Source organism: Aristolochia californica, unplaced genomic scaffold, assembly GCF_029961685.1.
Source record: "Aristolochia californica isolate CCGP_79_NKW_82.1479 unplaced genomic scaffold, dmAriCali1.0.hap1 SCAF_13, whole genome shotgun sequence".
Taxonomy (NCBI): domain Eukaryota; kingdom Viridiplantae; phylum Streptophyta; class Magnoliopsida; order Piperales; family Aristolochiaceae; genus Aristolochia; species Aristolochia californica.
In genome coordinates, this window is record NW_027181804.1 from 25,768,501 (window position 1) to 25,902,173 (window position 133,673).

General features: G+C 37.5%; 6 protein-coding genes across 9 annotated transcripts; 3 read left to right on the top strand and 3 right to left on the bottom strand.

The window, feature by feature from the left end:
• The first annotated feature begins 8,021 nt into the window (after window positions 1-8,021).
• LOC137947748 (geranylhydroquinone 3''-hydroxylase CYP76B74-like) lies at window positions 8,022-10,094 on the top strand. Its single transcript, XM_068793518.1, has 3 exons — window positions 8,022-8,996; window positions 9,085-9,139; window positions 9,403-10,094. The coding sequence occupies exons 1-3, from the start codon at window positions 8,022-8,024 to the stop codon at window positions 10,092-10,094; spliced, it is 1,722 nt and encodes a 573-aa protein (XP_068649619.1).
• An 8,322-nt stretch (window positions 10,095-18,416) lies between these two features.
• LOC137949070 (E3 ubiquitin-protein ligase XBAT33-like) lies at window positions 18,417-52,462 on the bottom strand. Of its 4 annotated transcripts, XM_068795340.1 has the most exons (12): window positions 52,373-52,462; window positions 51,984-52,275; window positions 51,581-51,787; window positions 51,434-51,493; window positions 51,253-51,324; window positions 50,961-51,142; window positions 33,590-33,750; window positions 33,430-33,488; window positions 33,279-33,325; window positions 32,997-33,140; window positions 19,739-19,830; window positions 18,417-19,249 (listed from the first exon to the last, which is right to left on the bottom strand). In XM_068795340.1, exons 3-12 carry the CDS (start codon window positions 51,755-51,757, stop codon window positions 18,699-18,701), a joined length of 1,545 nt encoding a protein of 514 aa, XP_068651441.1. In that variant the 5' UTR covers window positions 51,758-51,787; window positions 51,984-52,275; window positions 52,373-52,462; the 3' UTR covers window positions 18,417-18,698. The 4 variants fall into 4 exon arrangements, with proteins under 4 accessions (XP_068651441.1, XP_068651439.1, XP_068651437.1 ...); XM_068795338.1 differs by lacking the exons at window positions 33,279-33,325; window positions 33,430-33,488; window positions 33,590-33,750 and having other exon boundaries at window positions 51,581-51,779; XM_068795336.1 differs by lacking the exons at window positions 33,279-33,325; window positions 33,430-33,488; window positions 33,590-33,750.
• A 2,846-nt stretch (window positions 52,463-55,308) lies between these two features.
• On the bottom strand, window positions 55,309-61,620 carry LOC137947978 (RHOMBOID-like protein 2). The gene is made up of 7 exons (XM_068793856.1): window positions 61,337-61,620; window positions 60,868-61,253; window positions 59,197-60,276; window positions 57,043-57,206; window positions 56,530-56,693; window positions 55,740-55,990; window positions 55,309-55,652 (listed from the first exon to the last, which is right to left on the bottom strand). The coding sequence occupies exons 3-7, from the start codon at window positions 59,496-59,498 to the stop codon at window positions 55,541-55,543; spliced, it is 993 nt and encodes a 330-aa protein (XP_068649957.1). The 5' UTR covers window positions 59,499-60,276; window positions 60,868-61,253; window positions 61,337-61,620; the 3' UTR covers window positions 55,309-55,540.
• Window positions 61,621-63,305: 1,685 nt separating this feature from the next.
• On the bottom strand, window positions 63,306-77,859 carry LOC137947845 (probable pectin methyltransferase QUA3). The gene is made up of 8 exons (XM_068793647.1): window positions 77,077-77,859; window positions 69,907-70,110; window positions 69,598-69,808; window positions 69,225-69,486; window positions 68,725-69,099; window positions 67,553-67,648; window positions 64,111-64,335; window positions 63,306-63,666 (listed from the first exon to the last, which is right to left on the bottom strand). The coding sequence occupies exons 1-7, from the start codon at window positions 77,494-77,496 to the stop codon at window positions 64,113-64,115; spliced, it is 1,791 nt and encodes a 596-aa protein (XP_068649748.1). The 5' UTR covers window positions 77,497-77,859; the 3' UTR covers window positions 63,306-63,666; window positions 64,111-64,112.
• Window positions 77,860-80,217: 2,358 nt separating this feature from the next.
• Window positions 80,218-97,842, top strand: LOC137948286 (COP9 signalosome complex subunit 1-like). The gene is made up of 6 exons (XM_068794317.1): window positions 80,218-80,749; window positions 82,381-82,701; window positions 82,812-82,928; window positions 83,548-83,633; window positions 83,969-84,203; window positions 97,450-97,842. The coding sequence occupies exons 1-6, from the start codon at window positions 80,354-80,356 to the stop codon at window positions 97,624-97,626; spliced, it is 1,332 nt and encodes a 443-aa protein (XP_068650418.1). The 5' UTR covers window positions 80,218-80,353; the 3' UTR covers window positions 97,627-97,842.
• A 3,224-nt stretch (window positions 97,843-101,066) lies between these two features.
• Window positions 101,067-122,875, top strand: LOC137948781 (replication factor C subunit 2). Its single transcript, XM_068794950.1, has 7 exons — window positions 101,067-101,393; window positions 101,865-101,971; window positions 102,126-102,227; window positions 110,011-110,206; window positions 122,082-122,210; window positions 122,298-122,492; window positions 122,573-122,875. Exons 1-7 carry the CDS (start codon window positions 101,229-101,231, stop codon window positions 122,681-122,683), a joined length of 1,005 nt encoding a protein of 334 aa, XP_068651051.1. The 5' UTR covers window positions 101,067-101,228; the 3' UTR covers window positions 122,684-122,875.
• Window positions 122,876-133,673: the final 10,798 nt, after the last annotated feature.

The window sequence follows — 133,673 nt, forward strand, 5'->3', positions numbered from 1 at the left end:
AAAAAAAACTATACCTCATTTACGAGAGGACCTAGAGGCGGATGACTTTGAGTTTGCATCTATGGAAAGAATCAATGCATCTTACCCTTGATGGCCTTCATCTTATTTTCATAGTCATTATATAGACTAGTCGTCCACTCTTGAACACGATGCTCAAAATTTTCAACATGACACTTAAAATCCTTAGTCTGACATTGCACATTTTTTAGCTACTTCTGAGTTTGGGTCAATGCCTCTTTAGTTTTGTACAAGTCCTCTATATGTGCAGGTGGCTGAGATGATAATGATCAGGTCATCTTGACTACATGCAGTTGTGCTAAACCTAACACCTTAACATATCCAAACCCAGCTCCACGAACATTATGCACAATGACACATTGATCAACCTGTTAACAACCTCTAGTGCCTCTTGTACCAACCACTGCATCTCATCCTATGAAAAATAACATATGATAGTTATCATTATGTTCTATTAAAAGAAAATATATTATTTCTAAGAAAGCAAAGGCTACAATTGTATTACATGTTGTTATTCAGATCCCTCAGTCCACTCGTACTTGATCTGATGAGTAAACTAAAATTACTCAATATCAGAGCAATTTGTGCCATGAAAATTTAAAGGACACATGCATGTAAATGTATTAAAAGCTTAGTACAATTGAAAGAAAATAAACTCCAAATTAATACATACCATCTCCTCTATGATATGCATCAAAGTCTTCAATCTCGTAATTTGTTGAATAGTTTGTTTGCTAATGTCTTCAACATTTACTCGGGAATGTCTCTTCAAATTAAAATTAAACATGAGTAAAACAAAAAAATAATTGAAACTTTGAAACACAACCCCTAGAAATCTATTCACATGGAACCTCTCCCCCTGAAATTTGTTCACACACAGCCACACCAGTCCTCGAAGGAAACAACTCTGTAAGGAGTGGATAGTGCCATGGGGTAACTTGTATGCTTTCTATATTAGGCGTGCATGGTAATCTGATGGTATCAAACTTCTTCTTGATAAAAGGAATTACACAATACATTATCAAACTTAACATTGTAAGCTAGAAAAAATAAAAGGAAAAATATTATTGAGTAATTTTTAATATTTACCTCAATATTGGGACACCAACAAGCTAACTAATCACAGGTGTAGGACTTGAACTTGTCCACCTTCACTTCCATGTTACCCTAAGAATATGGCCCACCCAATGAGGGAAAAGTGGACTATAGGTTCACATGAACTGGTTATTTGAACCAGGAGACGATGTTATATCATTAATCCCCTAAACTTGTTTGACTCAACGCGTCCTCGTCTCTGTCCTCATCAGAAGAAGAATTGTGAGGGCCAAAGTCTTCTTTCTGCTGTCGTGCTTCTTATTAACAAGAACAGTGGGTCGAAAATTTCTCTAGATCTATTATTATGTTTTTTTGCTCTTTTAAATGCTGAGCAGGTGATAGGGGAGACAGGCATGAGACCCTTGTAATTCATGCGGTGCTCAAGAGGAACAGCTGAGGGGAGTAAACCATAGTGGAAGGAGACTCATGACTCATCATCCGTCGTGATTAATGATTTGCTCAACAGATTTACAGAGAATATACGAGCTCACTGGTTCTAAAAAGGCGGCCAACAACCCACTTTATCAATCACTTTGTATTCGTACAACATCATCTGAGTCAAGCAGCAGACACACAATTTCAGTTGTTGGAAGGTATGGTCAAAATCTGATGCCCACTTGCTCCATTATTCTGAAAAACGAAAAGGCTCGTTCATTTCGAGGTCTGAAGAAACGGGAAAACTAGCCACATTTGCTACCGTGGAGCCTGGAGTGCAGAAGGCGGGCTGTTCTGACCAGCTTCACCCTTATGAGGTATCAGCTTGTCATGGCGGTTAATTTATTAGCAGACCGCAATCTGTCTAATTGCCAAGCAACAAGCAAGACTCTCTAGTTCAGAATCAATTGAATTACCTCTGTGACAGTTTTGTGTTGACAAGCAACAAGTGGAGATCGATATAAGTCTTTTCACCATTAATTGTTTGAAAAGGTTCTGCAATATTGATTTATTGAAATTTAGTTTTAAATTCGTTCACTTGGTTGAGTGGCTTCCAACATTACACGTTCAAATTTGCTAGTACTTAAGATTTGCATTTAATCTCTCTCTCTCTCTCTCTCTCTCTCTCTCTCTCTCTCTCTCTCTCTCTCCCTAGGTCTCTTAAAAATTCTAGAAAAACTAGCAAGGTCATACCTCATGAATGTTGCTAGGGATAAGCTACTTGACAATTACTTCTGCATTGGCTTCTTTTTGCTTTAAACCTTGTTGTGACACTTTATAACCAAGAAGATTACTTTAGAAGTAACTATTGAACAGTTGTTAAGTTTCTTCTTCTTTAGGGTTTATTAGCCTCTCATATATGTTCAAGATGTGCAAACAGGATGGAGTAGTATAGAAGAATATCTTCAAGGTATACACCAATACACTTACCTATAAAAGGACTTAGTATTGGGTGCATTATAAAGTGGAAAAGGCATCACTAACCATTCATAAAGTTCATCTCTTGTTTTAAAATTTGATTTCCGCTCATCACCATATCGAATTCTAATTTGATGGTATCCACTCTTGAGATCAATTTTAGAGAAGATAGTTGCACCACTAAGTTGATCAAACATATCATCAATTCAACCTTGGAATTGGAAAGTGGCAATTGATAGTTATCTGGATAATTGCTATGCTATCCATGCACAGACGCCAAGTGCCATCGAACAACACAAGGACTAGTGCTTTCCTATAAAGAGCAACACATAATTAGCTTTTCTACTTGTCTTTTCAGCTTTTTATGCTCTTTATAATCTTTTGGAGACATTTTGTAGTGTGGTCACATGATTAAGGAGGGAAGCTCCCTGCATGAGATCAACATTATGTTGTACCTCTCTCATAGGCAGACGACCAAAGGGTAAATTATCAACACATACACTCTTCAAATCTTCAAGTAAAGAGTTAACATGTTCTTGAGTATTATTTTTAGCTTCATGTCCATCATGGTGGTTAGTAGAAATAAGAGTAAAAACCATAATCTTTATCAATTGCCTTCTCAAAATCTGCCTAAGAAAGGTAAATAATTGACTTGGATCTTTCAAGAACTTTTAGCCCCATACAAAGCTTAATAGGCAAAAGTGTAAGTTTCTCCCTATTAACAAAGAAGGAATAAGTGTTTCTCTTGTTGTTATAAATTATCTGTGTATCATATTGCCATGGTCTTTAAAGTAAAAGGTGGCAAACATCCTTGGAAACAACATCATACCATATATTATCCTTATATTTATCTCCTCTACCAAAAGTAACAAAACAATGTTTTGAGACTAGTACCTTATTATAATTGTTCAACCATGTAAGTCTGTAAGGTTAAGGATAAGCTTCCATATTTAAATTGAGTTTTTTGACAACTCTTTATGAAATAACATTATCAGAAGCTTGATGAAGTCCACCTATCCCTTCTTACCCCGACTTGATATTTCTATGGATTTTATCCTTCGTCTTCCCGTACTACAAGAGGTTTAGACAATGTATATGTTGCTATTGATCTATTCTTCAAGATGACTCATATTTTTCCTTATAAGTCAATGTATAATGCATGCAAATTAGCGAACTTGTTCTTCAAAGAAGTGGTTTGTATCATGGTTTACCCAAAAACTATAGTCTAAGGTTGAGATTACAAGTTTAAGTCTACATTTTGCAACATTTTGTCAAAGAAACTTAACACTACTCTCAAATTTAGGAGTCCCTATCACCCTCAATTCGAAAGGCAAACAAAGGAAGTTTAATATTGAAGTTTGGGTAATACGTTGAGGTCATATGTGAAGGTGATAGGAAAGTGGGATGTTGGCATTTCACAATTGGAGTTTCAATCCAATGACTCTAAGAATCATATTACCAGATTCTCTTCATTTTGAGTAGTTTTTTTTATCATAATCCCTGTTGATTTTTAGGGACAATACATAAACACAGGAGATCTCAAAGGAAAGAGAGAAGGGAGGAACCCTAGCTCTTGGGAGAGAGGAGATAAAAAAAATCAAGAGAGAGAAGGCAGAGGAAAAGAGAGAGAGGTGTATGGACGAACTTGAGCCAAGAGGATGAAGTTTGAATGTTCCACCCCATGCCTTGAGGTTGTATTTATAGTTGTGTGAAAGTGTTTAGAATTACTACAATGCCCTTAGGGCTTCATGCTTCAAAAGGAAAAGGAGATAAGAGGACATACCCCAACTTGCATAATTATAACTTTATGCCATCTCTATGGAAGTTCTCCTTATTTACCTAACATGCCACACCTACACACGTGGAAGTCTTTTAACACACCCCCTCAAGTTGGTGTTTATAACTCCACTTTGTAAATAATCTTGGTCAAGAAACTTGTTTGCTTGAATTGAAATTTCGATCTTGTGTGGCTTGAAAATAATATTTGATTGTCTTGCATTGATTGATCTTCTTCTTGTTCACATCTTGCTTGTAGTCTTCATCTTGTCTCCCCTTTATTTGGGTATTCTAGCCACATAAAACTTGATTACCACAACATGTGAAATTCTTCATTGTTGGTTACTTTTGTTTTGTACTTTTTCTTCTACTTTTACCCCTCAAGCTAGGGATCTCTTCGTTCTTTACCAAGAGACCCCACTTGCACAACATAATGGTGAGAGGAGAAAAATCACTCTGACTCGTACAACAAAGCTCCATACACCTGTCAAAATAGTCATAGTCAAAAATACACTCTGCTCAATTTCAAAGATGGGAAAACAACCCAATTATAGGGTACAACAAAGAGACTACATACTTTTTAAGGGTAATTCAAACATGAATCTCCTCTTGGGTGAAAAATAAAATACTTGACTGAAGTAGATGTTGGGCACACTTCTATACTTTTAGGTAGTATATCTATAGGCATTGCTCTGAAGTGATTTTAACAAACACCAATTGAAGAAAATAATTTGAGGAATTAAGGGTGTGAATAAAAAGATAGTAGCTTTCATACTTCAAATGGAAAGAGTTGCAGAATGCAACTCTTCAAACTTCCAAGTAAAAAAGGGACGTCTTTAGACCAATAGATGAATGAAAAGTGACCAGGTTTCACTCAAGAGAGGTAAAAAAATAATTTCTCTATGAACATGATGATTAAGGAAACTTAAAAAACCCCAAGAAGAAAGTTTGTAGACGAAACATAATAATGTAAACTTTCTAAAAATAGACTTCTCGTACAAGGTAATTATTTTTTTACTACAACTTGACCAATTTGCAAAGAAAAAATTCAAGAGATAATTTTTGGAATGAGAGAGGTTTTAGGACACTAAGATTTGGAATTTAGAATGAGCAAACAAGACTTTCTAATTAATAAATTTCAGACTTTGTTAAAAAAAAGGAAATTGAGCTCATAATGGGAAATAATTTTGTTAAGGAAACTAATGTAATATGGGTTCAAACAAAAAACAAAAACTTTTAAGGAAGGAAAGATACTCAACTTGGTAAAATTTTGAAAATATTTTGAAAAGAAATAGGAAACTCAACCAACATTAGCAACTCAAAAAGTGAAGCAAACAATTCGTCTTAAATTTGAATCTTCGCATGCAATTGGACATGACCTTTCATTCTTCCTATGTGGATATCTCTCTCTAGAAAGATTAAATTGAGAAAATGTTTATTGGGGTAGAAAGTAGAGTCACGTAGCCTTTTTTGGAGATATATTTCTCACTATAAATCTTTGATAATGTTGATACAAACCATTCAGGAAGTTGAGGTTTTCTGCTACTATATGAACCATTTTTTGCTACTTGACCTTTGCTACTTTAGATGTTGATATTTTTTTCCAAAGAAAAATGATTTCAACAATTATTTTTGAGTTGGAAACTAGACTCAAAGATCTATCTAACGGTATATAAATACTATATGAAACATATGGTAAAAGATAAGAATTGGGAAAGAAGACTTAAGGAAAAATAACAAACTTCTATTTTTTATTTTTTTATTTTTCTTCTTCTTTTTCCTCCATTTACTCTCCATCTTCTTCTCCTTTTCCATCTCAGATCTTTGCCCACTCTGATACCATGTTTTTTTTTAGGGACAACACATAAACACAAGAGATCTCAAGGGAAGGAGAGAAGAGATGAACTCTAGCTCTTGGAAGAGAGGAGAGAAGAAACCATGGGAGAGAAAGAAGAGGAAAAGAGAGAGAGAGAGAGATGTGTATGGATGAATTTGAACCAAGAGGAAGAGGCTTGAACGTTCTACCTCATGTCTTGAGGTTGTAGTTATAGTTGTGTGAAAATGTTTATAATGACTACAATGCCCTTAGGACCACATGCTTCAAAAGGAAAAAGATATAAGAGTACATACATCAACTTGCATAATTACAACTTTATGTCATCTCTATGAAAGTTCTCCTTATTTACTAGTCATGTCACCCCTATATACGTGGGTATCTTTTAACAATCCCCAATGTGCACTTGATTGCCTCCCTATACCAAGTGTTGGGAGACTAGACAAAAATTTGAAGACATGATCGTTGATCTAATTGCACTTCATGGATAGGTTTAGGCTAACATTGAAACAAGTTATGCTAAAGACAAGGAGCAAGTTGATAAACCCAGAAGGAAGTCACTTTTGATGTCAGATATGAAGTTTGTGCTTATTTTTCAAATGTAAGGTATCCTTTGGGTGAATACCATTTATAAGCTCAAACCTAAGAAGATAGGTCCATATAAAGTTCTACAAAAGATCATTAACAATGCCAACAAGGTACAACTGCCTCCTCAATTGCACATTACTGATGCATTTAACATCGAAACATCTATCACATGAAGCTGAATATGAGTACTCGAGGTCAAGTTCTTTGGAAGAGGGTGTGCCATAACTATAATGTTGAAGAAATTGCTGAAAATTATCATGACAAACTGAGTCCCCCTAAACCATTAAAGGTTTATCAAAGGAGGAAGCAGAAAAAGAAAAAGAAGACTGAAAAGACAATAACTTAATATTTTTTTAAAGTATTATCAGCAAAGACAAAAAACAATTGTGCTGCAAAATTGGCAGATACTAGAAAAAAAGTTACAAGATGATAGCTTCTCTATAAAGTCTGTCAAGTTGTTCATTATTGCAGCTACAAAACACTGCTTGAATTTTTAAGTTCTTCCATTATAACTTGAAAATCAGGAATTACTGATCCTTGAGAGATATTTTTTACTTTAGATACTTGAAGAACTGAAGCAAAATTTAGCTTTCAGAAATTTTCTAGGATACAATGATTGTTGTTGATAGTGGAAGTCTCCCAATCCGTCCACACAAGCACAGGTAAGTGGAGTTTATTAAAAGCCATGAAACTGAATAAAATGTTGATTATCCAAAATAGGAGCCATTTCTCCAAGTCAAGTCTATTTGATTTGAAGCTGTGATGGGATGTTATCCAATGCCATGAAAGAGTATTCTTAAAGAACTAAGAAAAGTTTTTGAAAAGGCTTGTGAGATTTCTAGGCATTCATTCGTCGTCCCAAAGTTGTACAAATCGAATACCCGCAGGAGCCCTCCCAAATAAAAAGGGAGGAGATGGAGCTATGCCCACCTTCTTCACCATTTATCCACGTGAGAAACGATGCTCCTCACCCTCTGCTTCTCTGTTTGGTGGAGAGAATTTCTTGGCCCGCTTGATCATGCCCTCTTCAATTGGCTTGTTCTATTTATCTGGTAGTGCGAGACGACTTATTCTTTATAGACGGCAGCCTGTTTAATGGATTATAATAGACATCCATGGAGAATCACCATCGGAAGGAAGAAAATTGCCGTCGAGGTAAATCCGCACAGAACTAATAATTAACTCCTGAGTAGTAAATTTTCTGCAACTTCTGACATACCACAGTTGCAGTCAATTTGTTACTGTAAAGAAAAAGAGAAAACAATCTGTCCCAGTCTAGGAGCCACCGCGAATATAAAAGGTCGTGAGCCTGCTTCGATTCTATATGCATATCTTCGTTTTCCTCTTGTGAGATAGGATGCAAGCTGGTCTGTCTGCTCTGCGTTCAAATATCTCCTGCTTCTCCCAAGGCCAGCTTCGTTGGTCGTGGTGGAATGGAGGAATGATTCTTGTCCCGCTTGTAATGGCGGTAGTCGCGTGGTACGTCCTTGTGGTTGCCAAAGCATGGACGAAGAAGAGGCTGAGGCTACCACCGGGTCCGCTGGGTATTCCAGTATTCGGTAATCTTCCTTTTCTAGACCGGAATCTCCATCACCATCTTACCCAGCTGGCCCAGACGTACGGTCCCATTATGAGCCTCCGCCTAGGTCGTCGGCTCTGCGTTATCGTAAGCTCTCCTTCCATCGCCAAAGAGCTTCTAAGAGAACATGACGCTACAGTCGCGAATCACGACGTTCCTACTGCTGCAATGGTCTTGCCCAATGGTCTTCACGGTCTTGCGTGGGTTCCTCACGGCCAGCAATGGCGAACTTTACGCAGACTGGCTGTTGGCGGAATGCTGAGCAATGCCGGCCTTGAGCCTCACCGGGACCTTCGAAGATGTCAGATTAGACAGATGGTAAGACGCGTCCAAGGTCAGGCTGACGCCGGCTCGCCGGTCCAAGTTCGAGAGCTGATCTACTCTACCCTCTACGAGGTGGTAACGGGCATGCTATGGGGTGGAGTCCTCGAGGAAGCAGGAATGAAAGAGGTGGCGAAGGAGTTTCGACAGGTGGTGGAGGACATCCAGGGGACCTTCGGCCGGCTCAACATATCGGACTTCTTCCCCATTCTCGCCCCCCTGGATTTACAAGGGCTAGAACGTCGGAGGAAGAAACTCTCCGAGAGGCTTCACCAAATCTTGGATTCCATCATAAATCAGCGACTGCGAATGGAAAATCAATCGAATCATGGCAAAGAAAATGCAGACTTCCTTCAATTGCTTTTGCGAACCATGGAAAAAGCAGAAACCTCCATGCCCATCACCATCGACCACGTCAAGGGGTTGCTCCTGGTAATTTTATTTTCTTGGAAATCTCTATTAAATTCCATAGGGAATCACGTTTGAGCTCCTGTCCACAAATTTTGAGGGAATATCTCAGGAGGGAGCCAGAGGAATCTCTCTGGTTATTTCAGTGGGATCTATTCACTGTCCAGGTGAATGGATTCAATATTCCTCTGGATAAACAATACAAATAGTAGGTGAAGAATAGCAAGACTTGGATCAGTTTCGAGCAAAAGAGCTAACTGAACATAAAGGCGGCGAGAAAATCACTCCTCTTCCTCTATCCTTAAATGAGATTTGCTACAAAATTTAGAAGAACATGAAAAATCACAACATGGGTAGTAATTTTATCTTCACGTGCTCCAGTTATCGTTTTTCCTGGGAGTAAATGTTGATTCATAATTTCCTTCACCAGGATTAAGCTTGGATCAAATCAACGAAATCTTAACGAGCAAACTTGTTGATTATCTGCAGGACTTGGTAATGGCGGGCATGGACACAACAACGTCCACAACCGAGTGGGCAATGTCGGAGTTGATGAATAATCCCCAAGTGATGAAGAAGGTCCAAGAGGAACTGGACCAAGTTATAGGGACATCCAGCCTGGTTGAAGAAACTCATCTTTCCAAATTGCCATATCTAAACGCAATCGTGAAAGAAACTCTCCGGCTGCGTCCGGCGGGCCCGATCATGCTTCCGCGGACTCCGAGCGAAACATGCACCGCCGGAGGTTATACCGTCCCCAAGGAGTGCAGGATTGTGGTCAACTTGTGGGGCATGCAAAGGGATCCCGACGCCTGGGACAACCCTTCCGAGTTCCGGCCAGAGAGATTCTTGAACAGCGAGAAACGGGACTTCAGCGGAAACGATTTTCACTTTTTCCCCTTCGGAACCGGGAGGAGGATATGCCCGGGTGCTCTAATGGCAGATCGAATGATGATGTTCGCCCTAGCGACGCTGTTGCATATGTTCAATTGGCGATTGCCAGAGGGTACACAGCTCGACCTGTTGGAGAAGTTCGGGACGGTGATGAAGAAGGCAGAGCCTCTCGTCGTCGTCCCATCGCGCCGATTGCCCAATCCGGACCTTTACTCGTCTATTTTCTAATAAATTGCCACTAGTTATGTTAGAATGTAATTATGAAAATGTAATGAAGGTAATCGCCACTGATATATTTTGGCTTTATCGGCAGTAATACTATGTTTGCAATTTTCTTCTCTATAATTACAGATCGTAAAGAAACTTTTTTATTTTCTGCAACCTCTGGTTGCTGTTGCATTGTATATGAAGAAGTGAATTAGAAGAATCCTAGGAAAAGGGAGCATCAGAGGGAACACCCTAAGTGAAATTTCCGTAAAATGATCAATCATAGTAAGTCGAATGATCGTAATACGAATGAAAACTGGATTTGATCTCTCAAGCTAAAAAAAAAAAATCATTCAAAATTATATTCGCGAGATATGTCCCAAAAACTAAAAGCCATGTGTTTCGTTTCTGATTTTTGTTTTTGTTTTTGGGGAATGAATTATCGATAGAAGAGAAGATGACAAGTTAAATAAAATAGAACTCTGCCGAGAATACTCATCTGAGTCAGAAACTGTTTCTTCGTTTCAGATAACAGTGTTTTACTTTTTCCATTTTCTTGAGCTTTTGAAGAGCTGAGAGAAATAGTAATCTTTCCGGTGGGAGCGAGGTACGTAGTTGGAAGAAGAAGAGGTGGAGATGGTGGGGCAGTTGTGGGCGAGAATCGAGAATGGAGAGGAGGCAAGCATCATCACATGATTCACATTGACGTACAAAGAACAAAGAAGCAGATTCCTGGTATATCCATCTCTTTCGGAAAGAAGCAAGACGAAGAAATGCAAAAAGACAGGATACGAGGAGAGAAGCAGGGAATCACATCGCGGCAGCAGTCGATCAGGGATTGGAACAGAAATTTTAAAAAAGGCTTGTTGGGTAGGGTTTTGCCCACGATTTTTCTTTTCATTTTAGCTTTCAGCAATCAGTGATGACTGACATTCATGGTAATGGCTTTTCAAAGCCCTCCTTTAATTTTAAAAGAGGTAATGGTTCTTCTAATCATTACTCTCCAATCCGAGACTATGACAATAGATTCTCAAGCCCTAGAAGAAACACGACTCTGAGACCGGAGAGGTGTTTCGGATTCTCCGAGACTGGAGAGGCGTTTCGGATTCTTGTAGTTCCTCTAGAACACCCGCAAACTGTCCAATCACGAAAGGTGGGTCTTTCGTATTGTCATATTTCAGAGATGTTGGTTTAAGTAAACGAGTCGGCTCCTCTCGTTTTACTTAAACAAGTTAGAAACCCGATCTCGAATTTGATTTCGAACCGAGCTGGTTCCGATCCGAACTCAAGTTATACATGAACCGGCTCAGTTTGATGCCACCCCTAATGGTGTGTTTTTAGGGCAACTGAGGTGAGATTTTTGTAAAACGATCGATCATGGTGATGAGCAGCCGAGGTGAGATTTTCGTAAAATGATCAAGGGAATTTTAGGATATTACCCAACTTTGAAATCTTACTTTTTTTTTTTTTTTTAATTTACAATTACTTATTGATATCATATTTAAGTCTAGAAAGGTCCAAATCTAGTGACCCAAAAGTCAGGCATCAGTTCTAGCAAGGTACTCTACCGTCATTCAATCTAACTTTTTTTTTGTCTATGTGAAAATAAGTTAAAAAGTTGATTATTTGTGTTATTATGTTAAAAAATGGATAATATTCTAAAATTCCCAAATCAATCATTGTAAGTCGAATGATCGATCATGGTGACATTTTGATTGATCAATTCAAGCAAAATTGTGGTTGATTGAAATCATATTTCTTTAATATATTCCTGAATGACAAAATTGAAAACATAGCCTCATGGTTGCACTCTAATCCCAATTTAAACCTACCCCCACTTGTATTAGTCCTCAATAAATAAATGCTCTACGTCCCATTTTTTTTATTGGTATGCACCTCTAATATGTCACCAAGGACAAAATCACTCTTATATAACCTCTTATGAAACAAATTTGAATATTTGTTTCTTCTCTCTTTGACTTTAGGCTTTTTTCTCTTAACTGGAAACCACATGTCTGGTCTCACGGGAGGCAGCTTCAAATCCTCTCCATGCTATAGCATCATGACTTGTACTGTACACTTGCTTATAGACTCAAGCACCATGGCCTATCATTGAGTTCCTGAATTTCAAGCACTACAAGAAATTAGGTTTTTAATTTTTTCGGTGAAAAATGAATTTCACCAATAATAATTAACTATTTCTCGGTGAAATTAACCATATGACCATATTATTTTTTTTATAAAAAATAATTTCATCAAGAATTTTACAACGAAAAAACTTCAGCAAGAAATAATTTTTTGAGAATAGTTTTTATGGAAAAATAATTTCATTAAAATTTGCTTTTATCAGGAAATAATTTTCCTAGAATTATTTTTATTTTATTTTAAAAAATTAAAAATAATTCTTAGAAGGATATTTTTCGTTGATAATAGATTTTACGGTTTCACCCAAAAAAAAATTTCTTTATAAAATTAAAAATTAATGCTGTAAGAAATTATTTTGTTGAGAATAGTTTTTGTGCTGAAATTATTTCACTGAGAATAGGTTTTGCAATGACATAAATTCGATACGAATATTTTTTATATATTTTTATAAATTTCAAATTTAAATATTTAACAAAAAAATACAAAATATATTTCAAAAAAAAAAAAAAATGGTATGATGATGGACCAAAATGGGAGGAGCTACAATTGCATGGGTGTTGTGAAGAGGATCCAAAAATCACCAAAAGGAGTCGGTATGCCACGAGAAACTAACAAACTCATCATCCGAGTCATCTCCTTCGAGCCTACTCATAGCAGTCTATTGTTGTGTGACTCTATCTCCCTTGTCAATGCAAGTTCTTCATTTGTCTTATGAAAGTCAACTAATCGTGCTGTACTGGTGGCTCCTACGAGCTAAAGAGGAGGAAGAGGAGCATTTTCACAACCAACTTTTACACCCATCACAAAATCATATATAGGTGCTTCACTTGTGTTGAGTGGCAACTCTGGCTTCGATAGCCGTGACTCATGCTGTTGTCGATGGGGTTGCTACAGAGGCTACTTTGACGACTGAGATCAAAGCTATGACTTTCTATGAGGCATGTTGGTTGATCACATAATTGATTAATATAATTAGATTGGGCATTGAATAAAATCAAACACAATATTGCCTATCATTAAGAATATTAATTATAATGTTATATGTACATCTAACATATGTTTGGTCCTTTCATAGAATCTAGGGTTTGTAGCTATGTGAATTGTTGCCTGATATTCACAATGAAGTTGCATTGATATTTTACAAGATAAACCCAGTTCTAATAATGAGGATTTTAGCGATATCATTTCACTTATTGCATAGGTCATGGCTCGATATCCTACTTCTACACGTGATCAGGCTACAATTCTATTTTTTACTCTACCAAGCAACTAGAATGCTACCCACCGTCATACAATATCTGCAAGTGGATTTTTTTGTCATCAGGCGATCCTACCGTCTGTATCAGCAAATCCTTCTATGTTAAAGTGTCCATGGTTTTTGTATAATAGTCCTTGTCCATGAATATTTTTTATATACCTTGGATTCTTTCTAAGGCCTGCCTATGAGCTATTCGAGGGTGATGTATGAATTAACTAACAATACTTACTACAAAGAAAATGCCAGGTTAAGTTACATTAAGATAGATAGTTACCCAACGAGTCTTTGAAATCCTCCTGTATCTACCTCATCTCCTTCTTCCATGTGTAATTTGGTGTTTGGGTCGATTGGTGAATCGGAGATTTACATCCCATTTATGATTATTTCTTTCAACAGATCTAGCACATATTTTCTTTGTGATAAGACTGTTATATTTTGATTGGAAAACCTCTATTCCAAGTATTTAAGTAAACCCAAATCTTTGGTTTAGAATGTTTTGTTTTGTTACTCTATTTTTTCTATTCCGCTTGTACGTTACCAGTCAAGATAATGTCATCCACATAGACAACAATAAGTATTGTGCCAGAGCTAGTGTATTTTGATAAATATAGAGTGGTTAGTTTCACATTTTTTTGGTAAAACTAGTTTAAACACTCACCCCTTAAAATGTTTGTTGATGGTTTTATAAAAACCGTCAACTAAAGAAACAAAAGACATGCCTTCTTGGTAAGATCAATGGTTTCTATGGAATAGTCAAGTTGTAAAAATCGTTTGAAGTTTTTTTTATAAAAATCATTGGTTTTATAATATACATTATCAATCATATAAACTCATCATCATTTTAAAAGTCCCTAATGATTTGGTTAAGAACCATTGTTAGGTCCTATGAGGAACAAACCTACAGGGGGATGGTGAATAGGTTTTTGCTGCTAAATTTGACTCTTTTTTTAATTTCTTTTATTTAGTCATCAATTGTTTTCACGATCTAATTAGTTTAATGAGCAAAAATAGTTTCAAGTAAGGCTCATGCACATCCAAGGAACTACACAATGAACACACATGATTTATAATGGTTTCAATCCTCTAGGTAGATTGCTAATCCACTCCTAAGGTGTTTGTACTTGGAGTTAATTCAATAAGTTTTTGGTTGCCAAATGGCACTTGTAGAAAATTACCTCTAAAACCAATGTTGTCAATATAAGGATGTTAAAACTTAGGATTCTATGATATATAATCACAATATAAGAGGATTAAGGGGTGACACACTTGGACGTGTGGACCTTCCTTAGTCGTGTGGGCTTTGGGCCCATCTTCCAACACCCCCTCAAGTTGGGGGTGAGAGAACATCATGAACGCTCAGGTTGTTGCAAATGGTGCATTGGATCTTCCCATATAAAATAGCAGTCCACCATATCTTCCAATACTCTCCCTCAAATTGGTGGTCTCTTTTTTCCAAGAGACCCAACTGGCATAATATAAGATGGTAAAATCACTATCACTCCATATTCCAGTCAAACGGTCATAGTTAAAAATACTTTCCACTCAATTTCACAGGAAAAAAAGTAGCCCTACCGTGGGGCACAGAGTCTACCCACTTTCTAAGGGGTAGCTCAAAAAAAACACCTCTTGGGTGAATAATAGATTTGAGTCATGCTGGATATTGGACATAGTCCTATCTTTTGTAGGTAGTGGGTCTATAGGCATTGCTCAAAAGTGAAGTAATAAACTCTTCCATCACAGTGTCCCTAGGGCACCGACTCTCAAATGGAAGATAATATTCTGGGGTCACCATATGCTTTCTTCTTCATCGGAGTAATCAACGCCGACAACAATCAACAACTGAGAAGTCCTTCTTCAATAACAATGTCTCAATCAAAGACAACAGTAATGAGGCAATGCCCAAATTATAGGTATAAATAGGTTGTTATATAGCAACGGATAACCAGAAGGTAGTAAAAATCTTTAAGAATAATAAAGACACATAAGATAATCTGCAACAAGTTTAACCTTGAATAAGGATGCTAAACACCAAATAATAAACTTAGGATAATTCAAGGTAAATCAAACTGAAGTCAAACTAGTAGCTGATAGCACATAGCAAATAGCATATAGTAGTTTTGACAGTGAGTGAGTGAGTAAAGTCTAATAGACTGCCAATAATAAGTCGAACCAATTGTTGTTTGATAATCAATAAATCAAACAATCTCCAATGTTTTCATCCTTCATATTTCTCCTTCTATTCTCCCCCTCAAACTGGGAGATAATGTCAATGTCTCAGTTTGAAGTCAACAAATATTTAGCAAACTCAAGTGTCAACAACTTCACTAGCTCAAATATTGTAAACCAAGTAACTCAAGCCCAACCAAATATTTCATTCTTTTCTTGCCTTAAATTTTTAGGCAAAGATACCAAATCAAATTCTTTGTAATCTCTCAAAATACCAACAAAATCTCACAAAATTCGTGGCTGGAAATTTTTTCTAAATAAGGTAGTTTCCTCCTTCAATTGGTGCCAACTTAGCAATCAAATAAGACATCTTTCATTGCCTTTTTTTTTTCTTGAAATCTTTAGGCAAGGCAATCTTTGACAAATAAATCAAGAAAGTTTATGAAAATTAGATGATCTTCTAAAAATTATTTCCAAATATTTTTAGTTAACAAACAAAAACTTTCCAATGGTAGATCATGAGATACTTTCCTGATATTGTTGATCAATAATAGCAACTCAAAAAGTTAAGCAAAAAAATAGGCTTAAATCCATAATTTTGCATGCAACAGTATACTAGAATGACCTTTGATTATTTCAATGTGAATATCTCCTTAAATATAGATCATATTGACATGAAATTTTCTCCTTTTGAAACTAAGACTTAAATGCCTTTCAACCAAGTATAATGTCTCTTCATAAAATATACTTATTTTGAAATAAATAATCTGATACATTTCGTACTCTGTAATCTAGAGGAACTGAGTACTCTTTCTTCTTTGGCTAGCATGACCATTGACTCTTTCGAGATTGATATCTCCATCTAAAAAACTCAAAATGAGAATTGATTGAATAGGTAAAAAAATATACTTACAAATCTTTCTTTTGAGATATAATTATCCATATAAAGTCTCGTTCTTGATGGCATAAAAGGGTTTGAAAGTTGAAGTTTTTTGCTGTTTTACCTTTGCTTCTTCAAATGTCGATTTCTCTTTCTAGACAACAATTATTTTTTAGTTAGAAACTGGACTCAAATATCTTTCCAAAGGTATATAATTTTCTATATGAAAAATACAGCAAGAGAGTGAAACATCCAATGAAATATAAAAATTGAGAAATAAGAATTAAGGAAAAACGAGAAAATCCTCTCATTTTCTTTTTCTTCTTCTTCCTCCCTTTCTTCTCCATCTTCTTTTCCTTTTACATCACAAATCATTGCCCGCTCTGATACTATGTTGAAACTTAGGATTCTATGATGTATAATCACAATAGAAGAGGATTAATGGATGAGAATAAGAAGATAAGTTGTAGAAAGAAAGTTTTAGGCAGAGAAGAGCAAGAGTGACGAATTTGGAGAAAAAATAAGGAATAATAGGGTAATGGACTTTTCTTAACCCTTAAAGTTGTATTTGTAGATATCAAAAGTATTAATATTAATAATACCCTTCACCCTAGTAAGAGTGAATAAGAAACATTAATCATAAACCAATTACATCAGTGTCATCTTTATGAGAAGACTCTTTATTTATCATCATGCCACCATTGTATGGGCCTATGGGCCTTTTCCTTTGGTATGTGGGCTTGAGCCCACCTTCCACACACTTGGCCATGTGAGCTTGGGCCTATCTTCCAACAAATGACTTATACCATTCAATTGATTATATCAACCAATTTACAATAACTCACCCTAAGATAGGAAATACAACGGGAAATTATGTTATTCAACCTAGATCCGCAAAGAGATTTTCTAGTAGCTTACTAGGCAAACCTGCCTAGACCCAAAAAGGGATCTTGTAGCATTAGCACACCACTAGACCCCCCTTAAGGAATTTCAGTATTGTCTGCCTTCACAAGGACTTTTAGCCTATTTCCTCTTTAGTTGACCGGGCATATCTCAATAAAATTTAATTGAGAATGGTCTTGCCTTGCCAAGGTTTGACTAGTCAATACTAGGGATACTTGTTGCACTTCAGCCCAATTATAACAACCTCTTGATTAGGTAGATTTCATAATTTAAGTACCAATCAATAGATACATCAATCCTAATTACCTATTCTATGTAATAGTAGCTTAATTAGGTCCTTAATTAACCTAATTTCAAAGCTCAAAGCTCAAGAGAAAAATAGAGTTGGTTTCTCAAATAGGAAGACTAACTCAAAGCAACTCAAGCTCACAAGTAATATACGGAACTGAGCAATTCAACTTCAAAGTAAAAGAGTTCTAGTTCAAAATAACTTGACCAGTGTTTCTAACTGATTTCAAAATAAGAGTACATAAGCACTTGGATATTGTAACTTAGGCCTTAAAGCTCCAAATTTCTTAAACAACACAGACCACCACAAATGCTCTTGCTAGATGAAAGATATCATTTCAAAGTACCCGTGCACAAAAACTAGCAAGACTAAGTACCCTTTGTAAATCTCAATGAAATCTTGACTAGAATTCTTGAGAAAATGCATAAAATTTTTGTAATCACATAGAAAAGTCACTTATAAATTTTAGAAACCTATCTTACCCTATTTGAAGTATTTATTCTTGTTCTGTAACTTCCTAGAACAGACTATTCACACAGCTATGAATTGGCCAGATGGTCTTCTTTACACGCCTCTTCTTTTTTTTTGGATGGATGTGGTTTGATCAGTCGGCCTTCATCATGCCTCCTTCATTTGGGTGAGTGGTTTCAAAGAGAACCTTTTCTCTCTCTTTTGGTGGAAGGACGAAGTGCTCCATCTATATATGAAAACAAGGGAGAAAACCTTTTCTTTTCGTAAGAATAGAGACCAAGATAATTTTCTGTAGAACAACATTTGATTACAGGTAGCCTACATATTCTACATACAAATAAGAAAAAATATCACAAACCCATGCCCTGAAAGTGGTGAAACTGCCAGTCCTCCTTCCGTGTTCACCAAGACGGAGTTGCTGATGTGCTCAATTTGGCAGTTCAAGAAGAAACTAGTGGCTGCGCCATCCTCTTTCCAGATAATCCAAAATGTATTCTCAGGCAACATAGGAATTTAAGCATTTATCTCCGAGTTGCATTGGTGCTCTCTGTGACAGCTTCTTCTATTCCAGAACATACTAGAGCAACTTGCTTTCTCCAATTTTGGTCCTTGAAGGTTATGTTCCTCTTCACCTGTAATGCTCTGTGACCTCCTAGGAGAATTAGATAAATCTTGATGTTCTACCTCTGAAGGTCCAAGGGATGTGCATGGATCATCATTACATGTACATGACGGTATGCTCACTGATGGGAATGGGCTGCAAGAAACAGGACAAAAGAGCTCTGAAGAAACTGCAGCAACACGATTTTTCCGATACTCGGATTTACAAACTGTTGATGGAGGGTCTGGATCACAAGTGTGAAGCATGCATGGGGTGCAGAGTCCAAGAGGCATGTTCGGCTTGAGCTCTTTTGCTGGGAAACCTGGTAGCTTCACAAATGAGATTATACAATGACGACAGAGAGGACATGGGATAGAACCAGGCGGGCCGACTGTTTCGCACGTTATGTTGCTGGTTGAGCAGAGGTACAGTGCGCATCTCACACACAATTTGTGTGCACAACCTAATAGAGAAAACAAATGCACTGTAAAACTCTTCTAAAGAACTTGTTTTGCAATTTGGTGAAATCTGTTGACAGCTGATGTATCTAAGTACAAGAAAGCATTAAAATTTTCTTTCATTCCCAACGACATTGATCCATGTTTCCCAAACGTTAGACACCTTCAATCAATAGAATCCCTCACAAAAACAACAGAATTTTTTTTCAACTAGCAATATATAACCATTTATAAAGAGAATTTCACTTTACTTTCAGCTATCAATAAATGCAACATGACGATCAAATAAAAGAAAGACACCCAAGCAGAACTACAAATAATTTCCTGCAGATGTAAATAACTATTATAGCAATTTGATAGACACTGTAATAACACTCGAATCAAGAGTTTTTTTTTTTTTTTTTTGTGTGGTATCAGCAAGCGAGAATTATGTCAATAGTGCTGAAATGAACCTAGAGTAAATACATATTTAGATGGATCATAAAGAAACACACCTTCAGCAGACACAGAACAGGCTCTCTCCAGGCAAACAGCACAGATATCACTATCATCAGATGAGGCGGTTGAGGATTGGAGTCCATATTCTCTGCATAGAAACACCAAAGGTAACATATACACAATTCAAACAAAAATAAAAAATAAAAAAATAAACGCATACTGAATACAAGTCCCTTAAAAATTGATTTTGACCATAGAAACTCCCTATTAAGGAGCAGTGGTTTAGTTTTACCAAACACCTTAAATTAGGATACAGAAGCAGAAGATAGCTCTTTGCAGTCTTTTCTGTGACAACTATTGTGAACTTCAAGTTTTTTAGAACACTTCCCGCACTACAAAAACAAATAGGACTTGCATCTTTCAACACAGAAAAATGAAAATATACATGATCCCAAAATTGAAAAGTTACAGCATGTGACTTTAACTTTCAACTAATGCAGACAGTATGTACCTATGCCAAGCACACAATGAACTGCAGATGACTGTATGCAGCAAGTTGCCTCTTCAGAGAACAGTACCATAGCTAAATCAAATGATGAACGAAAATGCTCCTTAAAGCATTAAAAAACCAGATGTAGCTCCATTAAAGGACACATGGTTTAAGATCATACGAGAGAAAGATTATTTATCTACTTTTTGCTTGTTCATTAGTAAAATATATATGATAAACATGAAATCCGTGAAACTTTTTGGCTGGAGCTGAGTGCAATCTTGAGCAGTTGGGACCAGCCCCAGATCTCGGGAGGTGATTTTAATGTCATTCGCCAGCCATCCTCATGAGGAATCCCCACCTCCCAGATTTTTTACCACCTAGATGCAGCACTTTTCAAACTTCATAAATGACAACAATCTTCAAGATCTCCCAATATCAGGTGCCCTCTTCACATGGTGAAAACAATCAATCCCGTTATTGTCTAAGCTTTACAACTTCCTTTCTCTCCCTGAATGCTTGGATTTGTTCCTAACCACTCATTATCATTCGCTCCTAATTCTGACTTCTGACCATTACCGTGTCCTCCTTGACTGTGAACATCCTCCTTTGGCCACAATTGTTCAGATTCGAACATATCAGCTAGAAATGGCAGATTTCTCCTCTCTTTTCGCAGGACTGGTGGTTGACACACGTAGCCACCACCTACCCACTGTTTTCCCTCAATCTCAAAATCAGATGCTGGGCCCAAAGCACATTTAAAAATGTCAAGAGCAAGAAGGCCACACTTATATTTGATATCTGGAGCTCAGTCCCCTCTCTGAATAGGAATTCAACACGTGCAGCCTTCAAGCTCAACCTCAAAGAGATCATCGCTCATGAATGCATCTATTGGCAGCAACATACTCAAGTTCGGCTTGTCATCGCTCATGAATACATCTATTGACCCTCTCTTTCTCCGGTGCATCTTCCTTAAACAAAAGCTGCAATCACTTCCCTCCCTTCAGGAAAGGCTAGGGGCCAGACAGATATAATGCTGAATTCTATAAGAAAGGTTAGGATTTGCTCCGAGTGGACATCCTCTATCTGTTCAATGAGCACAGCATCAACAGTACCATGATAGAAGCTTCTTTTGTTGCACTAAACCCAAAAAAGGAGGGTGCAGTAATCCAGAAGAAGAAGAAAAAGATGGAATTTGCAAGTCTTCTTCAATGTCATCTAGTCTCTCTTGGACAACAACAAGTAAGTCCTATTTTTTAGGTTGCCTCCTATTTTCCTCCTCAATCATTCAATTTGAGAAGCTGAAGAGGAGTAGACTTCAGGAACAGTTCTACTTCGTGAAGGACTCCTTAGCAGCAGTCTTATTCCCAATGGCTAGGTTTGTTGTTGTCTGAAATTCGACATGTAAGTCAACATCTAGTTTGGCTTCTCACATTCAAGAAGAGTAGGTCTGGCGTTTGGAGTTGCAATGTCTTTTTTCTTGCCTTGGAAATATCTCACGTCATTTAACAACAGGTTTTATTTCATTTTAGGCAACTTTCTAAAAGCATTTAAGAATCCTAATTGTAGTTTCCTCTTAGATGTCTGTTGGGAGTAGTGTAGCACCACGAGTTGTTCTCCACTTATGAATCCTCTTTCCAGGTGTAGCCTATTGTTGCATTGAATTAGAGATCAGTGATTGGAAACTTTCTAATTCAGGGTCTCCTATTCTTGGTATGCCTTCGACATCCCTTTTGGATTTGTTTTTCTATGTTCAAAGTTGAAAAAGGCAGTGGTGTTGTGTTTGGCATCTGGCGTTGAAATGATGCCCAAACACTTATGCTATTACCTCCTTTATTTGATAACTTATTGGCTGCAGTTATCAGGGGCATGGTTTATGGTCAGTTCTGTCATGTGCTGCTTGTTTTAGGTAAGTTTGTCCTTTAACTATCAAAGGTAGCATGAGCTTTTTATTGGTTAAAGAGTGTTGATTATGCTTGTCAGCAAGTCTCTACTACAGCATTCCTCCCAAATTCATGTTCGGAAGTCAATTTCAGTCAGACTTCAAACTAAGAAGTTTCTGCATAATAGATTATGGTAAATATAACTCTTATGGCTTAATCATGTTAGTAAGTCTCTTGTCTAGCTCACTCAAGCTAAGTTGGAAGTTTCACTCCAACACCTTGTTGTGGAGGAAGACCCTTTTAGCTAGGTATTGTACTCTTTTTCCTCTGTTGGTAGTTTATACACCTTCATTTAAAAAAAAAAAAGTCTCTTGTCCAGACTTCCACCCAAATTCACGTTTGAAAGTCAATTTCGTTAAGACTTCAAAGTAAAGAAGTTTTTGCATATTAGATTATGAAAGGCGTAATCAATTATGACTTGTAGGTATAATCATTTATAAAGTTGTGAGTCACTTTTCATGTACTTGTTGACTTGTTTAACCCGTGACCTCCTTGGTGTTAAAGCTGGTCAATTTTTAAGTTATGGATCAACCTGGTCAACCTCTCTCTCAGTGGTCCTTGGATATGTGAGTAGGCTAACTCATCAGCCAGAAGAAAAAAAAATCTTCACAAATACAGTTCTTCATAGATGCAAAAACTTCATCTTTTGTGCTCCCCTTTTCTTGAATATTTTTGTCACATTAAAATTACCACAACATATGGAATAAAATACATCTTTTTTGTACTTCTTCTTCTACTTCTCCCCCTCAAGCTGGGAGATAATGACAATGATCTCAGTTTGAACCTAATAACATATATATAGTAATAAGTTCCTCCATCACGGTGTCCCAACCTGGGCACCGACTCTCAAAGGTAGAAATGGGTGATAAGTGAGTAATGTCTGTCATTCACAAGACGATGATAAAAGACCCACTGATACATATAAAAAGTATCAATGAACTTAAAACACCCATATATATATAGTTGATCAACTGAAGCAGCACACAAGAGGTTGGCCCAAAGGGGTATGTGAGAGTTAAATAAAGGATGGTAGGAGAAAGGTAACCGAAAAAGGGGTAAGTGAGATATTTTCCTAATATAGTTGATCAATAACAACAACTCAAAAAGTGACACAAAAAATTCGGCTTAAATTCGGATTTTTTAATGCAACAGGATACCAACATGACCTTTGATTCTTCCAATGCGAATATATCCTTAAATATCGATCAGATTGACATGAAATTTTCTCCTTCTGAAACTAGACTTAAATATCTTTCATCCAAGTATAACTTTTCTTCATAAAATATACTTCTTTTGAGATAAATAATCTGATAGATTTCGGTCTCTGTAATCTGGCCGAACTAAGTACTCTTTCTCCTTTTTGCTAGCATAACCATTGACTCTTCTAAGATCAATATCTTCCTATAAAAAACTCAAATCGATAATTGGTTGAATAGGTAAAAAAATAGACTTACAAATCTTTCTTTTGATATATAATTCTCTATATAAAATCTCATTCTTGATAGCATAAAATAGCTCGGAAGTTGAAGTTTTCTGCTGCATCTCGAACCTCTTTTGCAATCTGACCTTTACTGCTTCAAATATTGATTTCTCTTTGTAGAAACTCCAATTGCCAAAATTCATTTTTCGTTGGAAAGTAGACTCGAATATCTTTCCGCCAATATATAATATGCAATATGAAAAGCTCAGTATAGAGGTGAAAACACAAAGTAAAAAACGGGTATAGGGACTGAAAAGAGAAAAAAAAGATAAATATGAACTTAAATTGCTAGAGATAATAGATCATAAAAAAGATCACATTATCTCTGTGGGTTGACCGAGTCAACTCACAAAACCTGGTCTGATACCATGTTGAATTTATGGAAAAGACAAAAACTTTATTGATTTGATGTAATCGGAGTACATGAACTCCTATTTATAATAGAGGAAAGTAGTAGAGTCCAATTACAATTAAACTACCCTTGTCCCAATTAAACCCAAACTCTAACACTTAAAGATAAGTCCTAGCATAATTAAATAACTCAACATAAATAGAAGACTAACATAACTAAAACACCTTTAAACTGAAACTCTTCTGTGAGACCTGCTTCCATAATAATCTTGGCTCTGTAAGACTTTGTATTGTGAGAGTCATGTAAGACTCTTCCATTTTTGCTCTTCAACAGTTCTCATCGCTTTCGAGTAAGGCCTATAAACCCACTATCTTAAGGGGTAGGAGTGTTCCAAAATTCTGCTTGGGTGAATAAAGTTAGTTCCTTTTACACCCTTAAAAGTGCGTGAATTTGGTGTTCACGCTTAAAAGTGGATAAACTTTTACTATTAGTGGTTCACTTTGTGTTTGACTGGTGTCTCTTTACTCATTTAAGACCTAATTTGGCTAGTGTATGAGTCTTGTTGTTTGGCTAGGGGAGCTGAATTCTTCTCTCCTATTGGATCACATCAAGTTGGGTCCCTTGGTGTCATGGTTCCCCAACTTGTGGGAGAGAAGCAGAGATTATAGTGGTGGTATTGGTAAGAGCCTATAGTGAAATTTTCATATTTCCAAGAGTGATAGTGAAATGTTTGACTAGAGTCAAATTCTCTAAAGACATCCAACTAAGGAGGAAAATGGAGAACGAAAAAATGGTGTCAATCAACAATGAAATAAGCTGATCAAATTTAAAAAAAAAAAAACTTTTTTTCTTTTAATCTACAATTACAAACTCCAACTTGAAAGGGAGTGTGGAGTCTAAACAAAGCCTCATGGAGAAAGAAGTCTCACAAGTAGAAGTTGCTCAAATAAGGAAAGGAGAATATAAGTCCAGGAAGCACGAAAGAGGAGGACGTCCACAAGATTCCCTTCTAGTTATTAGTTGTTTTATGTCTCTTAATATCTTAAATCTGGTAATTTTAAATTGGGAGTAATTGAGACTTGGGTAATCTAGTTTAATTATGACTCTAATTTTAATAGGCTTTATAAATAGAATGTGTGAGAGAGCAAACCTAACGCTTCTCTCTTCCCCTTTCCACAACTCTCGTTTCTCTTTTCTCTTGCACTCTCAATCTCAAAAAAATCTCACAAAAAGTACTTCCAAGCATAATCATTAACAATCAAAATGAATTCCTAAAGGCAGCTCCAAAAGCTTTAGGCAGGGAGATCCTCTCTCCCTTCTCCTTTTCAATATTGTTGGCCAAGCCCTTTGACTACAATCCACATTGCTTGGGAAAGGGGTGAGATATCTCTACCACCTTCGTAGACTTTTTGCAAGGAGTGCTCTTGATTTAGTTTGAAAATGACACTTAGTATTTTTTGTGGAGATATTTAAAAATTGACAAGCATAAAGGCCCTTTTAGCAAAAATATGGAGCCTATTCTACCCAGAGGACAATTGGTCAAAATTCTTAATGTAAAAAATAAACATTGTTTTACATGCTCAGCCACATGCAAAGTCTCTTATGCCTTGAACCGAGGGTTGGGGACCCTTTGGACATAATGCATGAAGAGATGATGGAATTTTTATTTGAAACTTTGGATAGGAAGACTAGGATTGCAAAAGGAAGACAATTAGGACCTCTTGTTCAGGTGACGAGAGAGGATGGTTATATGAGCTAGGTTGGGTCCTAATGAGGATCTTGGGAAGGCGGGACTAGGGTTTACTAGAAAGAGAACTGACTTTTTTTTAGGAGACTAGAGAGAGAGACTTGATTAGGCTTTTGAGATGGAAGGGAGTGACCCAAGAGGCTCGGGAGGTTAGATGTGGGAGTTTAGGGTTTTGTTGGATTGAGGAGAAGCTAGGACTTCGTTTAGAGGTAGGAGTTGAATAAGGTTTAAAATGCTTGGGAGACAAGAAAGGGAAGTGAAAAGAGAAAAGAGGGAGGATATGGTTGGCATGTGGGAGGAGATAGGAGGGAGGGTATTTTGCATAAAGTGGAATCTAAGGGACCCTAAGGAGGATGATTCACATGAGGAAAGGTGTTGAGGGAGGTAAGAACTCAAATAGAGAGAGAGAGAGAGAGAGAGAGAGAGAGAAGTTTGGAGACTCTTATATGGACTAGGACTCGACTATGGATTTAGGGTGGTGGAACTCATGGATGGAAAGGTGTAGCCTAATAGTTAATTAAATTATGGTTTAGGTAGGATGAGGAAACGACTAAGATAATAAATGGAATTAATAGAAAACAGTACCAAAGATAAATACCTGTGCCGAAGGGATCTTTTATCCATGGGTGGATCCTGTAGGGGGCAACGGGGACAGAAAGTAGTACCCAAGACTCGGACCTTTGCTAGGGACTGGCCTCCTTCAGGAAGCGCTTGAGCTGGTGAGGCTTGACACACTGGATAGAAACCCTTCAGTAGGAGGTTAGCTGCCCAATGACCTCTTTATCATTGGTCAAACACATGGGGTAAACTAAAGCTAGATAAAGGAGGTTTTGTATAAAAATTGGACGATTCAATGGCTGAAGGAGCCTACACTATATAGATTGACGACTAGATCAATTTGTGCTCCCAACTCTACGTGGGACTAAAGCTAGAACTCTACTTTTCTTGCTCCTTCACTTTCTAGATTCATCGAACCTGGACACCTCTTGAGAGAGAAACCCACATGTGGCTTCTCTTGGAGGTAGGAATCTTCTCATGCCTTTTTTTCTTGGTCTTCCACTATAGCTTGGATTCTGCTACTTGACTTATATAAACTCTAAAGTAGACTCTTACTATGATTAGACTTTCCATAATTAAACAGTCCTACAATTGGGCCCACGCAGGGGCAATTCACCCACATTATTTTAACCAATACCTTGTGACCAACATATAACCCATGACGCAACTACAATTCGAAACACATTGACTCTGACTCTTTTTTTCTTGTTCACTAGTGTCCATGGGTACACTGAAGGTATTTTTCCTACTTGTCTCAAACTTCCCCTCTTTATTGGGAGATGAAGCAATCCCAAAGGTAATTAAGGTGCAAGAGATCAAGCATAAAGTGTCAAAAGGAAAAGAGGTGGAACATGAACAATTTGAAGAACTTGAAGAAGAATCTAAGAAGATGAACTTTCAGAAAAAGTAAAGCCTAGCTAAGAAGGCAACTTCTCGGGCATAGACTATTTAGATCTTTTATCTTTACATTAGGTCAACAAGTGCAAGTAGTAATTTCCTGAAAAATGGATATTTTGGTTAGTTGTCTCTAACAGGCAGGGTTATTTATCAATTAATTTTTGTTTTAAATCCTTAGCTGATAGGTGCATTAGCTCTTCAAAAGGGCCCATCGTTATAATTTTAGAGGGGATAAGTGATGGGCAAAAGTAATATTTTGTAAGGGAATAGGAGGTTGTTCAGTTTAATACCCTAATCTACAGACTCTCCCACACTTCAATTATAAATTTTGAATGACAGTTGCTGCCTTTTCTGCTCCAAACTCAATTTCTATTGAGTTTAGGTTGGATTGATAAACCCTAAGACAAAATTACAGCAATTCTTTCTAGGTCAGAGTTCAGTTAAAGAGCAAAGTTCCCAAATTTTTGTCTTCCATACAGATCTGACATGAAAACTTGGTCTTTAAGGTGTGTTTTCGTTCCACATCAACATCAGATTGGTAGCAGAGCTTCAGGTGGTTGATTTCCATCAAAGTTATAAAGCCTCTAGGAGAGTCCAGCACTGAAATAAAGCAATTTAATCCTCCACAGGGATGCTTAGAAGCCTAGGACCATAAAGGAGAGTTGTACAGGAACCGAGTTTCAAGAGTTCAAAGAAGAAATGACACGGATGTATAAATCAATTTCAAAGAGGAAATGGCATGGATGTATTACGTAGATAAGAACCAAAGGTAAGGCCCAAATGGCCATAAACTAGTCAAGCCCCTATCAAGTTCACACTGAAGTTAGTGAAGAAGAGTCTTGATTGCACATAATGCTAGCCTATAAGATGTTCAACAAAATTTCAAAGAGAAATCATAAGATGAATTTCAAGCTAGCAAGATCGAAACTCTTACAATAGGAGTTGGGATAACGGTTGAAATTTCAGACTCCAGAATTCAAGTGACATGTGCAACCTGAGGTGTAGGTAGACAAGCTAAGCATTGTAGACAAAGTATTTGAGTTCAAACGAATTTTAGAAGTGTCCTTAATGTCCTAACGCAAATGATCCAAGATCAGCCGACTCCTTGGCTGATTCTCTTGCTAAACAAAGAGCTTCCCTCCAATCATTTGTTGTAACAGGAATGCTCCTCTGATTGTTTGTGTGTTTCTCTTTGCTTAATAAAGCTCAGCTTTTCTAAAAGAGGGGGTTTTAGAAGATTAACAAGTGGCTTTAGCTGCACTAAGGCTGAAGGTGTGAGCATTAGCTTGGTGGGATAGATTTTTTGAAGGTGAAAAAAATTGATGGAAAATAAAAGATTCAAAGTTGGGAAGTAATGAAACAAAAATAAGAATTATGGCAATTCTTTCTAGGTCAGAGCCCTAATCTCAATTATTTTTGAGTCTAAGTTTTATTGAGAACCCTAAGATGGAATTATGGCAATTCTTTCTAGGTCAGAGCCCTAATCTCAATTATTTTTTAGTCTAAGTTTGATTGAGAACCCTAGGACAGAATTATGGCAATTCTTTCTAGGTCAGAGCCCTAATATCCATTATTTTTTAGTCTAAGTTTGATTGAGAACCCTAGGACAGAATTATGGCAATTCTTTCTAGGTCAGAGCCCAGTTCAAGTGCAAATTTGTTGGATTTCTATTTTCCTTACAGATCTGAAGTCCAAACTTAGGATTTAGGGTCTATTTTCACTCCACGTCGACATCAAGAGGCCTCCATGGCCTCTTTGGAACTCAATTATTGAAGCACCTTGATAATTGGCATAGTAACCTCCTCTCTTTGGCTGGGCATGCAACTCATTGAAGCCACACTGGCAGGCCCGCGCAATTACTTCATGTCCTTCCTCCACTCTCTTGTGGCAGTGACCAATAGATTGGAAGGTATTGAGAGAAAGTTTCTATGGTAGGGTGCCTCCTCTGACTTCAAGTACCACTTTCTTAATTGAGTGGAATTGTGTAACAATAGGTGCATCAGTTTATTAGGCATAAGTAATATATTAAGCATGAACTCCGCATGGACTTCACCTCTCATTAGAGGAATGTATGGGTCAAGGGGCATAACCTGACAAGTGCATTCCTGTCTACTTACTAACTAGCCAAGGACAGGGATATATCTGTTAGGAATTCATACGGCATCACAAATGGTCGCAACTTCTCAAATTTAAACATAAGAAGAGAGATCAGAGACATGGAAGAGCTAAAAGCCTTGAACCTCATATAACCTTAGAGAATACATACCTTAGAGGTTTGGGAGAGGACATTATAGTCCGGAAGGATGACGCTTCAAAACTATACTCAGTCAGAACTAGTATGCTCTAAAGGCCATCATATAGAACCCGTTACCCCTTGCTTGGGTCAATCACTTCTTGTGGTGTGCAGCAAAGGATAGAACCTCAGACAGATCAACTCCATAGAAGGGAAGCAATATTAAAGGCCATATTGCATGCTCTGTGATGGGCACACCCCAGATATAGTGGATTACCTATTCTTCCACTGGGCTCTAGGTATGGCCTGCAATATTTCCTCCCCTCCTCACTTCACTCCTTCCTACAAAAGATAATTTAATCAACGTGAGGAAAACAAGGAAAACATTTTTAATGCTATACTTTTCTGCAATTCTTTGTGATATGGGGAAGGAAAGAAATTGAAGGACCTCCGAAAGTAAACAAAAGTCTATTGGTGGCATTATTAAAGCAACAACCCACCGTGTGCACTTTTGGGTAACTTGGCTACACAACACCTCCCATCTTCTCAGTGCTCTCATATGGAAAAACTAGAAGGTGATAATCAATTCTTTGGATTGCAGAATTGTCACCTGGATCCCTCCACCGAAGGGTTGCTTAAAGTTCAATTTTGATGGTAGCTCACAGGGCCATTCATGTCTGGCGTTGATGTCATCAGAGACTCAGGTAATATCCTCATTTACTCTACTTCATTCAGTTGTCGAGATTTTAACATGGTTGAGTTAGAGCCCTACAACAGGGCCTACAACTCTAAATAGGAAGACTCGCTGCCACTTTAATTGTTAAAGGAGATTCTTACATCGTCATCAGATTGGGCCATTGGGAAAAAGCACCCACCCAATCATTACTTAATGTATTTTGATGAATTGTGGACTTATGTAGAATTGTAGATGTTTCTTGGCAGTATACCCTTACAAGTGCCAATAGCATCACAGACACTTCTGCCAGGGAGGGGTTTCCCAACAACACCTTATTGTAGGAAGCTCACTTCCCTTCTGACTTTCCTTGCCTCTTCTTTTGGAGTGGTCTTTTGCCCATTTTTACTTCATTTTGTATCGCTTTTGCTTGTGCACTTGCATCCCTCTGGAGCTCTCTACAGAATCCTTTTTCTCATTTTTATAAAATTGATAAATAGAGAGAGAGATGATGAACCAAAATGCTCCTTGAAGCATTAACAAAACAGATCCTGACAAATTTAGTAAGGAACATTTGGTTTAAGTTGATGCAAGAGAAAGAGATGGTTTATCTACTTTTTACATATATTGTTATCTTTTGTTTGTAAAGTCACCTCCCTCTGAAGCTCTCTGCAGAATCCTTTTTCTCATATTTATAAAATTGATAGAGAGAAAGAGAGAGATGATGAACCGAAATTGTCCTTGAGGCATTAACAAAACGAATCCTGACAAATTTAGTAATCTACTTTTTGCATATTTTGTTAGTTAGAGGAATTCATATCCACAAATAAATAATAGAAAGAAAGTTAAGGGTGGGTGGGTTTTTGCTTCCACATTGTTAAGTTGGGTCCAAGGCCCATCCCAAAATGACTAGCCAACTTAGGAAACCTCTTTTCTAGCTAATAAACTCAAGATCTTTGTACTCAATAATCCATGTGGGACTATTCCTTAACACTCTCCCTCACGTGTAGACCTTTTTTTTTTTTTTTTTTTTTGTTTGTGGCTCTATAAGTGGATAATTTAGGAGTAGGCAATTTAGGTGTAAGCCCTCTTTTGTGGCTCTACAAGTGGATAGTTTAGGTGTAGGCCCTCTTTTGTGGCTCCACAAGTAGATAGTTTAAGTGTAGGCCCACATATGAGTACCTGTTCTAATACCATGTGAAGTTTTACAATAGGACAAAAGTGCCCCTCAATACTCAAAATTACATATCTCCTAAAATACACGTCTAAATTGAATGAAAATTTAACTAGAGATAAAATAAAACATTCTCTATCTAATAGCCATACTATAAGACAAAAATGTAATATTGAAAATACCCCTGAACTTGTATTTTAACACTCCCCCTCAAGTTGAAGAGTAGATATCAAATAATCCTAGCTTGTCACTAAAGGATACATGTTCATGTCTCCCAAAGGCTTGGTAAATATATCTCCCAACTGGTCCGAAGACTTTACATAAGGAGTTACCACCTTCCCCTGCATAACTGCATCTCTAATGAAGTGACAGTCAACCTCTATATGTTTCGTTCTCTCATGGAATACAGGATTACGGGCAATAAAAATAGATGTCTGGTTATCACAATTCATAACCATAGGGTCAGGTAACATCAAACCAAACTCAAGAAGCACAGACTAAATCCACATAAGCTCACTAACTGTACGAGTCATTGCTCGATACTCAGCCTCTGCACTGGACCTAGCCACAACTGTCTGTTTCTTACTTTTCCAACTTATCAGGTTACCTCCAACAAAACAATAGTAGCCTGATGTAGAACGTCTATCCATCTTACACCCAACATAATCGGCATCAGAATACCCAAGTACATCAATTTTCCTATTATGTGTATACAGAAGACCTTTTCCAGGTGCACCCTTCAAGTACTTCAAAATCCTGTGAGCAGCTTCTAAATGAACTTTTTGAGGATTTTCCATGAATTGGTTCACAACTCCCACAGCAAATGAAATATCCGGCCTGGTAACTGTAGCATAGATCAATTTACCTACTAACCGTCGGTATTGAGTTTTATCCTTGAGTGTAGGACCCTGTGTGTCATGTAGATTATGATTAACTTCCATGGGGGTGTCTATAGGTTTAGCACCTAATAAACCATACTCCTGTAACATATCCAATATATATTTTCTTTGAGAATGAACAATACCTCACTTGCTACGAGTGACTTCAATGCCAAGGAAGTACTTGAGAGAGCCCAAATCCTTTGTTTGAAAATGTGAGGCCAGATATTGTTTAACTTTTGTAATACCATCAAGATTATCACCAGATAACACAATGTCATCTACATAGACAACCAAAACCACCATACCAGTCTTCCTTTTAAGTAGGAACATAGAATGATCACAATGACTCCTATAGAACCCAAATTGTAGTACCACATCACTAAACTTTTCAAACCAGGCCCGTGGACTCTGTTTAAGTCCATAAATAGCCTTCTACAGCTTACACACCTTTTCAATCTCCTCCTGAGCAACATACCCAGGAGGTTGCTCCATATACACTTCCTCATGTAAATCACCATATAAAAAGGCATTCTTTATCTAATAGTCATACTATAAGAGAAAAATGTAATACTGAAAATCTAAGAAATGACCAAATTACCCCCTGATCTTCCAGAACAACTAGGAACTCTAAACCCTCCCTAAGTTACATACTTGAATTACCTTTAACCCTTTCACTTATGCTGTAATTTATAGTTGCAGTATCAAGATGGGTACTGGTTCTCAACTAAGTGGGTGGTTGTTCAAAAATGAATTTCTCATAACTTAGTCTGGACAAACACCCATAAATGTAGTGAATTCATTCTACCATTTATGGCAAACAACCGAAATAAACTATGTAATGAAGTATCTAAAAGCAGCCACTTTTTGGTCGTTGAGATCGTTGTACCTTGCTATATTTAGTACACTCATCATAGGTAATGAGAGATATTTCGAGGGAGGAAATGTTGATAAAGTAAGATTAGAATTTGGTGTGAGCCATGGTTCAAGCCAATGTCGTCCCCATATCTTAGCAATATCAAGTGGAAGCCACCTGAGAAAGGTAGAAATCCAGTATACTAGATAAATAGATATTAGAAAAACAAATACAAAGAAGGAAACAGCATAAGCCAAGTGAAACATAAACAGGATATCATTAGTTTCATCCAAGCAGTAAGTTAGAAGAGAGTACCCATTGCAATTCAATGTTAGCCGACTAGCACCTCTTGCAAGAAGGATCTACCAAGTGGAAATAATACATTGTTAGGTTACACAAAGTAGCCTAATAGGATATTTGGGTTTACTAGGTATTCCTATATAACGGTTAACTGAAAATAGCTTGCCTGACAGCACTTAAGATTTCCTCCACAGGCTGCATAATGCAAAGGGGTACTTCCAACTCCTAAAAAAAAAAAAAAAGGATGTGGAGTAGTAGGATAGAATGAGATTCCAGGCTAATCAGAACAGTGAACACCAAAAAGAAAAAAGAAAAATAAGACCAACCAATCAAGTCCATTGATGTGCCATAATGGAATGTGACAGCTGAAACATTTGCATGTAGGTCCAGTAGCAACTGCACACAATCAAAGTACCCATTCAATGCAGCCATATGAAGTGCTGTAATACCACCATCAGCTGCCCTATTGACAAACTTGGAGAGAGCACTGCAGGAACAAAAATATGCAATCCCTATTATAAAGATTATCTACGACATGGTAAATTTCTTGAGTGTGGGAGCAAATAACAAGTGTGAAGTTGGGTCTAAGGCCCATCCCAAAATGACTAGTCAACTTAGGAAGCCTCTTTCAAACTAATAAACTCAAGATCTTTGTATTCACTAATCTATGTGGGACTATTCCTTAACACTCCCCCTCACGTGTAGACCCTCTTTTGATGCTCTACATGTAGATAATTTGGGTGGAGGCCCACATATTAGTACCTGCTCTGATACAATGTGAAGTTGGGTCCAAGGCCCATCCCAAAATGACTAGTCAACTTAGGAAGCCTCTTTCCCAACTAATAAATTCAAGATCTTTGTACTCACTAATCCATGAGGGACTATTCCTTAACAACAAGGTCAGACAAAACTACTCAAGTCAAAATATTACATTAAAAAAAAACAATTGAACTTCAAATAAGTTGAATTCCAAAATTAATGATCGTAAACTACTTAAAATATTTAAGATATTAAAAACAAGCTTAAGCTTGAGTTACTATGGTTAAACAAATACCAGCGTAAAATAAGAAAGCAAAGTTATCAAGAGAAGCCAAAAATATTCAAGTTAAGTTGGATTTAATGAATGTATTGCATCAGGATTGACTAGTTGCAACTATGCTAGCCATCTCATTTGGTGCAGAACAAGATTCCTGCCCCAAAGTGCATAGTGTAGTAGTTCGCACCTTTTCTTGAAAACAACAATATGATGTTTTTCTCTTAAAAGGAAGTTTAGTTTGTCTAAAATCTAGATACTCTTCAAATTTTTTCCTCTGCTACTGTTTTCATGGGAAAATAAACATATAATTAGTAGCAAAAGAAGCAGCATACTGAGAATTACTTCCATTGTGCCAGTTGCCTAAAATTGCCATATTTGAAGCTACAGCAAAAGAAGAGAAAACTGCCCTCTTGAAAATTACTGTTAGATTTTAGGGTTTTGAGATCATTAGAAGCTTCTTCCTTGTATGTGTGTGTCCGAGTTGTTGAAGAGGAGAAAGAAGAAGGCCCGTGGAAGAAAGAAGATGTAGAAGAGGTGAGACCGAGAGAGTGAGGGAGAGCCAAAGAAGAGAGAAGATTGAATGAGTGAAAAAGAGGCTGTGTTGTGTGCACAAGCCCTCCTCCTCCTATCATTTATAAGAGCTCTAAATATTATATATAGCAATAATGCCCTCCACAAGTGGGTGTACAGCAATAAAAGACAAGGAACAAAAAAAACATAATATAACCAAAACTTGTTCTCTAACCCTCCCCCCCTCAAGCTAAGGCATATACATTAAAAACACCTAGCTTAGAACAAGAATCACTATAAAAATGCCAGCACGCTAATTCTTTGATGCTATGTAATGCACACTAAAAAGCCCCAAGTTGTAACTTCTCCCGACCAAAACCAATCTCAATATGTTGTGTACTCAAAAAAAAAAAAAAAAAAAAAAAAGTTGGATTTGTTGTAATGTGCGTAGTAGCTTGCTTGTCAGAATGAAGTTGGAAGGGGCCTGACATAAGAAACCTGACCTCAAATATCAAGAAGTTCCATCACAACATCTCACCCACCTCATGACCTCTAGCTCTAGATAGAGCAACAACACTTTGTTTTTTGCTTCTCCAAGTAACAAAATCACCACCAACCATTATGCCATAACTTGAAGTTGACTTTTTTATCATTAGGTGAACCTACCCAATCAACATCAACAAAACCCTCAACATTAACATGACTATGAGACTTATGCAACAGCCATTGTCGTGGAGATTTTTTTTAAATATCACAGGATTATTTCTAAAGCTTGCCAATGAGAAATATGGGGTTTATATATATGCTAACTAATAACAATAAGAACAAAAAAAACTTCAAGCCCAGTCAGAGAGAATTTACCAACCAGCCTTTGAAACCATCCAACATCCACATCATGATCCAAATCAGCACATAGTTTAACATAGGAATCCATAGGAGTAGCAGCAAGTCGACACCCAAGTATGTATGTTTCTTTTGACAAGTCTAATACATACTCTCTTTGTGACAAAACTATACTATAACGAGACTGTAGCACCTCTATCCAAAGGAAATACTTCATCAGACCAACATCTCTAATCTGAAATTCTTTGCTCAAAACTTGTTTCACCTACTGTGTTCCTTCCATATCAATGCCTATTAGAATAATATCATCCACATATACTATCATAAGTATCAAACTCACGTTAGAATGTTTCACAAAGACAAAATGATCAGCTATACATTTCTTCAAGCCAAAATGGAGGAAAACGGTGTAGAAATTCTCAAACCATGCACGTGAAGATTATTTCAATCCATATATACACTTATTAAGCTTGCACACTTGCTCCCTCTCAACCACAAATTCGGGTGGTTGCAGCATATAAACTAGAAGTTCACAGTTGAAAAAGGCACTTAAAATCACTCTTTAAAAATTGGCACTTAAAATTAATGAATAGACCACTTAAAATTGACGGTAACAACGATAAGAAATCACACCGAATTAAACTTAGCCATTGGTGAAAAAGCCTCCTTGTAATCAATGTCATAGGATCAGGTGTAATTTTTGGCAACAAACCTCACTTTAAGCCGAGCAATGCTGCCATCCAAATTGTGTTTAATAGTAAAAACTCATGTACAACCCACATTTTCTTGGTAGGTGGCAAATAGGTCATCTCCTAGATTCGATTTTCATACATGGCAACTATCTCTTCTTCCATGGCAACCCTCTATCTAGATGTTTTAGAGCCTCCTAATAGGTCTAAGGAATTGACACAAAAGAAAGAGTGTAAGCAAAGAACAACAATTAAGAAACAACCAATGAGTGGACAGAAAGTTGGAAATACGGAAGCCTCCTATCGAACACAAGCATGAGTGGGTTCCAAAGAGCAATAGGCCGATCATCATAAGGTGGGCAAACAAAACAAGAGGAGGAGACCTACTAACCTCAGTATTGACGATAGATGGCACAAGTGAGTGGCCAGCCGGCAGAGTAGAAGTCTCAGAAGGAAGCTCTGTATGCAGCTCATCCAATGAGTGTGAAGTAGTTGCTCCAGTGGCACAATAGGTTTAGACATACCTATAAAAGAGGGGAACCAGCAAGAGATATGCAGGAATTGAATCTATGGTCCTAAAAAAAAGTGACATCAACTGAGATAAACGTTTTTTTGAGAATAGGATGGTAACATATGTATCCTTTCTGAGTTCAATAATAGCCCAAAAAAATACACTTCAAAACTCGAGGATCAAATTTATTCCTGCTAGGGAATAGACAATGGATAAAAAAATAAAACCAAACTAGAGGAGGAAGTGGAAAAGGATTATAATTAGAGAACAGAGTTGAGTATGGGGCAACTTGATTTAACACACTATAAAGCATGTGATCAAGCTGAACAACCTCCTTGCTACCAATCCCCTATAGAGGCATTAGAAGAAGGATCAACGTTATTGAACTCAGAAGACGACAGTCAGAATTGGGACGTAGCTATGAGGTAGATGACAATCAAAATTGGTTGGAGGCAGCCACTAACGTATATCCTCGACCGACAGAGTGTGAAAGCCAGGAAAAGAGCTCCAACAAGCTTCAAGAGTTCTCCACAGCTCAATGTTGGAATAAGATGGAGCAACTTGACACCGAAGAAAAAGATTGTGCCAAAGCAGCATTGGTGGGTCAATATTTTAACAGCCTCCAAGAAGAGCACAATGTTGAAGACTGAATGTTTAGAGCCGCCCCTTTGCTCCAAGCCATTGGGTTGGACAAGCGGCAAGATACCCAGGTGCAACGATTGCAGCAGAAGTCACCGACTTGCTTGCTGGAAGGAAAGTGGGCAAGTGATCCACCATGGTCTACCAAGGGTCTCTATGGAGATCATGACCATAACAAGTTGAACCAAGACAACCAAATGTCGTAACCAGCCAGAATTTTGTCTTGATACACATGAACAAGGAAGTGGCTTCCAATAGCCCAATGCTGAAAAAGCAGCAGCAGGAGAGGTTAATGTTGAACATTATGAAGGTAAATCAAGTGAAGCCATAAAACCTCATCTTGAAGAGCTCGCCTAGTCTACGATGCCAGCACATAAAGCTCCTAGACAACTACAACAAGAAGTTCAGTAACAAGGACCAGCTGTTGCTCATGCAGGAAGCTGAAATGAAAGAGACTAGATCCCCAATCAAGAAGGAAGCCAACAAGTGGCTGGAACAGACTCAGTCAAAGAAAAGCTCACACAAGACTTCCATAGGTGCAGAAGGAATCATCAGGCTAAAGGTGTGTTGGAAGATGGGCCCAAGCCCATAGGACCAAGGAAAGCCCACATATCCAAGTGTGTTGGAAGATGGGCCCAAGCCCATAAGACCAAGGAAGGCCCACACATCCAAAAGATGTGGAAGATGGGATCAAGGCCCATAGACCAAGGAAAAGGCCCACAGGCCCATTCAATGATGGTAGGATGGTAAATAAAGAGTCATCTCATAGAGATGGTATTGATGTAATTAGGTTAAGTTCCAGGGGCATAATTGTAATATTGAAGTTTGATTAATCTATAAATTGAACTTAGGGGGAGGGTTAGGACATAAGTCCATAACCTCTTCTTCCTCCTATTTTCTCCTAATGGGTCTCTCTCGCTTTTTCTCTATGAGCTAAATCCATAGAGTGCTGAAAATCAACATGGTATCAAAGCATTGATTTTCAGGACTCGTAGTATGGTTTTCATGATTCCAGAAACCCATTATTTTTTCTTTTCTCATATTGATGCTTCTTTTTTTTATAATCCCTAGAACTTTGTTTGTTTATTTTGTTGCTCATTTTCTTTTGCCCGTGCTTCTACACCAGCTTCTACAAGGCATCATCTTCTTCGGGGTTCAAATGAGGTGAAGTGTGCCGGTGGACGCCAACCATTAGGCATTGGCATTGGAGAGGATTTTTCATCAAGGCAAACATCTGCTGTCCAAATACAGAGAAGGTAGCAGAGAAGGGAAAGGCAAGGAAATTTTTGTCTTCTGCCACTCGTCAGTGTGAGCAGAATGAAAATTTCTTTGCTACTGTAAGTATTCTCAAAGCTTCCCCAAATTCAGCATCCACTAGCGTGAGGTTATCTTGGTAATAGGAGGATTTCTAGAAAAGGAAGGAGACCATGGACAGGTCCCTCGTCGGTGCAGTTTGATCACTTGCCTCGCCTGAACCGACGACTCATCGTCGACAACTCGACTTTGCCACCGGAATCTGGTCCAGCTCCATGGCTGGTGCACCAAACAAGGAAAAATGAGAAGGCCATCTAGCCGGATTTCACGTTGTGACTCCGGCTACAACTTCTGTATTTTTTGGAAGATTAGCTTCATCAGCACTGCTGTCATCCAGCAACTGTTCCGACAGCTCATCACAACAGATCGCCTTTCAATCTTGCTATTCTAATTCTGGAAGTACTGAGCTGGCTCTCGCCTTCGCAGTTGTTGCATTGCTGTCATCTCGCACTCTACCAAGCTGCCTGAAACAATGCTGGCTATCTTCTGAAGAACAGGAGCTCCATTGCCATTTACAGTGAGCTGTTTTTTCCGGAAACTCTTTCCCCGCTGGTTCTCCGAGATCTTCGGCTGTCTATTTTGATGTATCACATCTCGTTGGTTTATTTTGGGAGTTGTTTTTTTTGGAAGATTGCCGCTCTATTTTCAAAAAGTTTCTTCCATAATCTTGCCGTAATTGCTGTCCGAAATTGCTCTCTCTGCCGGTCAGGTTGTCATCGTGCCAATCTCAGCAACGCGATCTTTGCCGTTATTTTGAATCTCTCATGAGGCACCGACAGCAGAGTATCACCGTTAATTGATCTCAGTGTTTTTTTTTTTTGGGAAGATCCTTACTTGTTGTCTAGAAAGTTGCCTTCCAAAGAGCTCTGGTATTCCGCTCTGTTCGGCGTCAGGGAAGAAGACGCACTTGCTAACTTTAATTTTTCCTAAGTTAGGAGACATTTAATTTGCACTGTTCTACTGAGTCTCCTGTCGGGCCGCGCCTGTTCTGATCCAACTCCGATCGGACCAAGTCAACTCGCTCCGGGCCAATTCAAGCGTGGCTTCTGTTCTGCCGAATTAACTCGGACCAGCTCAGACCGAGTCAACCTCGTCTGGGTCAACCCAACTTGGCCCATTTATTTTCTGCCTCGATATACGTGTCCAAGTCCCAAGTTTTATACATATTTCTTCCACGACTCAGCTATATTGGTGATACCTGACTCGACTTGGCTCAACTCGGTTCCTTGTCTTTAGCTGGATTATTATTTTTAAAGTATTGGCAACATATTCCTTGGTCAACATATTATTTGGTGCAGATACTCGCATCGGATTATTTCATGGATCCTTTTATAAGGATTTTTATTATTTGGTACGTGTTAATGAGCCTAGGCCCATTTCAGTTGTTGCTATTGTGTCTCTTTAGTTGAGATATTATTATTGAAGAAGGACTTCTCAATTGTTGATTGTCATCAGCATTGGCTATTCTGATGAAGAAGAAAGCACATGGTAGCCCCAAAATATTATTTTCCGGGTAATTACCTGTTACCCCCCTTAATTGGTATTTATTACTCCTACCATTTGAGAGTTGTTGTCCTTTGGAGAGACACGGTGATAGAGGAGTTTTATTACACTTCTGAACACTGCGTATAGATCCACTACCTATAGAAGATAGGAGTGTGCCCTACATCCAGCATGAGTTATGATTGGAGTATGGAGCAATGTCATACAGCTTGGATTAATTTAACTCTCACTTATCTTATGTCAATTGGGCCTCATGGAAAAGATCACTAGCGTGAGGGGGAGTGTTGGAAGATATGGAGGACCGCCATTTTATACAAGAAGATCTTATACACCATTCTCTCACCTCCAGCTTGAGGGGAAGTGTTGGAAGATTGGCCCAAGCCCATAAGACCAAGGAAGGCCCACACATCCAAAAGATGTGGAAGATGGGCTCAAGGCCCACAGGCTCATACAATGATGGCAGGATGGTAAATAAAGAGTCATCTCATAGAGATGGCAATGATGTAATTAGGTTAAGTTCTAGGGGCATAATTGTAATATTGAAGTATGATTAATCTATAAATTGAGCTTAGGGGAAGGGTTAGGACAATAAGTCCATAACCTCTTCTTCTCTCCTGTTTTCTCCAATGGGTATCTCTCTCTTTTTCTCCATGAGCTAAATCCATGGAGTCCTGAAAAATCAACAAGGTGCAACATGTAATCAAAATAAAGGGTCAAAAGAAGCACACAAGAAGGTTTAGAAAATTGAACCTCGAAGGCAAGGTTCATCTTAAGAAGGTGACATTGTTACAAACCCCAATTGGGCCCCAAGATAGGCCATGCTGGCCTTAAGGGATTGGCTGAAAGAGTAAAGGTGAATAGCCCTTGCATGGGCCATATCAAGTAGGTTGAGTCATAGTTTAGAATCCAATTGAGTCATGAGTCTGAGTCCAACAGGTTGTCCACCAAGAGTCCCAGAAAAGCAAGCAACCAAAGACTAGCAGAAGGGCAAAGTGAGCTCCAAACAAACTACACGTTGGCCTGCAAGAGGAAGAGACTCAAGAGCAAGAGCATATCCAGGTCCAATTTATTTAAACAGTTAAGAGTCAGAATCAATGTAGGAGTCCTCATTGGAGTAGAAGTAGGCTAGCAATTTCATTGGTTAGAGATTCTTAGTTCACAAGCCAACAAGCATATATATAGTTGTAAATTTTATGCAATTATTATCCAAATCAATACAATCTTTTGCCTTCGGCCATTGACCATCGATAATCGGTCATTAGGCAGCTAACACCTGACTAAAGTGTTACTAACACCGACAACTCTCAAGCTCCACGAGCCATTTTTTGGTCTCCCATTGTCACCCAAGTTTCTGCCCTAGCTCAGCCCAAGCTCCCCAATGCCATTCCTCTATCCACGAGTTTAGCTATCCAGAGGAAGTCTCTCTAACACAGGTACTTTCCTTTAGCTATGTTTCCATTTCATTCTCTTAGCCCATCATGTTCCTCAGTTCACTACACTATCCTAACCCTGGGAGCCAACCCTTCCACCTTAGCCCCATTACGCTAGCCAAGCCATCTCACTCTCCACTCCCTATCAAACCTAAGTCTTACTCACACTAGGATAATGCCAACCAATTCCCACTAGTAGCCTAAGCCACACCAACCCCAGAGTCATAGCCCAATCGGATTCCCTTCTCTCAATCTTCCCTTGTGCCCTAGCTTCACATGCCACAAACCTTTGCAAAATACCGCTGCCTTCTACTCCAAGACTCCCTCTTCTCACTTCCCAATCCCATTCGGACTCGCTCTCTTTACCGCGGTTCTATCCAAAATCAAACACCTTAGCCGCTAACTTTTCCTCCCTCTATTCTATAAACCCTCACAAGTTTCTCCTAATCTCACAATCTCACTCTCCTGTATGGTCCCTCTCTTAGCCTAGCGCTAGCCAAAGTCCATCTATCTCCCTACCCTATCCTAGTCCCTACACACTCCCCCACCAGCTCATCTAACCCTGGCCAAACACCCCTCTAATCCCTCTCAGCCAAACCGACACCCTAGAAACTTAATTCCATTTATCACAAACTCACCTTTCAATGTCAAAACCCACATAAAGCCCTAACCATTACCCAAGTGCATCACATCCAAAAGTTTCCCATTCCTCTTTTCTAGACCCCAAAACCCTTGCATGCAAAGGAGATTGTAAGAGGAGCAAGGTCAACTTATATCACTTATTGAGCTTAGCTACACGAATCCAGTTTATGCTGCCGCAATTAATCTGCCATACCAGTATTTAACTTCCTCTTGGCTGCAATGCTAAGAACTGAACAAGTTGTTTTGCTTAAGAACGAATATGTGATGACTTGCTTGTCATTTTTGGCATTAAGGGCAGTGTAAGAAACTCTTCTTTCATGTTAGTGGTAGCAAGAACACGCACGGAAAACCTTTGGATAATTTCAAATATTATACAGGTTTATGCTCTTACTGGTTCAAAGGTCTATCAGACCGGAAGTACATTTACTAAGTTTGAAACATTATAAGTGGGTAAATTGGGTCTGACACAGTTTGATTCAAGTTCCTCCCACTTAGTAATTCTTAACAGTATTTTCTGTTTGAAATCATAAGCAGCGTTTTTTGTTTGTTTCGAATTTGCCTATTTGTGATACCATTATTTTTTCTACTCTTTTTCCTGTTGAGAGTCCTTCTCTTCAATATTGTGTTTTGTGTTTGTCTAATTCGACGCGTTGAGATGGTGCACTATTCATGGGGAGTAGGAAGAAGTTGAAGCTAAGAGAAATCTGAAATTTTCTATTATGTTTGTTGGAAGACAGGGCCCAAGCCCACACGACTAATAAAGGCCCACATATCCAAGTGTATTAGAAGATAGGCCCAAGCCCATAAGACCAAGGAAGACCCATGCATCTAAGAGATGTAGAAGACAGGCTCAAGGCCCATAGGCCCACATACATTGATGGCAGGATGGTAAATAAAGGGTCATCTCATAGAGATGGCATTGATGTAATTAAGTTAAAGTTCCAGGGTTAAAACCCTAAACTCTAAACCCTAAGTTCAGGGGTATTATTGTAATACAGTAGTTTCATAAACCTATAAATAGAGCTTGAGGGGGAGGGTTATCAAAAAAGTACATAACCCTTCTTCCTCCAGTTTTCTCCCAAAAAAAAAAAAATGTTAAGGAATAGTCCCACATGGATTAGTGAGTACAAAGATCTTGAGTTTATTAGTTGGGAAAGAGGTTTCCTAAATTGACTAGTCATTTTGGGATAGGGCCTTGGACCCAATTTTACATGGTATCATAACAGGTACTCATATGTGGGTCTGCACCTTAAAACTATCTACTTGTAGAGCCACAAAAGAGGGCCTACACCTAAAACTCACTTGTAGAGTCACAAAAGAGGGCCTACACCTAAACTGCCTACTCCTAAATTATCCACTTGTAGAGCCACAAAAGATGGTCTACACGTGAGGGGGGGAATAGTCACACATGGATTAGTGAGTACAAAGATCTTGAGTTTATTAGTTAGGAAAGAGATTTCCTAAATTGACTAGTCATTTTGGGATAAGGCCTTGGACCCAATTTTACAATGTTCAAGTCAGGGCTTCATGGTATGTATTCCTCAACTTGGGGGGGAGATATAGAATAAGTATGTGGTGTTGATAAAGTCATGGTGTAACACTCTTAAGGTGTTGATGAAGCTTAATGCAAGAATCTATCTCACACTTCTAAGCTCGAGATAGTGCAATCAAAATTGTTAAATACAAGTTGAGGGGTATTTTAGTCACTTATCATATTATGTTTTATTCTAGCTTATGTCTGTTAGCAAGATAATGTTTTTCATATTCTTATGTTTCAAGTTTCATTCAAAACAGGGTTGTATTCCAGGAGATATCTGATTTTTTTGTAACTAAGGTCATTTTTGTTCTTTATGTAATTATTCGCTTGACCCTGAAATAAAAGGCGGGAGCTCGTGCTTTTCTGGTACAAAATCCAATGCAGCCAAGGATGCTTTCTCTCCTTCCTTTTTTCCACTTTTCTTTCTCTTCTTTCTCCCACAAATCACTTTGTCCACATGGTATCAAAGCAGTAACGTCAATCTTGGGTAGACTTCTTCCAATTTTGTGGCTTCTTTCTCCTACAGCAAATCCATTGATGGTTCTCCAAGAAATTTGGACTGGTAAGGTAAAAAGTCAACCTTTCCCCTTTTCTGCCTGTCATAGTCTATTTTTTAATGGCTACCACTCTTAATTGAATGACTATTGAAATTTGAAGGCCTTCAAGGAACCCTACTTGAAGCCCTAGCTTCATTCTTGCCTGTGTCATCCCCCAACTGCCTGCATCATCAACCTAAAGGCTTGCATCATCATTTTTTTTTTTTTGCAATTGAACCCCTTTTCAATCAATTTGTGATCTTAATTGCAGAGCACGAGTACTGTGGATTGTTAATTGGATACATTGCAAGACATTTTGTCCTAATTGCTTTGATTGTGGAGCCCACTTGCCTGTAGATAAAATTAAATTGGGGAAAGTGATTCTTTGTGGTTATAGACATTGTATTGGGTTGAATGGCTGAATTGAGCACACAGGTTGCTGTCCAAAGGACAACTGAGCGCTCAGATGGAAAACACTCTCAACCTATTGAGATAACAACGATTTGGTTGAATGGATCAAACTAAGTGAATTGGTCAAGGTCTATTTTGATGCTTCTGAAGGCTAGAAGAACGGCTAAATATATTAGAGATGATCCTCCAATACCAATAACTAAAGATTGGGAAGTAGAAGACAATCAAATTATGACTTAGTTGGTGAATAGTACGAAGTCAGATTTAGTGACCAGATTATGAGTTGTGGTACAACAAAAGCAATGTGAACTACCTTGGAGTCTATTTTATCTCAAGAAAGAAATTTCTCTTGGATCTATAAACTATATATCAAATAGTTTACTATGAAGTAAGGAGATAGATCAATGACAGATTACTTCACTGAGAAGAGAGGGTTGCTATAAGAAATCAGCCCCTTTCATCTTTTTTTTTTTTTTGAAATGATGCTGAATTTTATTAAGACAAAAGCTCAAGAGAGCAAATTACAAAGGGTGGGAGCCTTCCCAAACAATGAGAGATTGCTGGGAAGTTCCGAATTTAGTCAATTTATCAACCAAAGAGTTGGTTGATCTAGGAATGAGATTCCAGTTATAATGAATAGAAGATACAATGTCAGTAATACAATCGATGATAGGCCAGTGGCGCCAAGGGGGGGAACTATCTTTTGAACACCAACTGATGACAGTCTTTGAGTCTCCTTCAATAATAAGTTTGCCATGGAGACGCTTCTTGAAGATTCGGAGACCGAATAGAAGAGCACTTACTTCAGCAGTATTGGAATCAACAAAACCCACCAGTCCAGCATAAGAAAGAATAGGGTCTTCATTGTTACCTCAGAAAACACCACCTGCTCCAGCCGACGCAGGACAGCCAATAACACTACCATCAAAGTTGAGTTTGATGCAATTGCAAGGGGGAGGACATTCATACGAAGGAGAATTAGATTTAAGTTGCCATATTTCTAGATGGTTTGGATTTTGAGTATGACACTATTCGAGCTCAATTGTTGGCCAATGAGGATGTGAACACCCAAGAGCAAGCTTTTAAGGTGCAATAATGAATTAACATGAAAAAGATTACTGCAAAAATATGTTGTTGCTCTTAACCTTTATTCAGCTACTGGTAAGCCTGAGGGTCAGTTTCGTGGTAGTAATAATAGAGGTGGAGGTCACTCCTTCTCTACTCGCAATCGTGGCCGAAATGATAGGGGGGTTGGAAATGCATCTATTGTGGTAGGTCTAACCATATTTTGGATAAACGTTGAGAGAAATTTGGTAAACCTACCTAGGTCAATTCCATAGTCACAGACAAAGATGCCACTTTTTCAAACTGGTTCACATGACGAAATTCAGCAGTTATTATAGTGACTTGGCCAATTGACTACACCATCTACTACTTCTCATGCCATTGAAACTCATCCTCCATCCTCAGCAAGTGCCACAATGGCGAGTACAAGTATGACTGCATTGGATATATCTCATTCTCCCTCCAAGATCATCGATTCAGGAGCCTCTACCCATATGTCAAATATGTCCTCCTTGTTTCAGTCCATTAATCCATCTCCTTTATATCATCAAATTACTTTAGATGATGGATCCACCTCTCCCATTACGGGAGCATACTATTCATACTACTCCACATATCTCCTTAGATTCAGTTCTCTTTGTCCCAAAATTTTCAGTCAACCTCTTGTCTGTAAGTCAAAGTCATTAAATTGTTCAGAAACATTATATCCTACTTCATGTGTTTTTTACGACTTGCAAAGGAAGAAGACGATTGTTTCCGAGCATGAGAAGGGAGGGTTTTGCCTATTGGATGGTGTTTGTATTCCTATAGTTGTGGCACTTACTACTGGTAATTCTTCCTACTTATGGCATCTATGCCTTGGACATCTATCACCAATTAAGTTGCGTCAGTTTTTTCCTTCTTTGCAAGCAGATATTTTCTTTCATTATGAGTTCTGTCAACTGGAAAAATTTCATTGAGCAAGTTTCCCAGTTAGCTCTAGTTGTAGCACCAAATTGTTTGAATTAGTCCATTATGATGTATGGGGTCCATGTCAGATTCCTAATTCATTTGGTTTCAAGTATTTTGCTTCGTTCATAGATGATTTTAGTGGAGTAACTTGGGTGTATCTCCTATGAGAGAAATCCAGAGTATTTGATGTATTCCTGAATTTTTAAAATGAAATAAAGAATCAATTTGGTGCTCTTGTTCATGTTTTTCATATTGACAAGGAATTGAAGTACCTCAATCACAAGTTTTCATCATTTTGTGCCTTACATGGTATTACTCGTCAAACATCTTGCCTTTATACACCTCAAAAAAATGGGGCGCAAAATGTAAAAGCAGACACCTTATTGAGGTTACTTTTTGGGGAGATGTTGTTTTGATTTCTTGTTTCTTAATTAATTGCATGTCCTCTTCTGTTTTGCATTATCAAGTTCCTCTACAAGTTTTGAAACCTCATTGTAAGTTGTTTGACGTTGTTCCTCATGTCTTTGGATGCACATGTTTTATACACATGTTAGGCAATTCAGTTGATAAGTTGTCACCTCGGTCTATCTAATGTATCTTTCTGGAATATTCTCGTCAACAAAAGAGGTACAAATGATATGACCCTAATCGACGAAAGACATGTGTCAGCTTATTTGACTTTCTTTGAGCATACTCCATATTTTGCATCATCTGTTGAGTTTCTTGTATCTTTTGGATCATCGTTGGATAGTCCAATTCCTATAGCTGTTTTGGATGCACCAGTTCCACCAAATTCTGCTTCGCCTCTTCATGTCTACTGCCAACGCCCTCATACTCCAACAGTACCTCCAAAAGATACAGCTCCTGAGCCATCTCATCTAGATCGACCGTCTACCTCTTTGCTTACAGGTCCCGTTCTGTCAAATTTGGACTTGCCTCTTAGTCTTCGGAATGATCTTGTACTTCACATCCCATTTCAAAATATGTATCCTTCGATTTTGTCCCCATCCTTTAAATCCTTTGCCATGTCTTTTTTTACTTCAACTATTCCTCGTTCAGTGCAAGATGTTTTGTGTTCTCCTGAGTGGAAACAAGTAATATATGATGAAATGAGTGTTTTAATGTCTAAGAGAAGATGGCATCTATGTGATCCACCAGCAGAGGCAGCTATTTGCTCAAGGGGAGACAGGGAAAGTGTATAAGTTAAATAAGGTTATGGACTTAAACAGAGTCTACGAGCATGGTTCGAGATGTTTAGTACAGTAATGATGCAGTTTGGTTTCTATAGAAGCCATTGTGACCATTCTATGTTCTTACTCAAGAGGAAGACTGGTGTGGTTAGCTTGGTAGTCTATCTAGATGATATTGTACTACCAAGGGATGATCTTGAAGGCATTGCAAAAGTTAAAAAGCACTTGGCCACACACTTTCTAACAAAAGATTTGGGCCATCTAAAGTACTTTATTGGCATTGAAGTTGCTTGTAGTAAAAGAGGTATAGTTCTCTCTCTCACAAAAAATATGTCTTAGATATGCTACAGGAATATGGTTTGTTGGATACTAAACCTGTAGATACTGCCATGGAAATCAACCATAATCTCCATATCACACTTAGCCCTACTCTCAAGGACAGAACACAGTACAGACGCTTGGTAGGTAAATTGATTTATGCTACAGTTACCAAACCAAATATATCCTTTGTTGCGGGAGTTATGAGTCGATTTATGCCCACAGAAAGTGCATTTAGAAGCTGCCCAGAGGATTTTAAAGTATTTGAAGGGCGCACCTAGAAAAGGTTTGTCGTATACTCAAAATGGCAAAATTGACGTGCTTGGAAATTCTGATGCAGATTATACTGGGTATAAGATGGATAAACGTTCTACGTCAGACTAATGTTGCTTTGTTGGGGGTAACTTAGTAAGTTGAAAAATAAGAAACAAACAATTGTAGCTAGGTCGAGTGTAGAGGTCAAGTATACAGCAATTGCTCACACTGTTAGTGAGCTCATGTGGATTAAGTTTGTTCTTCTTGAATTTGGTTCCATATACCAAAACCCATGGTTATGAAGTCTGACAATCAAGTTGCTATCTTTAATGCAAGCAATCACGTATTCCATGAGAGATGCAGTTATGCAAGGGAAGGTGGTAAGTTCATATGTGAACTGTTCAGACCAGTTGGGAGATGTGTTTACTAAGGCCTCGGAAAGATGTGAACATATGTCGTTTTGTGAGTTCGATATCTCTTCTCCAACTTGAGGGGGAGTGTTAAAATACTAATTCAGAGATATTTTGGTCATTTCTCATATTATGTTTTATCCTAGTTTATGTCTATTAGCTAGATAATGTTTTTGTATTCTCATGTTTAAAGTTTCATTCAAAACAGGGTTGTACTCTAGGAGATATAGATTTTTTGTGACAAGAGGCATTTTTGTCCTTTATGTAATTATTCACTTAAACCCTAAAATAAAAGAAGGGAGTTCATGCTAGAATAGCACGAACTCCAATGCAGCCAAGGTTGCCTTCTCTCCACCCCTTTTTTCCATTTTTCATTCTCTTCTTTCTCCCTCAAATCTCTTTCTTCACGAAAGTCAAAGTCATATAGCAAAGACAAGCCACCCACTCAATTGTGCATTCTGAATACCAAAAGGGTACTTTTTTCTTTTTCACTTATACTTGGAGGGTTGTGCACTTTGAAAGTGCAACGGTGGAAAGTGAAAGTAAAAGTGAAAGTGAATAACTTTTTTGTTTTAGTGTGCTCAATGAAAAGTACAGTGTAAAGTACTTTCTTGTGTCAGTGTGCACAATGAAAATTTTAATGGTAGGTGGAGAATGAGTTTATTAATAAAATACTCTGATAGATTTAAATTTATTAAGATAGTTTTATTTAATATTTTTATTTTAAAAAAATAATTAACAAAAAATATTAAATTAATTAAATATAAAAAATAATATACCTAAACAAACATGCTTACTTTTATAATGTCTAAATACTTAATTAAATTCTTACTTTTATAATATCTAAATTATGACTCTTAAATTAGTAATTTAATATACTATTAAAAGTCATGAATATAACAAATAAATAAATAGGGTATTTTTTTAATAAAATAAGAAAGATTTTTTAAGTCAAAATTAATACAATAATTACAAAGTAAAATAAAAATATTAATTTAATTAATTACAAAAAATAGAATACTTAAACAAAAATGTTTACTCTAGATACTTGATCAAATTCTTACTTTTATGATATCTTAATTATCACTTTTAAATTAGTAATTTAATATAATAAAAGTCATGAATATAATAAATAAATAAATAAGGTAATAAATAATATGAGTATTTCCATTAAAATCCAATTGAATTAGTTTAGTCTCAACGTTGTGCGTCGTGTGAAACCATGAGTAAAAGTGAATTACCTATGCAATTTACTTTCACTCTCCACTTACACAGTGCACTAACGCTTTTGGAGTCACTTTCCCTAGTGAAAGTGAATTCACTTCCACATACATAGTGCACTAACAGGCCCTTTATAGTGCAAATAATGTGAGTTAATTTGTAAGAAGCTAAATTATAAGGTCCAGACTCCTATAATTTGGGTTTAATTAGTTTTTCGACTTATTCCACGAAAAATATTTCCCAGTGGAATTTTAGTTCCTAGGGTTTAAGGGAGAGCAAGGACATTATTTATCATAGTTCTAAGTTATAAATACCCTAACCTTGACTTCTCCCACACTCTCTTTGACATCAAATAGTTCTCTCTCTAGTTTTCTATCTTCTCCCACATTCACTCATCTTTTTTCTCTCCTTCCATGTACATGTATTTTGACAAAGTTGAAGCACAAGATGCAAAGGAAAGAGGCTAGAAATTCTTAAATACCAAGGACCATGGAGAGAGTCATCTTCTCCATGGGAACCTAGGGGTGCAATCAACTAAAGAATTTAAGAAAGAAACAGTAATATAAGCACCAGTAACCACATTTTTTCCTCTTTGTGATGTATAAATCATTAAATAAATACCAGATTTATTGCAGATCCCCTCTACCATATGCATTAAGGAAATAGAACAGAGACAAGATACATACCCTTGGTCATATTTTTGCCTCACAAAAGTGCTACTTCTTTCACCATCAGGCTTAGAAATTAGCACATCATATGGAATACTTGGAACAAAGTCGGCAACCACAAGCCTTATACATCTCACATGCCCATTAACGGCAGCAAAATGCAAAGCTGTCCTGCCGCTCAGGTAATCTGCTCTTGTAACCTGACAAAAATTAATAAACAAGTATTGCATTAACGAAATCTTAGCGTCTCACACCGTGAGCAAGTAACAGATCATTACGATCGGATTGGAAATAAGAACAGCAAACTTACATTGCTCCTAAATACCATAAGAGACTGGACGACTTCCCAATGACCGTACCGACATGCATGCATCAAAGCCGTCTTCAAACAGAGAAAATCAACTAAAACGATCAGACCTGTGTCGACTCTTAGAGAGCCTGTACCGCTTAACCTGTTTTTGAATGAATTACGGTAACAAATTTCTACATACCTGCCCGCAATAGTTTCTCGAGTTAACATCCGCGCCATTGTCAAGCAAAAGGGAAACGATCTACATCGTAACAGAAATTACCAAACTTGAGGTCTCGCCAGACATGAAACTCAAATAAAGAAATAAGCAGTAATTGGAGGAAAGTACCTCGTTGTGGCCTTTCGCTGCAGCAAAATGAAGAGGAGAATTGAGGCCACCGAAGGTCGAATACTTAGCGAGGCAAGGATTAAATTCCAGTAACATCCGAGCCTCAACCAAATCTCCATCTCTCGCAGCTGAAACCAGCCTCTCGCCGGACGCAGAGCATCCGAAAGAGTTCCCCATCTTCAGAGATCACAGCTCCCTTCTACTTCCCTTCAACCCAGAGTCCAAAGAGAATCACAGGCCCAAAATCAGGGGCGACAAAAAAAAAAAAAAAAAAATATCTGCGGGTGAGAAAATCCCATCCGTTGAAACGAGAAACAACGTCTCAGTGTATTTTTTAAATTAGATGAGACAGAAATTTAGGTCAACAGCCCAACGAATTTGAAAAGAACAGAAAGCGACGCACCGAAAGACGTTTGGACTTTGGAGAAGCTGAGATAGGTGATTTGGCACGGGAATTTTGTGAGATCATTGCTGTAGCTTCATTTGACAGACCACCGTGTGTTGGATCTTTTGCGTCTTCGATCACCCAGAGCAAATGGGACAGATGAGCGTTAGCTGCCTACCAACGCCATGCGAAAACCAGGAAAATGAATACTTTTATCTTTGCCTCTACGCTGTACGTCCAACCGGCAACTCTGCGACCAAATTATCGCTTTACTCCTACGTTGCTGTCTGGACTCTGTCGACAATGTATGCTGCACAGAATAGACGACAAACCCATCTTATTAATCAAATTCCCAAAACAGTTACTCCTCAGTAGGAAGATGCAGAGATTGCAGAGCAGTGAATTACCATATTTATCCGTATATCTGTAAAAAAAACCCATATTTATCAGTGAGAGTTATGAAATCCAGATGAGCCGAATCTGATCCGTTGTCCAAAAGAGGTGGAGGGGACACCCAGCCCCTCCCAACAATATGGGAGGACCATTACCACCGATTATTTAATGAGATGAAGCAAAGGAGGTCATTATTTCTGCCCCTTTTCATCGGATAATGAGGGAGGAGATTGTTGCAGGAATGAGAGAACTTTTTGCCCCCATGGGTGTTTTTAAGAGGGAGGGGTGAATTGATATGTAAACAATAAATTTTTGGTGCTTAATTAAGATTAATGCAAATAATAAATTAAAAAATCACATATCATAAAAGAACATAAATAATTTTTGTTTTTAATGCTCCTTTTGTTGGTAATCATCACCCAAACTCCACTAATTACTCTATTAGTTGGAACTTACAATTTCAAAGAGATTTTTGCTCTATTTTAAGCCAAGTGTAAGATCCAATTACACTATTGTAAACTCTCAAAAGAGTTATACAACTAGATTCTTGATTTAGAGGGCCTTCATTTTCTTGATTTGAGATTCTAGAAAACCTTTGTAGAAATTCGAAGTGAAGTACTAAGGAAAAAAACTTACACCTTTGAGTAGGAAGAATCGGTCTTCTCCTAGTGAGATCCACATCTCCAATCCTTTTTTAACACAAGAGAAAATTTAATGGATCTTGAGTAAACTAAGATGCAAAGAAATTTTAAGAGATTTGGAAATAAATTACAAAATTATACTCTTTTTTCTCTAAAAAAAATGGGTTTGAATAGGAATTTCAAGTAAATAGCTACCTAATTGATTGATCATGTTGATTGATCAAGTAAAGGGTTATGATCGATCATGCTTTATGTACTTTTATGACATACTTCTATTCAATTGATTAAGCCTGTTGGTATGATCAATCAAGCTTTTTAGTTCATTATGTCTAGAATTAGTATGACCATTCAATCCAGTCCAGATGATAGATCATGTTTTATAGCTTATCCTGGTAGGATACTTTATGGTCGATCAATCTAGTTAGGTTGATCAATCATCTTTTATATTTTTACTCAAATAACTCTTTGGATTATCAATCATGGTCATTAGTATGATTGATCATGTCAATTACCAATATTTAAAAAGACTTCTAAGCATGATAAAATTTATCTTAAGGTGTTCTAGCAAGTTTAACCATTAGTATGCATTGGCTAGCACAATTTTGAAAAAAATTGTCCTAATGCTCTAAAACTACTTGTGTACCTCTGGATTGAAGGTTGGCTAACTATTCTCATACATTGGTAGAGTTCTTGAGATGCTTTTACTTGACTTCGATCTAACCTTCAAGTCTTCAAACTTCTTCTAATTGTTTCTACAAGATGACTTGACACTTCTTCGAGTTTGAGATCTTGCAATGGATTTGCTAGTTCCATGCAAAGACAGTTGAAATTGTATCTCTTGAAGGTATAACAACTGAAATGCTTAATTTATAATCAATAGCTCAATTCATTTTTTTATTATCAAAATATGGATTGGAGTCAACCTAGGCCAATAATTTCCCCCTTTTGACGATGACAAAACACAACTTATAAAAAATAAAAATAATAACTCCCATAAGATTTTGAGTTTCAAATTCTTAACCTATTGCTCCCCCTGAATTTTGTGCATACAAATGTTTAAAGTATTATGTTTTACCTTAGATTTTTCTTCCCCTTTCTGTCATACGTAAAAAAGATATGCAAGTGGGAGACTAATGGATCGAATCTCCACAAATATTCCTTAATTTTGGCTACATTATCTTCAAGTTTTTGAAGCCGATCAGAGCTCGAGGAAGCTTCAACTCTTCTTCTCTTAACAAACTCAAATTTGTTCCTCTTGAAATCGATCGGGAGTTGGTTCATCTCTCGAGCCTTCCCTTTCTTTAACACTAGCATTATTTGAAACCATAGAATATTTGCCCTGATACCATGTTATATTCTAGGGTTTCATGCTTAGAAGACCTGGGTATAGGAGAAGAAGAAAGAAGGAAAGAAGAGAAGGAGAGTCTAGGAAAGACAGACTAAGTGCACGTCAAGCAAGAGCGGGAGAAAGGAGACTTTGGAGAGTTCAAATTAATGAATCAACCTCAATTCACTCACTAACAAGCTTTAGAAAGGATACTAAGATATATTAAGAAAAAATCCAAGATAGGGATTTCTCTTCAAGAACAATGGTCACATTAACATTGAAGGTTTTTATTGTGATTACTAACGACCAGTTTTTCTGATGATTGAACATCTACTTCTGTAAATTGCACAATGGTTGGTGATAACCATGTTAGTTGGTGCCACAAGAAATAAAATAGTGTTGCAAGTTCAAGTATCGAAGTTGAACACTAGCAATGACTCATGCAATAAGCGAAATGTTATGAATGAATTCTCTCTCGTCTGTGCTTTAAATCCCACAACAACTACATTGCAACTAATCCTATGTTTTTTAAATGCACCGAGCATATTAAAATTGATTGCCACTTTGAGAGAAACTTAGTGTTGGGATAATTAGCATGCACTACGTTCCTTTGAAGAATCAACTAGTTAATATATTTCCAAGGATGTAGCAGGAGGCCCTCTTTCTAGTTCACGTTACAAGCTGGATGTTTTTGCTCCAGCTTGGGCAACATAATTTACTACGTAAAACCTAACTATAATAACACACATAAATAGAGTGACATTGGCTATGAAATCGTAGGTTACCCACCCAATTAACAAAATATACACATTGTGCTCTTTATAGACCCAAAGGGCTGATCTTTGAATAGGAAAAAAATGGGTCTGCAGGGTCTCAAAGGAAGGAAAAAAACCTTCTTCTTTGAAAGATCTATCTTGTGTCTGGTTCTGCTTGGTTTCACTCTGCAAGAACTCCCGACTCATACCCAGAACCATTGATCAGATAGCGTAAAAGATGGATATTTCCCTATTTTAAAATTAAAGAATGGGTATTACTGTATCCTCTTATAACAGGAAACAATCGACAGAATCATACATCACTGGAAAATCCATCGAACGGACTCTTCTGCACAGACGATCACACACTAGTACATGAACATAATACAAGGCCACAAAGAACAAACCGATCGCTCTTCTTCAATCTTCCCATGATCGTGGAAAAGTAACACTATTTCTTCAGTTACCACAACTCCATCTTGAGGTTGGTACACAGCTCAAATAGTGACACCAATGGCAGTGGTCATTCCCATTCTCACCTCGAAACAACATTACCAGGCCAACGACATAACTGAAAAGGAAATGGAAATCTTAGAAAGTGAAGGATAAGATAGAGCTGAAGATTGAAATGATTTAAAAGGACTTTAGAAAGGCTTACCCAACAACCAGCAGAATCAGGGCAATCAACCACAACACATACTGGTAGATTTTGTGCTTGGACTTGACCTGGCCGGCTGGTGGAAGATTGCGATGCTCCATCCATCCAAACTGGGGCCGCAGCAACAAAATAAATCCAAGAAGGAAGCCCGCCAAGAATCCTCCGATATGGGCATAATTATCAACATGGGGGAGTATTCCAACAGCCAAGTTGATGACAATAATAACTAAGAGCGTTATCAGAGCTGCAGCCTGAGAAATCAAAGATAGATGACATGGTAAGGTTTTTTGTAAGTGTAAACAACGAGAAGAGTGCACTGTAGTTACATTTCTTTGCAATGAAATAGTCAGGTTGACCATAAAACTGTCACAGAATGAAAGAATGCAATGACAAATGGCATGGAGTAGGCCAGGCTTGACACGAACAAGACCAAACCAACCTAATCATTTCAGTTTTACAGTAGAAATCTGCACGCCCTTGGCAGGTAAATACGAACAATCCCATCCTATAGATAAATTTTGTAAGGATCGAGGCTACAGGCAACTTGACTATAGCTGTTAACTTGTGTATTCATAGTTAATATCCAGCTATGCGTGCAAGTTGAATGAGAATCAACCTAAGCTATCAGTGTGAACCCTCCTGTTCTTCTCGATGTTGAGGTTGAGACTCAACCAAATTATGGCAGGGGCAGTGCTTCCAGTTCAGGGTTGATTGCTGCAGCATGTGAGTGAGGCAGCATGTGTCTCTTTAGTTCACTAGCATTGAGGATGTTGGGTAAAGATTATCTCACCTTGTTGGAGTAGATGGTCCAGTTCGTGATAAGTTCAGAAAGCATGGCACCTAGCAGGCCAAAGAGGGCACCAGATGCACCAACAGAAATATTGTTTCTAATGAAGAGTGATGACAGCACACTACCACCAAATCCTGATATAAGATAGACAACTCCAATTCGAACTGCAAGATAATGTGAAAAGGTCAATCATTTTCAATGCCAGAGCCTGGCAATGAGGGCAAGGATGTCCATCCTAAACTAAATAACCAGGAACCTCTTCTTGGTTGCCAACCATACAAGTCATTATGGCACGAATTTTATATGACAGAAAGTGAGGGAGGCCACTGTGCTGGCCCCACAGCCCCCACTTCCTCTCCCTCCTAAAACATAACAATTGAAATTTCAACTACTAATCTACAACTAAAATCATTATACACCTGTAGTTCATGACCAATTAAAATATTAAAGCATATATAAATGTCAACTAGAGATACGAATAACCAAGTTCATCTCAGGGGGACGAAAGCTTACCAAACCCAAATTGCTGCTCCAAGCGAATTCCTATAAAAACCAAACTTAACATGTTTGCAAGCAGGTGAATGACACCTGCATGTAACCAAACACATGTGATAAGTCTCCAACCTTGATGTTGATTCACCACATTATCCCATTTGACAGCTCCTAACTTCAACAACCTGCATAAAAACTTGGACCAAGAGACATTAAATTCACTAACCCAATAAGCAACAACCATATCCTGCAACAAAGCCTAAAAAGAAAGAGGATAATCAATTTTGTGACAGCAACATAAGCAGAACCCAATTTTCCAAGTGATAAACTTTTTTCTTTTTTTCTTTTTTGAAGAATGGCAATTGCTTTTATCATAAATAAAAATAAAAAAAGCATTCATGGTACTTATTGTGATTTAATATCCAAGACTACAAAGTATAACACCTGCGGAACCTGCCAAAAGTTTTATTTTACTTCAATGGACTTGAGAAAAACTGAAGATTCCCACTAAAATATACATAAAAAAGAGTCCTTAAATGTATCTACTGGACACCAAATTGAGTAGCTATGTCAATCAATAATCAATGCTTGCTGACATCCCACGAGGAAAGAAAAATATTTTAAAGCACAACTTTCAGATCATAACATTTGCAAAAGATGAGTTAATATAAGGCCAAAGCCATCTACTTCATTATACCATAACCAGCAATCACATGCAAAATAGAAACTTATTTTTTTACAGAACTAAAATTGAACATCATGCAATCATCCCTGGTCCATATGAAACTGACTCGCTAAAACCTATTAAAATACCCTTTTCTTATTCAATTCGTCAAAGAGTCCGATGACCATTGGCTTCTGGGTCAGAAACGGAAAGCCCTACCAAAATGCCCTTTCTTATGTCATTCTTGACAGGGTCCTGTTGACCATTGGCATAATGCCAAGACATTTACTGGCCTACAAATTAAAGCATGCAACCCTACAGTTGAGTTACCAGAGAGAGTAATGTATTACTTAGGTAAAAAATATCACCAAAATCCTTCATAAAAATCAACAGAAATGCCCAGATGAAGGCAAAGGAATCGAGTAGTACAGCCAAGGCAGCTGCTGTGTGAGAAAATAAAACACATGATCCCGGCAGGTTAAGCTGTCATCTAATTGCTCAAGTGAACTTTTGGTGTTCAAAATAGACTACCAAAATTTTGAAATCCACCAGCTGCCTGCACAATGAAGCCAATTTTGGATGCCTAAGGGGCAAAGCAGCAGCCCATAGTAAGACATGATGTGGGCGTTAACTGAATACTGTTCAATGTTGAAGGCGTAACTTCACATTGAAAAACTAAATTTGGCAAACCATCAGGCAGATTGTCCAAACCAGATCTTCACATAATGTTCTAAGTTTACTCACTCTAATACAAAACAAATGTATACAGTTCATAGAGGCCAAAAGTTTTGGAAGAGGGAACAATACATACTGTTATGAGTAGATCAAATGGAGATATTAATTTCATTCCCTTTATTTTAAAACGAGAAAGCTATTAATTTTCCTACAAATATGACTACAGAAATGCTTACAACTTTTAGAAAAAGATAAAAGACTAGAGAATTTTGACACCATAGAATTTAGTGAAGCCTACCTGATGGTATTAATTCAGTTATGTCCAGTCTCCTAACAAGACAAGCATGGTTCTTCCTTTCTTTGGAGATTATAAAAGAATAAACTACAAAACTTTAGTAAGGGAAAAGAAAATGGAGGGTCGTAGAGGTTTGTAATCCATGGGAATATAACAGCATTTACAGTTCTGGATCCAGACAGGCAAATTGGCCTATTAAATGAATGGTTTTTCATTCAATACTCTTCTGCAATTCCATCAGCTTATATGCGAACATCGAATTGATTCTCAGTCTAAATTCCATCCATCCCCCAAAAAATGGAACCTCACACGCTAACATAGTATAGTCTTCGTTAGTGAAGTTCCATGCCTTGTTAAAAAGACGCCGTAACCAAAACTGAACTTCGGCCCCAAATGCAAAATATGAAAACATAAACTTCCTCAAAAACAAACAACATCACACGGTATCTTCTATACATATAAATTTCGAAATTTACACAAAAAACGAGAAATAGAGGAAGAAGAAGCAAGTAATCGCAACAGACAAGAAATGAGTACTCACGTGGATGAAGAAGGCCCAAAAAGAGGATTCTCCCGTAGGGGCTGAAACGATAATCTGCCCAGGAACCTGGCAACGCATCCTCCAAAAGGATTGTCATGTTTGGGGCAATTATTCACGAACATGGTCACAACGAACATGGCAACATTAGTGACAACAAACATGGGAACAATCCAAGCTGTCCATTGCCTCTCACCAGCAGGCTCATAATAGGATGGGGCAACGGGGGCTGCGTACGAGGAAGACGAATAGTTTCCTCTGTTCTTAGCCACTCCTCTGCTCTCCAGATCTCCGTTTGCCGCCATCTCTCTCTCTCTCTCTCTCTTGCAGGGGGTTCCCTTGTATGGAAGCCACGGATGAAATACAGATCTTTAAGTTTTGGGTATTTTAAAGGGGGGTGGGTTGAGAAGAAGTGGTTTCAGTAACGATCTCTTTCAGTTTCTTGACTTGGAAGAGACACTGTGGCGGTGGCAGTTTAAAGAGTGAAGAGAAGACAGAATCGTGATGAAGAAGACCGGAGTTTCTCTCGATTTTCACTCGGAACAGAGACTGCAGAATTCAGCTTTCCGACCATCGCAGTTCGTTTAAAGAAAGCGTGTCGGATTCCATAAGGGCAAAATTAAAAAAATAGTTACTTTTCAGTGCCGGCGACGATAGATATTCAGCAGAAGAAAATTACACATTTGCCCATTTGTCTGCTTATAGTAGGTTCTCGTTTTTTCACTCGAACAAGAAAAGCCGTGACAGCAGAGCCGTTGCTAAACTTGGTTACCAGTGATGTTGCGTGGCTGTTCCCTCTTATCTTTTCCGGATAAGCGGAGCTTCCCGGCATTGCAAGGAATCTGGACTCATGCGTGGAATACGGGTGTACAAAAACAAGTTTAGCTATGGCATCAAGGTTGATTTGGATGGAGAAGAGAAGAAGATTTGATTCGTTTCGGACGTTTCAGATCAGCGCCTCCATCAGCTTTTATGTCCTAGTCTTCATGGTGACAGAGGAATTACGTTCTCCAGCCATTAAAGAACTACCTGTATAGCTCTGGGAAGACGGTGCTCACTTCTTCGAAAGTCGAGATGTAAATACTGAATAAAAATAGATAAATATACAGTAGAAAAGGAAAAGCGATGTCGGTCAGCCCTCTGCATTTCTGAAATGAATTAATTTTTTCTTTTTGTACTATTATCTTAAGATTAATGGAGACGAAAGAGATTGTTTCTTTTTATCATTGTCCACAAGGTGTGATGGGTGTAAAATGGAGGTGGGTAGGCAATAGAAACTGAAGGAAAGAGAGAAGAAGACAGGATGTGACAGCTTTGGAGAGAGACCAAGCTTTTTGTATGGTCAAGCTCTTTGTTCGCTGGACTGAGGCAGCTCTCTCGGTCGCCGGTCGGTGGGAGCGAGCGAAGGAGAGAGGCTCCTTCTCTCCTTCCACCTACCTCTCTTCCCGCCGGTGACAAATAAAAAAAAATTAAAGTGTTTTCGGACATGCCACGTAATCTACATGTGTGACGTGTAGGTACACTTTGCAGTTTCTAAAAGTAAAAACTCGTATATAGGAACAAATCGGTGCGATAGGTAAGGGGCATCCTCGTAATTATAGTTTCCATATTTGGAATAAATATTTTACTTGCAAGCCTGAAAAAATGAGAGTTTTAAGGTAAATAAAAACTAACCTGACTGGATTCGGTGAAAAGAGTGTGTTGGGTGGGTTTGTTGAAGCGGCCTGCAAATAGGTGAAGAGATGATGCGAAAGTGACAGAGAAACGCGTCTTAGCCGGCAACGGATTTGTTGCTTTCAAGCTACTGCAAATGGTTGGCCACATGTCCATCCTGTGTGTAATCGTGAAATCATGGCCGAGTCAGCTTCGATGTCTGTCATCAGTGATCCATGCACGTCGAGACACCAAGACGCGAATGAGGATCTGCTATTAACGTATCCGAACGGTAATTGATGCCAATTGTTTTGCTCCTGTTGATTTACCTATAGATCACTCCGAAACGGAAGTTCGATGGGAGAGTCTGGAGCTAATTCACTGAACGCTGTCGTCGAATTGAGTCTCTGCATCGCAGATTTTTTAGGATCAGCCATTGACGCATCCGAACGGCAATTTGTGCCAATTGTTTTGCTCCCGTTGATTTTACCTATGGATCACTCAGAAACGGAAGTGCGATGGGAGAGTCTGGAGCTAATTCACTGAACGCTGTAGTCGAATTGAGTTTCTGCATCGCAGATTTTTTAGGATCAGCCATTGACGCATCCGAACGGCAATTTGTGCCAATTGTTTTGCTCCCGTTGATTTTACCTATGGATCACTCCGAAACGGAAGTGCGATGGGAGAGTCTGGAGCTAATTCACTGAACGCTGTCGTCGAATTGAGTCTCTGCATCGTAGATTTTTGTTTGTCCAAAACTCTGTAGTCGGAAGGGGAAAAGATTAATCCTCCTAGTGACAAATCTCGAGTAGAATAAGATCACCAAGGAGACATTAAGAAGGAAAATCAGCATCACCAAGAAGAGTATCCAGAAGAGAGCACCTAGTTTATCATCTGTCTTTTCCATTGAAGTGTTATTAAAATTGTCTAAACATGTTCTTGTTAATAGGAGTTTATGTACTTCATTTGTTCGATATGATTCAAGCAAAGATGCCTAAGTCCTTTGCTTTGACACCATGTTAAATCTTAAGCCTTTGAGGGACTATGTTGAAAATGCAAATCTAGGAAGCTTAAAAGATTACTTTGTGAGACCTAGTCCTGCTGAAGTGTTTGATATTTGTGGTAGTCTTACTCCCTCAAAAGAGAATGAAGAGGTACCAATGAAAAGAGAAAAGAGTGAATAGCTCGAGGAATGATAACTAGAAATTCTAGTTATCAAAAGAAAGTGAGAAGTCCAAATGGAAGAAAGGTAGTCAGCTGCACCTATTGTAGAAAGAAAAGTAACGCCAAAAATGAATGTTGGTACAACAATAGATATGGTCAAAGAGTGTGGAAGAAGAATAGTTAGGCTAACTTTAAAGGATCCAACCAAAAGGGTACTCAACCAGCCTAAAGTTTGTAAATGTATGTCAATATGGAAGAAATATGCCTTGAACTCATCTATAAGTCAAAAATAGATGCATATGATAGGAGACAAAAACCTACTCACTCGTCAAAAACTCAAAAATAGAGGAACAATAAAGTTTGGTAATGGGGAAGGCCATCTTAAAAGTATTGGGACTACAAGTATACTCTTTCACCATACTACTGCACATGTACTTTTTTATAGAAAGATTCAACTAAATTTTTTTTTTAGTATTAGTCAATTGTCAGGCAAGGGATTCAAGGTTGAGTTTTGGGCTGAATGAATGTAAAATGTTATACAATTCAAAACTTGTCTTTTGTAGCTAAAATAAAAGGAAACATATATGTGTTGAAAGTAGATGATTTTTGTTAAACAAAATATTACATGTTTGCTTAATAAAAATAACAACCAATCACTATGATATGAGAGACTCAAACATGTAAGCATGGAGTTCTTAAAAATGATTTCTAAAAAAGATGTTGCCCAAGGTCTTCTCGAGCTGAATGTTGAAAATCTAGAATCACTCATTCCAGCCCAAGAACAGAATTTCCACCACCAAGCTCATGCTACTCCTTTAGATGAATTTTTATGTGGACATTGGAGTTGCTAGCATTAGTGGAAAATATTTTGTATGATGATTATATTAGATACACTTGGGAGTTTGTTTCTAGTCCATAAGAGTGATGCTTGTGAAGAATTAGTAACTACATTCTTATTGTGGATCAATTGGCAAATATTCTCACCAAACTGCTGACTAACTCATCGACATCAAATTCAACCTCATTTTAAGGGGGTGTTAAAGATATGGCTCATGATGCTATCAATGAATGAGGGAACAATATACAACATTCATATAATCAATCACTCCATGCCAACTCTGATAATTAACCGAGTAGTAATTCGCCTATGTAGGAAAAGTCCCTAAAACCAATTAAATTCAGTTTTGTTTGTGTTTGTGTATAGTTTGATTATCTGTGATCCATGCTTTTTGGAGAAAGGAACGAGCCTGGTATGACACAACAATGTTTCAGTCAGCGTGTCCGGAGATTACTAATTCAGGAGTGAATTCATAAATAAGAAATTAACCAAAGATCATAGGATTACTATCCTTGATTATTGGGTCTGACCAAATGTTAGAAAAACATGAAGGACGAGTGACGAGAAAGGGGCTGATGAGCTTTATGGCTATTCCAGTTCATTTCCGTTTCATCCACCTCAACTAAAGATAAAGGCACGCCATGAGAAGAATATCCCTAGTCACAAGAACTTCAATATTCTTTCGTCACTTCCAATACCATGTTGGGGATGTGCATGGCAGCTCTTTGTTAAGACATAAGACAAACTTGTAGTTGTGTATACCAGCCTTGAGCTACAAAATGGCTGTGGCTGTGATTGACTTTGATTATTCTCACCTTCTGGAAAAAAAATGTGAACATTTTGAAAGTCATTACTCCTAGTACAAACTATTTTTAACCAAGAAAATAGAATATTTTAACTGTAATGTTACCTTGATAATTAATAATTTTATAGTTTTTAATGATTATTTTTAAGAAATATTGGCCCACCTCCCCTCTCCGACATCCACCGCGGAGGACTCGAGAGTAATGGAGCAAGGCCTTCGATTAATATACAGTTAATGATGGGTATTATCAATTCATCCAGAGAAACTAAGCTGAATATATTTAGCAATTCATTCAAAAGATATTTCAAAACTGTCTTCATCTTACAATTAATTATCAAAAAGAGAAGGATAAAGCAACAAGAAAATAGCACATCTTGACGCATGCCTTCCTTGGTTTAAAGAATTAGTTTGAGATTAAAATGATGAAAGGAAAAAAATAAACTATTCGGAGCAGTACCTTCAATGAGATGGGGAGGGCTGAGTCCAAAATTTCTTGGTTGCCACTAGAATCTTTTCTCTTCCATTTGATTCTGGCTCTGGGTCATACAAAACTGCTTTCCATCGTACTCCCCTTGCAATACGGGCCACCTTGTCAACAACTTCAGGAACATCACGAATCAGGACTGTGCCCTCTGGCCTCAGTATCCGATCAATCTCCACGATCAGATCAACTAGATGACATCTGCCACAAATGAAAATAATGCTAAAAAAATTGTGGGTACTTAATTTATTGTTGGATCAAATGTATCTTATCAAAAGAAACTGAAATGTGTGAAGTCTCATGTGACTGCCTTGACGACGATTGCTGATGAAATTGTCATTACAGATGCTTGGTGGGTGTTGGGGTTTCAGTTCCAACAAAAACCAAAGTGAAACATTCATAGAGAAAAAGGCACTGGGGATAGTCAATCTCAACAGGCAACATGCATGAAAGAATAAATAACGAATCAGAACGTGTAGTGACGAATTTTAACGATGACCTACAGTCGAGTAACAAGAAAGCTTAAATGGCTACAGGGATCTGTGTTACCTTTTTTTATGACAAATAACCTGAAAGCACAAACGACTACAATAATATCCACTTTTGGAAAATATGCATCTTGTAAGGGAGTAGTCATCAGCCTACTTATACTGCAGAAACTACTGCTAAAGAAAAAGATTATTTGGAAGAGAAAAACTACTAAAAATCATCCTTTTGATGATAAACAGGTCATTTCTTCTTTCTTTTTCTTTTCTTTTCTTTTTTTCTTTTTGCACAGTTCAACATTATCTCATTCACCACATCTACTTTTTTTGGAACATAGTTGTTATTTCAAGCCAATTGAGTTTTCTATATTTTCTAAAGAAGTGTTTTCTGTAGAAAGTAAATTAGGGTATAAAGGTTTCAGGGACATGATTATAATTTTTAATATTATTTAAGCTATACATAATTCTCTCCTACAATTTTCTCTTGCAAATTTCATATAATATTAGAGGTTTATCCTACAATTTTCCCAGTGTGATTCTTTCTTTTAGTTTTGTTTCATCAATTGTCTCTAGTAAAAAAATAATTCGTCTTTGAGCCCTTTGAATCCTCTCTACTCCATCGCAACACCTTTTTGCACCTCCTCGATAGTTTCAAGCATTGAATTCCCTTTCACCCGTTCTCTCGGTCCTTCACTGCATCTGCAAATCAAGAACTGTTGCCTTCTTTCCAATTTCTCATTTGGCCGAGTAAGAATCTCAAGAGAGGAAAGACAAACCAAAATAAAGCTGTTTCATCTATCAAAAAATCTACCTTATTTTTAAAGAAAAAGGTCTGAAGTTCTTCCCTCTCTTCCTTCGCTCTTTGGCATCAATCCATGTTGTTGCTCATGAAAGCTGAGACAAGGCACTCCTTTTTTAATGAAAAAATATATGATTCATTTGATTGAACTTCCATTGCCAATTGCATTGTTGGGGGAAAGCATTCTGTTGTTTGCTTTCTTCTGAGGATCTGAATAAGCAGCAGTTGCGATGAGCAGAATAAATATAAGAGGAGCTCGTGTTACTGGTTTTGTTTCTGGTACAGCCAGGTTTTTGAGAGAGGCAAAGATGTTCCGAGGAATCTCAACATCCGGTTTGCAAGTGGGTTGAGACCCTCAACTACTGCTGGTATCCGTTGATTCCGCACTTTTCTGAAAGGGGAAGGTTATTTCCTGCAAGAGGTCTTTTGGGTTACCAGGTATTTTCTCTCTGGATTATGTATCTTGTGTAATTAGAGCAAGTTTATTTTTTTTCTTTTGGCTATTGATGTCATGAATCCCAAAACATATCTGTTAGATGATGTGCAGTTTACCATTAACCATTCTGAATTTGATTCAATGGGCTGCCACCTATAAACAGCTTAAGAAGGGCATCGATGAAGTAGCAAAGACTATAAACCGGAGTATTATGGTTGAAATCTTGTGGTCAAATTTCTAGTCAATTTTGTCACTCTTCTAATAGTCACATTAGGTGGTCAAATTTGGCACTGTTTTGTGGTGATTTTTCTGATTAGTGTTGTAATTGTCAGTTGTTGAAGTCTCTTATAGTTGTGCACTTTGGATTAGTCAGTATGGATCCACCTGTCAGTGTCCACACGCTTTATTATTCTCCCATTTTATCTCAAATTGTGAAGATGATACTCTCTTTTTCTTTGTAAGATCAATCCTCATGTTTTGTGCTTGGAACTCTTTGCTTATTGTTCGGATGCTTAATTACTTTATGCGGTTCTAACTTTGTGTGGGGAAAATTTTTCTAGTGCTTTGGTAGTTGATGTGAGTCAATTCCTTGTTTAGCATTCCTGGAGTAGGTCTTCTTAGTTGGTTTATATAGGTGATGTTGTCCTAGCTGAAATAGTGCAGCCCATAAAAATGCATCTTTTTGTGTCAGCATTGGGTGGTTGTGAGCTCAGTTCAGCTCTACTTGACCCAATCCTAGGTGCCATTGCTTGAAAGACTTTATGCAGTTGAGAGTGTTCTTGCATAGTCTATTCAAGTTTGATGTACTTAATGATTGTTAACACTAGTGTTTGAAATCACAATGTGTTGATTTTGAATTTTTGTGATTCATCCACATATTTCAATATTTTTGCTATGAGAGTCCTCTTCATTGTTTTTTGTTTCGTGTGGGTTATCCAATTGGATGTCTCTAATAACCTAGGTTGTGGCCCAGTGGTCTTACAGGGGGTTTCTAGATGGAAGTCTCTAGTTCAAGTCACCTTAGGTTCAGAGGATGTGGGCATGACCTGTTGTACTACATTCAACCAATTGGAGTCTCAACATGGTATATTATTCAAGAGAAAATGAAAGAAGTTCAATGTTGAAGGATTAAAAAAGTTTTTCTTAAGTTCAACTTGGGGATCATTGGATGTGCTCCCCAACTTGATGGGGAGAAGGAGAAGAGTACTAGTGCTGATGAAGTTAAGTCAAAGAATTGTCCTACAAGTGCAAATTCAAGTCAAAGTAACAGATTTTTAAGACCAATTTTGTGTATTCTTTTCTCTTTTATGATTAATAATGGGAGTTGTGAGACATATTCCGTAACAAGCTAAAGCTATACACTCCAGCGTGAAAGGGGTGTGTTAGAAGTTGTTATTTTGAGTTAATTTAGTTTTCTCTAATTTCTAGGAAAGTGTTTTACCTATAAAAAGTAGATTCCTAGAGTTTAACAGTTACAAAGACATGATTGTAAATTTTAAAATTATTCAAGTTTAAATAGGGGAGAAGTGTCTCTAAACGCTAATTCTCTCCCACAATTTTCTCCTACCAATTTCACAATATATGCATCATGCAATTGAATAAAGGAGAAAGCCCAAAGGTTGATGACCAAATACTCTAAGAATACATGCTTTTATAGTAACAACACAAAGTAATGATACAAGACCAAGTTAGAGATACCTTCTCTTTCCAGAGCTGGAATCTTTCATCAATGACTCAATGCTCACAACATGAATCAGATCATATGTTCGAGGATATGTTGAGAAAGGCTCACACCTAACGACACCAATAGACTCGTCAGTGCCCTACACAAACATTGGTTGCTACCGGTTCCTAGCTTCTAGTACTCATCACAGAGAAATAACACAAATCAGCATACGGAAGAAAAGACAAAAATCTGAATCGTAGCACTACATTAATGAAGAAAAAGGCAATTACATGACATGAAGCATAATTTATGACTAACCAACCGTTAACATACAACTTACATGTCCAACAACAGAACTAAAGATGGGCAAGATCGAACAAGTGAATAGATAACAAAAATAACAGTCTCAGTTCTAACATCTCTTTTCCAACCACTCATGGTAGAAACAATGGTTAAGTCGCACCATAACAACAAGAGAATGGACATCAAGTCACAGCAGGTTCATAGGGCGTTTTGGAGGTAATGTAATATGATGGTCACTATTTTATTTAGTTAAAATGGTGGAACCTGGGCAAGCTCAGTTCAATGCTTTTTTGCTTGCTCTTTTTGAAATGTAGTTTACATATGTTTCAAGATATTACAAAATATGAAAACTTGTGGGTTTAAGAGCATGAATAATGATAATGCTTGTTAATTACTAGAAACTCAAATCGAGAGGAGAGCTCATTTCAAGACAGAATACACTGACACTATAGTTGGAAGCATACTGACTGATACCAGTTTATTCAACCTTTCTCTACAAAATGAAAAGAATAAAATCACAATGACAATAAGATCTAATGACCTTCAGACTAAGCGGTTATATCCACTCTTTTCTTTATCCTTCTTTCCAAATTTCACAGAAACAGATACAACTAAAAATGGTAGACAATCTTTGGCTTTCTAACTAGACAATTTTTCCTTGACAATTTTTTCTTTCATAAACCTGTATACATTTACATCTGGCTTCTTCTCATTGGATCGGAAGTTAAGGTCATGAATAGCATGGATCAGAGCTCTGGCTCAATGTCCACATGGGGGGATTTCTCAGGTGAGGTATTGGGTACAAATCTCATCAGGGTAAGGGGTTTCAACATTTATACAAGTATATATTGATCGATCCAATAATTTTGAGAATGAAATAAGATAATAGAAACAAACTCACCAATCATGATATAGTCCAATTAGGCCTCTATCATAAATAACACCAAGTGTAGAAGGTTTTTGTGATGGGACAACATTCATGACCCAAACAGGGTCAGACAACAGGGCTGCTGCAAAACCTCCAAAAACTGCATTCATGTCCATGACATTGCGGATGGCTGATGTCCCTAATTTGATATCAAGAGTATGCTTGTAATATGCAACTCGCCTTGTCCACCGTCTTGTATCTGCTTCAAAGACATCGACCCCATTTTTTAGGAGTGAAACCCTTTCAGGTGGTTTGGTTAGCCTCTCTGGCCAATTTGGCATTGACCCCACTGCTTGTTCTCCTTTGAGAGAGGATATCTTTGTCACACAGTTCTTTAAGTTGTGGTACCTGCAAAACGTAAAAAAATTAAGAAAACTGCAGGTTGACCTACGAAAAGAAAAATTAAAGCTGCAATAAAGAAGAAAATGGAAGAAAAAAACAAAAATAAAGCAAATGATAACCATGACACTTACCATGCATAATTCGGGTCATCAGAATCACTACATGCATCAAGCCCAAATTCATTTTGGTTAGGGAAACAAGAATCTGATGAAGGCTTCTTCCATATGGCAATAGTTACATCGACAACAATAAGTTCATAACACAATGACTGCGCCACAGACTGAAGATCAGCCCATTCCTTATCCTGTTTAGGCCACTGCACAGGTGGACCAGAGATAACTAGGTATCCACCAGGTCTCAGCAAGCGATCTACCTCTACAAAGTATGTCCCATCTGCAAACCCAATATTTCATGCCAGATGCTATGATAGATAGATAGATAGATAGATAGAAGAGAGAGAGAGAGAGAGAGAGAGAGAGAGAGAGAGAAAGAGAGAGAGATTACTATATGCAGTAAAAGGAATCAGGCATCGAGAGCAATGGATTAGGTCAAATGACTGTGCAGGAAATGGGAGCCGACGTGTCCCAAGCATAGCAACAAATGCCGGAATTCCCCTTTCTAAGGCAAACTGGATCTGTGCCTTGTGTGAATCACGTGGAGCAAATGACAGAGTCAAAACATCTTCCTGCAGCATGTATCCTCCAAAGCTGGCAACCTGGAAGTGGAACACGCTACATGATTACCCAAGTACAGCATTCCCAACAAGATTTTGGCAGCAGTGACACAAACCAGGGTCACAAGGAAAAAACCTACCCCACACCCCATATCAAGAGCAGTCCTCAAAACACCGCCACTAAGAGGAATGTATTGTCCAAGTCTCTCAATGTACTTTACAGCTCCATCAGGGAACATAGTGCCGCCACCTGGAAAAATCCAATATGGACCTTCTTGTTTCATCCATCCTTGATGACCTTTTCTCTCAGCAATTTTGTTATGAGGCATATTTTTGAACCATATCTGTTAACAGGAGAGAAGACACTAAGGCAAATAAAAAGATCCTAGAAGTTGTAAAGTATCATAATATACCATAAAAAGTACATAACATTGTGTGAGGTTCGAGGTTACATAACTACACTGACTGACAGTATATTCTACTATATATGCTCAAAGAAAGAAGTTATCTATGATATAAATCTCAGTTTAAAAGTTTATCATTTGATTGTTGAAGTTGGATCAACGTCCACACAAAATAAACACCCAAAGTTAAGATACCCTTTTTGTAGTAAGCAAAAAAAAAAATTTCAATCTCAAATCCATGTGAGATATTCTTAATGTTGAAATTTTATGAGAAATAAAATTCATCAATTAGTGCTCTATTTATAATAGAAAAAACTAGTAGAATTAGAGTAGAATTAAACTACACATGTCCCAATTACACCCAAAATAGAACTTCTTATAAGAAACAAAGTAAACAAGTAATACAAAGAACTCATAGAACTGAAAAACCTCTTCTTTGTGTCTTCCCATAAGACACACATAAGACTTTACCATATTAATTCCTCCATTGTGAGTCACATAAGACTCTTCAATATCTATCTCTTCAACACTCCCCCCTCAAGCTGGAGTTGTTAACTTCAGCTTGCAAAAAAAATAAATTATTTGTCTTTTTCTTCAATACTTTGGGCTGCAAAATTTTTCAAAGATGCGAAGTCTTCATCTTCTATTCCCCCTTTTTTGGATGTTCTTCATTACCGACCACATAACAAAAAATTTACAACTCATGGAATTCTTCATTGTAAGTTCTTCAACAATTTTTTCTTATACTTCTTCTACTTCTTCCCCACAAACCGGGGATCAAAAGTACACAAAAACCCAGCCTCGACAAAACAAACATGAGAAAAGAAAATAGCACTCCTAGTCAAACGATAAAAACTCCATATTCCAATAAAAAAACAATCAAAGTCTGAAAAACCTCAGCCCAATTCAATGGCGGACAACCCCAATTTGAGGGTATAGAAAAGAGAACTCACTATTTCAAGGGTAGCTCAAAAAAATACCACTTGGGTGAAAAATAAAAGACTTCACTCAAAGTGGATGTTAGGCACACTCTTGTTCTCTACATGTAGTGGATCTATAGGCATTGATTAGAAGTAATGAAAATAATAAATGCTAAAATTGAAGAAATAAGAGAGGTTTAACAGTCTATGCTTGTGGAAGCACGACTCATTACTCAAGACAAGAATTGACCAGTTTGACACCCAAGAGGATAAAAAGAATTAATTTATCAAAGAGATGACTTTGGCCATAATATTCACCCATAAAATTTAACTACTAAATTAATATAAATGACTAGAAAATTTGACCACAAGACTGACTTTTAGAAAGCATAATGTTACGACAAATCATAAATAAAACACTGAACTTTAACCAAAACATTTTACCAGAAAATAAATACCAAGGTTAAGACAAACCTCACTACAGTCAATTTGCTTATCTAAGTGGCAACTAAAGCTTGGGGATCAATCCAAACGGAATCATGATCGAGGGGGAAGAAGTAGAGTTGCATTCATGATCTTCCTCACTACGACCATGTCATATATATCTGTTCTCATCTGATTTAATCCGTTGTTAGTGTTCTCACCTGATTTAATCCGTTGTTAGTGTTCTCACCTGATTTAATCCGTCGTTGGCATGCATGAGAGGATACCCATTTGCATTGGATCCAGTCCTTATAGAATTATAGGGTCAAGCAATGCACTGATGGAAGTTCTCACTGTTTGGTTTTATCCATATCTCCGTAGTCGGAAGCTTCACAAACCTACCATTTGTTGAAGAATAATAACTCCCTTCTCCTTACCCTGCTTCGGAAAAAACATTGTCTCCAAAGGTTACTTCCAAATCTCATTGATTGCACTCCAAAGGCTCTTCCCAAATCTCATTGATTGCACAAATATGCTCCAACTCAAAACCGTAGTCTCCACCCAAATAAGCAGCCATGCACTAATAAACCATGTATTCTCAAGATTTTTTAGAAGAAAGTCAAGAACCGAATTACTCGACAATAGACTGTTTCCAAAAACTTATAGAGATGCATGTAGATTATTGAGGAACCTAGAATGAGTAGTAAGACAAAAAAAATAGCAAAACAAGAGGAATAGACAAGAGGGCTTGCAAATCTTGGGAAGTTCCAGGTGTAACTTGTTTCAGAAGGATGACTAATTGTTACAACTTGGTGATCATTATCTTGATTATTGGTTGATACACGATCCAAATAAAAGTTTCTAAATTGAAGAGGGAGTTTAAAACTTATTGTGATTCTGGCTTTAAAGTTTGAAGTAGTCAAGAACATTCTATCTAGTTTCCATGAGGGAAACTCAAAAAACTAGGACTTTGATGTCAAGGCTGAGTTTCTATCTTGAGAAACTCAAGGAATTTTTTATTTTTTTTTAGTAAACAACAATCAATAACTTATCGAAAGATGCAGTTATAGGTTCCAATTCAACTTGTTAATCAAGGAGGATTCTAATTTGAATCATGGCACTGCTTGTTAATCCCAATAGAAGCAGCACTCGATCAATAGTTTGGAGGTCTTCCCCATTCCCTGCTAGGGTTGGGCATGGGTCGGGTAAGGTTGGGGTCAGGTTTTTGAAAACCCCAACCCCTAAACCTAACCCTAAAAACAAACCCGAACATTTCCCCATACTTGCATCCCCGACCAATCTGTCTTCTTACCACCACGTCCCCACTCCATCCCCATATCCCTGATCCATCCTTGCTTAGGCCTATAGCCCAACCTACCATTCTTTTATTATAATAAAAAATCTAAAAAATAATTAATATAAAAATTTATTATATTGTATAAATAAAGAATAAAAAATCTCCAATAAATTAAGGAAGTTCTCTCTTTTTATTTTTAACAATATATAATGGAAATTTAAAAAAAGGGTATATAAATATAATTAGATCGAGTTAGGGTTGAGGTCGGGTTAAGTTTTGGTCAAGTTAATAAAACCTATCCTGAACCCACGTGAGCTTTTTTCCTCAATCCCGTCCTTGCCCCGTAAGGCAAGGAAGAAAACCCAAACCCGGGTTTTTCGGGTAGGGTTCCCCACTTAACCTGACCTGATGCCCTCCCATATTCCCAACTAGTTCCCCTACAATTGAAGAAAGAATCCACAAAAGAGAGCTCTAGAGGTATTTGGTGTTTTGTTTGTTCTAGACCCACAAGGACTACCGATTCTTTCTTAATTATATGGCTAATACCGAGTCCTCCCGAGCTAAAGCCCAATCATAGAGTGCTCCAAATCAGCGGTTTGATTCATATGAAAGGCAAATAAGCAAAAAAGGTCTTCAAAGGAAGGGAGGACTCACCGCAAAGGAAGCCAAGGTAATCTGAATAAGTACTTCTGTTTCCATCATGGTGCAAGGTTGAAGTTCATATGAAGCTGAAGATGAAAAGAGGTACGCCAACGGAGATATTTGACTCCACCTCAGCCGAACTGTCTGGCCTTCTCCAAGGGCTCATTGTTTACTGTGACCATCTCAATGCCCCTCTTATCAGCGAAGGTGACTCAAAAGTCATTATCGGATGGTGCTCCAACCTTACTGAACCCCATTGGCTACATTAGCCCGTTTTTCTTGAAATTATAGACATTGTCTCCTCTTTTAATTGTGACTGGATTCATATCTTAAGATGAGCAAATAATGTTGTTGGTTTGCTTGCCAAGCAAGGAGCCTCGCTACAATCTCTTGTTATTAGAGGAGTGATCCTTTAGCTACCTTTTGTAATATCTTGTTTGCTGGAATAAAATCTCACTTCATTTAAAAAAAAAAGGTATGCCGATTGAAGAGAACTTAGAAGATGAGCGGGAGATTAATGTAATTTTTAAAGAAAAGAAGACTTTCAAAGAAACACCAAAAACACCAGTAATAAGTTTACACACAAAGGATTAAACTATGATACAATTTAACAAAATAAGAAAAATAGAAAGATAGAATTTGATGAGAAGGAAAAACATCATCTTTGTAAATTAATAAAAAGTCAGTTTATAGACCTAAAATAACCTACTCTGATACCATGTTGACATTTGAGGATATAAATACCATTCATTAGTTGGTTGTAGACGGAGCACATTGGTGCTTTATGTATAATAGAAAAACTCATAGAATCAAAGTAGAATTAAACCACCCATGTCCTAGTTATACCCAAAATAGAACTCCTAAAGTAAACAACCTTTATAGAGAGCTAATGGAACTGCAACAACTCTTCTGTGAGACTTCTTCCTATGAGACACTTGAAAGACTTTGTCACATTAATTCTTCCACCATAAGGTTTCTTTCTGTGAGAGTTACATAAGACTCTTCTGTATCTATCTCTTAAACACATTTAAACTGACTTCATGTGTGGCCAACAAGGCAGACAAAATACATCTTCCTTATTAATAAGCACAACAAGTTTTTAATCTCAAATCCATTTGGTACTATTGTAACATTGATGCCAGTTTGCATACCATTGGTTAGTCATGAACTTATTCTCTAAGGAAAACATTACTTGGTAGTGTTATGAACCTTCTTAAATCTCGAATGGGAGAGGAAAGAGAATCTTCGACAATGAGGATAAGAGCTGATTGAAGGAAGAAAAAGAACAAGATACGAAGACCAAAGCTCATGATTGAGATTTTGCAAAAGACACTAAAGAAATAAATAAAACAACACTTAGAATTTTGGTGACTCCCTAGTCCACCACAAATTTTGTCATTAAATAGATTTCATTACTTACATTGTACCCAAATTCCTAAAAAATGACAATTCTACCCCTTAACACACACCTATTACCTTCCCCGTGCCACTTACACCAAAATTACATCAATAGCTCCTATAAGGTGCCTAACATCCCACCACTCCTACAAGAAAGTTGTCCCCCAAGGTTCGGTTGCAATCGGTGAGGTGTTATAACTCGCATCCCATGATCATGTACTTTTTCAAATGGTTTCATTCAATTGATGATCAATGTGCACTCGAGTTCTACGCCAGCAAAATGCATCAAAGAACCAATATGATCACCCCATCCACTAAGTAGTGACTCGTGGACAAGTACACTAGTAGAGCTTATGTTCCCTTAACAAAAGAGTTCAGCAAAGAATTGTTGGTAAGGAGTTTGGTGGAACCCTGCCTTCAAACAAAATATAGAACATCTTACCTCTGGCTTATGATTTTATGGTTGGAGGCTTCTTTGCAGGTTGCCAACATGTTTTTCTTAGGCTAAGGCAGAGTCACAATTGCAAACATCGGCCAATCTCCCCTTTCTAACAGAGAAAATGGAAAAGTGCCTTTAATAACTTGGTCGATACTAGGGATTATTATTGTGAGAAATGAGTGAGGCTTGCTTTGTTTCAAAAGTGAGCGAGGCTTGCTTTGTTGCGAAAAATGAGTGAAGCTTTTGATGATCTGATCCATATGTTCCCACGAATTTCTTTCACCTTGGTTTTGAAATTATCCAAGACCTAGAGTAGTCAAGTCTCCAAATCCTGGTCAAGAAGGTGCATTTCAAAAGTCATCTCTAATCTGGTCACAAAAAATCAACGTGATTTCAGGTCCATGCAGCTCAAGGATGGCTTGGGAACACTAGAAATTGATGTTAAAATGGCCCTAATTGCTTCAAAGAGGGCCTATGAATTGACTGAAGAAGTGTCTCAATCGATTGAAAGAATTGCAACAATCAGTCTATCGGTTGAAGGATTGTTTCAACTACTCACGATTGGCTTCCAATATGACCTTTGCTTCTTCAAGCATTAACTTCTCCCTGTAAAAAAATCAGTTAGTCAAGCCATTTCTTTCATTAGAAAGAAACTCACGAAGCTTTCTTTCAAGTTTTAACACACGGTCTTCTTTTAGTTCACCTTGATTCTTTTGACGTCAACTTCTTTGTAGAAAAATTGAAATGAGAAGTTGTGACTTAATGGGCTTTACCTTCAGTCTAATTGAGAACAGCACCAATACCACGAGTAACAAACCCTCTTACTTCTCGGTGTGAGAGGAAAGCAAGTACTTGACAAAGAGAATAAGAAATGCTCGAAGGAAGAAGAGGAAGATGGCCTAAGTGAAGCTCATGTTTGAGCTTTTGCAAAAACAGACACTGAGAAATAAAACAAGAAGTAGGATTTTTCTGACTAACCTATTCAACTAGAAATTTCTCAACAGATAGATTTTTATTTCACAAGTGGTGTGCCCTAATTCCTGTAAAATGATTACTCTACTCCTTATCACCACCTATTACCCTCCTTGTCCTGTTTATACCCAAATTACATCAATACTCCTATAAGGTGCCTAGCACCTTCACATCCGCTTGTACACATGTATTATGCGCAAGAGCTGTCTAGTTTCCTCAAGCCTTGTAAGAATTTACCCTGCCCATAAAATCACTTGGTTTTAGAGTTTTGCAAGATTTCTAAAACCTTTCTTTTGCCCAGTCAGATTGAGTGGATGTCGTATACTTGCTCCAGTGTAGATGCTAGTATGGGAAACTGAAGATAAACAGCAGTATAAGCAGTGACTGTTAATGAATGATATCCTTCCCAGAAAATTTGAAGAAAAAAGAAAAGCAAGATTAGGCTGTGCAAAGTAACATATCTGTCACCAGTATTCATATGAAGTGAACGTGAAACAAGTATTGTATGATAGCGTTGATTCATTGACGAGCACAGCATGACTTACATATTCAAAATTCATACCTAAACATGTTTCGCACGCTGTTTTCTCTATTAATCGGAATCGTTCAATTTTTAAAACTAGAAACACTCTAGCTCATTACTCCTACTGTTAGACACGACAGCCTATTTTGAAAATTCAACACTAAAGTGCGCCATGATTTGAGGACGATCACAATTCCAGACAACGGAGATGAGAAATCCCATAAATGGCGCCCGAGCGGCCATAAGCTCAATCAGATCAACCAAGTACAAATGCATAGTGAAAACGAGATACCTTGTGTAAGCTTTCTGGCCACGAGACAGGCACACGGTACCCCTCAGGTGGGGAGATCAAGCAGAGAGGCGTCTCCTCAGGCAAGGGACATTGACGTTCCCTGTAAAAATTCATCTCCCGACTGAGCTGTGAATTCCTCCTGGGATCCTCGCATGGCATGTGATCGACAGCCTCAGCGGAGCAAGCGTCAACGGGCTGCTGACCGGCCTCGACAAGCGCGAGAAGACGATGGCGTTGGCGCGGATCCACGCTGGAGAGAACTAGAGCCTGGCGGCCGGAAGCCGCGAGGGAGTCCCCAAGTGGCGTGAAAACGAGGACAAGAAAAAGGAGAACAGCGAGGAAAAAAGCGAGAGAGACAAGATCGAGGAGGCGCCACTGCCGGGCGTTCCGCTTTGACGTCGGAAGGTTTACATGCCCCATAGCGGCCACTATCCAGACCGGATCTGCTTAGATCTGCATTTAGGATCTCAGATGTTTCTGTTTTTCCCAGCTCCGCTCTTGGTTTCGTCTCCGACGACCTTCAAAGATTTTGAGTGTGGAGTGCACAGTACAGTGAAGACTAGACAGGTTGGGGAAATGAATTTCTGGAGTTCCAAGATCAACCACTGAGATATGGCTAATGATATACGTCGGTGATTAACCAGTTACCAGTGGACAGGTTGGGGGAAATGAATTTCCGGATTTCAAAGAACAACCAGTGAGATCAACATCTAGCGAGATATAAATCTAAAAAGGTATGTCGGTGAGTCGGTGACTAACCAGTGTCATATTAGCAACTGTGAGCTTATTTTAAGTGAGGTGAGACAAATTTAATGTGGAAGAGAAAAAAAGGAAACCTCCTATATAAGCACTGTAAGTAGGGCCGACATAGACACTCCTATGCTCATGGGCTTACATTTGGTTAGAGCACGTACTCCAGTAGATTTGCCTCGCGCGTGAGAGAGAGGACAAAGGCAGACGGCGTCTCTCCATCTGTTCCATCCCGCCCAAACCCTTCCCCGGTGTTCTACCCCTCTAACCTCTGCAATTCCAAGGACAGAAGGACAAGTTCCTCCTACGAGAAAGAAGGTCCTTTCTATTCTCGTTGTTCTTTCTCCTCCTTCTCACCTGTGCAGCATGGAACAACTCGAGACGAAAACCAGAAAACGGGCTAGTTAGTGGGGTAAGTGACCCCAAAAGTATTAGTTTTCACTCGACGTTCGACGGTTTCTCTCTTCTGGCTCAAGCTCTCTACTCGCCTCTTACTTGTGCTCTCTCTCCTCTCTCCTATACTTGTGCTCGACGTCCATCTACCCGTCATTGGTCGTCTTTCATATTCCATCTAAACCCCTCTTTCCGGTTCTTATCTGTGTCCTCGTCCCTCCTCGGTTTCACTTCCCCTCTACAACTGTCGTTCTTCCTCTCTGCAACCGTCTTTCTTCCTCTCAGCTCAACAAGCTTCTTTTACTGTCGTCTCTCTTTCTCTGTTTCCCCCAGTAGTCGTCCCTCTAGATTTCTCTCGCCGCCCCTCTCTCAAAACCTAACCCTAAATTTGTATCATCTCAACCTCTTCATGACTTTGTATTTCCTGTAATTCATTGAAAATGTCTGGATACAAGTTTGCATTTCTAAGTGATCAGCTCTCAAAAAGAACTTCAATTTTTGGGCTCTGACTATGGATTATTATTGGAATTTATGTGGGAGCCTCTGATATCAATCTAGATTACATCCAAAAGGAACAACAGCACGAAGCAGAAAGCCGCCCACAAAGCCACAATCCCAAATATCTCTAAAGAAATCCAAGAAATTCGTGTTGATCACAGTCAAGCTCTATCGATTCATCTATTGCCTGAATCAGAACCAATATCCGTCACTGAACGTCAATTGCTTCTCCCAACGGACGAAGAGAACCCAGTCGGACTCCATAAAATTCAAATTGAAATTGGCCAGAACCATAGGATTACATACCCTGAGGGGGGCAGCGGATAGAACGGTTCCATTGATCAGGTCGCATTTAGGGTTCCTGAGGTTTCACATTTGGGATGGGGCCACTGGTATACTCTCAGAGAGGTTGAGCAAGTTACTAATGGGTTCATTGATGAGAATGTCATCGGAGAAGGTAGGTATGGAATTGTTTACGGCGGTGTGTTGAACATAATACTTCGGATAGCAAAAGGGTATTTGCTCATTCTATTCTAAAACAAAGTTCGATTTTAGGGGGGTTAGTCTATGATGAATTACCGTTAGTGTAGAAAGAATTGAATTGAAGTGAAATTATACTATTTTATTTACTCAGGAAAAAAGGGGGAAAGTTAATTCTTACCTCCCCTTTTTTTAAAGGAAATTTTTTTTCACATTCGTTGTTTTCCATTCCCCACCTCCTCCCTGTTAATATATTATTAATTAATAATATATAAAATATATATTATGTTATTGATAAATTAATATATTTATTTAAATAATTTATTCTAGTCATTTGTAATTATTATTTTAATTTATAATAAATTATAATTATTAAGTAATATAACATATTTTTTTATTAATTAGGATATTAATATATTATAATATTACAAGTAAAATCATTGATAAGTATTGTAACCATATTTATTTTGGTTAATTATATATGTTTAGGTATATATTTTATTTAAGTATATTATAAAATATTACTCATTCTCTTATTAACACTTTTTGTCGCCCCCTTTGAACTTGTCTACACTAACACTAAAACTTGAGTTGAAGTTGAATTAATTTATTTTAGTTCGATTTAATTTTTCACTTCAATTCAAGTTCGTTGTGGACAAACCCGTTGTGGACTAACCCCGGAGACTCAAATTCATGATTGTGAAGAGAAAAAATAGTAAAAATGAGAGGACGAAGGCAATGGGAGATGATGAAGTAATTGTTATATGTCACATTGTAGGACATTTATTATATATGTTGGCAGCGGTTTGGCGAAGACACCACTTTTGGAACATTTATTTATTATAAATTATATATAATTTTAATAATAATTAAATTTAATTAATTCAGTTGGCCGTATTTAAAATTATACCATTTATGAGTTATATCTGAAAATACGACATAGGAGGTTCGTACTTGGAGCTTCCTCCTCCAACATAGAAAACACGTGCCTAGATGCGGGTTACGCTGTTGTAACTCGTATCCCCACGAAGAAGACGAGAAGAGAGCGGCAGCGGTTCAGAGCTTCCGTTCGAGCATCGACCAGGTAGATGGTCGGAGACTTCTGCTAGGGTTTTCGGAGGACGCCAGGTCTCACTCGCCTGCCATCTCTATTACCATGGAAGCCGAGGAAGACGGGCCAACTTCGATGATCGAGGCCATGTCTGCTAACGGGATAAATTCCGGCGAGGACAGCCGGTCGAAGCCCATAATTAGCAGCGAACAGATGGACGTCGAGGCTTATGCGAGCCTCTACACAGGTCGAACCAAAATCATGCGCCTCATCTTTATCGCTGACCGCTGCGGCAACCACACCATGCAACTCGAAGCCCTTCGAATGGCCTATGATGAAATCAAGAAAGGCGCGAATTCTCAGCTGTGTAGAGAGGTTGTTCAGAAGATTGGCGGGAGGTTGGGTCCCGCTTACGAGATAGACAATGACTGGGCATATAGTGTTGATCGCCGGGCCGAGCTACGGAAGGAGAAGCTCGACAATGAGCTTAATGGGTACAGGGTGTGTTAATCAATTGATTTTCGCTGTTAGGTTTGGGTCTTCTGAATATTACCTGTTTTCAGTTTTCCTTTAAATATCTACCTAAACTAATTGGATGCGTGGGCAACAGTCACTAGTATCTTTATGTAAAACATGCTGAAGGCTCCTGTTACCTCTTAGATATAAATTCATTTTCTTCCTTCTTTGTTTTTTTGCATATGCTAGAACGATGTTCAAAGGCTTTCATCACTTCCCTATGCATCTAGTCTGATATATGGAATATGCTTTTAGATAAATCTTTACTTTTATTGCTTTACATTACTTATTCTTGTGTTCCACTGGAAGGGCTCTATTTTCTCAAAATTTGGGAAGCTATCTTTATAGATTTATATTGTATCTTTCTACTGTTTTTATAGGTCATAGATTTTTCTCTTAACCTATTACACTACAAGAATTTGCATCTGTTGTGTTTCATGATAGTTCTATTGTGAGCTGTCCAACTGATGAAGAACTATGTTTAGTTGGGGATAGAATCTTTTTAATATGAAATTGTCATTGAGGACTGCCTAAAAGTTAAAATACTGTAAAGCCACAAAATATCATGTGCAATGAGTGCTCATAAGTGTCTGAACTTTTTTAATATTTATACACAAAACAATATTATTTTGTATGCCTCCTCTGTCCATATATATCCATGACTATTATTTAATGGATTTATATATGTATTATGATTTCGTACACATGGTGTGTATAAGTCTGTAAAAGGGGAACACGGAAGGTTATCATGGCATGAAAGTATCCTTGTGGTCCATCTTTAATTTCAGATCTACAATGAGGATGAAAAGGCAAGAAGTGAACATGCCGTAACTATCCTAACATAACCTGTCTGAATTAGACCCCACTAGGTTTGAGTTATAAGTCTATAGATAGAAGATCCGTGAATTTTATTTTTTGTCTTGTTAAGGTCGGCCATTTGTGTCCAATTATTGGTTTTATACAGGAGTATTTTTTTGTAAAATAAAATATTATATACTTACCAAATGACTGATCCTTTTCCTATAAATATATTTTTGTTCATATATGATGTCTTATCCTTATCTTTTACTTATGATGTCTTATCCTTAGTAAGATGTCAGTTTAATTTAAACAGTTGGTGTGGGGATTCTATGAAGGAAAAGTTTCCCTACTACTTATAGGGTATTTTGTGCAATAAACATCTTGGCAAGCCTATAAAGTTGAATTCTCAGATATTGTGGAAGGAAACCTCACGGATGAAATTTAGTACTCATCTGTTTATGCTTAATTTGTTAGAATTGGTGGATGGCTGTTTTCTCTTGTTTTATTGTAAATTATTATGTTCTATGCTGGTTTGTATCTGTAGGGATCTGTTTGCTTTTTAAATTTCTTTACATAATGAGGTATCTTTAACATATGATAGTGAAATGAGTTGCAAATTGCTTCTTCCTTATTTTTATGCCAAATGTTGTGGACGATCTCCATGATTTTTGTCATTCATTGCATGGTACAAAATAAAACTTAATTGGGCAGTGTCTAAATCTTTCTGAAAAAAATAGACCTAGTTATACTGTTTCTGTTTCTGTGCATTTGCATATTTTTCTTTTGGTAATCCATCCCAAGATTCTGTTGTGCAGACAAATTTGATCAAGGAAAGCATCAGAATGGGACACAATGACTTTGGTGACTTTTATTATGCGCATGGTGCACTGGGTGATGCATTCAAGAACTACATCCGTTCCCGTGATTACTGCACCACAACAAAGCACATAATCCAAATGTGTCTGAATGTTATTTTGGTTAGCATTGAAATGGGCCAATTTGTACATGTCACAAATTATGTCAATAAAGCAGAGCAAAACCCTGATGCACTGGATCCAATTAAAGTAGCTAAGCTAAAATGTGCTGCAGGGTTGGCACACTTAGATGGTAAAAAGTACAAACTTGCAGCTCGTAAGGTTTGATTCTCTCCTTAACTTTTGAGACTTCTCTTTTTGTTAGTAGCATCTGCTAGTATATATATTTATTAGTCTAAAAACTTTTGTTTCATTTTATGATTGATGTGCAGTTTTTAGAAACGGGGATAGAACTGGGCAACAACTATTCAGAAGTGATAGCACCACAAGATGTTGCAACATATGGTGGACTTTGTGCCCTTGCCTGTTTTGACAGGACAGAGCTGAAGGCAAATCCGTTTTCATGTGCTTTTTTTGGATTTGGGCAGCTGCAAATGCATTTTCAGCTGCTTCTTTAGATTGGAACCACTTATATGCTTCTGGGACCCTTTGTGCTGCCATAGGAAAACAAAACGATAGGAAAATCGTTTTCCCTTTGATTAATTTTCTCATTGAAAAATTTTCCTATTGGAAAAAAATTCCTTTGACCGAATTTCTTGCGTTTGTGCTGCCATAGGGGACAATTGAAAATTAGTTATGGTGTTTTTATTTACACTAGAAAAAAATATTTTTTTATAAATAATAGAAAATAAGGTTAAAAATAAGATGTAAGTGAGCAATAACCACTTTAGTGTTTCTTGTTTTATTTTTCCTATAGTTTTCTATTGGAGGAATAGGAAACTCATTTTCCTATCCTTTTTAATATTTCTTAAAGGTAAGAAGAATAAAAAAGAATCAAGAAGAAAATTTTCCCATCCCAAAAAAAGGCACAAATGCTGAAAAATTTTGGTCAACCAGAACATTATCCTATGACATTTTTCCTACACTTTCCTATTGACACAGTCACACCCTTAATTATGAACATACTAGTACTTGATTGTTTTCTTAAGCATTTCATTTCACATGCAGAACAAGGTCATAGACAATGTCAACTTCCGGAATTTCTTAGAATTAGTACCTGAAGTAAGGGAACTTATTCATGATTTTTATTCAAGGTAAACTACTACAGATTTCATTGATATTGTCAAAATCAGCTATATATGTTGTAATTGATTAAATCTCTACAGGATTTTGAGCCCTGCAATTACAGAATCTTCTCCCTGCTCCCAAGGAAAGCAAAACACCAATAAGATTGCAGTCTTGTGTTGTTGTTTATTGTGATGATGGGGCAACTCTCATTGAACTCCTTTATGTCAATGCTTTTTGACAGCTGATCTATCTAACACCTAAGATATCATCAATCCAAGCAGAATTTGCAAGCAATTATCCTATTTGTGGCTCCTGATAAATGATTCTATTAATCTGACTTGGTGACATTATTTTGTTGCAGTCGGTATGCGTCATGTCTTCAGTATCTGGAGAATCTTAAAGAAAATCTGTTACTTGATATTCATCTGTATGATCATCTTGAGACACTTTACAGCCAAATTCGTCACAAAGCCATAATCCAATATACCCACCCTTTCATTTCTGTTGATTTGCACACGATGGCTAGTGCCTTCAAAACTGATGTGATTGGGCTGGAGAAGGAGCTGAAAGCATTAATCACAGACAACCAGATCCAGGTACAGAATGTGTAAATATATTGTCTTTTCTTCTTTTTTTTCTTCAGTTTCAGAATCTTAGCTCTAAAAATGAAACAAAATATTGGTGCAGGAGTTTTGAACAATCTGGCATAGATCTAGTGTTTGTTATGTTGATTTGTCTTTTTAAATTTTGTAATTTTATATAAATAAAAGCTATATCGCCAAAAAAGAAAAAAGAAAAACACGTGACAGCTGGAACAGCTAAGGATTAAAGAACACTAAGATTTATAGTTTCCATGACTTGAAGATTTTTGTATTGACAAGTTTAAAGACAACTGTAGCAAGATCAGTTTACAGTATTACATGAACCAAACTTATAAACATGGTCATGAAGTTTACATGTTATAGCTACAAGACCTTTGAATAACATGTTTATTGCATGGAGCTTTACCAAGTGGCGCAATTGCATCAGCATCCAAGTCAAAGGGAACTACACAAATGAGTTCTAAAAGAGTTTGTTGAGTCAGATTAGATGAGTTTGTCTTGTTAGGAGTGCTAGAAGATTGAGTTGATGTGTATTTGGGTTTCTCAAAGCTGTTGGTTTCTTGTTTTTAGTAAGTTCTTAGTTGACTAGGCATGGGTTCATTCTCCTATCTTAAGGAGAATGGAATAACTCTATTTTGCCCTCCTCTCCCATTTTCATTATCTTCTTCTCTCTGGCACTTTTTGGTTTTGCAATTTTTCTCATGGTATCAAAGCAGCAATGGTTTAGATGGAGAAAGAATAGAAAAAGAAAAAAAGGAAAGAGGAAGAAGATGAGGAGGAAGAAAAGAAGGAATAGAGAATTTCTCTGCTTGAAACAAATTTTTCTTTATTTCTCTTCTCTATTAGTATGTCTCTGTTTTCGAGGTTGCTTTCTTTGCCAAACTTTCTTCACAAAGTCTCTGTTGGTACCTTTGCTCCTTTCAGTCTTGGTTTCTGCATTAGTCAACCCGGGAGATCCCCTTGTTCCTACATCTATGGTGTCTCTCTAAAAGAACACACACTTTACTTCTTCTCGGGAGCATATTTGGTGAGCTTAGCTGCAGTTTATTGTTGTTCCTTTTGAGCAGCAGAACTTCTCGAATCTGCGCTGGCTCCCTGTCCGGCAGTCAGCTATCTGGGTCTAAATCTCTCTTGCGACAGCTGCCCTGTTCTGAGTTTTAAAGTTATCCTCTTTATATATAGTATATTGGTTTGCTAGATTGCTAACTCGTATAGTTGTATGCTGCGAGTAACAGAGTTGATTTTGGGTGCTTTCTAGTGCAGTGGTTATGTTGCTTGGGTTGCTCAAAAGAACTGACTTCATGCTGCTACAGAGCGTCAGAAATATTCCATGTCCTTTCTTCCATCTAGTTGGCATCTTTTGTTTTATTTTGTTTGACAATGCGGCCAGCACCTTGACACATCTTCCTCGTAGCAGCTGCTTGTTGACGGCTCAGACTTCAAATTGCATGCTATAGTTGATCAAACTGAAGCTAGAAACTGGGATCTGCTTGGTTTTGTCTGATGTTGGAACTCTGGATGCTAAGTTGCATACTTTTTCAATTTCTTGTCTCCTAATTTCGTTAAATCTGGATTTTCGTATGCCTTTTTCTAATTGCTGTCTCTTTGAGCTGCTGTCCCTTTTGTCTCCCACGATTGTCTCTTAGTTCTGTTAGGACTCCAGTTTACCACAAGCTCTACTCACCCACTCGAGCAGAAATAAGAATTCCAAGTCAATCTGGAAACCTCCATACCCTGGTTGAGATGCAACTCTTCATGTCCAAACTGTGTCCAACTCTTCATGAAGACCTTGGCATAAACATTCATCTAATAAATCAATATTTGGTCTATCTTGAGTTGCTATCAAACTTTGGATAGAATGCTGCCAAGAATTTGGTCTAAGTTGTCGTTGTGAGCACATTGAATTTTGGTGCTTTGTCTTGTTGTCTTGAAGAATTCAATTGAAATTATGTTGATTGGGGTGATTAATATGGAGTTCTACCGTTATAATTACAAGTTTGAATTTTGCATGCACTTGGTCAATTTCCACTAATCTTTTGATAGGTTTCTGAGAGGTTTGGCCAACTTGCTGCTGTTTTTCTTTTCTTAGAAATTCATCTTCTTTGAGACTCCTTCAGTGGCATTTTAGCATAAAACAAAGTCCTAGTATTCGTCCCTTCCTTGGGTGAGGATGGTTGGATTCATGGCCCGACTGAAGGGCAAGGTTCAGAGGTTCCTGGCTGAGAGTATCAAAAACAATCCCATATATACATAAAAATAAATAAATAAATAAAATATATATGTTGATTTTCATCGTTACTCCTGGTCAAGCTGATCTATCCCTCTCTTTGTATTTTTTGCATATGCTCAGGTCACTTGGATAGGACTCAATACTGGTTTCGCACTTCCAAAAGTCCTTTAGTATTTCTCCAGTTAGTTAATCTACAGTAACATCACATGTTATATGCTGCTATAACAAGATCCAAAGCTAGCTTGAGTTGTGTCGAGTTGTGGTTGTTCCTTGTGATTGTCTTGGCACGAGGGTTTCATGGGCTGCCAACAGTGTGTTGACTTGCTGAGTTACATGTGTATATGCAATTGGGTTGATCTTGGGCAGTCTTGCTTAGTCTCTTGTTTATCTCTTTTATTGCTTTAAGTGTTTGGTTTCCGTGTAAGTAGGCTTGAATGTGGACCACCTTTCTGTTTTAGCGGTCTCTTGATTCTTGACTTAGATCAAGTTTTGCTGGTGTTTGGATTGTTGTAGTATGGGAAGGACTGGTGAAGTTTTGCTGGTGTTTATGTTGGAATTCTTTGCTTTTATTTGAACTTTTAAATATTGTCTATGGTTTAAACTGTGTCTTGAAAAATATCTTCATGTTTAGGGAATTGAGTGTTTCAATCCTTCATTTCGAGTTCCTTGGGTTGGTCTTCTCAGTTTGGTGTATATGTGTGATTTTGTTCTTGGTGATGTATTGTTGCCCTTAAAAGTGGGCAGTTTTCTTTTGTTGCCCTTAAAAGTGTTTACTTGAGTTGGATTTTGGTGTCATGGTTTCCCAACTTGAAGGGGAGAAGTATACTATGATAGTAGTGATGTTGGTGAAGCCTAAAATGATGCCTAGTGTTGGTGAGCCTACGGTCAAGCCATTCAAGAATTTTCAAGAGTGGTGGTATAGTACCCTTTGTGATTGGCCCAAGTTGTTAACCAAAGCCAAGCCTTTTGTTGAGATATCCATGTGTGTAAGGGGGAGAGTGTTTTTCAAATCAACAGTTATTAGTGGAGGATTGCGGGACACATTGAAGCTGATGTAACCAAAGTTATACTTTCTGATGAAAATCTATGAGTTGATTGAAGACTGGTGTAAAAAAATTTCTTACAAGTTGAAGTTACAAAACTCTAGCTTGAGAGGGAGTGTTGAAGACTACATGTTTATTGCTTGGAGGTTTTACCGAATGGTGTTTATTGCATCAATATCCAAGTCCAAGGAACAACACTCATGAGTTCTAAAAGATTTATTTGGTTCTAGTTAGGAGTGCTTGAAGATTGAGCAAGTGTGCATTTGGGTTTCTCAAAGCTATTGGTTTCTTGTTTTTAGTAAACTTGAAGTTGATTAGGTGTGGGTTTATTCTCCTGTCTTGAAAATTGTACTTTCTTAATTTAGTCTCTTCTTTTGTTATAAATTGGTGATAAGTAGTGATGTAATAAGCCCTAATTTCTTAGTTGCTTTTCTTATTATTTTATTACTTCGCCTATGGACAGATTTGTCTCTCTCATTATAAATAATAAGCAAGGAGGAGCTCGACCGAGGACCCTAAGGGAGAGCTCCTCTCCTGTGTATTTATTTATTATTATTATTTTTTTTGAGAAGGATGAAATTTTATTAAAGGCAAAAGCCAAACAAATTACAACCTAGGCAACTAGGGCCGAAAACAACGAGGGATGGGAGGGCAAACCTTTACCTAGTAAAAGAGTCGGCTACAAAGTTGGCTGAACAAGGAACATGAAATAAAGTAGTATTCATACAAATAAGAGAAATCAAGGATCTCATGAAAAGTTTGGCAATGCCTCCACAGAGGGTTTGAGGAAGTTGAGCACCATCCAATCACAGACATAGAGTCATCCTTCACCCAAAGATGACCACTAAGGCTGCTAGACATGATCAGAAGCCTTTGTTTGAGTGTCAAAAGCTCATTATTGGTCAACTCAGCACACCCAATAGGACCAGAGGAGGCAAGGATAACTCCCTCATGGTTCTTAAAAAATCCACCTGTATCCGTCGGAATAGGGCAGCCCAAGGCATCCTGTCAAAGTTTGGTTTGAGGATGTCAGGAGGGGGAGACCCCTCAAGCATAGTTGTCGGCTTAGGGGTAGACATCTGAGCGAGGAGGTGCCAATTGTCACGGAGGGGAGAGGGCCGAAGACTCAAACTCATGCTGGGCACCCAACCAAGTAGCAATGGACCCTATAATTCTGCAAATGACAACATCACCTAAAGAGTCCAGATTGTGGAATCGAACGTTGCTGCGCTCATGCTAAAGTCCCCATGGTACATGAGCCAAATTGGATGAGAGGAGGAGTTTGCCAATTCTAGGGGGGCAGGTCCCCTTGCTAAGAGCTGAACAAGACTGTTAGGTACACATGGAGAGAGCCCCGTTTTGCCAAATAAATGGGTCCAGATGTGCGAAGTGAAATGGGCAGAGAGGAAGAAGATGGTCAACACTGTCCTCAGGAGTATCTGCTTCTTTCATTGTTGTTTTATTCCCCACACTCGTTCACCTTCCTCTCTAGTAAAGCTGCAACCTTTTCTTCTTTTTTCTCACCTTAATCAGATCTTCTGTGAGTTAAGGCCCTAGAATATAACATGGAGGGTAGGGATTCTGGGGCCTGGATTTTTACTACTCAAAACTTTTTATGTGGCTGCATGTGAAGACAATACAAGGTTGTTGCAACAAACCAAAAGGCTGACATCTTCTTCTAGTGAGATAAGTTCTGAATTTTTTTTATTGAAAGAATTTTTTGTATGCAAGTCATGTCCTTTTCCTCCCATGCATGATCAAATCAGATTTCCATGCTGCCCAAAATTTCATTCCACAATTTTTTTTCTCTCTCAAAATACCATGCAACTTATCGTCTAGTTGGGTTTGTTACATTGCCATTGAATTTTGCTCCCGGTTTCTTTGTAATTATTTTTGTTAATATATACATCCTTTTAAAAAAAATAAAAATACATTGCCTTTGAATTTTTGATAATTCTTCTAGAGTTTCAAACCTTGCCATTCAATCTCTTGGACGATCTTTGTTAAATTGGGTCCAAGGCCCTATACCAAAATGACTAGCCAATTTAGGAAAACCTCTTTCCCAACTAATAAACTCAAGATCTTTGTACTCACTAATTCATGTGGGACTATTCCTTAACACTCCCCCTCACATGTAGACCCTCTTTTGTGGCTCTACAAGTGGATAATTTAGGAGTAGGTAGTTTAGGTGTAGGCCCTCTTTTTTGTGCTCTACAAGTGGATAGTTTAGGTGTAGGCCCTCTTTTTGTGGCTCTACAAATAGATAGTTTTTAGGTGCAGGCCCACATATGAGTACCTGCTCTGATGCCATGTTAAATTGGGTCCAAGGCCCTATCTCAAAATGACTAGCCAACTTAGGAAAACCTCTTTCCCAACTAATAAACTCAAGATCTTTGTACTCACTAATTCATGTGGGACTATTCCTTAACAATCTTATTATTTTTTGGTGATGAAATCCTAATTTAGGGTTTGGTAGGGTTTTTTTTCGAAAATTCCTTTGCATGGGGAAGTATTGTTGAAATAAGTAAGTTGTACCGGAATTGTTTGGGCCGTTTTCTTTTCATTCTTTAAGACTTACAGCCAGTTTAATCCTTTTTTTTCTTACCAAAAGTCCTATACTAGGCGTGCAAAGGCTGTCTTTCCTTTCTCTTTGGTTAAATTTTTGAATGCTTCATTAAGTTTTCTCATATACCTGAACACATAAATTTTTTTTCCTTAGGAAATTGCCTCTTTTTCTGCAATTCTATGTGAGATCATTGATGTCAATCCCAAACAAGTTTGAAAGTTCTTCCATTTCTCATGAATTAAGGAAAGTTGATTTTTTAAAGATAACCACAATTCCATTAATCTCCAATTTTCCTTCTTGGTCTGAGTCAATCATGAGGTTCTCATTCCTTGAGACTTGGTTGATTATCTGATTAAGCCTCCTTCCACTAGTGAGGAAGATGCCATCTACAAGAAGCGTCTGAAAGAAGATACATTAGTAATCAATTGGATTATTAACAATATGGAAGAATTTGTGGCTAACAATGTTTGTCCACTTAGAAACTGCCAAACTATATGGGACACTTATGCCAAGCTTTACTCGGGTTCTAATAGCCTACAAATACTTTTGATGTTTTTTAGGCAATGTATAATCCAAAACATGGAGACAACCTCAATTTTGCTTGGTTTTGCATTTTCTTGCAAGAATGGAAGTTAGCCCTACCATATTCCACTATTAGTCTAGAAAAGTCTAAGAAAAGAATTGGCTGGGGCAATTTGACTGGCCAACTTGCAGTCATATTCTTTATGTAGCAAAGACAGATTCTGAGTTCATTTGCAAAACCTTTGATGGTACTTGGCAACTATGCGCTGGATTCCAACCAAGCCACTTGAGTTGAAGACAGAGGTAATTAAGACATCATACTTGAGGTAGAGGACAAAATGTTTCAAGAAGGGGTTGTGGTATAGGTGTTGGTAGAAGTAGAGGCTGAAGTCAAGCCTTTGGAGGTACACCGAGTGACTACTCCACCACTTGAATTTGTACTTATTGTGGATTCAATAATCACCTTGTTGAGAGATTCTGGAGGCTGCATGAAAAATCAACCAACATGAATCAGGTGGTTGTTGTCCGAAAAAACCGAGTGGAACTTCTCAATACACAAGTTCCAAAACACTCACAGATAAAGATAATGAAATTTTTTGAAACTTAAGATTATTTTGGTCACATCTTCTAGTACTCTTTCTGCAATTGTTGCTAATACAAGTATGTCCTTCTCTCTTTCATGTTTCAACACTTCATTTTGGATTATCGGCATAGGTACATCTGGGCATCTTATTGGGAAACTTGTTTATCTTCTTTGTCCTTTTGTCATACTGATTATTTTGTTTCAATTGCTAATGGTTCTCAAACTAAAGTTCAAACAATAGGTTGTTCTTCACCCTCTCCATCATTACTTATGTCTAATGTTTTGTTTGTTCCATAGATTCCTTTGAATCTTATGCTTGACAGCCAAATTACAAAAAAAACTAGTGTTTTATATCTTTTTTGTCCTTCTTACTATGTTTTTTAGGATAGCTAAACCAAACAGGTGATTGGGGGCAACCATGAAAGAGGGGGTCTCTATTTCTTAGATAGTGTTGTAATTGTAGTAATGACTACTACAGCTTCTGCGTACCATCATATGATTTCGTATCCACCTCCCCACGTAGAACATCTTGCTGCCTTTGCATGGTCGCTCCCGATTCCTCCTCGAGTTAAGTTCTTCATCTGGACGGTATGTCGTAAGAAAATCTTAACTTCTGACGCTTTGCAAAGACGTGGCACTAATATTCCTAATCCAGAATGCCCATTTTGCAATACATCCCTTGAAACAGCAGATCACACGCTTTTGCATTGCGAATATGCTCATAAGATTTGGACCGAATTAATGGACAAAATCGGTTTATTATATTGCCCATCGCAAGATTTACATAACACTATCTTAATTTTGGTTAGCTCACATCTTCGAAAGTTGGGGAAAATTTTGATATCTTGCTGTGTTGGGCACATCGCGTGGAATTTATGGAAAGAAAGAAACAATCGTAATTCAATCAGAAAGCTCTCCCTCGGAATATTCTTTGTGAGTAGATCATCAGTCAAGTTAGCTCTTGGGTTCTCCTTCGCAAAGAATTTTGTAACTTAAAAGCGACAAACATGCGTGAAAATTGGCGAAATGTTGCGGTATGTCTTTTCCATCGAAGGTCCCTGTAATGGTTGAATGGTCCAAACCTCTTCCTGGACATTTTAAACTAAATTTTGATGGAAATGCTCTCGGGTGTCCGGGGCCGGCTGGGTTTGGTGGAGTAATTCACGATGATCAAGCGAATCTTCTCTTCACATACGCGGGTCCAATTGGAGTATCTGACTCTACTTGCACGGAATTGCATGGGCTGTTCAATGGACTAAAACTTTTCAAGCAAAAAAAGGAGGGTGCTCTCTTGGTTGAAGGGGATTCTCAAGTCATTATTAACTGGTGCTCGAAGCCATCAAAACCTCCTTGGCGTCATTGGGAGTTTTTTGATAAAATTTGTAAGCTAATTTCTGTTTTACAATGCACTTGGAAACATGTTCCAAGATCTGCTAATCACTTAGCCGATGCTCAAGTGAAAAAAGTCGTTACCCTCCAACATCTTGTTGTGGAGGAAATGTCTTTTTAGCTTCAAGGTATGTAATTTTTTTCTTCAGTAATATATTGACACTTATTCTCAAAAAAAATTGTAGTAATGACTACTTCATCACAACAAGCTCTACAGTGGCATAATCGGTTGGGACATCCCTTATTACCTGTGTTACAATCTTTAGTTTCTTATTTAGAGTCTATTCCTAGTTTATGATGTGGATTTTGTGAACTGAGCAAGCATCATAGGTCCCCTCCTGTTTTGAGAAAGTTCTAGCCATTTTTCTCTAGTTCATTCAAACGTATGGGGACTAGTACAAGTTCCTAATTTTGTTCAATCTGAGTACTTTAACATATTTTTGGATGATTGTACTCTAAATAACTTGGTTATACTTAATGAAAGACAGTTCTACAATTTTTCCTATCTTACTTCTTTTATAATATAGTTGAGACTCAGTTTAAAACAATTTCAGTTTTTCATTATGATAATGCAAAGAAGTATTTGTCTTCTTAATTTCATTCCTTTTGCAACCAAAAGGCATGCTTCATCAAACTTCATGTGCATATACCCCTTGATAGAATGGTGTTATCGAAAAGAAAAATAGATATTTACTTGAAGTTGCTCAGCCTTACTTTTATCCAAGAATGTTCCTTAGTTCTATTGGCCCTCTGTTGTTTCATCTGCTTGCTATTTCATCAACCGCATGCCTACCATTGTTCTTGATAATCAATCACCCTTTTCATCTCTTTTCTTGAAATGATGTTCCTTCCCTCATTCAGCTCTAGTGTTTGGGTGCATTTGTTTTAATCATAATTCTTTGCTAAGAAATAATAAATTTGATCCAAAATCCTTTTAAGTGTATCTTTTTGGGTTACACTAGGAATAAAAGAGGATATGTGTTACCATTCTTCTTTACATAAAACTTTTACTTTTGCTGGTGTTACTTTCTTTGAAGATTTACCTTCTATTCCAAATTATCTGGCCATAAAGGGTTTTGAGTCTATTGTATGTATGCCCTGATTAATTGAGCCTCTAAACCAATCATTTCCATATCCTCTAGATAAGCCATGGTTGAATCCTCCAATTGCCATTTGTGAAGAACCTCATTCTTGTGTTCCACTTTCTATCTTATTTTTAATTTTATGTCCACTCATAGACTCTCCTCAGAGTGTTGTTCTTTTCTAGTTGCTTTGTCTATTGTGTCTATTCCTAAGAATTATGATCATGGAAGAAGAAATGGCAGCCATTATGACAATAAAACTTGAGACTTGACTTCCTTACCTCATGGGACAAAAACCATGGGTTGTTGATGATTTTTCGTAGATGATTGTATTGCTTGACTCAAAGCCATGTTGGTTAAACACAAACTTGTGGTATCAATTATGAAGAGACCTTTGCAGTAGTTGCCAACCTGAACTTTATAAGAGTTCTTATGTCTTTTGTTGCAAATTTCAATAGGTCTATTTATCAATTTGATGTTAAGAATGCATTCCTTCATAGAAACCTTTTTGAAGAAGTATACATACTTCAGCTACCTAGTTTTTTGGTTGAGGAGGAAAAAGTTTGTAAGCTTAAAAAATCATTTTATGGGTTCAAACAATTACCATAATCATGGTTTGATAAATTTTAGCAAGGTAGCTTATGGTTTTAGTTTAGGAGGTGTGAGATGGATCGTCTATATCTGTTAAGCATACAAGTCATGATGTTGTACTTACGACTATTTATATGGATGATACTAGTCTCACTAGAAGTTATAAGAGTGGGATTCACCATATAGAAGAGTTGTGCAAAGTTTTCCAAACAAAAAATCTAGGTCTATTGAAATATTTTCTTGGAATTGAAGTGCTACAGTCTTAGCATATTTTGTTTTAACTCAAACAAAGTATATGTTGGATTTACTTAAAGAGACTAGAATGTTTTTTTTTTTTTTTTTTTTTTTTTGAAAAGGATGTATATATATTAACAAGAGATTGCATGGTCACTCCCTGCTTGGCAAACACATCTGCTACCGAATTTGCAGATCTCGGAATGTGAGACCAAATACAAGAAAATAGGCAATTTCTAGAATCTCCTTAAATGACTTTTCTGAAAAAGGGGGTTTGACAAGAGTTTTTTTTTTTTTTGAAATGATGCTGAATTTTATTATGAGAGCTCAAATGAGCAGATTACACGAGGGGAAACCTTCCCAAACAATGAGAGATTGCTGGGAGATTCTGAATTTTGCTAATTTATTTGCCAAAGAATTGGCTGATCTAGGAACAAGGTTCCAATTACAATGAATGAATGACACAATGTCAGCAATACAATCAGTGATTGGCTAGTGGCGCCAAAAAGGGGAGTTTTCTTTTGAACACCAGCTGATGACAGTCTTTGAGTCACCTTCGATAATCAGCTTGCCATGGAGCCGCTCTTTAAAGATTCGGAGGCCAAATAGAAGAGCACTCACTTCAGCAGTATTTGAATCAGCAATACCCACCGGCCCTGCATAGGATAGAATAGGGTCTCCACTGATGTCTCTGAAAGCTCCAGCCGGCCCAGGACTGCCTAAAGCACTGCCATCAAAATTGAGTTTGATGCAGTCGTAAGGGGGAGGATCCTAGGTGGCCATAACCAGATTCCTACAGGGGCCGCCATGTGCGCTATCAAACCCCAATTTTGACAAGAGGTTTGTGACAGGATTGGTGCTTTTTTGAAAATTTGAAAAAAAGGAGGAAGATGTGGGGGATTGTGCATTTTTGGGATTCGGGAAAGCAGGGTGGGAAGTTGTTTTTGACAGAGGGCAGGAAGAGACAAAATTTCTGACAAAGTTTGTTTGATTTAGTGACTGAGGTTTTAGATTCATTTTTTTTGGCTGATATTTGGACGGGGTCAGGAATTTTAGAGTATTTTCCAATGGTACCTCCGCATATTTTTCTCTAATGGTTAAGATAGCATCTCGCAGCGTTTTCCAACAGGGAGAGGATCCAAAAATTTCGGGGAGGTAAACGCATGCCATGACGAGCCTCCCCCTCCTCTGGATGATCTTAAGCTCCCTAATCCCCTTCTTTCGGAACATTGAGAGAGAAAGATATTTCCCCGATTCGTATCTCCTGGAGTCTCGACGCTGTTTCGGTTCCAGCGTAATCTCTGATTCTCTGCAGACCCATGATGAATTCCATGTTTTGCATTTTTCCTTCCTTTCTATATTTTTTCCTTTTGCCGTGCTCCAAAGCCCATTGTCCTCCTTCGCCACCTTTTTGCCGACGTTGTCGTGCCTTTGCTGCACTGCTGCGGCTGTGTTCTCCTCATCATCCGAGTCTCTGGACTGAGTGTGGTGTTGAGAGTCGCCAGCCAACTCCCCCGAAGGAGATGTGCGTTTTTCCACATATGCAGAAATCAGAAGTGCGACCCCATCCTCAAGCGTCGATGCTTGAAGACGAGAGGTTCCGGAATGGTTGCGCTCGTCCCTACGTCGTCGCATTGCTCGCTCTCGAGATTTACTAGGGGGGGGGGGGGGGGGGGGGGGGGGGGACTAAATACTTACGGCAATTGAAAATTGTTTCGACTAGAATGTTTGGTTGTAGACCTCTTGATACTCCAATGAACTCTTATGTGAAGTTTTGTGCAGGGTTTGGTAATAGGGTAGATGTTGTGAAATTCCAAAGGCTGGTTAGTAAGTTAATCTATTTGTATATTGATCATGTGCAGAATTGTTGTTATGTAAAGACTCTCATTATAAATAACAAGCAAGGTGGAGCTTGACCCACGACCATAAGGGGGGAGTTCTTTCTTTCCTTGTTTTTCTCTTCTCGACATGTTCATTTCACCTTCCTCTCTAGCAAAACTACAACCTTTCGAATTGTTGGTATGTAAAGACTCTCTCATTATAAATAACAAGCAAGGTGGAGCTTGGCCCACGACCATAAGGGGGAGTTCTTTCTTTCCTTGTTTTTCTCTTATCCACATGTTCATTTCACCTTCCTCTCTAGCAAAACTACAACCTTTCTTCACTTTTCAGTAGAAACCTCTATGAGTTAAGGCCTTAGAATTTAACATGAATAAAGGAAATAAAGGAGAGGGGATATCAGATATGATTTTCGTCTCCTCTTCCATTCTCATTATTTCCTTCTGTTCTATACTTTTTGGCTTAGCAATTTTTCACAAGACTATTTTTGAATGTTGATTTTACATCACACAGCAACCAATACACCTCTTGAAACTTGAACTCAGGACCTCACTCTAGAAACCCCCAATTTGACCATGGAGCCAAGAGCCCAATCCGCACAACTATAAGACTAGAAAGGAGAAAAATAGAAACAACTGAACCTAGTTTTAAGGGTAAACTCCATTAGGAAAAAAGTTACTAAAGCAAATTAATGACGAATGAGAGTGCATCAAATTGGGAACCCAAATCAATAGCTAAGAGTGTTTTTTGCCTTTATTGTTTTATTTTTTGATTGGTCAACTAGGGGAGGAAACTAGTCTATTAGTTTTTTGAATGGTATTGTTTTATTTTTTGTTTGGCTCGAGTCATAAAGACTGAGTTTGAGCCTTATACATGAACTCGAGCTTGGCTCAAGAAATCCTTCCCTTCTCTCTGCATTGGGTGAAGTGGTAAGAAGAAAATGAAAAAGAGAAGAGGGAAGAGGCGCACTTGTTTGGCAGTTCTGTATTGTTGCTGCTTGCTTCAAATGAAGAGTGAGGTTTGAGTGGGGAGAAATTAGGGTTATTTATTTCAAACAATTACATTATGGTAAAAATATGTAGTTTTGAGCCATCTTAAAGTTGATGTGGTTCCTGACCTGAGTCTTAACTTCAAATTTCTGACTTTTCATATTATCTGCAGGCACGAATTGATTCTCACAATAAAATTCTGTATGCAAGACATGCTGATCAGAGGAATGCCACTTTCCAGCGTGTTCTACAGACTGGGATCGAATTCGATAGGGATGTCCGATCAATGCTGCTGAGAGCTAGCCTCGTGAAGCAGGAGTATAGCCTTAGAGCCATCAGAAAAACTTGAAGCGGCTGAAATCATCAGATTTCATTAATATTTCAAAGATAATGCAATGACCTTGCTTGCTACATGTGAGGATTCGTTTCTTTGTCACCAGTGGGTTTAGGGTTCTTAATTAAAAACTTGGGAAATTTTACTTTTTTTTTTTTTATCTATTTATTGTATATTAAACAGAACAAAAAAGAGTAAGATCATTTTATATTTTTAAAGGCTTATTAGTAATTTTATGTGATTGCTTGAGAGATTAGTCAGGATCTTGTGCGCTTCAACTCTCATGTTCACTCTGGAAAGAGCAGATTTTTTCTTATTATTTTCTTATTAATAGCTTGAAGTAAATGTTGATGCCTCCCATGTGTAAGGGAGGGAGAACGCCTAGCACCCTTTCAGGTTTTAGGAAACCCATCCCTGACCCGACCGTGCCCTATCTCACCGATCGATCTTAGAAAACTTGTTTTAATACCATGTTGAAATTTATAATAGAGAGAATAAATGAAATATTACTTATGTCCCGATTACACTTAAATTATAAATTTTAAAGATAAGTCTTAGAACAATTAAACCACTATAACATAAATAGAAAACCGATAACCAATCTTTCACCCTTTTGCACTTCAATCTCAACCAGACCTATACCATTAGATTTCAAACTCATTAAATTACAAAACTATAGTCTTTTGTTCCCAAACCTATCTTCCTAACCCATCAGTTCAACCATAAATTTGCAAAATCCTAATTCCCTCTATTGCAGCCTTAGAATTCCAACCTTCAAATCTACCTCAACCTACCTCTTTCCTCATATGAAAACCAACCATTAGGTTATCTAAGACCCAAAATAAGCCCTTCTTATCTAAGCCTACAATTGTGATTGTAACAATTGGTGTAGTGAGTGTGGAAGCTGGTTGGAGCTTCGACTAAGGCGCATTCTAGGAGACCCTCCAAAGGGTATCTTTTCTTTTTGTCTCTTTAACCTTTTCGTATTAGCCTTCTACTTGCATTTTGTACCATTCCTTTTTCCTCTACCAAAGGACATTAGTGCCAAGGTGAAGGTCATCTAGAAGAGTACCCCGCGTGCAACCCTCACCACCACAATAGGAGCATCTTCCCATTGAGGAAGTTGTATAACACTTGTAAGTCGAAAATTGTTTGGTTGTCTTAGCATCACTGTATCAAGATGGGCATGTAGATGAATGCACAAAGAAAGCTCCTAGCAGGCATAGAGCAATTTGGTTAAGCTTGCAAAAAATAGTTTTAGGCAATCCGCAAGGTCCATGAGGAGTTCATACAAACACCTCTTTGTAGATATTATAAAGAAGTTGATGCCAAACTCAGGAAAGGGGCAAACTCCAGTAGAACAACTAAGAGTGGAAGAAGCTAGGATACCCTAGCAAGACAGTTATGGGTAGAACAAATTGTAGCAACAATCAACCACCAAGAGCCAACACACCTTGATGAACATGTTGAAGGATCCATAGCTAGAAGAAGAAGTGATTGTTGAGACTTATTTAATGATACAAGTTGTGTTTTTGTGGTTCCGACATGGATGATCATTTGTATTTGAGTCTTTGTTTTTATTATTGAATGTGCAACATGCAAGTACTTCTGGATGATTTTTCATACAAACAAAATATTATAATTATAATTTCCTTTTACATAGTTGTACTTGCTCTTGTAATATACTATTTGCATCATCATAACGAGTGAGTACAATGTTTTTATGGTATGGGCGGTTCACCATATTTGAAAAAAACATTAAAAAGAGTTTACAAGATGAATCAAAATGTTTTTTTCTCAAATTGGCTCAGATGTTGAAGAGTAGATGACCCTTATCTAATACAAGTTCTATCTCTATGGAAGAACAACTTGCATATTTTTTTTACCGTTGTTTAGTATTAATTATATAATATTATATTAGAGATGTTTGATAGGTCAAATTGGCCATTAATAAATATTTTAATAAAGTGTTACATGTTATCGTTAGACTAAAATCTGATTATATTAGTACTATCGATGGTACTCATTTTAAAGTATATATCCTATTTGATCAACAATAAAGATATTGGGACAGGAAGGGTTTTTTGTCACAAAATTTAATGACACCATGTATATTTGACATGCAAATTACTTATGTACTTGCTAGATAGGAGAAATCAACAACATTAACAAGAAAAGATAAATTTTAGTGATATTTCTTTATTTAGTCTATTTTTATCTATTATTATTTTTAATTAAATCATGTGAAATATATCTTTTATCATATGTAAATATTATTTAGTATATGCTGGATATATAATCTTCTAGAGTTTTTGGCTACCTATCGAGGGACTTGTTATCTTTTGCTTTTGATATTTATGTAAACATTATGATTGTTTGGTGCATATTACATGAATATATACGTAAAGAGGATTACATGGATTTATATGAAAATGAAAATGATGATTCAAGTAACATGTCTAGTGGAGAAGAGATCATAATGATGTAATCTCATAGGGAGCATGGAACATAATCCGCAAGAGTATCATAATTTATTAACAACTTAGATGTGACAAAATTATTGATTATTATATTTTAATATAAATAAACATTTAGGTTGCATTTCACAAATACTAACTTGAGGTTAACTAAAACTATCTTATAAAAGTTAAATCTATCATAGCATTATTTAATAAAATACTCTTTTAATTTATATAAAATTATAATTTTTAATATTATATTTGATTACTAATTTAAGAACGAGAATTTAGATATCATAAAAGTAACACTTTTATTAAGCATTTGAATATTATAAAAGTAAGCATTTGTTTAATCATTTTATTTTTATAGATTTAATAAATTAATAATTTATTAATTTAAACAAATTAAAATCTATCTTAGTTTAATAACAGAAAAGTTTAAATAATTTTTTATTAAATTTAAATCTATTAAAATAATTTTATATAATAAAATGCTATTTTTTAATATGCATAAATTCATTATTTTTAATATTATATTTGATTACTAATTTAAGGGTAAAAATTTAGATATTGTAAAAGTAACAATTCGATTAAGTATTTGGATGTCATAAATGTATGTATTTTTTTAATTTTTTAAATATTTAATTAAATTAATTTAAATTAAGTTTTTAATTATTTATTAACTTTCCTCTACATTTTCCCCGTACATTTTATTATGCACACTAACGCAAAAAATTACTTTATTATATATTTTTAATTATTTATATTAAAAAAAGTAAATTATTTGAATTTTTATTTTCTTTTTAAGTAATTCATTTTCAAAGTGGACTAATCCCCCATATTAATATACTACCTATCAAGGTCGAATGGGACCCGCTTTCTCCATTTAAGTTAAGTGCACAGTTCCAACACATTTGCTTTTGCTTTCACGGCTCTCGTAGTCGGATGGGAGTTGCTGGTCATCTCCTCCAGTTCGTGAATACGGGCATCCGAAATTCTTCACCGATCCGTTCATAAGCCCGTCTGTATGCTCATAGCTCTCGTCGTCTCCCGCTCTTTTTTGGAGCTTTTTCCTGTTGGGGAACTGAGGTTTGCAGGGTTTGAACTTCGAAGCAGTCCACCGTCTCTATTGTGTCTCCTCAAGGTCTGTCCATATTAATGGCTACTACCTCGTCAGCACCGACTTTTTCCACCGGCTTCGAAGTTCCTTGGGTGGAGAAATACAGACCAACCAAAGTAGCCGATGTTGTTGGCAACACAGATGCCGTTTCCCGGCTTCAAGTCATCGCCAAGGACGGAAACATGCCTAATCTTATCTTGGCAGTTAGTAAATCCAATTATTTCACGTCCCTGGTTCCCCTGTGTTGTTTTTGTGAGTTTCTTCATGCAGTTTTAGGTTTCTTTGCCCTCATTTGGTGCATATTGTGCGTGTACAATTTATTCTATCAAATTTTTTGAGTTTGATAAGTTTTTCAGCAAACTGCATACTTCGTTTACTCAACAAAGCGGACAAACAGCATCTTGGGTTGATAGTTACTCGATTATTTGAAAAATTGGGTGCGAAAGCCCTAAATTTTATCTGCGAATGATCAGTCTCTTGTTTTTGGCACCCAATGAGTTATTCTCTTAAGATTCCGTGGATGATAAACATTTTCCCTTATGAACTACTCTCACAGCATATTTAGTGTTAAAATATGGGTCTCTACCAACAGATTACTTATCTTATATCTTTCCTGTATTCGAAGCAACTGTCATATCACTTTGCTATCTTCTTATGCATTTGCTAATTGTCAGGGTCCTCCAGGAACCGGGAAGACAACCAGCATTTTGGCTCTTGCCAACGAGCTGCTTGGTCCAAATTGTAAGGAGGCAGTTTTAGAGCTCAATGCATCAGATGAGAGGTAAGACACTTTTAAGCAAACTTAATCGGTTTACTTGCCTTCCAATGCTAGTTCTCCCCCAAAAAAGCCTTGTTGCACTTGTTAGAAGTTTTCTACCGTGTATCTGACCGGTATTTTTTTTTTTTTTTTTTTTTTTTTGCCACTCTTTTTTTAGGGGAATCGATGTTGTAAGAAACAAGATTAAGATGTTTGCCCAGAAGAAGGTGACACTTCCACCAGGAAAACACAAGATGATAATTTTGGATGAAGCAGATAGGTGAGTTGTTTACAATATAAGCAATTCAAATTCTTAGTACTGAGTAACTTCATAGATGTGTTGATATGCACTGTAAGTGAGAACAAATAAAAGAGGCTGTAGATTTGGTTACCATGTATATCTGATGGCATGGAATATTGACACAACACAGTGGTTTAGATTCAAGGAATAACAAAGTTGAGTGTTTCCTCTAGAGTATGAGTAACCTAGATTTTAGCAGCTACTAAGAAAATACAATCTAAGGTGAAGTTTAATGGGTAAAACTTGAAAGACAAAAAGTAGGGTTTCTGTAACTATTAATTATTAAGAAAAATAGCAAATAGAGAAAAAGCTAAAGATAAGTTATCTGAACGAGGACAACAACCAGAACTTTATTCACTAGCAAAAAAGTAATTTCTGTGTTACATATGAAAGCCTTTTATAAATTTAAAAATGAACAAAATCTGAAACGCATATGCTGTCCATTCTAGGACGTAGACACTAATTAGGACATACTAAATCTAGTTCTACTTGCTAGAAAAGAAACTCCTAACAGGAAACACCTTTTAATCTATAGAGTTGCAAACTTTAGACTTTCTTCATTTATAAACAAAGACCAAAACTAAAACCAGTAAGTACTAATTGAGAAGACTTTCTAATGAGAGCTTTTAACCAAAACAACAAGTTGCCATTTAAGTGGTGTTTCCTATAAAATCAACAAGTTGTTGTGTAAGGATTATGGACACTACCGTTCTCCACAGAATGTGGGACTTTAGTTGTATACCAACATTTTGTCCAATAAAACTTCTAATTTCAGCAAGTTTGAAATATGAAAGTGCAACTGAGAGAGACTTTCTATTCTTGGAACTTGAGCTTGAAATAGGAAATTTAGGCCTCTTTTAATCAAATCTTATTTTTTTCTTCTTCTATAAACATGAATGACTTTGGAGTGATCTCTTGTCCTTGTATATTTATCAGCTACATTTGCCACATTATGATGTACTATATCATTCTCCCCTTTCAGAAAAGACCTCGTCCTTGAGTTCTTACTCTCTTTTTTATTTGTTGATATGTGATTATGTGACTTGTTTGCAAAGTAGTATCAGGTACCAACTCAATTACATATTGCTTATCTTGTATAAGGGGAGAACTAGGTGGTAGATCTGAGGGAAACACATCTTGGAACTCATCAAGAATTCCTTGGATAAGTTTGGAAATAGCTGAAATCTCCTTTGGTAGAGAGTGAAGCTTAATATAGCTAAGGGTAAAAACTACTTTGCTGGTCATCAATTCTTGCTCAAAATCTATTAAGGAAAGGAATGCCATGGATTTGGATTTTTTTTGAAAAGATGTATATAACAAAGAGAATTACAAAGAAACAAGGAGCAAATCCCTAACAACAAGAGATTGAAAGGTTGCTCCCGACTTGGCGAGCACATCTGTTATCGAGTTAGCAGATCTCGGAATGTGAGACCAAATACAAGAAAATTGAGAAGCAATTTCAAGAATTTCCCGAAGAGAATCCCAATGGCGCCACGGGGGGGGGCATATTCGCTCCAACCAATTCTTATAGGTGATTCCTTTTTCTTAAAAATCTTCCACCATCATCTTATCATCAAGAGAGTGCTAATCAACTGGAAAAGAAACTCCCTGTTAAATCCATCATGCTCTGAGGTTTTGTCCAAAGGCATTCTGGTGACAGCTAATTCGATCTCCTCCATTGAGAAAGAAAGATTTTTCAAGGTTCCCTCATTGAAGTTCAGATAGGTACTTAATTGGCAAAAAGTTAAAGTGTGGGTCTATAGTAGCAAATCTCAATATCTCATCAATAATAGCCGCCCTATAGAAATAACACTGCCACTAATTTTAAGTGGGTTGATTTTGTTAGTTTGGCGACAAGCAGATGTGATGGATTGGAGAAAATGGGTATTCCTATCTCCTTCTTTAAGTCATCGGTAATGAGCCCGTGGCTCCATTGAATTCTATCATGGTTTATTAAATTCTGCAAAGTGGTGGAAGCAACAATGCAATCAGAAATTTAGAGACCGATAAGGGTCTACAATCCTCAAGGAGGTTGAGGGATTCCACTTGCAGGCACAATGCTCCTTTGAGCAAAGAGAGAGCATGATTGGACTTGGACAATTGCTTCAACTTATTCTTAATTTAACTTCATTGCCACAATTCCACCATTTGGCCTCAATTTGGAAATGCTTCTGCCAATCCTCCATTACATGGCAGTAGGCTTGACACTGCAACCCGTAGTTCTCTAACTGAATGGTCTCCTTCCCCACACATTGGTTTTTGTGTCTAAAAGAATAGATCAATGGTCAAAAACTAAATTCCAACAACTAGGACAAAGACATCTGAGTACACCTGAAGGCAGTTGGTAGTTCCCAAAGACCTATTAAACCTTGGTAGGCTATTGCTCTCAGTAAAGTTTGTTGAAGAGAAGATATGGAAGACTTTTACAGGAGTCTCACAGAAGGAGGTTTCACAGAAGAGTCTCAGTGTAAGGTGTTTTAGTTATGTTAGTCTTCTATTTATGTTTAGTTATTTAATTATGTTAGGACTTTTCTTTATGTGTTACAGTTTGGGTGAAATTGAGACAAAGGTAATTTAATTGTAATTAGGCTCTACTACTTTCCTTTATTATAAATAGGGGTTCATGTACTCAGATTACATTAAGTCAATGAAGTTTCTCTTTTCCATAAATTCAACATGGCATCAGAGCAGGTTTTGTGAGTTGACTCAGTCAACCACAAAGATAATGTGATCCTTTTTTTATCTATTATCTCTAGTAGTTTAGGTTTGTATCTATCTTTTTTTTCTCTTTTCAGCCTCTATACCCGTTGTTTGCTTTGCATTTGACCTCAATATTGAGCTTTTCATATTGCATATTATATATTGACAGAAAGATATTCGAGTCTACTTTCTAACGCAAAATGAATTTTAGCAATTGGATGTTTCTACAAATAGAAATCGATATTTGAAGCAACAAATGTCATATTGCAAGAGTGGTTCGAGCAGCAGTAGAAAATTTCAACTTTCGAGCCGGCTTATACTATCAAGAATGAGACTTTATAGGGAGAATTATATATTCAAAGAAAGATTTGTAAGTCTATTTTCTTATTTTTTCAACCAATCCTCAATCTAAGTTTTCTAGATGGAGATCGATCTTGTAAGAGTCAATGGTCGCTGGCCAAAGAAAGAGTACTTACTTCGGCCAGATTATAGATTCCAAAATCTATCAGATTCTTTTTCTCAAAAGAAGTATTTTTTATGAACAAAAATTATACCTGGATGAAAGGTATTGATATCTAGTTTCAGAAGGAGAAAATTTAATTTCAATCTGATCTATATATAAGGAGATATTCTCATTGGAGTCAGCAAGGGTCTTGATACAAAAATAAAGAGAATCAATAGATTATAAAAGATTCAAGAATGAATATTTTTATGTCAAAATTGATATCTAATTAAAGATATTTGAGTCTAGTTTTTTTATCAACAAACCGTTTGTGATTCTGAGCTATAGTTTTGGAGATATTGATATCAGAAGTATTAAAGCTTCCTTATACAAGGATAGACTCACAACGGATTATTTCATGTGTCCTTATTAAGGACTTTTATTATTTGGTTTGTGTTATTTGGGCATTGGCCCATATCCGCTGTTGCTATTGTGTCTCTTTGACTGAGACATTATTATGGAAGGATTCCTAGGTTCTTACTATTGTCACCATTGATTATTTTGATGAAGATTTGAATAAAGAACATTGTGGCCCCATCATCTTATCTTCCTTTGATTCCTATTATCATGTTATTGTTATTTGGCAAACTTACTGTTAAGCACCTAGCCAATACTACCCAAAAGACCGGCCTGTTAGGAGCGGAAGACATAGGTACTTAACCCAGGACCATAACATCACACCCCGCCCGCCCAAGCCGACGACCACGGCGGCATTAACACAGCAACGCGACCGGGTCAGGGGTCACGCCAGGGGCTTGCGGTCCACCTGCGCACGCGGCCGCTGGGACTCGAAGTCAGGACGTAGCGCCTGCTCTGATACCAAATGTTAAGCACCTAGCCAATACTACCCAAAAGACCGGCCTGTTAGGAGCGGAAGACATAGGTACTTAACCCAGGACCATAACACTTACTCCTACCATCCTTTATTTGACTCTCACTTACCCCTTTGGCCAAACCCTTTTGAAACATTGCTTTGGTTGGTCCCGTTTATCTATATGGGTGTTTTAAGTCCATAAAGACTTTTTGTTGGTACCTGTGGGTCTTTTATTGCCGTCTTGTGAATGACAGGCATTATCCACTTTAGTGATTATTATCACTATATTTGTTTGAAATCCTTTGAGTTTGGATTTGACTTACGTTTATCACCCATTTCTACCTTTGAGAGTCAGTGCCCGGTGTTGGGACACTATGATGGAGAAGCTTATTACTACATCAACGTTATTTGGTTCAAGATGAGATCACTGTGATTACCTCCCACCTTGAGGAGTATTGAAAAGAAGATATGGAAGGCTCTTACAAGACTCTCACAGAGCCAAAATTAATATGATGGAGTTTTACATGAGTCTCACAAAGGGAGGTTTCATAGAAGAGTCTTAGTTTAAAGGTGTTTATGTTATGTTAGTCTTCTATTTATGTTGAGTTATTTAATTATGCTAAGACTTATCTTTAAGTGTTAGAGTTTGGGTGTAATTGGGACAATGGTAATTTAATTGTAATTGACCTCTACTACTTTCCTTTATAATAAATAAGGATTTATGTATTCAGATTACATTAAATCAATGAAGTTTTTTTTTTCCATAAATTCAACAAAGTTTTTGCTGGGATCTCCTCCAGCCCATAGGCCCCAATACAATCACAATAACCCTCATGGATGAAGATATTTGATTGGCCGAGAGGGGGTGGGGGTGGCGGTGGCAACTTCTTAATAGTAAAGCAGATGCCATCGAAATCACCAGCTGACACCAAGGCTAGGTCCATTCTAAGATAAAATCAGATAGCTCCTAAAGATCTGCTCTCTACCAATATTTGGTAGGACCATAAACTCCTTCCAAACCCCAAAAGACACCGACTTCTCTATCCTTGAATTTGATGAGAGAGAGTAACTACTCATTTGAGTATATTTTTTTTTTTTTTTTGAGAAGAGTTGTAAATGTATTCAAAAGAGAAAAATACAAACTAAAAAACTAAAAAGACATTTCCTCCACAACAAGATGTTGGAGGTTAACGCCTTTTTTAGCTTGAACATCGGCTAAATGATTAGCAGATCTTGGAACATGTTTCCAAGTACATAATAAATCAGAAGTTAAATTACAAATTTCATCATAAATCTTCCAATGACGCCAAGGAGGTTTTGAAGGCTTGGAGCACCAGTTTATAATAACTTGAGAATCCCCTTCAATCAAGAGAGCACCATCCTTTTTTTGTTTGAAGAGCTTCAGCCCGTTGAGCAAGCAATGTAATTCCGCACAAGTAGAGTCTGATATTCCAATTGGACCCGCATAAGTGAAGAGAAGATTCGCTTGATCATCCTGAATCACTCCACCAAATCCGGCTGGGCCCGGACAACCGAAGGCACTTCCATCAAAATTTAATTTAAAGTGTCCAGGAGGAGGTCTAGTCCATTCTATACTCATTTGAGTATATTGCAACTATAAGATTGCCTTGTCCCAAAACAAGCAGGCCCCCAACAGTGCGAGCAACATCTATAGCTACCCAACTAAGTTGTGTAATATGGCAAAGGTTCTTAATCAACGGTTTTGACATGGAAGGAGCCTTAGTTTCTTGTAAGATGAGCACCTGTGCACTTTCCTTTTCTCTATAACTTTACTTTCGGCCCTTTTCTTCAAACATTCCAATCATTTCTTACCCTTCTTTTTAAGTGTAACTCCTTGAGATGTCTCTATCGTCTTCGATTTTTCTTGTTGTCTTTTGGTGAACTCCATTTCCCTCCATGTCACTTCAAACTTATCCTTCTGGCTCTCAATTGTATGAAAAAGTAATTTAGGCTTTTGTTAAATTTCCGGAAAAGAGAAAAACTTCATTGACTTGTTGTAATTTGAGTATATGGGCCCTTATTTATAATAGAGGAAAATAATAGAGTCCAATTACAATTAAAGTACCCGTGTCCCAATTACACCCAAAGTCTAACACTTAAAGATAAATCTTAGCATAATTAAATAACTCAACATAAATAGAAGACTAACATAACTCAAATACCTTTAAATTGAGACTCTTCTATGAGACCTCCTTCTGTGAGACTCTTGTAAGACTCCACTATATTAATTTTAGTTTTGTGAGACTTCTTACTATGAGAGTTATATAAGAGCCTTCCATATCTTCTCTTCAACAACTTCTTCTCCTTTCAACTTTAGTTTTGTTGGGCTGTTGTTTGTCTAGATTCTTCACACCCGAATCAGCTTTTTCAAATTCTAGAGACGCAAAATTGTTTGCTTCAGTTTCACCCATAGCTTCATTAAAAAATGCAAGTTGTTGATATTGTCTGAAAGGAGGACCATTTGCATCATCTTGTGGGGAGGCAGAGTTTTGGGTTGACAAACTGCCATAGTGAGACATGATTTGCAGGAAAAATAGACATTGCCTATATACAACAGCTAAGTAACCTGACAAGCATAGACTGCTGAGAAGGCATCCATTAGAGGAGTTGAACCCTTTCAGATCATCAGCCTAGATGTGGCTGAAGTAAAACAGAAGAGGAAGACATGAGGATTCCCCATTACACGGCAATGGGAAGTTCTCTTGACCAACCAGGGAAAAAAAACTTTCAGAGAAGATCCGCTTGCGAATAGCTGAACCTCAAAACAACTTCTAAGAGCGTCCAAATTCTCATCTTCCTCAGAGGAACAATCAGCATAGTCACTGAATAAAACCTCCCATTGAAAACTGACTTGCATTGAAGTGAACCTCAAAACAACTTCTAAGAGCGTCCAAATTCTCATCTTACTCGAGGAACAATCAGCATAGTCACTGAATAAAACCTCCCATTGAAAACTGACTTGCATTGAAGTGCTCCTCTTTCAGCTGCACAAAAAGAAGGATGCATTTCATTCTGCTGTGGAAACAGAAAACTCTACCATACATGTTCAGCTCTGCTGTGATACTATATGTGCTTGGAGGTTAGAGTTTGAGAAGAACAAGAAGAATGAAACATATAAGGGTCTAGGAGTTATCATGAGGAAGGAGAGGAAGACTCTGGAGAAGAAGATGGGTTTTCGTAAGGTTGAGAGAGAGTAAGTGAGAAAACGTGTGTATATCTCCCCTCGATCCCATCTTCTTTTTTTATAATAGAAGGAGAAACGAGTGTAGAACGTGAAGTTTTCCTCACGTTCGGAGATTCAGGCCAAACCTATACTAATCAAACTAGACAACTTTACTGAAAAAAAGGATATTAAGAAGTCGAAGAGAGTAAGGACAGCTTGGATTTCCGTGTGAGATGTATGCTGTGCTGCATGCATGGATTCCAGCGTAAGCTGCATGTGAGCCTTTCAACAGTTTTCTTGATGAGACAAAATACCTGCTTATTTATCTACTGGAGAAAAGGCTAATTTTGCAACAGATTTCCTCTTGATTTAAGAGAGTCAGTGGCTAGCTTTGTATTATGACTGAGAAGTTCTATCCAAATCAGTTCCCACAAACTACTGTAAATTGTTGTCATTCTAAGCTTCCTCCCTCACTCTCCATATTTCTCTCAGTTTGTCTTACTCAAGTGAGCTGTTTATGCTGTTGATTTGCAATCCTTTCAAATTTGATAATATTTTTCAGCATGACATCTGGGGCACAACAAGCTTTGAGACGTACAATGGAGATATACTCAAATTCTACACGATTTGCTCTTGCCTGCAATACCTCTTCTAAAATTATTGAGCCCATTCAGAGTCGATGTGCACTTGTCCGTTTTTCAAGATTATCAGATCAAGAGATTCTTGGTCGCCTTATGGTGGTTGTGGAAGCAGAGAAGGTACAATTGTTTCACTTTTTTTAATTTATTTTTTTATTGGTGGCATATTATCGTACCATGTAGATTGCCCTGTTGAGATAAATCTCGTCTCACTTTTTCTAACTTGTCTCTTGAATCAACTTTAGCCTCTTGAATCAACTTTAGCAAGTCTACTCTGCTTTTTGATGGTTATAGTAGCGGAGATGAACTCATTTTAAAGAATTTACATCCACATAATATTATTCTGTACCACCTAATTAACCACCAAAAATAAGTTGAACCATCAAATTGATCAGCTTTCTCAAATCTAGAAACTCATCAAACGGTCACATATTACTGTGGAATTGTTATTATTACTACCATCATATAGGATTTCTTATTTATCTTGACTTCTGAAGGCATCTGGTTAAATCAATTTACATTGTATGATGATATTCATTACTATTGCTAACTCCACATTTTATAGGTAATCCAAACTACTGAACTAATTCTTGCTCTACTTAGTCTCTCTCTCTCTCTCTCTCTCCTACTTAGTCTCTCTCTCTCTTTCTCTCTCTCTGCTTTTTAAAATTTTTCTTAATCTTCTTGGTCTACTGACTTTCTGTTGTGGATCCTTTGTTGAAAGGCCTTTTAAGTAATTTCTCAACCTTTTTCTGCAAGATGAAAGTGATATCACCAGATAATCTTTAGATTCAAAGCTGAAATTTTGCAAGAATACTAGGTGTGGTTCTCATTTGTTTCTCTTAAACCAATGCAAGTACAAGAATGGAATAAAGTAAAGGCATAATAAAAATGGTAATAACCCAAATCAAATGTTTAAACTATTTCTCTTCTAAGGAGATGTAAGCAAATTTGAAAGCAATCCCTTGCCCAAGTTCTGTAAATGGGATGAACTAAGATGGTTTCTTTAGGAGGTATAAGTGATTGTGAGGGAGATTTTCAATTAATTTTCTTTTCGATTGGATTTTGCATGGTCTTGAAACGAGGGATCTCAAATGTTAGTGCAGGAGAAAATGATGTGAAGAAAAAATGTTTTGATTGCAGATCAATCCTTGAGGGTGTGAAACTCATGTAGAAGGACCTTACCTCTTGCACATGGGAAGGTGTTCGTGGCTTAAGGATTGCCTGAATTTTGGTGGATCTGTTTTGGTACCTTCCTCAGAAACTTTGTCCCCCAAAAATATGAGACTTGATGGAGCTAGACTGAACTCCTTAAGATTGGGAGATAGTCATGCTTTCTTAGGGACTCCAAAACTTCTTGGAGATGCTGCAGTGTGCAACTCAGGACTATAAATCAAAATATTGTCACAATAAACTACCATAAATTTGCCATATGAAAGGCCTCAACTCTTATTTTTTGATACATTACTCTCATGAAAGTGATAGGGTTATTATTGAATGTGTAAGGCATCACAAGCTACTCATAAAGTCTCTCTCTCCTGTCTTGAAAGCGGTTCATCTCCAAGCTGAATTTTTATTTGATGATAGTCTCTTCTAAGATCAATCTTAGAGAATATTGTTTCCCCACTTAGTTGTCTAACATGTCGTGAAGTTTTGGAATTTGAAATCTTCACGTGATGATGATTTTGTTATTGGCAATACCGCCAATGCACATTCATCAAGTTTTGTCTTTCTTTAAGCACCAATTGGTTGGGACTGCACAAGGATTGCTACGTTTTTGTACTAATCTCTATTGTACCAACTCTTCAACTTGTCATTTCAACTCTTCTTATTCTTTTGGTACATACAATAATGTGGCTTGTGTGGCAAACTAGAATCAAGTACTAGCTCATGAATTCCATGTTCTACATTTCCCATGGGGAGCAAACCAGGTGGTAGATCCGAGGGTAACACATCTTAGAATTCATCCACAACTCCTTGGACATGTTCAAGAGTAGCTGGAATTTTATTTGCTATAGAGCAATGCTCAGTGAAGATGAGAATGAAAATTATGTTGGTTTTCAGTTCTTGATCATAAGTTGCCAAAGAAAGGCATGCTTTGGATTCGGACTTGGCATGAAATCTAGTGTCTTTTGTCAACTAAAGAGAGCTATTGGCATCAACAAAGAAATGTATGTTTTTTCTCTCCATTATATATGTTGATTCTCAGGACTCCATGAATTTAGCTCATGGAGAAAAAGGGAGAGAAACCCATTAGGAGGAAACTGGAGGAAGAAGGGTTATAGACTTGATTTTTTAACCCTCCCCCTAAAGCTCTATTTATAGATTAATAATACTACTGTATTACAATAATACCCCTAAACTTAGGGTTTAGGGTTTAGGGTGCTAACCCTAGAACTTTAACTTAATTACATCAATGCTATCTCTATGAGATGACCCTTTATTTACCATCCTACCATAATTGTATGTGGGCCTATGGGCCTTCTCTTTGATATGTGGGCCTTGAGCCCATCTTCTATATTTCTGGGATGCATGGGTCTTCCTTGGTCGTGTGGCTTGGGCCCTATCTTCCAATTCTCCTCCTCAAGCTGGGGGTGAGAGAACAACATGAACTCCCAGCTTGCTGCAAATGATGTATAAAATATTTTTTTGTATAAAATGGCACATCTTCCAATATGCTTTCATCTTCCAACATTCCCCCTCACACTGGTGCTCTCATTCATGAGGCCCAGTTGGTATAATATCAGTGAGAGTAAATCACTCCTAGCCGCTAAGACATTGCTCCATACTCCAGTCTTAACTCATGCTGGATGTAGGGCACACTCCATCTTCTGTAGGTAGTGTGGTTATCGGCATTGCTTTGAAGTGTCTACCTCCACTTAGGGAGAGAAAAAGGGAGAGAAACCCATTAGGAGGAAACTGGAGGAAGAAGGGTTATAGACTTGATTTTTTAACCCTCCCCTTGAAGCTTTATTTATAGATTAATGATACTACTGTATTACAATAATACCCCTAAACTTAGGGTTTAGGGTGTTAACCCTAGAACTTTAACTTAATTACATCAATGCCATCTCTATGAGATGACCCTTTATTTACCATCCTGCCATAATTGTATGTGGGCCTATGGGCCTTCACTTTGATATGTGGGCCTTGAGCCCATCTTCTATATCTCTGGGATGCATGGGTCTTCCTTGGTCGTGTGGCTTGGGCCCTATCTTCCAATTCTCCTCCTCAAGCTGGGGGTGAGAGAACAACATGAACTCCCAGCTTGCTGCAAATGATGTATAAAATATTTTTTTGTATAAAATGGCACATCTTCCAATATGCTTTCATCTTCCAACATTCCCCCTCACACTGGTGCTCTCATTCATGAGGCCCAGTTGGTATAATATCAGTGAGAGTAAATCACTCCTAGCCGCTAAGACATTGCTCCATACTCCAGTCTTAACTCATGCTGGATGTAGGGCACACTCCATCTTCTGTAGGTAGTGTGTTTATCGGCATTGCTTTGAAGTGTCTACCTCCACCACCGTGTCCCTCCACAGGACAACGACTCTCAAGTGGTAGAGTAATATATGACATTAATTGGGTGGGGGGTGGGGGAAGTAACATAAATGTAATAATAAGTTCCTTCGTCATGGACTCCCAACCCTACATATTTTTGATATTTTTTATGGGATATTAAGTTCCTCCGTCATGGACTCCCAACCACAAATAATTTTGATATTTTTGACGGGGTATTAAATTCCTCCGTCATGGACTCCCAACCACAAATATTTTTGATATTTTTGAAGGGGATAAATAAATAATGGTATGAGGCTACCTCTTCTTCAATAATAATGTCTCATCAAAAGAGACACAATAGGAGCAGCTGAAATGGGTTTGAGCCCATATAACACGAACCAAAATAATGAAAATCCAATGACCCATAAAATAATCCTCGGCAAGTATCTGCACTAAATAATATGCTGACCAAGGAATAATTTGTCAATTCTTTAAAAATAATAATCCAGCTAGAGAAAAAATTTACCAAGTTGCGCCGAAATATGTATAAACTTGGACACGTATATCAAGGCAGATGAATAAGTTGGCCATGTCTGAGTTGACCCAGGTTGACTCGGTAAAGAACAGAACAGTAACTTCCCTTGGGTTGCTCTCGTCCCGGTCCGGGTTGCTTGGCACGCGCTCGACCCGATGCTCAATTAAATCAAGTTTCCTAACTTAGGAAACTTGAGATTGCTACAGTATTTTCTTCCCTGACCGAACAACGCAGGTTTCCTTGATTTATCGTCCAGAAAAGGAAACCAAGCTGGCTTGAACAATCAGCCAGCATCTTGGCAAGTCGTGCATCCAAAAACGGAAACGTCTCTTCCCGGCGAGCAGAGACAATCAATTGGAATGGCTATAAGAGGAAATCTGGTTCCAAAATTTGCAGTAGTAAGTCGAGCAGAAGACCGTATGCTGCTAGACATCTCACTTCCGAGGGCGATTTTTAGAACATTAATCTCTGCTGCTAAGAGAATTCAAATCAAACTCTCTTATTCTGCAACTCCCCAATGACAACCTGTAAGTGTTCTCCTTTCTCAATAGTTGTGATAGCAGAGGCTACCGTCAACACGATATAAAAAAATGGCTTCTCTCTGCTGCTGTTTCCAGGCAAATTATCAATAGCAGAAAAGAAGACGGCACCCCAGAGAAGTGTCTCCCTCCGTCACTTCGTTGTCTCTTGCAAAGAGTCTTGTCTTTGCAACTTCTTTTCGTGTTCGGACAGAGGATCGGATAGAGGAAGGGTGATAGGGAGAGGAATATATGAAGTAATTCTTCTCTTTCAAAGTAAGAGCGGGCTCTAATTTCTGGAATTCAAGAATTCAAGATCTTGGCTATGTTGAACCCAGAACAGTAAGGTATGGGCAAAGATAAAAAAACCAAATGGCAGAGCAGCAGAGACAGAAAAATGAATAGAAGTCACAACAGCAAAGGAACTTGAGTTCAGATCTCGGTGTCGATCTAGCGCTTGGGGACGGTCCGAGTGGCTCAAGTAATAAATATAAGGATACTTTTAGAGAGACAAATTAAGATTATGCTCAAATAGCAGTGCAGTAAAGACATTTTTGACATAGAGAGAGAGAATTAAACATCTACTGTAGAGAAAGAATGCCAGAAGGACCGAAGACGCCAGAGTTCCAACGACCATATTGTAGAAGAAGACCATAGGTACGAGTCTTGAAAATCAATGCTCTGATATTATGTTGATTTTTTGGACTCCATGGATTTAGCTCATGGAGAAAAAGGGAAAGAAACCCATTGGGAGGAAACTGGAGGTAGAAGGGTTATGGACTTGATTTTTTAATCCTCCCCTTGAAGCTCTATTTATAGATTAATGAAACTACTATATTACAATAATACCCCTGAACTTAGGGTTTAGGGTTTAGGGTGTTAACCCTGAAACTTTAACTTAATTATATCAATGCTATCTCTATGAGATGACCCTTTATTTACCATCCTACCATAATTGTATGTGGGCCTATGGGCCTTGAGCCCGTCTTCTATATCTCTTGGATGCATGGATCTTCCTTGGTCGTGTGGGCTTGGGCCTATCTTCCAACAATATATAACCTTTCTATCAAACTGCCAAATTCTTCCTAGTAGGTGAAGACATGCATCCAAGGGGACAATATCATACCAGATCATGTTAGTATACCTATCTCAAATTGCAAAAGTAGCCAAATACTTCAAAACACTTGCACTTCATTATCATTATTGAACCATGCTAGTTTGTAGAAATATGGGTGTTCTTTTGCCTTCAAGTTTAGTTTAGAGACTGCATCTGTGAGATCACATTCTCACAATTATCTGAATGAATTATAACTTTTGTTGTATGACCTTCCAAAAAAATGTAGTTAGTAAAGATGTTATGCTTCGACCGATTTTCTTCGTGTTAGGAGTGTAAAGAGACACTTTTATTCACCAAACTAGGGCTATAGTCCAAGCATCAACTATCTCAGCTTCTTCTGCTAGATTTTCATCATAATTTTCCTCTGCCTGATTGTCATCAACAGTAAATAATGCTACCCCTTCTGTTCATGAACTAATAATTGTTTTTCCTTTTGAGGACATTATGATTTTTAGTTACTAGAGTTCCTATGTTGATGGCAAGTAATGTTTGGCTTAAGTTTGGTGGATTTTGAGATAAAATTTTGGATGGTTGGTCTATTGGATGTAAGGGGTTGTCTGCTTATTTTTGGGTTTTGGATGACGTAGCAGATTTTGGGTACTGTTTTGGGTGTTTGCAAGTGTGTTGGTTTAAAAGCTTAGAGAAAAGGAAGAATTGAAGAGAAAGAAAGTGGAAAAGAAGAAGAAGAGACGAGGGAGAATGACTGCATTGAGAAAGAGCAGTCTTGTTAGGGTGTCTGGTTGACCCTAACCTATTTATTAAACAATTTAAGTGATTAAAAGGAAAAAGTCCATATTACCTTTATTACACTAATATGACTTATACCCATAAAACAGCAGTGAGAAAAGCTAAAATTTACAGCATTGGACATGTCTAATTAACATCTTTCTAACTAAACCTCTGGACACTATGCACTGCAGTAAAATTACCAAAATATCTCTGAACTTTGAGATTGGTTATACTACTCATGAAATTTGGCCTTTTGGATAGCATCCGAAACATTCATGTTTTAGCCTACCAGTATATCTTATCAGTGAGTCCTCTTGACTTTCTTGAGCTTTAAATTTACTAATTACCTTATGGAATTCTTAGGTATATTTCTAAACAAAATGATTACCTCGAGTGATCTTGTTAAACCTCTCTACCATGGCTTGTTTATAACTGAAAGGCAAAAACTCCTCATCCATAAGCTGCTTCATGTGTTCCCATGTCTGGGCCTCTTCTTGAAGTTTCTTTTCAATGTTTAGTGAGGGCTTGCCACCAAGTAGTAGCTTAACTATCCTTCTCCTCTATGTTTTTGATGCTCGAGGAAGGATTTTGAACAATATTCTTTCTTCAAAACCAGCTTTCCCATTTTTGAAACTACTCCTGGTCGTGCACATCTTCTGAGTCATAAAAAAAACCCAGATTCAGACTTGCAGTTGGATTTGTCATAATTTGTCCTGCAAGAGTCCTTGAAGGTGCAAGAAACCTGCTTACGGTAGCCAATCTCTTCCTGACTTCTGTCCAGACATTGAGCAGCAATTGACGTGGCCAACACTTTGATACTTTTTTTGTTTAATTGATTCCCACTGATTCGCTTAGTTTTGGGCTACAGTGAAGAACAGTGTTGTTAGTTCACTGGTGACTTGATTTTGAGATGATAATCCATTCTGTTTTTTCTTGGACAAATTACATCAAGGCCAACTAAACCGAAGGCTAACCACTAAGAACAAAAAATGTATAAAGAAAAGCTTTCACAGTAAAAATATACAAAGAAGTACAAGAAACCTGCTGATAGCCAATGGATAATAGGTATTCTCTAGAAGGTGGTGAGACACAGAAACGAGCCAAGGAATATGCTAAACCATTTGCACTTCAAACATCACAGGATCAAAGCAATGCCAGTTCATCACGAAGGTTGAGAATCTCATCATAAACAGGCAAAATTCTCCATGGAGGGGCATGATGCCGAAAACCAAATAATACTGACCGCCTCCCCGTGTGTTGGAGTTGTACCCAGTGAAGGAGGCCTCATTGGCACTAAACCTAGATTTCAAAGAATATTTTCTCCTCTTGGACAATGGCCAGCCATGTGGCTTCCACTATCATTTTGAGGTTAAAAGAATTGAGAATGCTGCAATGTCCTAGTGCAACCGACTAATGAAACGCCCCACTTTGGCTCTCCGTGGCCAATTCCTGGGCCTTGTTGGACAACTGCCCAAATTTTCACTCAATGGAAATCTACCTCAGCTTTGCTAAGGCCCCATGCAAATCATACGTTCCTTTGGACCAAACCATGTATAAAAAGCTTGCACAAATTTTGCCCACCTAGGTTCTCAAGTATGTTCTTTGTGGCTGGAATACCACCGTAAGCAGATCAACCTTTGATCCTCCTTGGCACTAAATTTGTAAAATGGGGTACTCAGCCTTTTCAGTTCAAGAATAAGTGGCCCCACAAACCTGTAATGTTGTTGAGAATTGGTGGAAGGATATCGTTGTATTGGGAGACCCAGGGTGGAGATTTAGCTTGAAGTCGAAAGCTCTGGAGAACCATCTCAAGGCCTGGTCAAAGCAATCCTAGACTGTGGCTTCTACTCGTTAGACCTCCCTTCTCTCCAAAGTTGCTGACTTGGACGTCGTTGAGGAAAGTAGAGCTCTAAACACTTCTGAATTTGGACTAGATTGTCCCTCTGTGATGAACTTTAAAACTTTTTTCCCATGGAGCGAGTCCACTGGAAATAGAGGGCTTGCTATAAGTGGTTGATTGAAGGTGATGGCAACACCAAGATTTTTCATGCCATCCCCTGTACTCGCAGGTGTTCTAACCTCCCTCACCATCAATGAGGAGATAACAACGGTAAGAACCATAATCATTAACAACCTTATTAGCTTATTTGCAGCTATTTTTCAGATGAAATGGAGGACTGGCTGGAAATGCCCTACTTACAACTTAGAAGGATCCTAGAAGCTCTTGAACCATAATCTCTAACAACCTTATTAGCTTCTTTGCAGATATTTTTTCAGATGAAATGGAGGACTGGCCGGAAAAGCACAACTTACAACTTAGAAGGATCCTAGAAGCTCTTGCTAACCTGATTATGGCTGGAACTTCATCAAGGGAGATGTTGTGAGTTTGTCCACTGTTTCTACCATAGAGGAATGACAAGTAAGGCAGTCCAAGCATCCTTCATCTCTCTGATCCCTAAGAAGAGCCAAGCAGAATTGCCAAGGGACTTTAGGCCTATCAGCTTGGTTTTCAGTCCATACAAGATCTTTACAAGGCTACTAGCCAGAAGACTTAAAGGTTGCCCTCCACCTAGTGATTGATGCCAATCAAAGTGCTTTTATGATAGGCTGAATCATCCTTAATGCGCCATGAATGTCCACCGGCTAACCAACTGCTTGAAGAGGATTGGTCAACCCTGATTTGCTCTCAAAGTAGATCATGAGAATGCCTTCGACAAGGTGAATTGAAAAATTCTGGACTCCATCTTGGATAAGATGGTCTTGGATTAGCAATTGTATCTACGGCCTCCTCTCTTCTATTCAATGGCTTGGTCTGTGGTTTCTTGAAGGGTGCCTGAGGGCTTCTGCAAGGTGATCCCCAATTACCCTTGCTGTTTGTTAAAGTTCAGGGATATGTTGGTAATTTACTGTTGTATATTGTGTACCAAAGTCATTGTTAGGAAAAGGGTCAATTAGACATGTGAAATGATGTAGTTTTTATCCTTTTCCACTGCTGTTTTATGGCTGTAAGTGGCAAAGATGTAGTAGGGGCATTTTAGAGTTTTTATTATGTTTAAAAAAAAGTAGTTAATAAAGAGAGTTAGGGCTCGAGTAGACTCCCTAACGTGATTGCTCCTCAACTAAGTTTTTCCTCCCAAGCTATTCAATGACATTTGTAATTTATTTTCCCCTTTAAATTGTAAGTGGAGCCAGATTCCCCGATCTGCCAACCACTTGGCAGATACCCAAGCTAAAGCGGGTATTTCTCTCCAACATTTTGTTGTGGAGTCATACCCCCGGCATTAGGTTTGTATTCTTCTCTCAGTTTTTAATATATTCACCTATTCATAAAAAAAAAAACTAAGTCTTTCCTCCCCTCTGCTCTTCTTCTTCTCTTTCACTTTCTTTTCTTCTCAATCCTTTCTTTCTCTTATTTTTACATGGTATAAGAGCGATCGATCTGATTGCTGTGGATTTTTAACAAGTTTCTTCCTTCTCTCATGTCTGCAAACTTCCAGGAAGAGGGATTATTCAGAATTACAGCTGATCAAAGTTAAAGGTTTTTTTTTTTTTTTTTTTTTGTGCCTTAACCGTAAGGTTAATGGCTTATTCTGTCAATTGAACAGCTTTATGTGATTTTCTATTCCCCTAGAGGGTTGATTGGGATTTTCTATCCCAATTTGATGCAGGCACAAGTCATACAACACATGGCCTAAATGTGAGCCCTAGTTTCTTCTTCTAACACTATTTTTGTTGGAGTTTTGAATTGTATCAGTGCAATTGTCTCTAATGGAGTTTGGATGCTCTAATTTTTGTATTGTGTGGGTCCCGCCTAAATTGCACAGGGTAATATAGTGACCTTTTTGTTGAATTTTGGATGCTGGTGTCTTTAATATTATATTCCAGCATGCGTTTGTGATGTTTATTGTTGAGAACAGCTCTATGGCTGGCTTTGGTGAAGTGGTTATACCCTCCAAAGGTTCAAGTCATTCAAATTCCAAGGAATCTCACAGTATTTAGATAACTTCTACTAAGTTGAATGGACAGAACTACATTAACTGGTCCAGGTTAGTTCAGATGTTTCGTAAGGCAAAAAGGAAATTGAGATTTCTGAGTGAGGCTCTTCCTTTTCCTCCTAATGATGATTGAGAATTTTAAGACAATTAGATTATGACTTTGCTTGTTTATAGTATGGAAGAAAGTTTGCGTGATCAGGTGATGAGCTGTAACTCATCAAAGGAGATTTGAGATATCCTGACATATTTTTTTTTACAATAAACCAAACTATCTAGGATTTACCCATGTTTTGCGAGTAACTAAGGCACTCATCGAGATGCCAGAATCTATTGCATTTCAGGCTGTGACCTATCATTATCTATGTCATTTACGCTCGAGACATCCTTCCATAGACAAGCTAAGTCAGTTCATTCATTCTCTACCACAGATACTTCGTTTGGTTGTCAGTCATGTCTGCTAGGGAAACACCCCATCAGTTCATTTCTTCTAAGTGGTAGATAGAGTCAACATCCTTTTTATTTGTATTTTTCTAATGTATGGGGTGCCCATGCCGGGTTCCCAGTCCTTTTATCCAGGTCTTTCGTTCAGATCATGGTCTTTAATTTGCTAATAATAAGTTCTCTAATTTCTGCGTTATGCATGGCATTATTCATTAAGCATCCTGTGTGTACACTCTTTTGTAAATAGAGGTGCAGAATGCAAGAGTTGACATCTACTTGAAGTTGCTAGAACAATTTTGTTCCAAACAAATGTTTCAAAGTTGTTTTGGGGCGATGTAGTTCTCACAACTTACTATTTGGTTAACAAAATGCCTTCTTCTGTATTAGGTGGAACCTGGGAGTAAGATTTTCGACTTACCTCCTCTCATCGTTGGTTCTGTTTGTTTTGTTCACTATTTTGGCCTTCTTATTGATAAATTGTCTCATCGGGCTATTTGTTATATTTTTCTTGGGTATTCCCGGACACAAAAAGGTTATCTATGAGATGATCCTACGTCTAGGAAAATGTATGTCTCTGTCGCTATTACCTTCTTTGAGAATATACCTTATTTTTCATTGTCTAAAACACTCCCTTTCCAATGACATATTTCTCTCATGTCATCTTTACCTACACCTATTCTAGTAGTTCTCAGCACCAACACTAGTCAAAATTCACAACAGCCATTACAGGTATATCAGATGAGAGATGGAAGTCTACAATCACTAGTTAAGTGCCCAACACAGAAGTCAATGGCTCCCACTCCTTCGCTGCCCCCATCATCAACTTCTAACTAGAGCCTTAAAATAATAGAGAATGGATGAGTGGGGTTATCATTGAACTCTTACTCCTCTTTTTCTAAATTGCTTTCAATGTTCTCTCTCCTCTTCTTTCTCCTCAACTCTGCAAAGCTTAATTGCACTTTGCCGAATTCTTCTGTCCTTCTCTTGGCTTAGAACTATCTTAACTTTTCTTTTTTTTTTTGTTTTTTGAAACTGAGAACTATCTTAACATTAATGTATGTATAATCTGTTAATTGATATTTTTTTTCCCTGAATATCTGTAAAAGGATTCTTACTTAGATCAGTTGTTTTTATTTTTTACATAAAACCACACAAGGTCCCCTACGTGCCAGAGGGACTTGAAGCCATAATCTTCACTGCTGATGGAGATATGAGGCAGGCTTTGAACAATTTGCAGGCCACTTACAGTGGATTCCGATTTATTAATCAAGAGAGTGTCTTCAAGGTCTGTCAGATGAAATCCTTACTCTTTTACCATTTCTGAAAAATAAAATGAAACATTCACTCATTGAAGTTGGTTTATTCTCACCAGGTCTGTGATCAACCCCATCCGCTACATGTGAAAAAAATGGTCCAGAATGTTCTTGAAGGGAAGTTTGATGATGCCTGTGCTGGTCTCAAGCAGCTCTATGACCTTGGTTACTCTCCTACTGACATAATCACTACTGTTTTCCGTGTAATAAAAAATTACGACATGCCCGAGTATCTAAAGCTAGAATTCTTGAAGGTTGGTCTCTCTTAGTCATCTGAACTCTGTACCATTCTGCTATTTCTTTGTGACACTTGTGAAATTTCATCTGCTTCCAGGAAACAGGATTTGCTCACATGAGAATCTGTGATGGAGTTGGATCTCTTCTTCAGTTATGTGGTCTCCTAGCAAAGCTTGCTCTTGTTCAAGAAACTGCTAAAGCTGTGTAAACTTAATGCAATCAAGCATTTTTTTTTTGTTTGGCCTTTTATACGATATGAGCTGCTTGAGAATACTGATGGTTACTTGTTGCATTTTGAATTGCTTGTATTTGCATCCAATGTTAGTTGCTTTTAACCCTGCAGTAGTCAGAATACTAATTCCACAAAGTGGTAAACTTGTTCCCTTGTGTTGCTTTTGATTTTGAGCCTGAATAAGGAAGCACGCTAGTGCATTTGTTGCTTGAAATATAATAGCTAACTAACCTGAAATGCAAAACGTAAATGTGAAGTCCAAAACCTTGAGTACATAATTGGTTTAGCTAGAAAGGACCTTTCTGATCTTCCAGGTCTGTTATTTTATTTATATACCAATTCTGATCCATTTCCATAACTTCAATTTATATTTTGTGCAGAGGTGCAGGTCTATTAGGGTCTGTTTGGAAAAGAAAAGAAAATAAGAATTGACCATTATTATTGTAAAGTTAGGTCCAAGGCACTGATACTATGTGAAGTTGGGTCTAAGGTTTATCCCAAAATAACTAGCCAACTTGAAAAACCTTTTTTTAACTAATAAACTCAAAATCTTTGTATTCACAAATCTATGTGGGATTATTCTTTAACATTCTCCTTCACATGTATATCCTTTTTTTGTGGTTTTACAAGTGGATAATTTAGGTGTAGACCTTTTGTGGCTCTATAAGTGAGGTGTAAGTTCTCTTTTGTGGTTCTATAAATGGATAATTTTAGGTGTATGTCCTCTTTTGTGGCTCTTTAAGTGGATAGTTTAGGTGTAGACCATCTTTTGTAGTTCTATAAGTAGATAGTTTAAGTGAAGGTTCATATATGACCTGTTCTGATACCATGTAAAGTTAGGTGCAAGGTATTGATACCATGTAAAGTTGGGTCCAAGGTTTATCACAAAATTACTAGCCAACTTTTAGGAAACCTCTTTCCCAATTAATAAACTCAAGATTTTTGCACTCACTAATCCATGTGAGACTATTTTTTAATAATTATTCCCAAAATAGTTAGTGAAAAGGAGAATTTGATTATTATCTTATTTTTACAAACTATTTTTTGGAATAATAATGATCAAATTCTTATTTTTTAGGGGTTTCAAACAGACCCTTAAGATAAATGCATGCCTTAGCCCTCTTCACCTAAAACAAAAAATTAGAATAACGTTTCACACGCATGCTAACATGTTAACATAACATAATATCATATAATATTAATATAATTGTAAACTTGAAAATTTAATTGTTTAAATTAGGGTTTCAATGGTTCATATCATCGACATGAATGAGGTTAAAAGGATTTGATAGTTAGTTGAGCAAATATGAATATTTAGTTAAGGGGTTAACCAAAGATCAAAATCAAGGTTTTGAATAAAATCAAAGTCGATTATCAAATCAAGGCTTGTTCAATGGTAAAAACTAAGTGAATTTTAAAGGGGATTTCACCTAAACACCACCTAGGTGCTACAAAGCAACCTAGTGGCCTAAAAGGTGACACAACGTTGGATGAAAAACCTACCCAAGTAAGAGAGGAGGGGGGGCTGTCATAAGAAGGCTTCACCTTAAAGCAAAAGTGGCACAAAGGATAAGGTGAGATCTCATCTTCACTAAATGAGGTCACTCCCCTCCGTCGCAGGAGAAAAAAGTGGCAGAGAGGGCATCTCGCCCCTCCTCCCCCTCTTCCCTCTCTATTTTTCAGAGAGGGAAACAGGGGACCGACGCTTCCTCCCCTTTGTTGTTGGAGAGGTGAATTTGGAGCAACAATGATGACAGCAGTGAGTTTCAAGCAGCTTCCGATCATGGCAGTATAGCCGGTGAGACAACGCAGCGGAAACCGCTAGTGAGGTGATGATTCGAGTCTGCATTGGGTGGACTGATGCTGTTATCTCCAAAGGAACTCCCTGAAGCTGCCGATACTCTTGGAGATAGGGAAGCTTGGCACAATGAGTTGTTTCTCATGGCGAGTGGAGGTGATAGTGTGTTTGTGAACTGCATCATGGGTTGTAGCTACTGTGAGTGAGAGGAGCATGTCAAAAGGGAGAAGATGGTAGAGATGTTATAGGAGAAAGAGACGAGGAAATAATCTCCTCATGATTTTCCTTGAGATGGAAATGGAAGGATAAATGCTTCCTAAACTTGCCAAGAAACAGTCTTACTGTAACTGTGGATTATCATTAACATGGTAAATGGATATAAAGTAAGACGAGAATTTGAAAAGATTACTGGACATATCAACCAGACGAGTACGATGATCGTGCTTCTGCAAGGTATGGATTCAAGGCGTTTCTTCTTTAAATGGATCGAAACCTCATTTTCCTGTTCAAAAACAAAAAAAAGTGACCACACAGAACAGTAGAATCCTCTTAGTTTTGCAGGAGACTCACTGATATCATAATGTTGCCTTTACAAGGACTTATTCCACTTAATTGAGCTAGTGCATAGTATTATAAATTTGGGGTTGGAAATTTAAAATATTATACTAGGTCAAGCATATTTGAATAAGTGTTCTTTTAGTTTAAAATTGAAATGCTTTGTTAAAATATTAATTGTGAGCTAATATTTTGAAATCATCATTTACATTGAGTTGCTTGATGTGATCCCCCGTATTTGAAAAACCAATTTGGTTTTATCTCAACCTTATACTTTGAAATATGCTCAACATAGGACCTAATTGAGTTGTTATTGCATTATGGGTACATAAGATTGGTTGTACCAATTTGATTGTACTTGTACTTCGATATTTGCCTATTTGAAGAGAATTTTTATATTAAACTGAATTATTAGTGAGTGACACTTATATTGATATGTCAAACTTTGGCAAGGCAAAACCGTCCTCATGTCATTTGAATGAGAGAAACAGATAGTTTCTTTTGGAAGACGAAAGATTTCTTTTGAAATTCAATCCAGTATTTGTTGTAGACTTCAGTTATCCTTGGGATATTGATTATCCATTTTTGTCCATCTTGCATTAGGTTAGGATGTTCTTCGTATTCTCCTTGTGTTTCATGGTGCACATGAATACTATTTCAGAGAGATGTACATTCTATGCCTATTGGTTCAGACATTTAAGAATTTTAGAGAAGCTGTCTTTTCTAATTTTTGGAACAATATTTGGATTTTTCATTCCAATCGGTATAGTGTTATGAACGGAGAAGTATGTTGAATAACTAGTTCTCTTACTTCTTCTTTGTTTGTCAAAGCACAAATATCTCTAATAAGACGACCTCTGTCTACACTTTGTTGAGTTTTTACTTTGGCTATTTTGAGAATAACCAATTGTAATTCTTTTCTGGTAGGTTTTGAATTTACTACCTTAGTTTTCATTTCTCGAATAAGTTCTAATATTTGAGAATGTTTAAATTCATTATCTACAAAATATTGTAGATCATTAAGGAGATTTACCATTGGTTGGGTAAATATTCCTTTTAATAGTTCAAAGTGTTTTTTTTTTATTTCTCGATGGAGTATTTTCACCTTTTCATTTACTCGCTTTCTATTCTTAGACAAAGGAAAACTACGTATTCTGTAATGTATCTTTCACAATAACTTTTCATAAAAAAACTATGATGGATGTCACATACTAAATCCATTATATTGTTTAATATTAGATTTTCTTTATTATGCCATCCATGTGGATAACCTATTATTGGACAGACATTCGTTTGTCCAGTTTTTAACACTATGTTGTGAAGGACCGTTGAGTTCCTTCTGACTGACCAACTGATGTCTTTGATACATTTGTGATATACAAATGTTATTCGGATGTGACTAGTTATGGGTCGTAACTTTAGGGAGTATGTTTATACCTAAAGTATTATGTAGGGCTCTGACACCATTTTTATTTATTCCACCATTCTAAAGATTTTTCAGAACAGGTAGATTCCAGAAGTTGTTGAATTTCTATATCACAGGATTTTGCGAGGAGGAGAGATTCCAGGGGGGAACTTCATCACCTCGCTGGCTGCGTTTTTTGAAGGCTTGATGGAAGACATCTCCACTGCCAGAAATGGCAAAACCCTCTAAAGGTTTGACCGCGTATGCATAACACCAGAGTCATCAATTTCACGTTGAGAATGACAATGAAATCTATAATATAATAGTGTTTGTTCAATAGGGGCGTGAAACATTAACCATTCATTTCCAAGGACTAAATCAGGTCTTATATTTATGGTTGGTCCTATGCTAAGGAGAATAGGTATTAAAAACTTTTCACCTCCGATGTTGAGATGAATATTTCTTGCTTCGAATGGTAGAGAAAAGTTTTCTCCATATCCAATACTTAAAGAGAAGCTTAAAATTCAAGGGATGATTTGATGAACACGATATATTTATGTTCTGAGCTCATTATACCGTTGTAGGGCTGAAACTTTCTCAATGAATCTATTGGGAGTTACTCTGTAAAGCAAAACACCAAACAGACTTAGCTCATTAACACCTCATAGGGATGAATTTTTATTGATGAGAATCTATTCATAGTTACTCAGTGAGGCAAAACACCAAACAACTTCAAGTGAGGAATATAAAAACTCCAACTGCGCCTCAACACAACAGCAAGAGTAAAACAAGAAAAAACCAGTTTCCCAAACATATGAGGTTTTTAAAGAGTCAAAACAAATAGGGTTTTGAAAAAGTTAAGTACCTATGCCTGTGATTTTGAAATCTATTTTGTGTACTTAGTAATTTTTATTCATAACTTCATTGTGCAAATTTTAATTTTTTTTGCATTTTATAAGTTTTGGCTACGAATCTATTAAATTAGACTCTAAATTGGGGTTTTCCCTACTTTTTCAAAACTCTGATTATTGACTTTTCAAGTCTCACTGTACTCATACTTTGAATTCATTATTTTGAGATTGAATTGAGCTATAATAATTGTGGTAGAATCACTTAGGATTGGTGTATTCTTTTGTGCTTTTGTTCAATTGTAAATCAATCAATAATTTTGAAATTGTAAACCAATAAAAAACTTGGATAAACTTGTTGTAGGTTTTTAAAAATCCCTTTAAGGGTCTAGTTGTCTATGCCCAATGTTGTTGACCATAAGTCCCACATATTGGCAAGTGCAACAATGGCTGCTAAAAACTACTATTGTACTTGTCATTTGTCTAATGAATATAGTGCATTAACTCTATGGTACAACAACCTTGGGCATAGATTAGTAATCAAAGACAAGGTTTGGATGTTGAACCACTATAAAAATAGTTGGGTTCATTGTAGTTACTTATTAACTTGAATGTTTTGTTGTTTGAATTCTTAAGTTTCAACTTTAAGTTAAAATTAGTCGTTATAATTTGACAAACTTATTTATCCCCTTACCCTTTCCTCTAGGCTTATCCTTGTGGGGCCTAACATCATAGAGTTTAGAACTTTAAATTTGTCTTTTGACAGATATATAAGAACATCAACGTTCAACTCCGAGGCTCCCATAGAGAGAACATTTTACTTGAATTACTAGACTCCATAAGTGATAAATCCTCCTACACAAATCGAGGAATCAACACTAAAACTAGTGGATGAGTTTGTTGAAATGAACCCAAAACATGGGTTGAATAACAATCGCAAGATTAGCTCCTTTTGTCATATATGCCAACAATTTGTAAATATTTTCCAAAAAATAATGTGAAATAAAATCAACTACTAAAGTTCTGACAATGTCATTATTATCCAACTAGATTTGAAAGAGAGCACCTTTGGGGTTATGAAGCAAGTTCTAGGAGAAGCTATTCAAGGAGGCAAAAGATTTGTTCTTATGGGAACCAGAAGTGAGGTTGGCCATATTCAAACCAACTGATAATCTTAACAAACTTCTCAACTCCACAAGATGTTGAAGGTTTACAATTAGTTTAGGCTAAGCTCAAATTTCACACTTATGTGGCAAAATTGACCCACAATGAGAAGATGGAAAATATAGAGAATTAGAATTCGAGATGGTTTTAGAAAACCTAACAATTAAATTGAAGCAAATTAACAAGAAAACTAAAGCTAAGAAACAAACAAAAAAAGAGGTGCATAGTCTCTCTGGAGATGATATTCAACTCAAAAACATAAATGAACCTGTTGTAGTATGTGTGAGAGACATTAGAGCTTATATACCCCATTCTCCTATTTATAATTTAAAAATGATTAAAAATTACATTTATGTTCCTACAACTCCTAAACACGAGATGACTGAGGAACCATCTAATAGGTAATCAAGAATTGATCAAATGACTCAAGCCTTAGGAGGAAAATATCCAAGTTAAAAGTTTAAGGTGTCGGGCATCAGTGATGTTATTATATCTATAATCTAAATCATTAAAATACTAATAAATAATTTATGTATTTCAATATATTACTTGTGGATTAGGCTAGAAATATACATATTAGATGATGTTGAAATTTCAGATCCAATCTAATATATTTTAATTTGTGGATTGGATGAGTTTGGGTCAAGTTTTCTTTGTCACTTATCCATATCATGCGGGGATAAAAATTTTGTTGTCAACTAATTCAATTCATTAATTTGTGTATTGGATCAAGTCTTGTAGACCTAAGAGTGGTTTGGGTCGAGATGAACCTGGCCTAATTGCTAATCTTGGTCGAATATCCAACAACTAGACTATTGATTTCAAAATATGATGATGGGTTACTTCTTTAGCCACTTTATAGTCTTTATGATATTACCATTGATAAATAAATCATCCCTTTCCTTTTCTGCTTTTTTTCCGAGTCACTTCTTCCTTGCCTCAAGCTCCAATGCGGCTCCTCCCAGGATCAAACTTGCAGTTTCTTCTCTACTATTGAACAACAAGTGTGGAAGAGTCTTACTTGACTTTCACAAAAAGAAGTCTCTCACAAAGCATAATTTTACAGGAGTCTCATGGGAGAAAGTCTCATAGAATACTCTATTATAAATAGAAGCTCATTGTACCCGGTTATAATCAAGTCAAGTTTTTTGTTTTAATTTTCATTCTTATTTCTTTGATTAGTTTAGTCCCTTATATATTTCAGTCAAAGTTTTCAGTTTTGCCATATCCATTTATTCTTTTTTGGTGTATTCATCCTCCATCACCTAGGCATACTCTGGTTTAAGTCTTAATAGATAATCCCAAACATGATTAAATACTCCCACATAAAAAGATCTCAATATTATCAGGCTCACGACAATCAGTATTATCGTTCAATTCTTCTGTATTCTCGCTCTCTCCCTCTCTCTCGCGTTTGGAGCATATATGTTCGCTGCAGCAGCAAAACTTTGTGCCGATTGTTGTTTACTTCCTTTCTAGCTTTTATTTTTTTGTCGTCCTGCAGGTTTAAAATATGACGATGGTAAACTAATGCTAATCTAAAGTCCTCAGAGAAAATTTGCAAGCTCCTGCTACTTCTAACTTCAACGACCCAGAAGGAGAAATGGCAAAAGAGGGACAGGCCTCAAAAAACAATAGATGGAGATTGCATAAACGGAACGGTGAAAAAGGCCAAGAAAAGAGAGAGTGACATTGGATAAATATTTCTAACAGGAGAGAAATTAAGAGCAAATCTTAAAAGACGACATAGAAGGATCAGGGGGAGATGGAACCAAACCACATAGCTACTGGAGGTGGAGTAGAAAGGACAGATTCAATGCTGTTGTGGGAAACGAATCATCGTCCTCACTGGCCACGAAGTTCATAATGATGCCGGACTAGCCATTGTCCTCACCTATGCTGCTTGAGTAGTCTCTGCTCTGCTCTCTATTTTCTGCTACACTGAATTCACTGTGGAGATCTGTGTCGCTGGAGGGTTTTTCTCCTACCTCATAGTTGACCTAGGAGATTTTGCCTCCTTCAGCTGCGACAACATCCATATCTGAGGCTTGAACAATCCTATTTGTAGTTGGACTCCTATCTCATCGACTCCTATTCGAATACTTTACTGTGTTTCTACAAGGCTCCTATTCCACATCCTCTTCCTTGTTCCGACCTTCAGACAGTAGGCAAACAGAAGAAGACTTGGACTCATCAAGCTAAGTTTTAATTCTGGAAGTGAGAAAAACTGAGGAAGAAGAGGGCCGGTAAGCCTAAAGTTCTGTTTTTTCATTTTTTTAAAGTTTTGTTTCTGGGTTCAACTCGCAAGGGATATGAATTAAAAGTTTTGCTTTAACTCAGTGTTTGGTGCTGCAGTCTTATGAAATTCTTCTCATGGGAGAGAAGCTAGTTGGATTATAGATTTTGGAAATCTTGATGTGGGTTGCTCTTGTTGGCACTTCAATGAGGATTCGTATAAGTGGTTTTGAGATATTTCTCATGCCGGAGTCGCCTATACGACCGTGAAGTTGGATCCAAGGCCTATCCCCCTCACGTGTAACCTCTTTGGCTTCTTACATGTTTGAAGTTGGGTCCAAGGCTAATCCCAAAATGATTAACCATTTTAGTAAACTTCTTTCCTAACTAATAAACTCAATACATTTGTTTTCAATAATCTACTTGGGACTATTCCTTAATAAAGACAATTTGAGAGTGTTATTGCAGTGCTGTGAGAGAAATAAGATAACTTTGGTAAAATCACGACTGCTTAGTTGAATGGAGATGACTATATCTTATGAGCAAGAGTTGCCAAAATTTCATGGTGGGTGGATTTGCTACTGAATAGGAACCCAGAACTCTTACATCTTTTATTACTGTCTTGGAACAAAGAGAAGTGGGTAGAGAAAGTAGATCTTAACTTGTTTAAAGCTATCCATTCCAGCACCAGTTACTGAACTCTTCCTGCCCATAAGGCTACAAACTGATACTCCTAAAGCTTTTATTTTCTCATCTCTGAGACCGACCCAGAACTACTGACCACATCAAGAAATGCTGCGGTGCCATCCAAAGAAGGGGAAAAAACGAAAACGTGTTAGTAACAGAACAGAAAGAAAAGAAAATAGGTAAGTTTCTGGAAAACTGAACACAACATTCATGGTAAGAATCAGTACTGATACGAGTGATATTTACTAATTAGTAAGAAGACTAAGAGAGAGAATACCGGCTGCAATCTGTGTAAGGTTCGATGGTGAAACCCATAGAGACGCCGCAAAGATCAGGTAAGCGAATCATGGATGTCACGTTCGGATGGTAATCGGAGACGAGGCTTATCAGGCACCTGCAAACAGACCTGCGGTTATCCGGCGAGTCAGAGAGGTTGTTCATGCTCACCACAGCAGTGCAGCAAGGGGTTCCCGGCGACGGGGTTGGGTTCCCGTTAATGATGAATCCCGCGCAGTATCCGATGAGAGAGTTCACCGTCGAGCATTCTATCGCAGATATCACGAACCTGGAGCACGCTAGCAAGATGATTACGGAAATCATGCATTTCAACCAACTAACCATTTTCGCCTTGCAAGCCAAGTGCAAAGCGAACCAGCAAATAATGACTGAGATTTATACATTTCCTCTCATCGACTCTGATGGCTGAAGTTGTTGAGTATGAGTCAGTAGGTCATAAGCTGGGCGTTCCTTCATCACAACTCTTGGATGAATCTATGAAGCTGAGTTTCGTTATTTACCCTTATCGAAGACCAAAGGGATTTGTTAGAGGCAACAACGACCCTGTCCTGATCCACACACAGAAACCTCTTCGTTTGAACCCAAGCTCGCCAATGGCAAAGTTCCATTTTCTAGTCGTCACAGGAACGATATCTCAGGTGAAATTTTAACAGGAAGCAACGAAGGAAAGCTTTATCACCAATTAATGGGATGTGTGCCGTTGGTTTCAACAAATCCTGACTCCTCTCGGTTCGGTACATAAAGAGACTCAGTTCCATTCACACCCTCCTGGATTAGGTCATATTTCTAAATGTTGAAGCTTTCTCTCCATTAGGTCAATTTTTCTACCATTGGTTTCCATTTATTTAAGGAAAAAAAAATGAATGTCTTAGATGGAGATGAATCTCTCCCAAGCTCTTGTTTTATTTCAACCCAATTTTGGAGGATGAATTTGCACTCACAAGACTCACTTCTCTTTACTTTTAAAAAAGCTTAGAACAACTATTCTATTTTTAAATCCTTAATTGTACTAGCTTGAATTCATGCTCAATTCATATTCTTTGACTATTAAATCAATTTAGACATTCTAGTAAGTTTTTTTTTTTTTTTTTGTTCTTTTCAAATTCATTGTGTGTGAGTAGGGGTGGCATCGAGTTGAGCCGAGCCGATCCCGAACCTGCCTATGTTCGAGCCGAGTTTGATTTAAACCTCGAGCCCAGCCTAGGCTCGAGCTTAAAATTGTTATCGAACTCGAGTCTAATAATTTTAACCGAGTTTGATCCGAGAGCTCGAGCTCTAACATTCATTTAAACTTTTAAAAAAATACATGTCTTGAGTTCGTTCTCCAACATACATTTAAAACTTTTCAAAAAATATATGTCAAATAAATTGTATATAAAATTATACATATATTTTACATAAAATTGGGAATGACCTCTACTTAAAATTGGGCATAAGGGTAGCATTGAATCCAGCTGAGTCCGAACCTTGTTCAAGCCTAGCATGATTTATATATTTTGAACTCAAGCTCGGCCGACCCTAACCTCGAACCTAAAATTATAATCGAACTCGAGCCTAATAATTTTAACTAAGTTCGAGCTCGAGCTCTAGCTAAGCTTAACCTACATTTAATACTCTATATAAAATATATGTCAAATAAATTATATAAAAAATTATGCATACATTTAAAAAAAAGAATAATAGGGGAGGTTCAGGATTGAATTTCAATAATGGGTTAGAACACACCAATATTAATTTTTTTTACTCCAAATGTTGTCTAACTTATTTTGTAATTTTTGAATCTGGCCATAAATTTACTATGGCCTCCTGAGTGCCCCTAGTTGAAAATTTATATTCAAGGAAAAACTAGAAATGCTTTTTCTATCATACATATTTCCAAAAAAAAACTTTAAATAAAATCCTATTACTATTAGTGACTCATTAGAAAATTAAAAGAAATATTTTAAATTTTCTTAGGAAAGTTAAATGGACCTCTTA

Coding starts and splice junctions, on each gene's coding strand:
- LOC137947748 (XM_068793518.1), top strand. CDS start 8,022: ATGCAAGCTGGTCTGTCTGCTCTGCGTTCAAATATCTCCTGCTTCTCC. Junction 8,997..9,084: donor ACGTCAAGGGGTTGCTCCTG/GTAATTTTATTT, acceptor GGAATATCTCAG/GAGGGAGCCAGAGGAATCTC. Junction 9,140..9,402: donor GGGATCTATTCACTGTCCAG/GTGAATGGATTC, acceptor TTCCTTCACCAG/GATTAAGCTTGGATCAAATC.
- LOC137948286 (XM_068794317.1), top strand. CDS start 80,354: ATGGAAGCCGAGGAAGACGGGCCAACTTCGATGATCGAGGCCATGTCT. Junction 82,702..82,811: donor ACAAACTTGCAGCTCGTAAG/GTTTGATTCTCT, acceptor ATTGATGTGCAG/TTTTTAGAAACGGGGATAGA. Junction 82,929..83,547: donor TTGACAGGACAGAGCTGAAG/GCAAATCCGTTT, acceptor TTTCACATGCAG/AACAAGGTCATAGACAATGT.
- LOC137949070 (XM_068795340.1), bottom strand. CDS start 51,757: ATGGGGAACTCTTTCGGATGCTCTGCGTCCGGCGAGAGGCTGGTTTCA. Junction 33,751..50,960: donor AGGCAAAAATATGACCAAGG/GTATGTATCTTG, acceptor TTGTTCCTGCAG/TGCTCTCTCCAAGTTTGTCA. Junction 19,831..32,996: donor AGTGTACTAAATATAGCAAG/GTACAACGATCT, acceptor GTTTCTATGCAG/AGAATATGGACTCCAATCCT.
- LOC137947845 (XM_068793647.1), bottom strand. CDS start 77,496: ATGGGGCATGTAAACCTTCCGACGTCAAAGCGGAACGCCCGGCAGTGG. Junction 69,100..69,224: donor GATGACCCGAATTATGCATG/GTAAGTGTCATG, acceptor TACGTTTTGCAG/GTACCACAACTTAAAGAACT. Junction 67,649..68,724: donor ATTGGACTATATCATGATTG/GTGAGTTTGTTT, acceptor TGGTGTCGTTAG/GTGTGAGCCTTTCTCAACAT.
- LOC137948781 (XM_068794950.1), top strand. CDS start 101,229: ATGGCTACTACCTCGTCAGCACCGACTTTTTCCACCGGCTTCGAAGTT. Junction 102,228..110,010: donor ATTTTGGATGAAGCAGATAG/GTGAGTTGTTTA, acceptor AATATTTTTCAG/CATGACATCTGGGGCACAAC. Junction 122,211..122,297: donor ATCAAGAGAGTGTCTTCAAG/GTCTGTCAGATG, acceptor TATTCTCACCAG/GTCTGTGATCAACCCCATCC.
- LOC137947978 (XM_068793856.1), bottom strand. CDS start 59,498: ATGGCGGCAAACGGAGATCTGGAGAGCAGAGGAGTGGCTAAGAACAGA. Junction 56,694..57,042: donor GGAGCAGCAATTTGGGTTTG/GTAAGCTTTCGT, acceptor ATTATCTTGCAG/TTCGAATTGGAGTTGTCTAT. Junction 55,991..56,529: donor GGACCATCTACTCCAACAAG/GTGAGATAATCT, acceptor TTGATTTCTCAG/GCTGCAGCTCTGATAACGCT.